General features: G+C 44.2%; 3 protein-coding genes and 2 pseudogenes across 3 annotated transcripts; 2 read left to right on the top strand and 3 right to left on the bottom strand.

Moving 5' to 3' along the window:
• The first annotated feature begins 1,690 nt into the window (after nt 1-1,690).
• Nucleotides 1,691-5,401, top strand: LOC147889667 (dihydrolipoyl dehydrogenase 1, mitochondrial-like). The gene is made up of 2 exons (XM_087391488.1): nt 1,691-2,111; nt 3,778-5,401. Exons 1-2 carry the CDS (start codon nt 1,851-1,853, stop codon nt 5,026-5,028), a joined length of 1,512 nt encoding a protein of 503 aa, XP_087247614.1. The 5' UTR covers nt 1,691-1,850; the 3' UTR covers nt 5,029-5,401.
• Nucleotides 5,402-38,183: 32,782 nt separating this feature from the next.
• LOC147889666 (U6 spliceosomal RNA) lies at nt 38,184-38,303 on the bottom strand (annotated as a pseudogene).
• Nucleotides 38,304-39,484: 1,181 nt separating this feature from the next.
• LOC147889663 (signal peptide peptidase 2-like) lies at nt 39,485-128,776 on the bottom strand. Its single transcript, XM_087391647.1, has 9 exons — nt 128,461-128,776; nt 124,407-124,531; nt 111,588-111,823; nt 86,488-86,568; nt 85,101-85,212; nt 68,586-68,685; nt 45,484-45,540; nt 45,077-45,284; nt 39,485-39,818 (listed from the first exon to the last, which is right to left on the bottom strand). The coding sequence occupies exons 1-9, from the start codon at nt 128,767-128,769 to the stop codon at nt 39,643-39,645; spliced, it is 1,404 nt and encodes a 467-aa protein (XP_087247773.1). The 5' UTR covers nt 128,770-128,776; the 3' UTR covers nt 39,485-39,642.
• Nucleotides 78,673-79,329, top strand: LOC147889665 (uncharacterized; annotated as a pseudogene).
• LOC147889664 (uncharacterized) lies at nt 113,645-114,389 on the bottom strand. The gene is made up of 3 exons (XM_087391975.1): nt 114,275-114,389; nt 114,058-114,234; nt 113,645-113,961 (listed from the first exon to the last, which is right to left on the bottom strand). Exons 1-3 carry the CDS (start codon nt 114,387-114,389, stop codon nt 113,645-113,647), a joined length of 609 nt encoding a protein of 202 aa, XP_087248101.1.
• Nucleotides 128,777-144,179: the final 15,403 nt, after the last annotated feature.

Here is a 144,179-nt window from a genome sequence, read left to right as displayed (position 1 = left end):
ATTGTCTCAATTTTTTTCTTTTAAAAAGGAATATTCCATTTAGTTCTCGTTTGTGCACAGTGTTACCCCTTTTATATGCACAATAGTGTTACTCTCTCAAACCTTACTTTACCAATGAGATCATCAATGTGGTTCTCCTCATTGATAATGTCATTAATAGGGTGAGGGGTGGGTGAGGATTTATCCAAAATACCAAACGGAAAATTATGTGATGAGGTGTGTGGCGGGGGGGGGGGGGGCGAGGGGGGATTATTTTTTAAGGGAACATTAAGGGACTCCCTACTCTTCTTACTAAATAAAAAATACTAAAGGGCCCAAAAAAGTCCCAAATTGTCTTTAAAGAAGGAAGCAACCCCACCAATATTCCCTCTAATGAATCTCTTTTTTAATCCCCTTTTTTAAGGCCAATTTAGGCCCTTGAGATGTTTTTATTTGGGACACTGATGGATCTCAGTGAACAAGATTAACCATTTGGACAAGGGGAATGGGGCTCTTTTTCCTTTTTAGCATATATTGTTCTAATTGGTGGTATTAGGTTTGTTCAAAATTTGCAACATGATTTATAGTCAAGGTTGGAAATTTTACTTCATGAATGCAAGGATGTATCCATATGTGTAAAACTTAGAATATATGAAGCATTATATACATTTGAAATCTAATTTTCAAGAAATTAAGCATTGTATTGTATCATCAAGAAATGTTTTGAGAAGTTTTAAATTGTATTGGAAGCTTTTGGAGGGCTATATATGGCATGTAAATTTCATGTGTTTAAGGTACAGTCCTCCATTCTAACCCATTCCCTACTACCCAGGCCTTCATAGTCATCATTACTGATATCGAATTTCACAAGAAAGTCCAAGACCTTCGAGATGGGTAATTGTTGTGTGCGCTGAGATATTGTTTAAAAAATGTGACTAGGTTTCTCAACATGAACATCCGTCATTACTGGAGGTTCTTGAGTTTTCATTAGCAAGGGGTCTGCCCCTATAAGGGTGAGTACACATTGCCAAAGGTTGTCCCAAAGGTGCCCAATTTGTGGGCAACCAAAAAATGTCATGGCCACTCTTCAATGGGTAGGGGATTAGACACACGGCCCAAGCAAGAATCTTTATAAAAAGGTAGCGTTTGATGGGGAGCGATACTCTACTTGAATTTGATTGGTTAGAAATTCTTGCCCAAGGCTTGGGCAGCTTGTCCAAGAAATCTCTAATGATGTCTACCCCAGTGAAGCATCCCAATTCGCTCGGCCCATTGATGATGGGCGGGTTCTACGAGGGCTTTTCCACACTTGCTAGTGGCGCTCTGGCCACATGCAGGGGAAGGGTTTAATCAACGAAAACCTTTAGTGGTTCAACAATAGCCCAAATCGATGATTTTGGAAGATTCTAATCTAGCATTCCAGAGCTGGTCTGGCCAATTCTCATGCCAATGGGACAGGCTGGTGGTGGCCAGTGTAGCTAGGAATAGGTTGCTGCTGCTGCTACACATGAACCTCCAACAAACATGGGGGCAATTTGCCATGTTGCTTCTTCCACCGAGTTGACGGGCTCCTAACTGGCACCAGCGTGGGCTGGGGGGAGCCCTCTAATCTTGTGCGTCCATACCATGATGAGAGGGGGGCCACAACTTAAGTTTTTCAAGGCAAAATTGAAGAGAAATTCAAGGAACCAACTTCTTTGAGGGGCAAATCTTGTCTAGTTACAAAAGCAACAAAGAAGACGCACACATCCACCCATTTTCTACTTCAACCAAAACAACACGAGCCCAATCGCCATAGCCATAGCTCAGCCACAGAGCCATCCCCATCGCCATAGCCACAGCCACATCCACAGCCCCTGCCCTCCATAGCCATGGCCTCGCGCTCCAAACCCTTGGCCCTCATCCTCGTCCATGGCCTTCGCCGATCCTCCTCTCCCTCCTTCTCCCGCCTCGGTCTCCGCTCCTTTGCCTCCTCATCCGACGACCACAATGATGTCGTCGTCATCGGCGGCGGCCCCGGTGGCTACGTCGCTGCCATCAAGGCTGCCCAATTGGGCTTCAAAACCACCTGCATCGAGAAACGTGGAGCTCTCGGTGGAACTTGCCTCAATGTCGGATGCATTCCTTCCAAGGTTCGTACTGTCGGTCCTTGAGACGTGTTGTTTCCTCGATCGAACCTTTGTACTTGCCCTCGCAGATCTGTGTAGTTGGAATTGCCCTCCTTACACTTTCAATAATTTTTTAAAAAAATGCCCTCCTTACTGATATTAGCCGATAGCATCTTCGACCTGACAGATAATTGAGCTTCTTATCTGCACATGTTTCTGTTTTTTGAAAATTCCTCACGTTCAATCTTTTTGTGCTCACTGACTTCCCAATGCGCGTGTAATAAAGCTCGATTAGAAGTCCATTTCAGGCCTTTCCTTTAGATCGCTGTAACATTTCACGCTGTGATGCGGTGGCAGGAGTTTCGAAGACTTCTATCAACCGCCAGTAGGTTCGTTGTACTGCAGAAGAGTTGATTCCTAAGAATGTTTGACAGGTGAATTATAGATCTGCCCTCTGTATCGCCTAGGATCCATTCAATCAGTTTAGCGTGATTACTGTTTGAGACTTTTTATTAAAATAAAAAGTAGAAATTTAAGCGAGGGGAAGGACTTTCCACATCGTTTATTAAGCAAAAAGCTGGCGGGATCATAGCACCGCCACAGCAGTGGAGCTAGGAACCCTCCTAGTAATTCTGTATCCTGGTAAACCAACCAAAGCTTGCTGTTTCAAATCAAGAAAACAATCATAGGTAGAAACAACAGCAGCACGCAAAAGAGCCATCCACAATTGAAGATCGACTCATCCATTGAAATTTCTTCCCCCCAAGGCATGATTTCTGGTTAACCAGGTGGTACTTCTTACCCAATCCCAGATGTGCAGAAGTCAGAATCAAATCCAGATATTGTGCTTCCACGTCCAAAGTCCCTTATCAACCCCAACTGCTAGACCTTGTGTTTCACACGCCTGCAGTCTGCCCTCATTGCGGGACATTCCCAAAAGAGATGGAGCGTGGTTTTCAGTGGCTGAACGGCAGAGAGGGCATCTGTGATCAATTGGGACATACCTGGCAAGTAAGCCCCTAAGGGGGAGTCAGTGATGCATGATATTCCAGAATAAGAATTAAACTTGATCAAAATTTTTGTTTACCTCTATTTTTGCTTGGATGCTCGTTTGGGAGACTAAATGAAATCGTATAGTCTTCACAAGCTATAGCTTGAATGAAGAGAATGTGGACTACCTTTTGGTTAGCCTTCTCCCTTGGTGCTAGCCTTTCTCAAGGCTGAGTCTGTCCAGAGTGTACTCAGTACGAAGAGCTTTGTATAAACGGATGCTCAAGTATGTGTGGGTGTGTGGATTTGTGTGTGTGACAGCCTCGTGAGAGCATATGTTCATACTATGGTCTACACCCACTGTTGGGTGCTGATGATGTTGGTGGGGGATGTCATAGTAGCTAGTCCCTGCTATGCATGATGGAGTTTATGGTTTTCAACCTTATGAGTGACTTTCATGAGATCGAAACTGCACATTGTGTTGTGTTATTAGAAGATGAGTTTGGCGATGTTCCTCTAGATATAAGGTATTGGTTGTCTAGGACAGTCCTAGAAGCCACCAGAAGACTGGATCTAGCGTACGGTGAAAGTTCTTTTGGTCTCATAGACATACACAAACCCACACATGCATGCATTTGTGCGCACCTACAGTTTTGTATGAGAAAACTCCATAATTGTTTTCTGACTTGTGCATTTTCAGGCCCTTCTGCATTCCTCCCACATGTTCTATGAAGCCAAGCATGCTTTTCATAATCATGGAGTAAAGGTTGGAAGCGTTGAAATTGATGTCCCCGTCATGATGGCACAGAAGGAAAAGGCTGTCTCAGGTCTTACAAAGGGAATTGAAGGTCTTTTTAAGAAGAATAAGGTTGCATATGTCAAAGGAACTGGAAAAATTGTTGGTACAGGTGAGGTCCTGGTAGATCTACTTGAAGGGGGCACAAAGACAGTTAAAGCTAAGAACATTATCGTTGCTACTGGCTCAGAAGTCAAATCCCTACCTGGCATAACAATTGATGAGCAAAAGATTGTATCCTCCACAGGCGCACTGGCTCTCCCAGAAGTACCAAAAAAGCTTGTAGTTATTGGGGCAGGATATATTGGATTGGAAATGGGTTCTGTGTGGGGGAGGCTGGGATCAGAGGTTACTGTGGTTGAATTTGCAGATACAATTGTCCCATCCTTGGATGCAGAGATTCGGAAGGCATTCCAGAGGACCCTTGAGAAGCAGAAAATGAAGTTTAAATTGAAAACAAAGGTGGTAAGTGTGGATGCATCAGGTCCAGGTGTGAAGTTGGTTCTTGAGCCCTCCTCAGGGGGAGAGCAAAGCACGTTAGAGGCGGATGTTGTTCTTGTGTCTGCCGGAAGAGTGCCTTACACAAAAGGATTGGGCTTAGAAGAGATGGGCGTGAAAGTTGACAAATTTGGAAGGTTGGAGGTGGATCACCACTTTCAAACAACTGTGCCAGGAATTTATGCAATAGGGGATGTCATTCCAGGTCCTATGCTTGCACACAAGGCAGAAGAAGATGGCGTTGCTTGTGTTGAACTTCTAGCAGGGAAGGCCGGACATGTCAACTATGATACAGTACCAGGAGTGGTCTACACACATCCTGAGGTTGCTTCAGTAGGGAAGACAGAGGAGCAGGTGATAGCCATGAATATCAACTATACTGTCGGGAAGTTTCCCTTTATGGCCAACAGCAGGGCGAGGACGATTGATGATGCAGAGGGCATGGTCAAGATCATTGCAGAGAAGGATACAGATAAGATTCTTGGTGTACATATTATGGGTCCTAGTGCAGGTGAGTTGATTCATGAGGCTACTCTTGCTTTGGAATATGGAGCCTCTAGTGAAGACCTTGCCAGGACTTGCCATGGTCACCCTACTCTGAGTGAAGCTGTAAAAGAAGCAGCCCTTGCGACCTTTTCCAAGGCCATTCACTTTTAGATGCTCTTACATTGTCCAAATTGAAGTCCACAGTCACCAAGGCGATGCATCATTTTTGGCTTGAATGACTGACACTCAATAAAGCAAAGATGTACATGAAAAAGTTGCTGAATGATGTGGATGAGAGTTGTGCTGGGATGGATTGAATGAAATTGTTCCTTTCTTCACTAGTTTTACCATGTAGCTGGTAGGAATGTAACCCACGGAATTCTATGGGAAGGCTTTTTAAGCTAAATAGTTTTTCCTGAATTTAGCGTACTGCCCCATATCCTTCCCTTCCAAGCTATCATGTCAATTCTTCACATTTTTTGTGAAAGATTTCTTGCTGTTCATTTCAATTTTTTATTCTAGACACCATGGTGGGCTGAATCAGATGGAATCCAGATGTATTTTTTCGTAATATAAATGAAGATAATAGGAGTGTTCTTTATTGCTCGACACAGGGAGGAGAATCTTCCACCACTAGCCATGATACATGAATTATAGATTCAACTAGATGATGTCATTATTCAATCCTTACATCAAGTTATTCCAATGATGAAGATGGTAAGTATGTATTAAGGAAGGCTTATAGTAGGATCTCTGTGTGTGTGTGGTGTGTGAGAAAGAGCAGGTCTGTGGAGCTCCCCCTCTACCTCTCTGTGTGCAGGTCGGATAGCCAGCCCCTCCCTGGAGGCTCTCAGCCCATCGAAGCCCTCGTCTGGGTCCTCCTCCATCTCATGACTGCTGCTGGGTCCTCTCTTCCAGCTCACGCCTGTTGTGCGACCGTTCCTGAGGCACTCTTGTGCTGTGTGCAGGTCACTTGGGTGTGCTGCTGCACTTTGCAACAATTAACTGCCCTTTTTGTCTCTCCTCTGCTGCCTCGATTGCTAGCTCCTGCTTTTCCCCACAGGGGGTGTGAGTGTGTGTGGGTGCGTGTGGATATTGTTGGGGGCCGGATTGTGTGTAATAATTTTGCCATATCCTGCTGCTGGTTCAATTCGCTGCTGATAGACCTTGCTTAACTTTTGTTTTCGCCTGTCCATACCCTTCCTTCTTCAGCTTCTGAGCTCTTCAAATTCCGCTCTTTTTCCCTCTCTATTTAGCCCTTGCTTATCACTTATAAATTATTTCTTGCCTAATCCTCTCCTGTACCTTCCTCTTTTCTGTCCATATTTTACTTCTTTGGTGCTCCATTCATCCTGCCCTTTTCAGCTCTGTTTTCTCCTTGTTTTTGTCCTATCATCCTGCCCTAAATGGAGTCCCAGCAACACAAGAGGAATGACCCCAAGCAGTGTCGCGTGGTTGCAGAAAATTCAGGGTTATGTACGAATCCAGAGCTGCAACCTTTTTTGGATACATTGCAGGAAGGATTTTCAGAAGTAAATCAAGCTTGGGGTGATGAGCCTGTCCCAGAGTATCCCAGTGTTGAGCTTGGCTCAAAGAGGAGTGGTTTTGTTTTTTCCAGGACATGTGCCTGATGCAAGGGATGCAGCACAATGGTTGAAAACCCTGCTTAAGGGTTGCTTTGTTGAGGGTCGTTACAAAGCAGACACAGGTTTCTATGAAGTTATTTTCAAAGATGCTCAATATAAGCAACAGCTTTTACTTAAATCTCCACACTTCTTCGGGATTCCAATGGTGCATGCTTATCTCTTGGATGTCTACCAAGGATTATCAAAGTTTAATTCGTCACAGATGCCTAATATGGGTTGAGGCGGTAGATTTGCCTTTATGTTGCTAGCTTGCATTGCCTTACTTGGGCTGAAGCTTTGGGGAAAGTGCTTTGTTCCCACATGCTCTTGTCAATGTGAATCGCTTCTATGTTTTATGGGACACTGGCAGGCCCACTCCTCCCCATGTGGCTCTTCAAGGTTATATGGCAGGTATGCCATCCCTGCAGGTTTTCTTTAAACTGAAATGGGAAAATTTGCAGGCTCTTCTTTTGAATGTGGCAAATTTGGGCATATGCAGTTTGAATGTCCACAGTTTTTATCGAAACCCCGCTGCTTCTTTGGCAAAGTCTGCAGCACCACCACGTGCATCACCACCCTTGGTGGTGGCTGATAAGGGAAGGCTAAAATGCAAGTTACGCCTTCTAAGGCAGGGGATAAAATGCCAACAGGAGAGAAGGCCTCATCAGTAGATTGGCAGTCGCCCAAAAAAGTCTTTTAGCTAAGCACAATGGCCAATACGAATTGGACAGAAAACACATCATCCTCTAAGGAGTTTATGGCAATGGATGGATTTGGGGTTGGCAAACTTTGGTCCGCGGTAGTTCGTGCTGATCTATTGTGTTCACCTCTTGTGACAGCGGTGCCTTTTGATAATCTTGTCTCTTTTCCTAGCTCTATTTCTAATATTGGTGAATAATTCTTATCTAAAGCACCATGCCTTTCAAGTTATGGTCAAGGCTCTCATTCGTTGACTTGTTTCGCATGCCTCTATAGATCGGGACTGGGCGTGTCTAATTGATAATGCATGATCCAAGTAAAAATTATGGCAAATGCTACCTTGCGGATCTGTGCAGCAAAGTGGTAGATGAAAAAGTTTTGGTTTAGCACTTCACTTATATAGCGCAGCAACACCAATTGGGTTTAGCAGGCCCTTTATTGCTTGGTTGAGAATGGCCATCGGAAGCTTTAAAAATGACAGCTGCGCTCTTGTCAAAAAGCTATGCAGGATACTAGCTGTAGATCTTGTAAATGCTTACATAGGCATTGAATATGCGTAATATACTAGCCAGGATGTTTTGATTAATGTACATTGACATTAAGAAAGCATTTGACACTGCCAGATGGGATTTTATAGTAGAAGTTATGCAGCATTTGGATTTTGGACCTAGGATAAAAAATGTGGTTTATTGGTTGTATCAAGATGGCACAGCATCTTGCCTTTTATCTAATGTCCTCTCATCTTCCTCGATATTAGGCCATTCAGTTCGATAGGGGTGTCCTCTTAAAGGCTAGTTTGTGTTTAGATAAAAAAGTCCCATCAATAATTGAGCCATACAATTAATTCCATCAATTGGATAAAAAGTTAAAAAAGGGAAACATGTAAGGCGGAAATGTTTGAGACATCTAAGTTGAAAAATGCAACAACTAGAGTTTGCAAAAATTTTCACCAAAATTAAGATTTTTTAAAATATTGAGTTTGACACACATAATAGGTCAGGGTCCACTTACATGCCACCATCCAAACAAACTAGGTGTTAGAAGATCATAGTTACGTTTGGGTAGATAGGTAATGCCTGTTTCCTCGGCTTGTTATCGCTTTACTTAGGAATATAAACAACCATATGGATTATTAGATAATTAAAAAAAAGTTTAAGTTACGAGTGAAGTTTAAGTCATAAGTGGAGTAAGGAGTGAATGAGTGCATGGGTTGAGAAAGAATTAAAAGAGGTATGGGAGGATTAGTGTGCTTGATGTGTGGGGTGGTTAAAAAGAGAGTGTAAAGGGGTGATTTCATGAGGAGGGTACATAAGAATAATTCATAGTTGGGGAAGTATACGTGTGTGTGTGTGTGTGTAAAGAAATAAATGTCTTTGTGCAGAAGATACATTTACGAATCGAAATTATTGTGTATGTGTGTGTGTGTGTGTGCATGCGTGTCAAATAGTCAAAGTTCCTAGCTTCCTCCACCCCCCCTTCGAATCCCCAACTATTTTGTGTAGCCTCTTGAGCCTTCAATACTTACTAATGCCTCCTGTGTGACATCCCTTGAGGCTCTTCGCAAATCACCTTGGTCCTCTCCTACTGCTACAACTATCCCCTTGACCTCCTCTCTATTTGCCATCCTATTTTGTTAGCTTTTGCTTCTCCCCATAGGGAGTGTAAGCACGGGTGTGTGGGTGGGTGTTTTGGGAGGTTTTCCTCTGATGAGTATGTGCCTTGTTACGCCTAAATCTTGCTATGAGTTTTGTTGCCTGTAGGTTTTGGGTCACTTGCTTCAATGATTTATATATACCTCCTGTTGCATGACTTGTTTATAAGCTTTGTATGACTTGTTCTTTTCCTTTCCAAAATCCCTTGTCAACAAGCTTCTTTTGCTATCCCTAATCCTGGGTTTTTATAGCTTCTGTACTGTCTTAAACCTATGTTTTAGAACACCTTTCCCTTTGCTATTTTTTGAGGTTTTCTTGCTACAACTTGTTCTTTTCCTGTCCAAAATCTCTTGTCAGCAAGCTTCTTTTGCTATCCTAAACTTGGGATTTTAAAGCTTCTCTATTGTCTTAAACCTACCATTCAAAACGACTTTCCCTTTGCTATTTTTGAGCTCTTCTTGCTATCTATAAATCCTAGTTTGCTACTATTTGTTTGACTAATAATGGAGATGGTTCAATACAAATGGAGCATGATCAGGTTATTGTTATAGAGGGTATGGAGCAATGTGGCAATCCTGAGCCCCAGCTCTTTGCAAATACTTTGCAAGAAGGATTTTTAGAAATCAAAACCAAAGTTTTGTGTTTTAGCTCTAGGTCAGGTTCTATATGCCCCCATCATGAGCTTGGCTCAAAAAGCCATTGTCTTATTCTTTCTAAGAAGGATGCCTAATGCAGCTGAAACAGTGCAATAGCTAAAATCACTTCTTAAAGGATGCTATGTTGCAGGCTATTACAAGGCTGCTAGGGGATTCTTTGAGGTTATCTTCACCTGCTCAATACAAGCAACAGTTATTGGAGAAATCCCCTTTGTTTTCTTGGGAATTAGTTTGTATATTTGTATCCTTGGATGCCTACCAAGCATTATCAAAGTCTTATTCGGCATGAATGCCTTGTTTGGGTGAAGGTGGTGGACGTACCACTATATTGTAGGCTTGCCTTGCTTTTTTTAGCAAAGGCTTTGGAGAAAGTAGTTTGTCCCCCTTGTTTGCTTGAGAATATTAATTGTTTTCGTGTGTTTCAAGATACTAATAAGTCCACTCCTCCACATGCTGGGTACTATCTTCCCAACAAGTTTTTTTCAAATTGAAATGGGGCAATTTGGCAATCTCTTGCTTTGAGAGTGGAAAATCTGGGCATATGCAATGTGAATGTTGAAACATCCTCCTACAACAGCCAATGCTTCTATGCCACATCATGTGATTACACAAAGAAGTCGTGGTTTGAGGGTTGCATTCCCACCTAAGGTTATTGAAAAGGGCAAGGAAAAACTAACTTTTACACCTTCCAAGCCACGGGATAAAATGACAGTTGAAGAAAAAGCCTCTACTTCTGATTGGAAGTAGCCTAAGAAAGTATTTAAACTAAGAGTATTAGCCAGTAGAAATTGGTCGGAGACTACTTCCACTTCTAAGAACGCTTGGGTACATTAATGGTTTTGGGGTACATTAAGGGTTTTGGGGTTGGTAGGCTTTGGTCTGCAGTGTTCGTGCAGCTGCAATCTATCTATCTTATATGTCATCATATCCTCTTGCTTCTTCCTCAATGTCTATTTCAAATGAGGAGCAAGAAATTCTTTTGAGTATATGCTGGCTCACCACATCCTAGTGCAACCATGCAAGTTGAGATTCGATATGGTAGTCCAATTCTAATTGATTGTACATATGTACATAACAACCAACTTCTTTATGTATAATGTTCAAGGTTTCTATAATATAAAATAAAGGGAGATTGCTTTGATATTACATCACTTGTTAAAAGCCATATGTTATTTGTTTGCAAGAGAATAATCAACCCTCTTTAGCAAGCATACAAGGTTATCTTGTGACTTCCTTCTTTTTCAAGGGTTGCAATGTTAATTCATCAGGATTTGCAACTGCAAATTGCATATAATGACCCCCATGTTGGTTACCTCATCGTTCGTTGTATAATAAATGGGGTTATCTAAGAATTTGCATCATTTTATGCATATTTCTATAGTTCAAGTTGAAATGTGGCATCATCTAGTAGATTGTCCCTAGAGTTAAATTTCTTTTCTTTCTAAGGATTTCAATAATTCCCTTGACACCTAGGGTAGTAGTACTCATAAATCGCATATGCTAGGGAGAGAAAGAGATGCTTGGACTCACATGTCTCACAACTTTCATGCTTGTGATTAATGGCAACATCTTATGTCTGATACTATTGGATACACTTTTCATCACAATGCTTTTACTTAGTATTGCACTTCACTACATCATTAGTACGTGCTTCATGCGGACCAATTTGATGCTTTTTCTTTTGAGATGGCCTTCACTTTTGAGATGCTTTCATGCTTCATGCAAACCAATTCGATGCTTTCACTTTTGAGATGGCCTTGGATTACTTTGTACACTTATCAAATCATTTTCTTGTATCTTTGACCTTGCATTTTGCTCTTCCACTACATGATGAGTAGTATTTTGGCGCATTGTTTATGCTTAGTTTGAGCAAGGTTTTCCATATACCTATTACAATGAATGCAAGGGAGCTTGTACAAAGAAGTTGGGCTTGTTTGGCCTTTTATGTATACTTATTTAAGCAATGAATTGTATCAATTTTTGAGAGGAAGTGCTACAAAATGTTTGCATGTTTTGTGCATTTTTTAAAACAGTAGATGAGTCATCTATGAATATGTATGTCAATCATTATGCACAACAGGCTCAAAGAATAACTACCTAGCATGGAGTTTCAAAATTAAAAATTTCAGGGGTATTATTGATGGTACTGAAGTTAGACCCACATGTGTTGATGCAAATGTAGATCTCAAATCCTAGAAAAAGAAATCACATCAGGCTATTCACTATATTTCGATCACTATTGAGGATACTTTTCTTTGGCACATACAAGATAAGACAACCACAAAGGATTCTTGAGATGCTATTGCTAAATTGTTTGAAACGAGCACTAAGACTCAAAAATTATAGCTCAAGTGAGAAGTGCATGATGTGGAGCACAAGAATGCAAGCATTCAAGAGTCTTGAAGATTCAAGGAGTTGTTGATGAACTTGGTAGTATTGGTGTCCAAGTTGATAATGATGACATTGTAGCCACATGCTTGTATGGAGTAGAAAAAGAGTAACAAACTTTTGTCACATTCATCTCGATCAGGGAGAATATTCTATCTTTTAATTATATCATCCTAGTGAGAAAACATGGTTGTCAATAAAAGGTTCAATTGCTAACACTAGCAGCTCGACACAGCTACAATATGGCTAGTGAATCAATAGTTTCAACAAAGAAATCATTCGAAAACAACCCAAATAGGGGTGGATATGCTAGAGGCAGGGGGAGCAATAGATGATATGGTGGTACTCAACAATGAAGGAAGCTAGGCTCATGCAATTATTTGGCATTGTGGTCATTATGCATATAAAGCAGGCAAACATTCGGTTAGGGAAATTACCTCAAGGAAACTATGCATCCAATGATCAATCACATTCAAGTGAATCATTAGCGATGTAACATGTAATGAGTGCTATGCAAATAAGTGATGAAGAGTGGTTTGTTAACTCAATTGCACCTAATGTGTACAGAATGGTCTCGCAAAATGAATCCTATGAAGAATGCATCTTGTGTATACACAAGCACGAGGTTACTCGTACCAATAATGTGCCCACACAATCGGATACCTTGAGGTTTTCTTCAATTAGTATGGTTGTACAGTGATGCATATGTGCAGAAACATGTGCATAGTGGCAAAGGACAAAAAATTTGGTTGGATGTTTAAATTAAATGCCATCATATGGGGCATAGAGACCAATAAAATTGCTCTTTTGCATGTTGGAATTATAGATTTGAAAATGTGGCATAAATGCATCATCCATATGAATTACCAAAGGCTAAAATTGTTGTTGACATCCAATAATCTCATTGGTGTGCCTAGGTTCCATGTTGTGGAGCCTTCATGTGGTAACCAAAGGTAATGATGGTGGAATTATGTTTCTACAAGAGAAAGAGAGATAGGAGACAGTATAGAAAATTGATTGTAATAGCTTTTTTCTCTAAAAAGATCAAATTGCACATGGACCTAATTTTCTTCAAGAAGACAAATTTGAACACTATCCTTTGAAGACCAGTAAAAAAGGATGTGCAAAGAGCACCAACAGACAACCACTTGTCAAGGTAGAACCAACAAATACTCATCAAAGGAAAAGGAATCTCCCACCTAACTATTGACCCACTATTAATATTAAAAAGGAGACACTTTGAAGACCAACCAAAAGGGATGCGCAAGGAGGAGCAACAAGACAACTAATGAGCAAGGTAGAATAAATAAATACCTATTGAAGGAAAAAGAATCACCACTAACTATTGAGCCACTATTCATATTAAAGAATACCAGAAGGCAAGGCAACCTAGGCTACTAAGACAAAATGTTTGGGTTTCAAATAAATATGTCCATGTGTTTGCAACAAAGAAATATTAGAGCATGGATACTAGTGATGGCCATCGCCTTGCAAGAAACCAATATTAAAGCATGATACAAGACTAAGTTGGGCATGGATACTTGTGTCATAGAAAGAATCTGAGAGTCCATTAATAATCATTGCAAATACAAAGAGCAAAGGGTGTAAATAAAAGACTTTTGGTTCAAAGAGCATGCAAAAAAGTGTTTGGATCCCAAAGTAGTAGTCATTACAAGAGAAAAGAAAAAAGAAATATTAAGGTACACAAAACAACAAGCAAATCTAAAATATGCTACTTAAAACACAATAAAATGGATACCAATAAGTGAATAAGACAAGAAGCGACACAATCAATAAGTGCATGCTAAAGGATACAAGGGTAAAAAATTCTAACAAAATCCAGTCAATCAAAAGATGGCGAGTTGAGATTCTTTGTTAGAAGACATTATGCTTTGCCACCATTAGCACATCCATGTCATTTAATATAGTTGGTATATGCGACTCCAATTTAGTATGGGGATTTGGAAAGTGAGTTATGGTAGGTTTGAGAGTCGATAGAGATTCAAACTTCCTGCCCTCCTTCGTATCCCTACTCCCCCTAGAATCCTAACTTCCCCCTGCCCCCCGCCCCCCCCCCCCTCTCTCTCTCTCTCTCTCTCTCTCTCTCTCTCTCCCCTTCCATAGAATTCAAAATTCCCATAACTCTCACCCCTCCCTTCCCCTCCCAGTCCATTCCCAATTTGGGGAGAGGGGAAAGGGAGGCCTCTCCCTCCCCTTTGCTTTCCCCTCTTCCATTCATTCCCCTCCCTTCCCCTCTTCCCCTCCCTCCTCTCTCCCCCTCCCCTCCCCACCCCTCGGACTAGAGCAAGAGGGGTCGGGAGGGGAAAAGAGGGAGAGTGATGGGAAGGAAAGGAGGAGAGGGGGTGAGGGGAAAGTGAAGGAGAGAGAGAGAGAGGGAGAGGGGAGAGGAAGTGAAGGGGAGGGGGAGAGGGGAGAGGGGAGGGAAGCGGAAGAGGAGGGAGAGAGAGGAGTGGAAGGGCAAGGAAAGGAAGAGGAGAAAGCTAATGGGAGGGAGAGAGGGGAAGGGGAGGAGAGACGGAGAGGGAGAGGGAGAAATGAGAGTTATGGGAATGGGAATGGGAAGGGAGAAATGAGAGCTATGGGAGGTTTGAGAGTCGATATATAGCTCACGAAACCCTAAGGGAGTTCAAACCCTACATTTCAAGCTTCTCGCTCTTCATCCTCTCCCTAGAATTCAAACCTACCTCTCTCTCTCTCTCTCTCTCTCTCTCTCTCTCTCTCTCTCTCTCTCTCTCTCTCTCTCTCTCTTCCCTAAAATTCAAACTTCTTGCTCCCCCTCTCCCCTGCATTTCTTTCCCCCTTCTCTCCCTTTCCTTCCCTTCCTCCCCTCCCCTCGCTTTCCTTGCCAATGTGGCCTTCCTCCCTTTTTCTCCCCTCCTCTTCATTCCATTAATTCCTTTTTTTTCCTATCTCCCGCAAAATAATCATTAACGGTTTTTTAAATTTATTTATTTTTTAAATAAATAATTCCTTGAGGAGACACAGATTATATTAGATCTTACTTTCCAACCCCTTTCACAGATTATATATGAGGCATGGTCATTCAAATTTGCAAATACCTTTGCCATGCTTAAATTCTACATCCTAAATTCTATACTATGTATCCTAAACCCAATTATGGTCATGAAATTTTGCAAATACCTTTACCATGCTTAAATCCTACATCCTAAATTCTATTCCATGTATCCTAAATCCAAGCCCTATAGCCTGAATTCTTTGGATATGATACTTTTCATAGGCTGCCTTAATGAAGGCATGTGCAAAGTACTGTGCCCATCGGATATCATTTGCATGGTTGGGCAATGCATTTTACCTTGTGACACATGGTGACAAACAAGGAAAATTGCATCCCCCACAATGCAAATGATATCCAATAGGCATGATACTTTACACAAGTCTTAAATTGGGTGATATTAAAGGCTTTACAAATTAATGTACCCATCGGAGACATGCACCTTTGAATGGTGCACCCTGATGTGTGTGTTTTATACCTCATGCATTACAAATGTTGAGAAATAAGGAAAAATGCATCCCCCAACCATGTAAATGACATTCAATGGGCATGGTACTTTGCATGGGGCTTAAATTTGGTAGTATTAAGGCTAGTACAAAGTAACATACCCATAGGAATATGCACATCTGAATGACACATCCCGATGCATGTTTTTTTACCTTCCTGCATGATGTCAGTGAAAAACAAGAAAAAACACATCCCCGACCATGCAAATGAGGTCCTATGGGAATGATACTTTGCAAGGACCTTAAAGTGGGTGAGATTAGGGCCCATGTAAAAGAACATTGCCATTATAGGCTCACATATTTGAATAATACACCCAGATGCATGTTTTTTGACCCTCATGCATGACACGTAGTGTGAAACAAGGAGAAAAAACTCCTTGACCATGCAAATAATATTTGATGGGTATAATACTTTGCATGAGCCTTATATTGATTGAGATTAAGGGTACCTTCTCCATCGGAGATTTGAATGTTTGAATGAGACACCTCGATGCGTGCTTTTTGACGTGAACCTCATGCATGGTGCATGGTGAGAACAAAGGAAAAATGTGTTTCAACCATGCAAATTAGGTCAAATGGGCATAATACTTTGCATAAACCTTAAAGGAGGTGATATTAAGTCCTGTGAAAAGTAGTGTCTCCATCAGAGACTCACACATTCAAATGAAACACCCCAATGCGTGTATTTTTGCCCTCATGCATGACGGGTAGTGAAAACACATAGAAAAATGTATTCCAACCATGAAAATGAGATCCAATGGGCATGATACTTTGCACGATCTTTGTAGTGGGTGGCACTAAGGCTTGATAAAATTAGCATACCCATCAGGGACTCATACAATGAGACACAATGATTCCTGCTTCTTGAACCTCATGCATGAAGCATGAACAATTACAAGAAAAAGTGCATTCTTAACCATGAAAATGAGATCCTATGGGAATGATACTTTTTATGGGACAAAGTAGATGAAATCAAGGCCTATGAAAATTATTATCACCATCAGAGGCTCATCAAATGAGACATCCCAAGGCATATTCTTTGACCCTCATGCAACAAAGAAAAGATGTGTGCTGAATCCATGCAAATGAGATCTGATATAGTACAATACTTTGCACGGGAATTAAGGTGAGTTCCATTTAGGCCGTGCAAAGTGTCTTCACCATTGGAGACTTGTTCGCTTGAATGAGACACTCTTATGCATGTTTTTTTGACCTTCATGTACAACGAGGGTGAAAAAACAAGGAAAAATGTGTCTCCAGCCATGCAAATGAGATCTGATGGACATAATACATTGCATGGGCTTTGTAGTGGGTGAGATTAAGGATTATGAAAAGTAATGTATCCATGTCGAGGACTTGCACATTCAAATAATACAATGAGCATGTTTTTTGACCGTCATGCATGAAGCATGGCACAAACAAGGAAACACGCATTCTTGACCATGCAAATGAGATCTGATGGGCATGATCCTTTGCATAGGACTTAAAGTGGATGAGATTAAGTCTTGTATGTTTACATCACTTATAAAAGACCTTAAAGTGTTTGTAAAAGACACATATAATTACATCAATTGTAGACTAAATGTCTCCACATGTATGTTGGTGTTGGAAACTTAATAAGAGAATGATTTTGATTTTAGAGCCGGTCTGCATGGACTAGATATTCCCGCATCTAGCTTCTAAGTCATTGACCATCTTCATTGATCCCTCTGCAAGCTGCTTTGAGTCCTCCGCAACCCAAGTCTATCCCCATATATTACGGTAACCGACATGGAAGAGAACGATTCCAGCTCTTTGATTGCTAAGGGGTGCCTGATTCAGTGCATGAACTCCTTGAAGTGGCTTGGAATCTCTAGGTAGAAAGCCCCTTGGAGAAAGAAGGGCTAGTTGACTGGTTTTTCCACCATGGTGCATGGGAACCAACTCTTACAGTCCATCACTAGACAAGTGTTCAAGAGACTCACGAGCCGAAAAGACATCTCTACAGTGTTCATGATTCATGTCTATTTCAAAGTATATTTTTGGGCACTAACTTCTAATTAAAACAAGAACATGGTGTTCTGTCACCTATGTCTCATCACAAGCACCTTTTTGACCAGGAGCTTATTAAATATTGTTTTGCGTATCATCAATGACTAGTCATCAAGGATCAGCAGCAAATATATCATGAGCGATGCATAAAGGATTTGGCGATGCTTGCCTTGCACTATTGGACACACATCCAGGGTACCATTGTGCCACCTAACAAAGATAGACTCGAGAGATGTTGACACTAGCCTCCATCTTGCTAGGCTCCAACCTCTAGCCACAAAAATAACATGAATCACCATCAATCATTGAACGTAACCAATGGCTTTGAGATATGAGCTTGTCTCTTGATTGATACGATGATTAACTTAACATAGAGCTCAAGACAATGAGAATATAGAACAAGTTGCTTTGTTCAAATTTGGTTGCATATTGCATACATAATTGCAACTTGCCAAGAAAAAAATTCCAAATCACAAGGTTGAACGCGAGGATCTATGCAATGGGGCCATAAAGACAATGAGATGATCTGCATAAAATAAGATGATATATGAAAGAAACATTCTAGAAGACTTCAAAATCTCTTTAATGACAAAATTTTCATTCCAACGTCATTGGGGTTGAACTTTAGGACAAACCACTGGCCATCATGGTGGGTGATGTGATTATGATTGCCCATAGTCAAGACAATCAAACATGACCTTGGCACATGAGCCACAACAACAAAGATGATCTTGCCAATATCTTTTAGGCCCACTTTGTGACATTTCTTATGTATAGCAAGATGATTCAATGCTATATTGATGCATAAATTGTGAAGATTTTGGCACCTAGAGTCAAGTCTTGTGGCAATATAATACGGGTACATGATAACAACTAAGAACTTTGCCTAAAAATTGCACTCCTTCCAACCATCCTCTAAAGTGGATGGAGCAAGATTCTATATGAAGCATCAAGCACCCTACTTTTCCCTCCACTTTAAAAAGGGGAAGAGGTAAGGGACATGGTGGGAGGGCTAAGGAGTAAGTAGGTGTGGATGTATGGTGGGGGGCATGTCTCTCATGGAAGACTTTGACCCACCAAGGACATGCTTTTACATAAATCTACATTATGGACTCTACTCTATATCAAGAATTTTTCTAAGGTGATGAGCCTTGCTGAGGAATTTGCAATTCCACCCCCATACAATTACTATGGCAAGAAATTTGTGACCAGCTATCTAGAGGTGCAATACATTGAGGCAAGTGATATAGACCTGCAGGTCTTCTTGCTGAATGACGACAATCACAATGAGTTGGTGCATGTGACCTAGACATAAAGGTTAATTTTTTTCTTACATGATAGGTGGAACCTCTTAACAAAATTCATCTTGCCTTGCTAAAATTACTTAGCATGTGTATCCACCTTTTAATGCTTCTCAATGTCCAACGAACACTGATTTAGTCAAATATTAAAGTTGCTTGTCTTTTTCTTGAAAACAAATTACCACTTACCTTCTCACTCCCTCTAAAAGTGCATACATAGTCAATAACACAAGTCCCTCCTAGAACTATTTTCATGTTTCCCATGGATTCATACAAATCAAGCGTGTGCTTTAAGGCATGTGATTATAAAATCTTCACACTCTAGCCATCTACTATATGTTCATGATTAAACCACTGTCGACTATAGGTTCATATTCATAAATGACTTCCACCACCATCTCAATCCTTACCATCCATTTTAAATAACACAATTTCACTATTGTAAGGGAAATGAAAGAGTTGAAAATTTAGAAAATGGCTCATAATAGCTATAACTAGTGACTTGCCATTACATTATACACCCCAATGGCCATAAATTTTGATTGGTGAATTCAAGGGAAGGGTATTCCTACCTTGATTCTTTATGATTGCATTTTCTATACATTGTGGTCCTTTTTTCGCCCCTTTTATATAAATTTTACATTGAAAGAGAGATGGGTTAACCATTCTCTTAAACATATAAATTAAAAGGTGCTAATTCAATGTGAACGAAATATGGTACCAAGTGGTTATTTGACTCCAGTATTAATGTTCACCACTGCTACAATGTGAAAGTTCAACAAATGGTTGAGGTAGAGGGAAGAGAAGTTATAGAATTAGCTCTTCGTTTTGGTGAGTGTTGAGTGAACGCGATGCATGGTCGACATGCAACATACACATGAACAAAGTTTCAAGGTCACAATGAAGAGGCCTCAATGCAACCCTATAGTCCAGTCTTGCCACATTGAGGAAATTATTAAAGATGCTCATTAAGTGGACCCAAGGTCGAAGGCTTGGGGGCCTGTATAGCAGAGTGATAATGTCTGGGGCTCTTCAGAGCATGCTAAGGATGACAATGATGACAACATAAAGGAAGAAAGTGAGGAGGAGTGTGCACCATCATATATGGAAGTGCCAAGCAAGAAAATGCATAGTGGCTTTTCTTCACTCTCCAAGGAAGAGGAAAAAAAGATAATGTTGGGTTGAGGTCTCAGGCAGGCCAGAGAGGTGGAACACAAAGCATGGTTTGAGACAGGGAAAAGACGTGGTACTATATGTAAGCTGCAAGTGGAGGGCGTTCAACTTGAGCTAGAGCGTCTTATCAAAGGTGGTGTTTATTTCTTCTTCAAAGGACATAATTGTTCTTTAGAAGAGTTCAAGGAGTTCATGCTCTATGAAGGTGACTTTCTTACTAGTAGGTATTCATACAAGGTTTCTTTTTGGTTAGCTCAGTCCCCGAGGCTGCTGTCCATAAAGGAGTAGGAGAGTAGGTCCTTCATTTTCTTGGATGCCCTAGTGTTATGTTACCTTGAAGCCCTGACTGCAGCGTGGATTAGTTTCTACTACACAATTTCTTGGTTTGGATCGAGTTTCCAAACTTGGCGCCTTGGCTTTGTGACAAAGTTAGCAAGTTGGCATCAACACTTGGAAAGGTCCTTGAAATACCACTAGTGATAGGTTGGCATCAACACTTGGAAAGGTCCTTGAAATACCACTAGTTGGCCAGAGCTTCAACTAGAAAGAGGAGAGTCTAGATACTTTGGGATAGAATGCAAGATATCCTAGACTACATTGAGGTCAAATTCTCGAAAAGCTACTGATTACCATCTAGGTCAAATTTAGTCCCTCCTCTGATGCTTGCTATATATGCAAGTGTTTCGGTCACCTTGCCAAATCATGCCCACTCAAGGTGGCAAATATGTGCTTGGCACTTGGTGATAGAACAAACTTCACGAAATGGTTCAATTAAGTTCTTATGAAAACCTTCCGATGAATGAGATTTAGACTCAACTAGGCATGATAAATCGTCCATATTTCTCTTCCTATCATCAATGATTTCCTCAGCTTTAGGTCCAACACATTGAGAGGATCTTTGCTAGTATCATTTGACACAATTAATCAAACCACCTATAAGAATACGAAGCACTTAGCTCTAATCTTTTACTTCCATGTTGCCTTCCTCAAAGTTCTCCATAGTCAGTGGGGAACACATCCTCACAAATCTATCAATCACTCAAATTAGGCAAACACCTTGCACTTCCCTCCTTAGCAATGTACCACACCTCAAACTCACAAGAAAGCAACTTGCACTCCTTCCCTACCAAGGGGGCCAAAAATCTATGTGGAGGCTAGGCCTAGTCCAAGTTGCAAATGACTTTTTCGGTGGGTTAAGTTATAAAAAGGTAGTTTTAGCTAGAAGATAAAAGCTTCATATCATGATCTCAAGTTGAAATGTGTAATGTAGCTCAATTAGCCTTATCTTTCTAAAAAAATTACATGTGAAAATCACAAACAAAACATCCAAGTCTTGAGTATAGTAACATCCAAAGGGCTCATGATATGGTGGGAAATTGGGGACATGGGAAAAATAAGATTTTCCATTTTGTCAGCACGTGGTAATTGCCTTATCATTGCATGTCATAATACTTTCTTACTCTTTTCCCACAAAGACACTAAGGTTGAATGGGGAAAGGTGGGAAATTGAAGTCTACCATGTAGGATAATTTTCCCACCAAATTCCAAAAAACCTTCCTTTTGGCATATGGGAAAAAGAAAATTCCCAATTAAACACACATCCAAAGGGTTGGGAAATTGAAAGCAAGATGAATTTCCAAAAAATGGCCTTTTTGGTATATTGGAAAAAGAGTTCCACATGAATTCATCATCCATGGGTCATACAACTATGGAAGATTGCTCAAGGAGGATTCTATAAATACTATAGATTGATGTGGACTCTGTTGCATCCAAAAGCACCTGCTGACCACTAGCCTAAGAGGCAGTGCATGGATGAACTAGTCAGGGACCTTGCCAAGTTAATGGTGAGTTTGTAGGTTAAAGCGTTTGGTGAGCCTCGGTGCTAGAGGTATGCAAAAAATGCAACAAGTAACTCTTATCCATACACTAGCGAGAATAAGAGACATTAACAATCAAGTCATTCTAAATTTGATATGGCATCTAAAAGTAATTAGGCTATTTACACACCAAAACCCTACCCACCTCAAGCCTCAATAACTTGGCTTCTGGAGAGAAGGACTTCATACACACTACTATAGCAACTCTTGCGTACATGGCAAGAGTTGTGTGTTCAAGACCCACCAGCCATCGTGAGTGCATTTAACTCTTTTGAAGAAGGAATTCCCACTCCAAGCATTTGGGCAAGAGACGTGATTCACAAGGGACTGGTACAATAAAAAAATAAATAGAAAGCACAGCCCACAGACATTTTTTCACAACAATAAAATGATTTGTCATAAGCCTCATTGAAAAATAAAATAATCAATCATATCCTCTCTTGAACAATCATATGTCCTTCAGCCCACTATATCAAGTATCTCCTATTCTAAGTAAAAAGGAATGTTGCAGTCTTAAAAGCCCCCAACCATTGTTCCAAAACCATAATTAACTATCTTAAACAAGCTTGAATGTTATGGAAATAAAATACAAACCTTTCCTATAAAACCAAGACATATAATGCAATCTCGATCTCAATATAATCACGTACAAGGTAAAAAACCATGAACTTATAGTAATTATTGTCCTCTAAAACCATGACTACAAAAGTTAAAATAAACTAAGAAATTTGCATAGTCTCAATCCCTCTTTTTGACATATGGGTGAGGGTGGGGCTTCAAGCAAAGAGCCAACATGACATCATCTACTTCAAGAGCAAAACATAGTCTCTCCCTAGTCCTGTGCATGCACATGCCATGTTGCATGTGCCTACAAATGCACAAATCACCACATCCCACTCTTGTGTGAAGGTGTGCAAGAGAAACCTGTAATCAAGATTCTCATTTGTTAACTAACCATGAATGACATTGGTTGCAAGAAGCATGAGGCACCATTCATTGTTACAATCACAGGGGATACTTCAGGAAATACTTCAGGAGATCTGCAAGTTCCAAACCACTGTGAACAATCTCATTCCCCATGCACCCTTCTAGCGTATTGTACATGAAATAGCACAGCATTACAAGAGTGATGTGCATTTTACCTCAGGCGCTATGGGAGCAATTCAGGAGGCAACGGAGCAGATGACAGTAGGTCTTTTTGAAGATGTGAACTTATGTGCTATCCATGCCAAAAGAGTAATAGTGATGGACAAGGACCTTGCACTCGCCAAGCGCATCTGCTCCGATCCCTCCCTTAGGCCTTAGATGTTGTTTAGGTTCATTTGTTGTAACTTGAATCATTTTGTAAATCTCTGCCCTTTGAGGCCAATGAATAAAAGATATTTTTATGTTCTATTACTGTTCCAATGTTATTATACATGTTACGTGATGCTTTCCATCAGTTTATGCAAGTTTAGTGTGAATTTGAGTGGTCAAATTATGTTTTTTCACCATGGTACAGAAGGCAAATGTGTTCGGCATCGCGCGGGGAGCCCAAAAATGCTAAAACCTGCAATGGCACATATGGGGCCTGTTTTAGCATTTTTGGGCTCCCCATGCAATGCTGAACACATTTGCCTTCTGCCGCGCGGTGAGATTCTTACTGGATTGCTCAGAAATGACCATTATAGTGCAAATATTTATATGATAGCATGCTTTTGAACAGAATAGTGAATGAAAATATTAATGCCAATAGCAATTAAAGTTACAAAATACAATGACATTATAAAATAAATTTTGTAAAAGAACACAAAATGGGGCACTGTATAAAAAGTATATATGTATTCATATAAAATAAAATTTCTATACAATAAGGCTTCAGAGCCTTTCTCTCTTCTCTAAAACACTGAGAACATCAGGCTTTGAATTCCCAAATACACTCCTAGCTCTAAACCTAGTCAATAGAGAGTCAATGCTATTGTCATTGCTGGCCAGGGACATGGCTGTTTCCATCAGTGCCATACCTTGAAAATTGGTTCCAAAGGCATTAAGGGCAGCCATGCAGTTTGCCAAAATGACCTTTTCAGCATGACCAATCACTCTTGACAAGGCCTTGCACTTCAGGAGGTCATCAGTGCCATGTGGAGAAAACTTTTTGTGGATAACCACAAAGCACCCTTTTGCTTGGCCAAGGTAATGTGCTAGTGAGTGATCTTGGCCGAAGCTACTGTGAACAAGGCGTTGCAGATATGAGAATAGGTCGACCTCAAATTCCTCCTGCAACAGTCCAACATTACATTAGAATTCCATTAAAGCAAAAGTATACCAACAGAGAAGAAATTCAAAGCTCATAGTTTCTTACCACTATGGAGTCATCATGCTCAATCCCTTCCTCTTTGCCAATGAGGATGGATCTAGAGGCCTCCTGCTGTCTGGAGTGAGATGTGGAGGCTTCTTCTGGAACATCAGGTAGGTCGGAGTAGATTGATGTCTCTGCATCTTTGATTTGGGCCAATGTTAAAGCAAGAATCTCTTCCATTGAATCATATGCTCCCAAAAACCTAGGTTCTTGCATAGTCATGTCCACCTCGTATCCACGCAGGACACCAAGAGCTTCATCCTCTCGGAGACCAAACATAACCTCTATGTCATGGAAAAAGAGGTATTGTTCTCCATCGACAAGAAGGGGAGCAAGAAACCATATCATTGTTGCGGGGTCAACAGAGGTGGTGCCCAAGGTGGATGGAATTTGAGAAGTAGAATGGGGTTCAGGAGGTTGCTGGAGCACTTCCAGGGCCAATGCAGCTTCTCGCTCCTTAGCTTCTTCATTTATGGGCTCTTCATTGTAGATGTTGGGCTCATCTACAAAAATAAGAGGATCGGAAAGGGCAGGGGCAGGGTCAGGGCTTGAGGTCGAGGCCTCCTCTTCCATTTGGCCCTCTTGGAGAAGGAAAATAAAGGTCATTTCCCAGGATAGGAACCTATTTCCTATGTTTTTGATGACTCCACATGCTAGGAGGTCATCAGTGTCCACCTCTTTAAACCCTAGGGGTGTGAGCTGGGCTCGAAAGCGATCTAAACACTTCACGAACCTGGGTTCTTGATTGAACAAGTACTTCAAATAATCAATTGGGACCCATCTTTTTGTAGACTCATCAAGTTGATATGCAAAACTCGTGATGTAGTCTTGCATGTACTTGATAAGGTCTTCAAAATTGTCTCAGGCTCCCAAGGAGGTGCCTAGGACATCTATGCTCTTATTAAAAACTGGAAATAACTCCTCCTCTCTATCAATTAATGGAGTACGTATGGAAGATGAAATCATGGAAGGCAGACCTAGCAGAATCCATGGTAGTTTGGTAGCTAGGAGAACTATTGCTATGATAGTGAAACTTTGAATCTAAAGTAACTTTATAACCTACATATACCCAAATGTTCTAAACATAAAAAACAAAAAGAATTATAAATTTTTTGGGAAAAACTTGACATTGACATGAAATAAAGCCATTCAAAACATCAAAATTAATTGCACCGCTATTAATTAGAAAATGCCAAAATCCACAATTGTTCCATCCCATATTGTTTTAAATCTTCAATATTGCAAGAGGGATAAAAGTGGCACTATGCACGAGCTTGTCTGCATGCTTTCCTACCTTTGACCATTTAAGGTAAAGTGAAAGGACTCAGACATGCCATCCTCCATGACCAATAGGTATTCCCGCACGTCCCTAAGAGTCCGTTGTGACATGACAGTCACATTCTTAACATCTTCTAAATGGGAACCAATACATAAACTTACCCCTATATTATCATCATCGTTAGAGTCAAGGGGGAGCCAATTATAAGCAGATCACCCTTTTGTTCACCTGACCTGCATTCCCAATTCACCCCAAGCAATTCCTCAAGGGCATTCTCATGTAGGCACTTGCATGACCACATGGTTTTTGTCCTGTGCATCTGAATATTCTGAAAACAAGAGCCAAAAATGTGCAGAGGCATAAACCAAGACAACCTTACCCATTTAGAGCCAAATGTAAACTTCATGGCCATGCCCACATCCTTTGCAATATTTTCCTTGTATGATTGCATTGTTCTTGTGTCCACCATGCTGCAATCCATGTCTTCAAGCATGCATTTGCCTTCCTTAATCCTCATGAATGGCAGTAAACTTACCTAAGAAGCACTCGACTGGTTCCCACTCCTCAAAGTCTGAAGGAAGTACATATGCTATGCACAAGTGCTACTTTAAAATACAATTTCAAACTGACTCATTACACTGGTTCTATTTCAAAATACAATTTCAAGCTGACTTATTACACTTCAAAATATTACACAAAATGCAGACTTACAATGCGATGGTATTGTTGATTGATTACTTGATGGAGAAAGGCACATGTAAGGCCCCATGTAGATGTGTTGCACCTTTGCAAGCAATCCTTTCTTCCTAAGCTTGAACTTCATGATATGGCCCTTCCATTCACGCAAAAGATCACCTCTTTTGCTCTTGGGAAGCTTATGTGGACCCTTGGGAGATCCTCTCATGACTATCCAATCATTCAAGCTGTAGGTGCAAGGCACCCATTCACCCAGTGCATTTTTGCTCTTGTGGGACATAGAGTACATGTATGGTCTCCTCAATCTTCATGATGACATGTAATCTATCCATCCATTGATATCTATGCACTGATACCCAACTAATGCAATCTACCCACTAAAAACTGTTCCACTGATATCCACTTATGCAGCCCACTAATACTCGTTAAATAGTGAATGGTCAGGATGGTCGGGTTTATTACAAGGTGCTTCATATGGCAATAAATTTGAAAAATAGCCTAGAAGGCTTTACAAGGTTTTTTATGACAATAAATGAGCTTAAATATTTATACAAATGCAATAAAAATAACCAATAAAGATTTACAATGAAATAAAATGACTACTATAATCATCAAGCTCCAATATGCCCCATTGTATGTAATTTGTCCACTGATATATATAATCTGTCCACTGATATCTGCTATCTGCTCATGCAATCTGCCCACTAATAAACTTCTTGGTAAATGGTAAAAGGTCTTATTTAATAGCATGTTATGAGTGTGAAACCGCATGTGAGCGAAGGGACTGACAACGATTAGGAACTAGTTAGAAAAATTTGAGCATAGCTTCGATTGGCAACTTGGAGAATTGTCTCTCCTCTAAGGCAATCTAATCTATGCTAAACCAACCGTCGAAGCGAAGAAAAATAATAAATAATTTCTTTTTCTGTGTTCATTTTAATGCGCTAGGGTTTAAGAGGCTTAAATATGCAAAAGAAGGGGTTTTGATGTAGAGGCTAAACCTACATGTGAGAGAAATAAAGAGCAAGTATCTAAAGAAAAGTTAACATTTTTCAATTTAAAAGATGAATATATATAAAAATATTATCTCACCTTCAAAAAAAACCATAAATTCACTCTTTTATAATTTTTTAAAAGTATAATATAAAACATGTAAATACATAAAACTTTCTCTCTTTCCTTTGAACTCTCTCTCTCTCTCTCTCTCTCTCTCTCTCTCTACTCCTAATTCTCTCTGTAGCCATAGTCAAGACACCTCATTCTCTCTCTTAAAGTCAAGACACCTCATTCTCTCTCTTAATCTCTCTCTCTCTCTCTCTCTCTCACAACTCTTGTCTTTCCCTCTCTCTCCTCATCCCACTCATTCTCTCTCTTAGTTTATCTCAAGTCTCTCTTTCTCTCCCTCCCATGGCTGCTAAGATTTATCATTATCTCTCTTCATCTCTCTCTCTCTCTCCCCAGGATTTGTAATTATTTCTCTCTCTCTCTCTCTCTCCACACCTCTCTCTAGAGATTTATTATTCTCTCTCTTGATCTCTCTAACAGCAATAGTGGACTAGAAAGTGCAGCTTAGAGGGAGAGATCAACTCCGATAGAGGGAAAGAGAGGGAGAAGGTATAGAGGGTGCAACTGAAGGATGAGAGAAGCTGCAAGAGGTGCTATAGCTAGGAATGGAGGGAGAAAGAGTAGAGGGGGATGAGCAGCTACTCCAGTAGGTGTTGTAGCTAGGAATGGAGGGAGAAAGAGCAGAGGGGGATGAGCAACCACTATAAGAGGTACTGTAGCTAGGAATGGAGGAAGAAAGAGAAGAGGGGGATGAGCAGCTACTGCTATAGCTAGGAATGGAGAGAGAATGAGCAACTGCTACAGGAGGTGCTGGAGAGGGAGAAACACTATGGACCAGAGCAGGAGGAGGCAAAGAAGATGCCAAATAAGTTCCCACGTTTGAAAACTGGAGGGAGAATGGAGCTGGACCAGAGAAGAGGAGGGGGCACGCCTATAACGAGCTGAGAGGGGGGGAAAATTCACCCAAAAGGGCCCACCGCCTCTCGAATGACTTGTAGGTTTGTTTGGGGGAGGTGCATATGGGAGAAAGGTCAAGCATGGGTTAAGGGGGGGCGATGGTTTGAGTGGTCCCTAGTGTAAGAGGAGTAGCCAATAGGGGCTATTTGCAGGTTTTCCAACCCTTCACCTCAACATGGCATTGCCTGACAAAAAGGAGCACTCCCATTGGTACACCTCAAATACCTCACTAATCCCTTGAAATTAATTGGGGGCCCTTTGGAGACCCTAATTCTCCCCTAATGATACTTTTTCTAAGTGATGAGATAACCATTCTTGTGGGCTAGTCATGTGTGTAGTTGTACCTGATTCAACTAATCATACAAGATTATCTTTGTAATGTAGACCAATATTGCTTTGAATGATGATTAAATTTGTTGCTTTTGAGCATTCTACTCATCAACATTGCCATAGATTGCACTTTATCTAGGTCTTTGTTCTCATGATTGATCTCTATTGTTCCTAGAAATTTTGATTCTAAGGTCTAGATCCTCTTCAGTAATTGTGAATGTTTATTCTTCTATGTACATTTCCATTGCTGTTCACATTGCTAAATTATTCTTTGATGGATCCAGATACGGCTAGGCATGTTTTTTGTACATGGGCCATGGAAAGTTTCATGACCATGGATAGAGTATAAGCATGCATATGTGCATTTTATCTAGATTACCATGGATTAGAATTTCACCTAATGTTTGATTGTTGTTGACCTCTATCATATGTTGAGGATAGATTGATGAATCCTTACATGATCATCCCATTCAACAACATTAATGGTAGGATGTACAACAACGTCATTCACAATGTCCCATGTGCTTCTTATGGACATTGTGAATGACACGGTTGTACATTCACAATGTCCGATAAGCTTCTCCAAAACAGGTATATCCTCCATTTTGGACTTTAAGGTATCAAAATTATTGTCATGTAGCTTATTGTTATGGTCAAAGAAAATTATCTTGTCATGCTATGGCACTGGGTTGAGCAACACGTTCCCAAGGAGGAGATCACCTCTAGATTATGGTCATGCTTATGGACTAGCTATTGCTAGCCATGGATTTTTTAAAAATTTCTTATGGATGTTGGCCATGGAGGTTTTCCCATTGGCACATAGCTAAAGTAGATTCATGTTGATGATAGATGCCACCATTGCATGTATAGAGATATGGAGACGATCCGACATTGTCTTTGAAGCTACCATAGAGGATTCAAATGGATTCCCTCTAGGTTGTCATCAAGACATAGCAGTGGGGCTTCACTTGGTGGATGGCTACATGGTTGATAGAGGAGGATCATGTTAGAAATCAACCAACAAAGGGTACACATAGCGAAAGAATGATAGAATAGCCCAAAATCTCACACAGTGTGTGTGGGGGTATGGAATCACAAACTTCTTTACTTAATGTGCATCACATAGATGCAGACTCATCAATAGACAATAAACCAGCCAAATATAGAAACCACAAAAAATAATATATTTCCATACAAAGCTATGGACACAATACAAAGAGATAGATCTAGAGTCCCACCAATGGTGTGGTTCTCTTCCTTCCAATCTCGCATTACTTGAGACAATTGAACAATAGATTCTCTCCACAGCATGAGCTATAAAGGCTCAAATAAAGAACATCAAGTACATACTAGATCATTGTACTGCCTGTGTGCTTGCTCTAAAAGCAAACCATGCACCTCATCGAGGCACATATCAATAGCTTGTGTAATCCTGTACTGTCCCCTCCTGAAGTACAATAACCATCTGAACATGAGACCCTAGGGCACCCCATGGAATCTACCCTCGCGAAGGAGGCAACATGTCCTATGCATATGTCTATGGGATACTTATGGGATACTACCAACAGATCCTTTCCATATGTCATTATGAGAGCCTACTCCCCCATCTCATTAGTAACTTGGCATCATTTATGAGGGAAAAAATTGGTGACTGTAGAGCATGATTTTGTAAATATCTCCATTGCACAAAAAAGTAGAAAAAGATACAATGTGTGCCTTCATGTGGGGTTAGTGCTAATATAGCACACCTTGCGAAGCATAATAGATGATGTTTATTGCTTTTGTCCTTGGGTTTGTAAGTATTTTTAGGAGTTTAATTTCCAATGTGTACTTGCATATAAGTGTAACTTTTTTTTGACATATTGAATAACTTCCAATGTCTAGCATAGTCAAGGACAAATTTCTCTATCAAAATAGTAAAGGAAAATTTCTCATTATGAAAATAGTATTTGCAACTATCTTAGATCAAGTTCATGGAAGAAAATGTTCCATGTTTGTATCATACATCTAGGTTTATAATGTGGAGATTAGTTTGGATATCAACTTGGTTAGACTTTTGGCAAAAAGAGGATAAGTTATGGCTCTTGAGAGTTGCGCTCATCCTCAAATTTCCATTTCCATCCTGATCATTCCTTCAATTTAAGCTTCACTCTGTCCTTTCTCATATGTTCATGGAAATCTATGCAGCAATGTCCCAACTAGAGAGATGAATAATGAAATCAACAAGATCGAGCTGTGGATGGGAAAGACCGCAAGGAAATTTTTTTGTAACAACAAATCGCTCATGCAAGGCAAATACCATCAACAATGATGGAATCTTAGGGAAATTTTGAGGATGTCAGATATTTCTTGCAATCCAAAAAAGACAATCATAACTTGGCATGTGTTTTGAACATGACATCAATGTTAGATAAGTATGTGTATTTAGTCCACTTTGAAAAGTTGCATTACAGTTTAAATTTGTGCTCTTTTGTAGAATCAATTGTGTTTTGAGATATATCTATGAAAAAATAGACTAGTTTTAAAAAGAAGGCAATAATTTTTAGATTTTGCATGGAATCTTTTTTTTGAGAAGCCTTGTAATGTTCTCACTTTGTCTGCAATAGTATTCTCAAGTGGTATGGCCTGATGGCATCCCTGTTGCATGCACTCACCCTAGCTATTATAATGCTAAAAAGAAATAAGGGGTGCAAAATGTGGTAGCAAGGTAGCATTTACAATGTTTTGACATCGCCTATTGAAATAGGAAATCCATAGGGAACACAATCACTCAACTCAAAAGTGACAATTCCACTTAGACATTGGTCCACTTTGGAGGGTAGGAGGAAAAGGCCCTGGTGAGTCTCTTATTGACAAATCATACTTGTTGTTTTGCTTTCTTCAATCTCTAATTGAGGCCACTGTAATAATCCTAGATTGCAACAACAAAGAGGACATCATTAGACATGGGTCCTACACAAAAAATGAGTGAAATGCACAAACAAAATTCCCCAACTCAAAAAACTTAGGTTTAGTAGATCCTGAAGGGCCATCTAGCCAACTCAACAATGTTAATAGAAAGCTTCAGTCTAGCCGCACCATCCCCATCTCCTAGATTTTGAAGGTGGCATGTATTGACCAACAACTCAATCTCCAATTCTCTAACCAGACTATCATTTGGAGATGGCTCTGCTCTTAGAGTAGAGAGCCTATGCTACAAGATCTATAATAGGCTACAAGATCTGGATCTCAACCGCGATGTCTACAACATGCTATTAGATGCTGGCATGTAGTAGCCCGTTATTCTTGGCTGATGCGGAGTGGTTGACTTGGTCATGTATCTTTGCCCTTGCTTTGCATGGGTTTAGTACTCGTTTTGTATAATTGAAACACATGTTCAATCTTTTAGGGTATTTTTATAATTCATGGAACCATATTGACAAAAGAGAGAGAGAGAGAGAGAGAGAGAGAGAGAGAGAGGAGGAGGAGGAGGAGGAGGAGGAGGAGGAGGAGCAAGAAAGATCTTGGGCTGCGAGTCTCAAGAATGGACCATCTGAAATGTAAGAATAATGAACGACACTGTGCCTTTAAAGAATGAGTTCCATCATCGCGAACTAAATGTGAGAGCTCTCAATCGCCATACTATTGACATTAGACAACGAAATATATATACATAATAATACAAACGAGATTCAAGCATAACTGATGACACTGAGCTAACATTATACGTACGTTGATCGATAACAGCGTAGCCTGCACAACCTTAGCCTGAGGGAGAACTTTACAGGGATAGTGAAGACTGCGATTGTCCTTCATGCGGACTTTAAGGTTTAAAATCTCTTCTTCCGATTCTGTTTAGCAGATATGAAAACTCATGCCTTCTCCATTTCCTTCTGTCTTCGAGCAACAATAGGGGGCGGCTGTTTGAGCAATGGGCGGTGAAGGTTGCCATCATTTGAAAGGCACATGGAAGCCCAAGCACGCCGCCATTGCGTTCTCACTCTCGACTTTCCGTTTCTCCGTGCTGCAAAGTTTTCACTTTTGCAGGAGTGTAGTGAACATCCGCAATGACGATGATAAGGACGATGATTGTTATATCCCGGAGTCGAAATGCAAGCTACTGCTGCTTGCGAACAAAAGAATAGGTTTAGCAGGTTCCCTAAGCTGTCTGGATACATAGCAATGGTGCCGCAGCCAGTAGGCTGTTTCTTCAAGACGTGGAGCAGCTGAAAGTGCGTTGTGTGTGAAGATGCGCTTTGCAATGTGCATCAAGATGGGCTTTGCAACGTACGTCAAGATGGGCTTTGCAGGGTGACAGCCTCCGCCTGGGAAGGTCTGTCAATCTAGTCCATTACCACCGAAACCAGTCTGATAATCCGTGGTAAACACATCGATCAATGGCCGAAAAAGGGTGAGCTAATTTGTTTCCACGCGTCTTGAGAAAGAAACCGGAGTCGTCTACTCTAGCATTTGGTGAAGGTGAAAGCTAGAGGAAGCTCATGGAGAGAAGGAGAAAGCGAAGGAGAGGCACTATAAAGGGGTGGAAGAGGGTGATGAGGGAGGGAGCATCAAAGTGCAGGCAGGCAAGAGCGAGAGAAGGTGGAGGTGCGCAACGGTGGCAACGTTGCTGTGGGAATGGGAGGAGGAGAGTCCCCAACGGCTACTACCGACCACCTGTCCTCGCATGCCCTTCACTCTCACGCATTCTTCTTATTTTTAGTACATTCTCCTTGGGATCTCGCCTCACTCCCCCCTTCAGGCCATGCATGACTCACCATTAACGTCCACGATACTTAGGTTATTTTTTGCAAGAGGCTTGGGATGGAGACTACTCTCCCACATCTGTTTTTTCTTCTTGGTCCCTTTCCAATTAGCTATTCTTTTAGAGGCTTGGGATGGTGGAGACTACTCTTCCACATCTTCTATATTGCTAGAGTTGAATGTAATATATTATTGTTTTTTCATTATAATTGTGTAAATTTAAAAATAACAATAAAAGCAAAAGCTCGCACACCTGAGAGACTAGCCTCATGGTTTCATGATTTGCATGGTCGATGAAACAATAATGCGAAAGATCTACATTTGCTTATACTTAGAGATTTTGCATTGACCCCTTTAATTGGCACACCTCGAGATGTTTAGTCCCCTTGGGAAAAAAACACACCCCATGATTCAATTGATGTCTAGGAGTTTCATATTCATAGGATGTGGATAGCTGACAAATGTACAAAAATGAATTTTTAACTACTAAGGGAAATCATGGGCGTGACCAACCTTGTCATGTAAATCACCCTCAGTGATGACCTCACTGGGAAATGTGGGATATTTCTCCCATCTTCTCACTTTGTAATGTGGCTTTAGAGAATCACTTTCACATTTTTGGGGGATGTACTGCAGTTTAGTAGTTATAGAGGTCATTCACAATTGGTTGGTAAGGGCACAGATAGTCATTACACCTAAATCAAAGAGGGTTCTTCTTGGTGACAAGGGCCCTCTTATCAATTTATAGTAATGGGTGTGGAGCCTCGTGTGGGAAAGTATGATCCAATAGATTTGGCATCTCAAGAACTCTATAAATTTTTATTGTACAAGGATATAGGTGACCTTTGTCAAGATATTCAGTGCAGTGTATTGAGCATTTTTTGGTTCTATGGGGCAAATGTAATGGAATTTCGAACAACACTCAATGTCTTAGCTCTTTTTCACTCCTTTTATCTCTTTTCATCAATACAATTTCCTCCTTTCCACCCCAAAAAAAAGAAGTAGCAAAATTAGCAATACCACTTTAATTTTAACAAACAGTTAAAGTACACAACAATAATCAAAATGTAATATCTATTGCCATTGTATTGTTTACAACATTGTATATGGGTATACAATGAAACATGAGTTAACTTTCCTATTATGTTTTTTGAAATCATGATAAATTGCAAGGCTATTTTCAGCCATTGTTGTGTTTACAAGATTCTGTCATGCATACTGTACATGATTAGCCACGATCAAACACTGCCATAGCCATGAAAACAATGTAGTGGTGAGGTACTTCTCACCTCATGAGTTCTTTGGTCATTAAGTTTCATCACTAAGACACAGTAGTGCCTCAATTTCCTAAAGCACTTGTAATATGTGTCGTCAATAAGAGTTACGTGTCATCAACAACAAGAGTATTTGCACTTGTAAACTTTCCTTTGTGCTTTGACAAGGAGTCCTCTAGACATGTAAATATGAATGGATTTGATGTGCCAGGCACCTTATCATCACCCATCATCTTGAGGTGGAATACACCATCAAATTTGCCCTTTTACTCACCAAAGTAGGCATTTAAAACTCTACACAACTTTGTTAACATGTAAGCAACTCCATTAAAAAATGGAGAAATGCTTCAATGCCCACTCAAGGAAGAGGCCTAAATCCTGAGTAGACAAAGTACCTTTTTGAATCCCCCTCTACAATTACCTCCTTTAGGGTACTCTAGAAATTTATCATCCCGTCTAAAGGTGCAAAGTAGGAGACTATTCACATCCAAAATCAGAGCCATGTCATCAAGTTGTCATCTGATAGAGGGGATGGTTCTCTATTTAATTCTAACAGACAAAAAGGTAGTGGTAGCTCCCTTTGTATCTCAACAACTGTGTCCTATATCAGCCGAAGGACCCTCAATTTCTTCTTATGGTCCTAGCCTTTTGTTTGCTCCTCTATTGCTAAACAACCTTGCTAGATTCAAATGCCATAAATTAGCATCCATGTGCATAGTGATCCAAATAAAGGAACACAAAATTTGGTAGCACAAAGGCCTAGGCACGTAATACCAAGCTAAAATAAATGCTAGTAAAAATGAAATGGTCTCATGTACATAAAAAATATGTTGGGCCACCACATTATAATTTCTATGTAATAGTGTTTCATGTCAAAAAATGGTGTGCGTGCTAGTTGGTTAGTGGACGAAGGATTCAAGATTGTTTTTTCTCTACACTTCATAGAGTTTAAATTGCAATTTGAGGGAACATAGGCTTTCATGCAGTATGTAGGCTTTAAAGCAATATGTAGGCTTCCAAGCGGTATAAAGGCTTTAAAGCAACTCAGAGAATTTTAAGTGGTATTTAAGCTTTCAAGCATAGACCATGCTTTAAATTGATTGTTGAACATTAAATTCTACTTTAAAGCTCTAATATATGTTTATATTTGTCTCAGTATCACTTAAAAGTGGTTGAAAGCTTGTTCTACTTTTCCAAAATACTTTGGGCCTATTCAATATTTATACTCAGTTATCACTTACTATTCATCCACAAGAGAAAAAGAAAACAGGTGATGGCCAAAGCCAAAACCAAAAGGTTGTGGACACAAGTATGGTGGTGGCAAAGGGGTTGAGGTTGAGGATGGCATTGACACTAAGGATTACCCTCCTCTTGAAAGGAATGAAGAGTCAAAGCTACAAATAAATTTATTTGAGCTCGACTCATCACTCAATAGTATAACAGGCCACTACCATCCCTCAAGATGAGCCTAACAAGTCCATTGGGTTCTCTTCCGTGGTGAAATTTTGTAAGATTTGACCTAGTAGTATAGATGTGCCCTCTGAATGATGCTTCCATTTCTTCATTCTCTCATCCACAGGAGCTAGGCTGAATCAAAAGCCCAATGATGATGAATGCATGCCATTGTCGGAGTTATTTAAAGGTATGTAACAAGCTAAATTATTTTTTCCAAAAAAATTATGTCCAGCAATCCTTCTTGTGTCATTTAATAACTTTTGACCTATGTAGGTGTAGCTAGCTTGAATAAAAAAATGACGAGAGCTGCATATGATCAGGCTTTCAAGATTCCCAAAAAGAATATAGATTTTGACAATGTCTCTGCTAGTGCAAATTATGGCAAGTCGTAGGCTTGCAAGAAGCTATAAGGTGTAGCCCTATGGTCATGTTTTATGTGCATGAATTGCACTCCTTTCAATGAAAAGTGAGTTTTTTCCTCTTCCAAAATTTCAAGCTCAAGGCTGTTTAATGTCCATCTTCCTTCATATTTTTGAATACATTTTCACATTAATGTCCATCTTTCTTAATGTTTTAAAAAATATTTTTTACATTAATGTCCATCTTCCTTAATTTTTGAAATACATTTTTTTACAACACTAATGTCCATCTTCCTTAATGTGAATCTTTGTTAATGTACATGTGGAAATACCATTTTGTACTTAATGTCTACCTTCCTTAATGTACATGTTTTATGATGTGGAAATATAAAATTCACACTTTCTTTGATGTGAAATTCCTTGCTAGACTATATTTTTTCAATGTGAATATCTAAAGGAATACAAAGTAAAGTACATTTAATTATCATAACAAATACTTCAATATTTTTGTTTTCGATAGTCTAGAAATGATTCACAACTTAGAGTTGCAAGTAATGGAAGTTGTTTTTTATTGCATAGGTGATCACAAGTTCAAGTTGAAACCAATGCTTACAAACAAATACTTCAACATTTTTGTTTTCGATAGTCTAGAAATGATTCACAACTTAGAGTTGCAAGTGATGGAAGTTGTTTTTTATTGCATAATTGATGGCAAGTTCAAGTTGAAACCAATGGTTACAGTTGTTATATACTATCTAATGTGCATATCTCAAATTTGAAATTGAGGAGGAACCCAAGAATGTAAAGGTAGCGAGTAGCAAGTAATGTTTGGGAGCATGACTGTAGAGGTAACAACCTAGAAAAATAATTGTAAACTAAATAAATATAGCACTAATAATTTTAACTTTATCAACGGTACAAATTAATATCGATGGAAGTATGACACTTATTAGCCGTAATATTTTGTCGTTTCCTACCATTTTTTTGCTTACAAAAGGTTGCAAGAGAAACAAGGCCAAGCAAGATTGTTGTCCACAGCTCCTGCATCTAGGATGTTGGGATAAAGTGGAGCATAATTGAGTTGTGAGAGGACGAGGGTGAGGGAGAGATTGTTGATTGTGATTGCAAAACTGATCGGGCGGCTACTTCAATACCTAGTGTAGTAGGGTAAGGATTCGCCAAAACTGCAAGCCAAGGAATGCGATGGAGACTATGGGAGGACAGTGAGATGATAAGATTTTGAAGAGGTTATTTATTCTCTTTTTTGGAATTTGAATCCTAGTTGCGACTTTCAAGTACCACACTTTATGTTCATGTGAGGTGCTAGTTGTGGTTAATCAGCCAAAAGTAACCCGCCATATGGGCATTTCCATGCCGTTAGCAGTGCCTTAATCTTGTTCTCTAGTATTGGTAGGATAAGATCTAGCTTGCATGCATCAAAACATAGGTGGTAAACTATTGCATGGTTGAATCTAAGAATCCATATTATTATATGCATGGCTAACAAGACAATATATATGATACGACAAAGTTGCTAGCTTTGCCTTTGCCTATTTTGAAAGGCTACCCTCTTGCATTGTGGCACCATCTTACTTTGCGCTTTTATTCTCTTCTCCAATGCTCTAAAATATTTGAATGATTAGGATTATGTGGGTCCCTAGATTGTGTTCACTAGGACTCACATGCCATTACAACTTTGAGAATTCCTTGGGTAATGGATCCTATACAATCTATATATATTAGTCAACTTTTTGTAGACTATAATCTTTGAAGTAGTCATGCAGAGTAGCATGCTCATCTGTTACTACTGACAAGCACTCCTCCAAGTAACCATTGTTGGAGAACACTCTAAAGGGTGAGATGGGTCCAAACCCAAGCCTCAATGAGACTAGGAATTTTGGACCATTTCTTGATTTGCATGTCATCCTTGCATAGGGTCTATGATAATCTTCTCTCTATCCTTCCAATTCTATTAGAGCCTTTTTGTTTACTATGTGTTGCCAACATAAGAGCACAATAATGAGGCTATATCATAATTGAGCGAGATGACATAGTGACATTACACTTGATGACTGATATGTTACATCACAAGAGTTCTAAAGCCCCTCATCACTATCAAGGACACGAATTATCTACTTAGGCATTTTTGGAAACACCTAAAGAGAGATATATCACCTTTGATAGTGATAAGGAGCATTAGATATCCTTTGATGTAGCAAAATGGTCCTCTAGTATAATATCACTATGTCATTGGTTTGCATGTGGCATTTATAAAATTCATTTGCAAGCGGCATCTACAACCATACAGTTTGCAACAAGAGAGTTTTCATGAGAAAAGAGAAAGGAAAGAACTTACATCAAATTAAATTCATTAGCTAACAAGATAGTAAGTAATAAACATACTTACAAAATATGTTGGCCAATCCTCAAAGTGAGTGGTATAGTGCAACTTGTGGTAGTACAACATATAATGCATGCAAAAGGAAAAGAGACGACATTGTCAACCACCTCTACCTTTAAGAGAATCCATGCACCTCAGGAGTAGTCCCATCTAGCCCCTTGCCTTGTGAGCAAAGGGACTAGGAACCACTCCCTAGGCTAGGCCTTGGGTGATTCTTAAGAGATGAGGGGAAATCGCCTCTTGAATCCAAAGCATTGACAATGGCCTAATGGGTCCCACCTATGGGCAACGTGGCACTTATAATACCAGCGCTGCTACCACCCATAATGATTGTATTACCAGTGGTGGTAAAGTTACCATTATCAATGGCACTTGGCCCTACACCATCGGTAATAATTAACCTACTAGTGCCATAATCTCACACCAATTTTATTGCTAGTACTATTGCCTTTGTTGGTAGTAGTACTAGTCCTATCGACAGTATACGTCTTTTTATTGGCAACAAATTTATCATCTACTCGCAATGTTGGTCAAATTATCGATGATTGTTTGTTAGTATCCAATTATTTTGTATTGAGAAGGTTTTCCCATCATTGCGTGTGTTCATTTCATGAAAAGAAAGCTCTAGTAATGCTTGAAAAACCACCATACAAATCAATAATCCTTGAAGTGTTGATTGTGGGCAATAGAAAGAAAAACTACTTATCAGAAACAACAATCTGTTTCCAAAGAACCCAACTCAATGCCTAGGGAATCTCTAAAACAGGGGGGTAATAACCATGGATCATAAGCTGGGACAGACGGAATTACCCACGACAGTCCAAAAAGAATTTCTCTCAGCTGATTGATTTTTTATATCACAGATGAAACATCTTCATTTTCTGACTCCAGATAGGTATGTTGAGGGGTCCCTTGGGACATCAATGCCTGCATTAGCTCTGCCTGATTCTTAATCTGTAATGTCATCATTTTTTACTGTCAATGGAGCCACCAACATTTCATCTTTGAATTCCAGCAGCAACGATGCCTCTGACCGATAAGATGCCATTACCAAGACTCCAAAGAGTAGTGAAGGAACCAAATAAAGAAGAGCGGGCTGTGCTAACCCAGAGAGAGAATTTGCAGCTGCATTCAAAGCCCATGTCAGAGGTAAGGGAAGTACCATTCTAAAGACTCCAAAAAAGTAAGGATTGAATCAGAGAATCTAGAGCTCAGATATGGGAATTGTCACTGTATTTTAACAGCATTCAAACTACGAGACAAGTAGGCATACACAAGATTATTAATGCTAAGGGATTGCAGCTATCACATGCTCAAAAATAACTTCTGTAGTTTCTATATGCGGAAACCATGTCTATTGGCAGAAGCTGTGACATTTACATGAGGTTAAATCTGCATGATTTCTACAGGTAGAAATCTCAGGCTACTTTAAAAGATTGATTCTCTGGTTCTCATCATTGAAGCAAAAGTTTACTCCTGAAAAAGGGATGCAGACAGTGGAAAACTGCAAGCAAGCAAGATCAACCTGTAATATGGAGAGGGATTAAATTTGTTGTCACCTTGAGGGCAACAGATGCCTCATATATGCCAGGCTAAGGAACACATCTGCTCCTTGCACAAGAGTCCTGTCACAAAGCTTCAAACCATGAATTGTGGGTCCTGAAACCAAAGAATGGAGGGTCCTGAAGACTGATCATCAAGCCACCTGTGGCCCCCCTTCCAACAAAAATAGAGAATCCAGGGATGAGATGGCCATGCACCACAAGGTATTTACCCTATCAGATTGAGTAGGATTACTGCTCTACTGCTCTCGATATGAAGTCTGTGAAGAGACCCAGAACTGCCTAATAGAGATCCTCAGTGACTGGGTAAGTGGATCTGCGTGTATCCTGGAAGGTCAATGAAACCCTCCTTTGTGATATGTGAACAACGCTCTCTGTAGAAGCTAAGCTTCACTGGGAGTTCGCTCGGTCCCAACCAGGTCCGGAATGTGTGTAGCTGTAAGAGATCCTCACGGATTACTTGGATGACATCATGTGACATGAGGGGAGAAAACGGAGCATCCATACTGTACTGGAAGGAAGGGAGTCTGTCCATGTAGAGCCCCAGTCCCTCAAACCATCTCTCTGTACGTGCATACCAGCATCTATGGTCACCCCCTGCTGAGAGTGTCATAGAGGGTGCTTTACTGTATGCCATTGCTACTCATCCTATGCTGCAATATATTGATCATCTTGTGGCTACAGGATCACTTCATGGCTTGGAATTGGATGCTAATCGCAGCATGGTTGCTCAAGCTTATGCTGATGATTCTTTCTTTACCCTGAAGAATACGCCCCATGATCTTGGTGCCTTGATGCAGGCCCTCTCTATTTATGGTTTGGCCGCTGGTCTTCATGTTAATTTTTAGAAGTCTAAGCTGCTCCCTTTGCATTCCAAAGACTGGCATAGTCTATTATGGCCCGGGGATATCATTCCACCCACTCAGTTTGTTCGTCATCTTGGTTACCCTTTGGGGTTGGAACTCACACGCCGTTGACAACAAACTGATTGGGTTTTGGCTAAGCTTCAGAAAAAGCTTGAGTATTGGAAATTGGCAACCTGGCCTTTGCACGTTCGTCTTCGAATAGTGCAGTCCATCCTTGTGGCATATATTCAATTTTACTTGCCATTGATCATGTTCACTAAGGCAGATCTTACATCTTTCATGTCTGTCTTTATGGAAATCTTCTGGCGATCCAAACATGGCAGAAAAAGTCTTAGGTTGCTTTCGATGCATCACATTTGTTCTCCCAAGATGCATGGTGGATTGAACATCACAGATATTCATGTGCATATTCTTGCCCACGAGGGAAAAATGTTGCTGCAATTTCTGCAAGGTGATCAACCTTGGTTTTGAATGCACTGATGGCACTTTGCCTGGCTGCCCTTTTATCTCCCGCTTACTTCTTGACTGGAAGCATGCTCTTTCTCATTTGGAATGGTATGGATGGCAATCTTTGCTTGGGAATTCTTTGAGAGCTGAAAGCATTCACTGGTCGAAAGTCTTTCAGCCTCCCTTGGCTTTACAGGAACCTCGACGTTCCTACTTTGTCTCGTTTAAAGGCATCACCTCGGTTGCTGATGCTATAGATGATGCTGGTACTGTGCTCCCCTTTTCTCTAGCAATCACTACATATAGATTGGGCTCTCATTATCGTCCTTTGTGGCGACAAATTACTTCTATGCTTTCGCCTTTTGTTCCGATTCCTCCTTTGGAACTCTAGGACCGGCTGGAAGATTAGACTTTGACTTCTCCAGGGTCCTCTTCTCGTCCTTTAAGGCTATCTCAGATTACTGTACCTGCATTGTATAAAATCCTCTTGCCTCAACCTTGGGTTTTAGAGAGAGGTGATTCTGTTTGGCGAATGCATCACCCAGCCAAGTGGTGGAGAAAAAGATTATAGCAACTTTGGGCCTATAAAGTACGCTTCGGCAACAGGTTTTCTTTTGGCGAGTTCTTTGGGAGTGTTTCCATCTGGACAGCTATTAGCTCATCGACACATTGCTCTTGCACTTTGCCACAGATGTTCTGCTACTTCGGAGACTATGCCTCACTTGTTTTGACATTGTCCGTGCTCTTGTGAGTTTTTTGATTTGCTTCGACAGCGCCTGCGAGCAAGATTCCCATTTGTTCCGTTTGGGAAGTTCTTCTGCCTAATTGGGTTTCATCCATCCAGACCGCAGTTTTCTTCAATTGGGTTCGCTACTGGGCACTATGGACTTTATGGACATATAGGAATTGTAAAGTCTTTGGTGATCCTACTCTCTTTGTTTGGCTTTTTTAGGCATTCTCTACAACAATCTTTCTTTGATTGCTTGCAGACCCGCTGCATAGATCATGAGGTCTTTTTGGCATATACTAAAATTTTCACTTGATGTAATTTGTAGCACCTTATTTTGAGGTTGCTACTCATATAATATAATCAATCAAAGATTTCACCCAAAAAAAACAAAAAGTCATAGAGGAAGATAATGCTAGCCATGGCAGCCTGCTGCGTCCAGAAGAAAAATCCCCATTCTCTCTGACTCGGTACAGATATGTGATAACCTGAAATGCAACATCTAGCTGTAATGGAGATGACTCAAACTCAACTTGCTGACGGCGTAAAGTCTTACACTCTTCATCGTACCAATTATTACAAGGTACGGTCTTAGGAGGTGGTGGGCATGTGGAGCGAGTGGTGTGAGGGAAAGCATGAAGGGTAGCCTCGTGTAGTGAGCGGGTGATCATGGCAGCACGGTCCTCTAATACGGGTATGAAGTCAATGTAAGCAAGGATGTACAAACGGTCAGAGTAAGTAGGTGAGTGGTCACAGTCGAAGCGTATATCATGATAGGTGGAGTAAGAACTCAGTGGGATGAAAGGTGCTGTGCGACGGCAGAGAGTGGAAATGCTAAAGAAAAGATAAGTGTGAGTAGCCCCCCGAGGAAGAGGTGCTATAGTGAAATCGGTGATGCATAATGTGAAGGCAGGGGATCCCATGATGCAATCAACAACGCTAGAACCTCCCCCATGTGGGAAGCATGTAAAACCACCCGAGGCGGGCCATCTAATGAGACCATTCTAGATAATGAGATCATGCATCCTGCTAAGGTCTAATAGGGCCTGCCCATAAGATGTGACTGGCCCTCGTCTGTCAGCCAAAACCCGTATCATACCTACATCCTTAAGGTCAACGTCTAGCAGTAGAATGGAATCATCCCTGAAGTCAAGGAGTGGTACCTGACGGGAGCCTGTCTTCGCGTTGAAGTCTCCAACTAGGAGGACTTCTCCGCGGCTCGAGAAATCAACAATGGATTGATTTAGGGCTACAAATGGAGATGTCTCAGCCTCATCTCGCATGTCTTTCGCAAAGTGAGAGGTCTCGGGAGGGAAGTAGAATACTGCAACAAACAGATCCTGATTGTCCGTGTGTCAGATCCGGATCCAAAGAAACCTGGAATGTGTATCTCTCTGCTCAACTGAAATGGTCCCCAAAAGGGTGGATCTGTAGAGAACTGCTACTCCTCCTGATCCACGTACTCCCCTTGTGTCCTTGGTCTCATCTCTGAAAGCAGACTCCCACGTGTACCCGCTGACTACTGGTAGTGGGCGCTCTGGACTCTGATGTGTCTCTGTGTAAAAGACTATGTCGCGACCTGTATAGGATTTCGAGAAGTTCCTTGGTTTTGACCATAAGGTACCATTAAAGTTCCAAATGGTGCATGATAGGGTCTCGAAGATTTGAGTCTCATAGACCCCGCCTCCCTAGGCGGGAGGGGGGGGGGGAGGGAAGATACCCAACGGGGGCATGTAAGAAGTCGTCCATCCTAGACTATTGCCCACTTCCTCTCCTTACGGGCCTGACGCTACTGCAACAGGGAGCGCCTCCTCAACCTGTAGTGGGGTGAGGTCCTCATCCATGGAGATCGTTGGCTGATCTCGTAAGACTGACCTGCATCGTAAGGCCGAAAGTCGTGCCTGAGCGTCATGGAACCGTATGATCAGGAGCTCCTCTCGGTTGGGGTCTCTCCCCACCCTCCATGCCCTCTCGATTCTATGCTCAGCTACACCCAGAGAGAGATAGAGAGAGATTGGGAGAGAGTGTAGGCAGCACGTAGGAGGAAGGAGAAGGGAGTAGATAGGAATTAGATGTAACATCAAAAGTACATAGTAGGGGGTGGATGGGGACTTATACAGTCCCTGCACATTTTCCACCTAAAGGGCCTCTAGCTTGGCCCCTTTTTCCCCTTCATTACACCATTCCTTCATCTCCCATTCCCTTTCCCCTTCCACTCTTTGCATTTGGCCAACCTAACCCTGTCTCTAGATCTGCCCCGTCCCCCTTTTCTACTTTGCACAAGAAGGCCATAAAACAAGGATATTTCCCGCCAAGGTGTCTTTCAAGTTCTTTTGAAAGCTCCTTTTAGATATCTATGGATATAATAAGATTCAACTTGGTCTATGGAATGGACGCGAATTCCACCGAGGCTTGCCTCCTTTAAATATAAAGACTAACATACTTCCTCAAAAAACCTCTTTTATACTCCCAAATAATATGAAGGCCGAGGTCTTAGAAGCTTAGGACTACAACTCTCAAGCTTGCATTGATGAATCAAAGCCCATTAAAAAATAAAGCACACCACAAAATGTGCAGTGTAAATCCAAACATAGAACATCACAAAATCGAGCTTACTAATAATTTTCTATCAATTATTGAACTGGAATGTTTTCACGCCCTATATGCTTGAGACATATTTCTATTACCTGCACTACTCAATTTCATACCACAAGAAACCATGAGACACTTTAAATAATCATTCAATTGTCAATTAAAGAGAAAAAAGGGTAGAGGAAATACCAATTGTAAGAGCTAGACCAATCACATATGAAGCCATGCATGTGACAAAGTATGTTTTGTCTGGCTTTTGATTTGGAATTCTTTCAGAAATTTCGCCTTCAGAACATTTTGAGCGAGATCTATCGAAGCGCAGCATGAGGGCAATAAGCAGACCAGGAGCAGCCACATCACCCAGTCCTAATACAGAATAGATAGTGGCAGCATTTTCCTGCAAGCACAATGCACTTCTGCTTAAAGGGCACACGTCCACTTTAAATATGCAGATTTATGGACACAACGCATGCAGACTCAGAATTTGAAACCTCCCTGGAAATTTATAAGCTTTCCAAAAAATTAATCCTTGCAATACTTTGGTTCAGTTGGCAGATTCCTGAAAGAAAGAACCATGCTTGCAGAAGAGTGCGGACCTTCCATTGAGGAAATATTAGCTTCATAGGGCCCTCAAAAGCTGTTGATGTTGCAACCTGCATTGATAAAAAATTTGAATACTGTTAGCATGAACCGTGCTTACATACCTGCATGAAATCACAGAGGATTACAAAGAAGGATAATCACTGAACTATTGCAATCCAGCCATAAACTAGTAGAGTAAATAGATTGCACCGACTTTCTTTGCGTGGTGCCAGGGAAGCATGCATAATATATAATCCTCAATATACCTAAAAGAAAAATCAAATTTCCACCAAATTGATTACCATTAGCAGAAAAGACCTGGAAGGATGTTCTGCTACTAACTTTCTAACCACACATTGAAATCCTCACAGGAAGGATGTTCTGCTACTACAAGACCTGGAAGTTGGATTCATTTACAAGCAATTCTTGAAAGAGTTTGTCTATATGAATTATAGCACATCTCTGACTGTAAGGACTATGAAGAATGTCCAGAATGGAAAAGAAACAGTGTTTCTGCCAGAGAAGCACCATTAACTATGGATTGGCTGCCTGTGCTTATATGAATATATTTCTCTCACACAATCTGAACCATTTACCATGCTGAATGAGGTTTATCTCAAGAAAGAATGAACCAATGAAAATAGTCAATCAGTAGATCTGCAAGAAAAAAACCCAATCCATTTGACAGTTCTATTCCAACAAAACCAAAGAAATCTTCACTCTTCACTCCTCCAAGGGGTGAGCTTAGAAATTTATAGATTCTTAAAGTCTGCAGTAGGAGGAATCCACGCCTCAGCTGGAGACTACCATTTGTGTGGTATATATGGTTCATCTAATGTATAAAGAGACTCAGATATTGGCTGGCACCACCTTTTCCCAAAAACCTATAACATGATGGACTTCTCTTATGACATAGATGAGGATACTTGTGAAGGATCTATTAGACTTGGAATCAGGGACACAAGGCAAACTTTTTCAAGACCACATGGCAGAAAGCTACACAAATTTCCTGTGTCTTGAAAAACTTTTGCCTTGCAGCTACGTCAGATTATTGGCACAAATAACAGGGAACCCTGTAGAGGATGGACTTCAAATTGATACAGACACTTTAAAGGAAATTCCCTATGACTTCAGGGATGTGTGGGGACTTAAGGGCACAAGTACAGCAGATTTGCCCCGTCGAGGTGCTTTTAAAAAAATTCAAACGAGGAGAGCGGTCTGGAAACCACTTTGTTTTTAAAAAGAGGGCTTCCCCTCCGCGTCGCCCAGTTACCAAAACATGTACCACGTCAGCGTATATTAAGGTTGCCAAGATATTCTCAAAGGCTGTCTTATTAGTCACCAAAGGGATCTGCATCAACGCATCCAGGAGGCTAGCAACAGATGCCATGAGACGCTTGCCATAGGTGGAAGAATACTAGAGCAACCTCTGATCAATAGACAGGGAATCACCGAGTGGTTACGAGGACTACTGGCCAGCAACAGATCACAGACATGATCCCATGACACAGACAAGCCAGACCTCTCCCGCTCAATCTGGCAGCTCTAGGTTCCATGCTTCGTTGAAATATACAAAGAGATGTGCATCTTCTAACAGATGGATTGCATATCTTTATCTCCATTGTCTTAAACGATGATTGCAGACCTCAGCCAGCCTCGTTTATATTGTGTAACAGCTCAAAAAATCCACATCGGATCTGCAGGATCTCTATCACATCCCGAAGCTCACGGAGTTCCCTTCTTCCTCTAGACTCCATAGTGAAGAGGAGTTGCAACTTCAGACACAAGAATGCCCTTTTGCATAACTAAAATTCACTGTAACATATTCCCTCCCAGAATGCAACAGTACTTAGCAGCTGCATGAGCTGAATCTCTCAAAAAAGGTCCGACAACCTGTATAAAAAACAAAAGGTGCGAAGTTGCCATCCACTACAAAAGAACACACCTAGAGTATCAAGGCCCCACTAGCCCCCACATGCATGCTAGCCATGGAACGATAATAGGAACATCAAGAACTGAATAAAATCTTTGCCACACAACACATAATTGAAGACCCATCAACAGGCTCGATTGCCTCATAAATACAAGCTGCACTACCTTCACACACATATCGTGAGTCATCAAGGGACCAGACCAATGTGATCTTGCCTTGACGATGGAGGGTTCAAGAGCCAAGGAGCATCCTCCCCATCTGAAGAACGCTTACAGAAAATACCTGAAGGCAGCCTCCCTCAAGCGTATCATCGCACTAGCTGCTATGCATCATGAGAGCTTCACCCTCACTCACATCCTTTGTCAGAATCTGGACTTAACCTCCTCTCATGCAGAACTAGGGTGCCCTCCTGGACACTCACTATCTCCTTTGCTTCCTCACACTCAGTCACATCATCAACCTCCTTTTCCTCCCCCGTTGAAGGTGAAGACAACATAGCATCAACACAAACTGCCACTGGAAAAAAAGGTTTACACATTCTGCAACATCCATTCTTTCTTTTCAGACACTGCTTCATCCAAAGACACCTTCCCCTTCCTCAAAACATACCTTCAGAACGTTCTGAGGAAGGGGAAGGTGTCTTCAAAACATACCTTTGGAACTCTTCTGAGGAAGGGGAAGGAGTCGTAAGCAAAGCATCCACAAAAGGCTCTTTACCTTAAAATCTTCCAACTGCTTCAAACCTTCAATTAAAATAACTGAAGGAGACTCTCGTAGCTTAAACTGCTCAACCAAGGCATCCCAACTGCTCCTCACTACCAGAGGCAACAATTTGTACCACATAAGTGCATTGCCCTCTAGAAAATCACCAGCACACTCTACTTGGGACCACTTATTCATGACACATGCACATCCTTACAGAGCGATCTTCTTTCCAATGTCAATTAGACATCAGTTCGCCGGCCCATCTTCCTCAAAAAACACAATCGAACAACTTCAGCCACCTCTACACTCAGTCAAGCACAGCATCTTTGTAATGGTTCACCGACCATATGGCACCCGTTTTGCATTACCTGCTCTAATGTACCCATATTTGCAACAGCAATTCAAGCAAGAGACTACCTCAGACTGTACACCATTACCCCCAATACACCCAAACCTATCTTATAAAGGACTCTAATTGCCATTACAAACTTGACACCCGCAACTCAATCAGCATTCACAATGAACGCAACCCCTGCTTGGTGCCACTTGTTTGCTACATTTTGCAATCCACCCCATTAGCACTGGGTCTGGCTGAAAGCGGCATAGGTCGCAAATCCCCGTGCCTGACTATCTCTATCCACCTGTGTTCCTCGAGTTACAAGAACCGTTGATAGAACAAAATCTGTATCAAGTTTTTGAGCACTGTATATAGCTGTGGGTAGGCACATAGTTGTACACATCTAGGGTAGGTGTGGGCTTTTGGCATTTGTGGATTTTTCTTTCACAAGCATGATGGACTAATGTATAGTTTTTTGAGACAATAAAGTATGTTTTGCAGGGACTTCATGGGAAATGATGAAATGCAATGTATGTGCACGCACGCGCGTGCACATACACACACGTGCATGCATGTAGACATACACATACATGTGCCAACTTCCCAGACAAGCAAGTGAAGAATAAAAGGTCTAATTTTATGCTTGCCCTTTCTTGGAGGGGGGTGCCCCGTTGCCCCCTACCCATACACATGCACAGGTACATGCATGTGCACACACATATACACACACATACATGCCAAAATGCCAAAAATAAGAAAAAAGAGAGCCTCTCCTCAAATTCTCACTTGCTCGATGTGACAACATCAATTAAGAGAGGGATGGGGGATAGGTTTTAGCCTCTTTGTTGCCCATATTAACTCCCACTTGGTCAATAGTAATAATATCAATAGGTCAATAATGAAGGGTTTCTTTATTTTATTTTTTTGAGTCAATGTGCACTTGCATGCTATGGGAATTTGACATGTTTTAATGCTTCCAAGTCAAAAGAGCATGGATGACAGCCAACATCTCGTTCTCGTAGATGCCAAAATTCATTTCAGCATCCTGGAGCACTCTACTCTCGTATGCCACGACTCTTCTATCCTGCATAAGTACCCCTCCTACGCTGTTCCCACATGCATTTGCTTGGACAGCAAAGGGTTTGTGAAGATTTGGCAAAATAATCACAGGATTTGAGCAGAGCATAGTCACATGAAAACGCGTTTCGTCCTGTCGAAATGCTACGAAACGTTTCGTCACGAAACGTTTCGTCACGAAACTTTCAAAACAGGACGAAACGCTCTGCACGAAACATTGTTTCGCCCAAATCCTAAAATATTTTTTAAAGCAAAATTTTTCCATTTTTTCAATGATTCAATGTTCATATATCTAGATTCTAGAATACATATGCTTTTTAATCCTTAAAGATTGATTAATCTGAAGTTGAAACTTGAGAATCAAGATTGAAAGCTTGAAATAAAATTGAAGAATGTGTTGGTGTTTTATATATCCTTTTTGGGTTTCTTGACTTGTATTCCTCTTTGTTAACTCTAAACTTGAGTATAAAATATCTTAGTAGCCAATAGCCTTGAATATATATATTATCATTTCGAAACCTATCCATTTCATCTGAAAACACGAAACGAAACGAAACAAAACCTGTCGAAACGGCGAAACGGCGAAAGAGACAAAACGTTTCTTGTGACTATGGAGCAAAGTCGCTCCTTCAGTAGGTCAAAAGCTGCAATTTCTATGGGACTCCATCTGAAAGTGACCCCTTTCTTCTGTAAGGCATGTAAAGGAGATGCAATCTCTGCAAAATAACGAATGAACCTCCGTAGTACGAGCACAAGCCTAGAAAGCTGTGTACTTCATGGATGTTCTTCAGGTGTGGCCAATTCTTGATGGCCTCTACCTTGGCGGGGTCCATCCTAACCCCATCCTTGGAAACAATGTGCCCGAGAAAATGGATCTCATGCATGAAGAATTCACTTTTCTTGGCATTGACAAGCAGCTTATGCTTCCGTAGCTCCTCGAGAACAATTGCCAGGTGCTTCCTATGTTCAGCCTCATCCTAAGAGAACACGATGATGTCATCGAAGAAAGAGCCAACAAAGGCTTGGTGCTCTCTAAAAATCCTGTCCATCATTCTCTTGAAGGTGGAAGGTGCATTGGTTAACCCAAATGGCATGAGAAGAAACTCATACAAACCAAATGTGGTACAAAACGCTATTTTGTGAACATCCTCTGGCTGAATTCTGATCTGGTGATAACCACTCTTCATATCAATGTGGCTGAACATTCCAGACCCCTGTAACCTATCCAAAATATCATCTATCCGAGGTATAGGGAATCTGTTCTTAATGGTAATCTTATTGAGGGCTCTATAGTCAATGCACATCCGCCAAGATCCATCCTTCTTCTAGACCAAGAGCACGGGTGAGCAGTAAGGTGAAGAGCTGGGCTGAATCAGCCCCTTCTCCAACTCCTTGACCTGGTTCATAATTTCCTCTTGCTGGTTTGCACTGACACTGTAAGGAGGTCGGTTAGGAGGACTGCTACTAGGGATTATATCTATCGTGTGGTCTTCTGGCCTTTTAGGGGGCAACTCCTGTGGAAGTGAGTCAGAAAAACAATCCCTAAACTGAAAAAGAAAATCTGTCCGCTGTTTTTCCAGCTTAGAAAAATGAGACTCTTCTTCTACTGATTTCTTTTCAGTGCAAACACTAAGTACGCTGAAAGATGCTTTTTCATGACGTTGCCAATGGCAGAAGCAGATACAACAGGGATGGATTCTCCCTTCAATTTAGCATCCAGAACGTGGGTCTTGCCATGGTGAGTGATTGTGATTGTTTTATTCTTTGTATCCAAAACAGCCCCAACATGAAAGTGCCAAGGTATCCCCAGTAACACATCACGACCATTCAACGGCATAATATAGAACTCTTCTGTGTCCACGTAGCTCTAGATATGCATCCGCAGCTTGCCTATCACTGGAGTAACTGACTAGTTGAGTCCTGGACAAGCCATATCTACATCACACAAAGGACCCATCTCTTCTGCCCTTATTCCTAACTTTCCAGCCAGCTCTGGAGAGATGAAATTGGCTTTGGTTCCTGGATCGAAAAACATCAGAGCTGTCTGGTGTCTTATCTTGCCCCATGCCCGGCATAACTCTGTAGCATCTGTATTCTGAATAGCCCCAATCAAGTCTGGCAAAAGACCAGCAGTGGGCTTGGCTTTTTATTCTTTTGATCAGTCCTCTTTTCCTCCTTGTGCTCACCCTGCTCAGAAGGGTGCATTCAAAAGCCCTGTGGCCTTCCTCCTTGCAAATATAACACTTGTTGGCATCATAAAGAATTTGCTTTTCCTCATCAGACATGCGGGTCGGTACTCGCCTTTGTCCTCCAACAAACTTTGCCTTCATGGGAAAACTTTTTGAACTTCTTAGGGGATTTTGTCTTGCTGCCCTTTGACCTTGATATCTCCTGTGAGCTTCCTTTGAACCCAGAAACTTTCCTTTGCATTAGTGCATAAGCTGTAGTGGCATTCTCAACCAATTGAGACATATTGGAAACCCTTGTCTTCGTGCAGTAGTCCCGAATCTCCTTTGGCAACCCGCAGCAGGGGTTGGCATTCTAGGTCCCACTCCTTGCATCTGTGGCATATTCCAAGTATTGCCCATTGTCCCAGGCATTCCTGTCTACATTCCAAGCTGCATCCCAATGTTTGAGTACATCACATTGGCATTTGCAAGGGGCATTCCACCCATCATAGGTTGCTGGAAATTCTGCATTCCCGGCTGCGTGCTGCCCATAAAGCTACCTGGCATTCCGGGTGCCTTTGCGGAAGGTGCCACCATTGCCTGAAAAACTGATCCCCCTCCGAAATATCCTGGATGCATCGTGGGCTGAGGAAGGGATTGCTGTCCCTGATTGACTGAATGGAAGTTATTGGCATTACCCGCTACAGGGGTGATCGAGGGCATCTCTGACGGCTGTCCACCGAAAGAAACATGCCTAGGGGTCTTCTTATGCTTCTTATGTTTCTTCTGAGATGACTTTTTTCTTCCATAGGGGGAGGGTCTTCTTATGCTTCTTATGTTTCTTCTGATATGACTTTTTGCTTCCATAGGGGGAGGAGCTTGCATAATCTCCGTGACAGCATGTTGCAACTGCGACAGGGCTCCTGCTACACTTTGCATTCGTAGCTGAAAAAGTGCATTGGGATCAAGCTCCTCTGCCTCATCTACCTCATCCTGTGAGAGTCCTCCATGGCATGCTCAGGAGAGACTGGATGAGCCCCTTGTCCTGCTGGTCATCACCCCCGCTGTACTGTGCTCCTCTTCAAAGCTCTCTGATGCTTTATCTTCGTCCTACCCCTCCTGCTCTGAAATGGTCAATGACCTCTCACGGTGTGACATGCTTGCTAAGATTGATGGCTATAGCAACAATTGCACTGAAGGTGTTCTTCACCCAACACTACCAGAGCCCACCTCTGTAGGAAGATGGTGATGATCCTGGCAATGGAACCACTGAAACCGGCCTTCGATAAACAAAAGGGCAGTGATCTTCTTCTACTCAATCATAAACTTCATAAATGGCCACAATGCAAGCTTCAATCACTTAGCCCAACTTGGAAACAAGCTTCAACAACAACAAAGGTGAGGCTAGAATGCCCCTGCTCAATGAAAATAGTACACAGTGCACCCACTGGCCCCAAGTGCCTTGGCGTCCCTTACGGTATTTATTTAATGCTTCTGAATGGAAATGCTTTACAACAAGGGTTCAACCATGCACTATTCATGTCTGCAGATCCTCTACCTGTCTTCAAGGCATCTAATCCAAGTGCACCACTAGAATTCCCACTGGCAAGGCATACTCAGGCATTCACTTCTGATCTGACACAACTTAGAGGCATTCAGGCATCCAAACCATTGGCAAATTGAGCTCAAGGCAGCCTCAAGGCTATCACATGCATCCACACTGTCCTTAGGCCTTCCACAGGATCACCCTTGCCTTTGGGTGCTTGCTAGAACCTGTAGGAGTCCTGAAAAGACTGCACACAACACCCATGCACTGCAAAATCCTACAAAGCAAGAAAGAACAAGGAAAAACAGGACCTCGAACCAACTCCCACTGTCTGTGGCAGAGGGGCGAGCTCCTTCCTCGCAGCTATCCTCTGTCCAAGCTCCCCACAGGGTGCAGGTGTCTTCCAACAATCAGGAGAAGAGAGAAATGAAGGTAGAGAGCGGAGGGTGAACAAGAAAGAGCTGTAAAGGAAAGACGGTCCACAGATCTAACCCGAAATGACTGCCTCGGGATCTGTGCCTGAGTCCTCCTAAGAGAAGGTGCCAAAACAACAGGGAAAGTTCCTCCTACAGCTTGCATTGGTCCAAAACAGCTCCAAAAGCCACCACACAGCCAAAAACATGTGCACAAAGGTCTAGCACAGCAAAAGACAACCCTAGGCACCTACTGGAGGCAGCTGAACACGTCTGTACGGATTCTGTACAGCTGTACGAACGTCTATACAGTCCGTACGAAAATTTTCAAAAAGTTCAAAAATGACTTCTGGTACTTCCTAGAAGTGTGTACCAGCCTTGGAACAGTCAAAACAGAGTTAAAACGGCTTAAAATGGCCAAAAACAAGCTTGAAACAGCTCAAAAACTGCACAAGAACAATTGAAAACGTCCAACACCTCTAGGAGAGTGAGGGGAGAGAGATGGAAGGTGGGGGAAGGGCATGCATACACATGCATGACAAATGGCACCTCCTCCTTGCCATTTTCCCCTTCATTAAAGTCCTAACCCCCATACCAAGGACAATGTTGGTTGTCCTTGGGCCCAACTTTTAGACCCCTCTTTTAAAGCCTTTGCCTTGCCCCTAGGACCTAGTGGTGCACCTAGACTTTGCTCTTACGAGCTTCTAGGAAGTGTGCACTTCCTCTAGCCAGTCCCTCACGGCCAAACCATTACAACACTTAACCATGGTTAACCCAAGGTTAAGCGTAGGTTGAGTTACAAAGATACTTTACATCACTTTTCACGTCCTCGTGACACCCTTGATCTAGCTAGAGGGGCTCTATGGTAGCACCCTCGAATCCCACAACCATTAAGGTTCTTCTTTCCCCAACTGACAAGCAACACGTACATCAGGCAGTTCAGTCCCTCTAGGACAAGGTGCTTGTGGGTAGAATTGTGGGCCTCACGCCTACACGGAGACAGGTGTGAGAGTGGATCCAGGCAAGCTTGGCATTAGAGGGAGACCACATCCAGGAGGTCACCATCTATGGACGAGGCATTTTCCTCATCCAGCTGAGCTCCCCTGACACCGCCTCGACACTTGTGGAGCAAAGCCTTATACTCCTTGGCCCGCACCTTGTCTACCGCTTTCCTTGGTATCATGGGTTCACAGTCGAGGACATGGATACGACACACCATGTTCCATGATTTCCGGTTACACTCCGGTTCCCAAGGCTCCCCAAGGAGTATCAAGCCATCCTCCCTTCCATTGGTCAGGCATTTGGCATAGTGCTTGAGTCCCCGCCAAAGACGGCCGCCTCCGTTCTAGCAGATGATGGAGTCCCCAGGATCAGACTGGTGGCTGGAGTCCCTCCCAAAGTTGATCCTTCTTGAGACCCTGGAAGGAGGCACACTTTGCCAGAGTATGGAGATCTCTGGGTTACCAAGCCAGTGTCTTCCGTGCAGACAGATGGGTCACCTCGCCAGAGATTGTCCCTATGGCCTCCCTCGTGTGCCCCCCCTTCCTCCGCAGAGTAGGCAGAGTCAGTAGGGCCGAGTTCAGCGCCCTCTCAGGCAAGAGCAGCAGGAGTCTCAGACCCCATGGGTTACCCCCTCAGTAGGGGACTGGACATAGGTTAAAAAGAAAAAGAAACAAAGTAAGCAGGCCCACAAACGTCGCAGGTAGAGAGCCAATCGCAGAGAGAGGAACAGGGTTGATCGAGAGGCCTCAAAGGAGGATCGGCAAGAGCCACCTCCTCCGGCCGCAGGGGCCTTCGCCCACTTTACCGATCCTCCAGCTTCGGAGGTTCACCCTCCGCACCCACCCTTGCAGCAGCAGCGAGCCCTAGGAGCTCCAGATGCGGTGATGGCAGAAGCTATAGTCGTTGGTTCGATGAGGACTGCAAAGGAACCGATCCAGAGCCCTGGCGAGCTAGATCAGCAGGGGACCTGGTGTCGTCCTTATCCCCCCTCCTCCTCCCCCCCAAACCCCCTCCCCCTCCTCATCTTCACTTCCCCCTCCCCCTCCAGGGTTCCCCCTGCCCCCTTCCCCCCCTCCTATAGTCACCCTCACCACCTGCCCCCCTCCCTCTATCCCCCGCGTTCCCACCGCTCCCTCTCCTGCTGTCCCCCTCTCCACTTCAGCAACAGGTTCTTCCGCTTCAACACCCCTACCAGCTGACAAGGGAACGATGACGTCCTCTTCTACCTCCTCATCGCAGTAGCAGGCTTGTTCAGGGAGGGATCTTGAGGAACAAGGCTCGTCTTCCCAGTCAGCGGCCTCTCACCTCCAGCCTAGGCATCCCTTACCGCGGGACTTCTGGAGGTTAGGACCCTGGAACTATTTGGAGGTTCCGGACTCTTATCCTCTACCATTGGAGGTAACGCTCATGGTCCTTCAGCCCTGAAAGGGGGGTTTGATCAGTGCAGTGGGATCTCCAACGCACCCTGTTTGGAGATTTCCATTTGTCTCCATAAGGGTGGAGAAATGGTCCCCAGAGGTGTTCGATGCTATTTGGGGAATCAGATTACACTCATGATGGATGAGTGGATGGGGCCACATGGACTAGACCTTTGGTATGCCCATTGTGCGAAGGTGAACTTCTAGTTGAGCTTCACGTGCAAGGAGCAGGTGTGTGGTTTGGCGACAAGAGTTATCAGATTGCCGCTAGAGGAAAAGGTGGAGCAGGCACACCTCTGGCCCCTCTAGAAGTGTGCGGAGCTGTTCGGGGTGGAAGCCTCCTTCATGATGAAGTGGGCATGGAAGATCGGTATTGAGCCGGTATCCACACTAGTATGACGATGCACAGATACTGACAACTCGCCCTCTAAACCCCCGGCAAAATCACACAAAGCAGTCTTTCTGGGACAGGCACCCAATCACACAGGAGAGCCTTGTTTCCAACTCCCCTGTCCTCATGAGCTGGACCATAGTGAGTTGGAACGTACACGGGCTCCACGACCGTGTTTGTAGCCAGTCGCAGTACCTGATACTCCAGCCGGGCAGTGGACATCCTTATGATTCAGGAGCACATGTTTTCAGCTTCAGGCATTAGGCGATGCCATCACCTTTTCCCAGGGAGAGGTCCAGAGGAGTGGTCCCCTGCGGTAGGATGGAGTGGAGGGGTCTGCATCTTAGTCTCACAGAGGTCTACGATCAGGGTGAGCTCATTCCAGGATGGGCAGTTTGGATGGGAGTTCGGACAGGAGAGTTCAGGATCAGGATCCTGAACGTGTATGCCCCAACGTGCAGACAGCACCGCCCGGCCTTTTGGAGGACGCTGTCAGAGTGTCTTCCGGATGTAGACTCCTGGATTGTTGGAGGCGACTTTAACAACCTGGAGTTTGGGGAAGACAAGCAGGGCGGAGCCTCTTTTCTTGAAATGCCAGCAGCAAAGCGTAGCACTTGGGAGCAGTTCATTTTCATGATCAGTGGCAGAGACCCGTGGAGAGAGCCAGATTTCAGTAGGACACCTGGCATCCTTCTCTTCTCCTTTGGACAGAGTAGACACAATGGATTGCTAGAGAGACTAGACCGTTTCTATGTTGGGGATTGGGCACTACACACAGGTGGATCTACCGGGGTTTTGGCAGGTACCACGATGTCAGACCACTCTCCAGTGGTACTTCACTTGGATCAGCCCCACCGAGGTCTCCCCCAGAAGGAGGTTCGCATTCCAGAGGACCTCCTGCAAGACCAGGAGATTCAGTAAGTCATGGTAGTCAGAGATGGCACCGCGTGAGGGTTGGGCTACGTGGGTGGCCGATGCGATTCAGAGGAGCAGTGAGGAGCTGTAGGCTCAGGCCCTTCGACAGAGGAGTACACTTCAAGAGCAGAGCGGGCTTTGAGGAGAGACCTCGCCTCCATCGAGAGGCTCAGGGAGCAAAACCCTGTGTCTCAGTGGCTTGATGGAGCGGTCGTCTCGAGCTCCAGGACACGGAGGTGCGGTGGGCTGAATTCTCCTATCATTCCTCCCGGGCCCAATGGGTGCAATAGGGAGACAGGATGACGAAGCAGTTCTTTTAGACCACTAGGCCCCAATCGGCAGGCACACAGCTACAAGCATCATGCACACTGACCCGCAGGAGATTCTGGACATGACCACAGGTTTCTACAACCAGCTCTTTTAGATGGAGAGGATGACCCTAGCTGGTCTTGTGGGCCAAGAGCTAGTTTGGGATCACGCTCCGCCAGTAGTCTCGCAGGACTTATGCAGCAGACTTGAGGAGCCTTTCACAGATGAGGAGCTCTAGGAAGCCCTCAAGGCTCTCCCAACCTAGAAGTGCCCGGGTGAGGATGGCTTGACTCCGACGTTCTTTCAGAACTTCTGGGAGATTATCTCCACTCCTTTCGTCTAGCTTGCTAGGAGATTTTTGACACAGGCCTTCTCCCTCAGTCATTGAGCAGGGGGTGGATTTGTTTAATCCCGAAAGGGGGAGATAGGTCACACATCCAACAGTGGAGGCCAATCCTCTGCTTGATACTGCATACAAGATCCTCGCCAAGGTCTTGAGTTTGCGGTTATGGCCCCATCTTACCAACATCATCCATGACACACAAACTGGGTTTGTTGTCCAAGAGCGTAGCATCTTGGATAACATCTTCACGTTCTGGGAGGCAGTGAATTGGTCCAGAGAGGAGTCACAGCCGTTGGCCATCCTTCTCTTGGACTCTGAGAAGGCCTACGACAGGGTGGAGTGGTCTTTCTTGGAGGGCACTATGAGGAGATTGGGTTTGTCAAACAAATGGGTCGAAAGAGTTTCAGCGCTATATGCAGGGAGCTCTAGCCAAATGCTTATTGGAGGACACATAGGCGAGGCCTTTCCTCTCTCTCGCTCAGTCCCCCAGGTCCGCCCACTTGCTCCCTTCCTCTTCTTGTTTGTGGCGGAGGCTTTGGGCTACTATTTGAGATCACAGGTGGCGGGTCTCACAGGGTTGAAGCTCCCAATCAAATAGCAGGAGGAGCTACTTGACTCGGAGTTTGCAGACGACACGTCCTTGTATGTTGAGGACACCACAGCGAGTATAAAGAGAGTCAGGGGCGCCCTGGCTATTTATTGTGAGGCCTCCGGGGCACGAATCAACTGGACGAAATCTATAGGTTTCTTCACAGGCTTTGAGGAGACACACGAGATCCGGGAGTGGGGGAGTGACTTTGGCCTTAGATGGATACCGCGAGGCCAGACAGCGAGATACCTCAGATGCCAAGTGGGTATTAACATTACAGCAGAGCAGCAGATTGCCCTGGTCCTTGAGAGTGTTCGGTGCAAGCTTCTCTATTGGAGCTCGGCTAAACTCTCCTTAGCAAGTCGCACCTTAGTGGCAAACCAAGTCCTTGCAACAGCCTGGTATATCGCCTCCTGCTGGTGCTTTCACAGAGGTTGCATTGGGCAACTCCGACGGTTAGTACGGAACTTCCTTTGGGCAGGTTCAGATGGCACGAGGGGAACACTAGGGCCCGAGTAGCTTGGCAGACAATGATCATGCCGCAGGCACTTGGAGGCTTGGGTGTCATTGCTCCCGAGATGCAGAGCAGGGCCCTTTTGGGCAAGTTGGTGGTCCTGGCCTCACCCCAGATGCAGAGCCTTGGAAGCTCCTCTTACAGCAGCAAGGGCTTTTGCGGAACACCCCACGCACTGGGGGACATTGGCAGCCTTCACATCGATGGATCTTCTCAGAGGCCCCCCTTACAGGGAAGGGCTCCCCCCTGATGAGGAGTCTTCACAGGGTATGGCAGAGATTGACAGGGGGTCTCATCCGCTTGATGCCCTAGCAAATGGTATTCACGTTTGGAGAGACAGCAAATGGTTGGGGCAGTTTTCCCGTGCTGGTGTTCCCTTCAGGATGTTAATGCAGCGCGACAGCATGATAGAGTGTGAGGGAGATAGAGTAGGGAGTAGAGAGACTCACTGCACACACACAATAGTGGGGATAATCACAATGAGTGAGTGGTACCTCCCCAAGTACACACATATATATTATGGATAAGGTAGTAACCCTTAAGTACATCTAAATACAAATGTGTACTTAGTGTACTTAAGTGTCCTACACTAAAGTACAACATAAAGTACTATTTACATAGGGTGGCCAGTGCCTTTACCCCAACAACCTCCCACTTAAAGGCAGTGTGCCCTCAAGGAGAGAAAGAATATTGGCCTCAACCAATACCCATAAGAGATCTGCAATGTGCAAACCTCTCTGCAGCTAACCCTTTGGTTAACAGATCTGCCGGATTGTCATCTGTATGCACCTTAACAAGCTTAATTTGCTTGTTTTCAAGCACCTCCCTGATAAAGTGATATTTCACATCTATGTGCTTCGTCTTTGCATGAAAGACAGGATTACGTGCCAACTGTATGGCACTCTGACTGTCACAATGCAACAATGGAATCTCCAATGGATAACCCAAATCTGCCACTAACCGAGATAGCCATATAGCCTCCTTGCATGCCTCAGTGGCTGCAATGTATTCTGCTTCTGTGGTAGACAATGCAACGCATTGCTGCATTCTAGATACCCACGACACTGCACCTCCAGTGAAAGTGAAAACGTATCCGGTAGTAGACTTCCGGGTATCAGGGTGACCGGCATAATCAGAGTCTGTATAACCTTGCACTTTTGCATCTTGACTGCCGAAACATATACACAAGTCCTGTGTACCCTTCAGGTATCTCATGACACCTTTTACTGCATTCCAATGCTTTTTGCCAGGTTTAGCCATGTATCTGCTAACCACTCCCACTGCAAACGCAATATCGGGCCTGGTTGCAACCATAGCATACATGAGACTGCCACATGCTGATGCATACGGAATCTTTGACATCTCAGCTTTTTCAGCATCTGTCTGAGGGCTGTCCAAAGCACTGATTTTCACATAAGGAGGCAATGGAGTACCAATACTCTTCCCCCCCTCCATGTGAAATCTCTGCAAGACTTTGCCAATATATTCCTTCTGAGACAAGTATAGCAACCGCTTTTCCCTATCCCGAAGTATCCGCATACCCAATATGTGGTTGGCATCACCAAGATCTTTCATATCAAAGGTCTGGTGCAATCTCTTTTTCAAGGCATTCATCTCATTATGAGATTTTCCAGCAATTAACATGTCATCCACATACAAAATGAGGATAAGTAAACTGCCATCTGAAGCTTTCTTGGTATACAAGCAGTGATCAATGTCACTTCTTTTGTAACCCTGGGTTCGCATGAATGTATCAAACTTATGATACCATTCCCTGGGTGCCTGCTTTAGACCATAAAGACTTTTCTTTAGTTTGCATACAAGCTTCTCTTTGCCCTTCACTGTAAAACCCTCTGGCTGCTGCATAAAAATTTCCTCATGTAAATCACCATGAAGAAATGCTGTCTTGACATCCATTTGGACCAAGTCCATATCTGCATGTGCAACCAATGCTAATACAGTTCTGAGTGTTGTCATCTTAACAACAGGAGAGAATATCTCGTCAAAGTCAACACCATATTCCTGCTTGAACCCCTTGGCAACCAGTCTGGCTTTATGCCTTGGCTTTTCACCAGGTGTGACCTTAAGTCGATAAACCCATTTGCATGGCAGTACCTTCTTACCAGTAGGCAAGGATACCAATTCCCAAGTGCCATTCTTGTGAAGGCTGTCCATTTCAGCCTTCATAGCAAGATCCCATTGAACCTTGTCTGCCCTCTGCCTAGCCTCTCTGTAGCATGAAGGCTCTCCACAATCAGTGAGCATCAAATAATCAATGCCTGGAACAAATCTTTCTGGCTGCCGCGTCGGTCTAGATGACCTTCTAACCCAATGACCATCGTCTTGAGGTGGCTGTCCAGCCTGTTCATCACCCTGATAAGGTGGCTGTCCCATGTCTCCTGGCTGCATTTGCATGTCAGGAAGATCACCTAACTGTGCTTCATCCATTGGGATGTCTTCTGCCATACCTGGCTGTCCATTAGGACCTGCTGCAGCATCATTTAATGGCTGGTTATGCTGCTGTTGTGGCTGATTTACAGCCTGTTCGTGTTGCCCATGATGCCTGTTATCATCAATAGTTACTTTTAAAGGTCCCTGCTGTACAACAGGTTCCTTGAACATGATGGTTTCATCAAACACGACATCATTGCTGCGTATAAGTTTTCTGTTCTTGGGATCCCAAATCCTGTAGCCCATCTCACCTTTGTCACCGTAACCTAGGAATATGCATTTAAGAGACTTTGGATCTAGTTTAGTTCTGTCCTCCCTGCGTACATGCACATACGCGACACAACCAAAGACCCGTAGGTGTTTGTAAGACGGAGGCTTGCCCGTCCATGCTTGTTCACGCACACCACCACATAGTCTCTTGTTTGGTGACCTGTTAATAAGGTGCACAGCTGTCTTTACAGCTTCAGCCCAAAATGTGTGGGGCAATGCAGCATGTGACAACATGGATCTGACTTTCTCTTGAATGGTCCTGAACATTTTTTCAGCTGTACCATTCTGTGGAGGATCATATGGTGCAGACAACACCCTTTGAATACCCTTTGCCTCACAGAATTCTTGAAATTCTTTGGACAAATACTCTCCACCATTGTCAGATCGTAAGGCTTTCAGTTTTTTGCCTGTCTCATTTTCGACCAGTGCAACAAACTTAGTGAAAGCCTTGAAAGTATCACTCTTCTTTCAGAGAGTGTAAACCCACACTTTGCGGGTGGCGTCATCTATGAATGACAGTATGTACTTTGAACCTCCTAAAGAGAGTGTAGGCATCTCACACACATCTGTATGTACTAGCTCCAAGAGCTGTAATTTCTGATCTGACCTTCTCTTATGAGGTATTTGTACTTGACGACCGTAGAGACAAAATTCACATTTCTGTAAATCTGAATATTTTAGACTCGGCAAGTAACCAAAATGAGCCAATTGCTCCATTCCCTTAATACTCATATGGCCAAGCCGGCTATGCCACAATGAAATCTTTGGCAGCTCGGTGGCATTTACATCAGAATGCGGACAATGTCCAGCATGAAGTGAGTACAAAGTATCAACCTTAGGACCCCTGGCAATAGCCATTGCCCCTTTGCTGATTTTCCATTTCTGACTGCCAAAGGTGGTATGATAACCATCGTCATCCAACAACCCTGTGGAAATCAAGTTTTTCTTCACCTCAGGAACATGCCTGACCCCTTTGAGCATTAACTGCTGGCCATTTTCAAGCACAAGCCTGACATCACCTATGCCAATGATAGAACATGCATGGTTATCACCAAGAAAGACCACTCCCTTTTGCCCTCCTGCATATCTGACAAACAGATTTCTGTAGGATGTCACATGAATCTATAATCCAGGAAAACATATCTGATCCATCACCAGCATGAAGTATATGAGCCTCCAGTGAAGAGGTGAAACATATCTCATGTCCACTGTCACTGTCACTAACATAAGTAACATTCAGCTCCTCTTTTTCTTTGCCCTTAGACTTGCCTTGAGCCTTGCCTTCTTTGGCTCTCTGGTCATTCTTCTTTTGAAAACACTTTTTCTCAATATGTCCCTTCTTGCCACAATAGTTGCATACAAGATCACTCTTAGAGCGGGACTTGCTCCTCTCTCTTTCTTTGTCTTTTCCACGTGTTTTGGACCTGCTGCGTGCATTCAAAGCATTTGACTTCCCAAGAGCATTGTTCTTTCTGTTCATCTCTTCCTGTAGAAGAGCACTCTCCACATCTGCAAATAACAGAATGGCTTTTGAGTTGCTGGTAGAAGTCCTGAATGTGTCCCATGACTCAGGTAGAGAACATAGGATGAGTGTAGCTTTCAGCTCATCATCGAGCTTCAACCCCTGGTTGATCACCTGGCTGAATATGCTGTTAAACTCAATAATATGAGTGGACATTGCTGTCCCCTCCTTCATTTGAAGACCAACAAGCTTTTTTAGCCAGTAAGCTTTTCCCGTGGCACTTTTCTTGGCATAAGTATCCTCAAGACGTTGCCACATCTCCCACGCAGTAGGTTCATCCCTGATGCCTACAACCAGTGAATCAACAACTGTAAGCATAATGGTCGACCTGGCCAAGCCGTCCATCTTCTCCCACTGCTCATCAGTAACGTTGGAGGGCTTAACACCCTTCTCCTTTATAGGCTCGTACTGGTCCTTCTGCATCAGCACATTGTAGCATTGTGTCCTCCATATGTCGTAATTTTTAGCTCCTTCGAGCTTCTTTATCTGAAACAAGGACGACACATCGCTGCCGGAACTCATGGTAAAGAAAATAGAGTTTGACTCCCTGTAGTCGTGCAATTAAGCACTAGTTACTCCAAGAAAATTCCCCCGCAGCGGAAGTACGATCAAAAGTGAACTTGGTACTGTTTCAGTGGCACAAAACCAACTGAATATTTTTCTCCCACTTGCTGCAGAAACAGTACAGCAAGCTGTTCCTGTCTTTTTTGTTGGCGAAAGTGCGGTACAGCTGCTTCAAATCGCTCCAGAAAAATCCAGAACTGATATAATAAAAAAAAAGCAGTACTTTTTGACTTTTCTGATAGTCAAATATGGTCAAACCTGCTGTTTGACAGTCCCGGACTGTCAAAAAACAGTAACTGTAAATCTCTGATTTTTGATGAAAATCCCTGATTTTAGACCTCCATATGCTTCATAAACTTCCCCCGCAACTGAATTTGCAGTTTGGAAGTAAGGTGGCTCAAAAGCCCTTTGAATGCATGAAGAAAATCAGGGATGTGACCTCCAATTTGAGAGATTGACCTTTGACAAAACCCTGTAAGTCAAATTTGCACTTTCAAAGCATAATAGTGCTCCACAAGATAGCCTGATGCATGTAGAGTGCTCCTACTTGACAAATTGCCGGTCAGGCTACAAAAGCCCCAAATTTGACTAAAGTCAAACTTGGTCAAAATCGACCAAATCTGTACCAAATGCGATTGGACTTTCAGCAATAAGCTAAAGCATTTGTCACAAGCATAATAGCATCAAAAGCCCCTTGAATTGGCAGCACATTCCGTGCATTGACACAGTAAATGGCATCAACTGCTACTGCTCACACAAGGCGTTTGACTGCAAATCCATTTAGTTGCATCCAACAAGGCATACACTGCAAGTATCAAGTACAGATCTGTCCAATGCATACTCTCAGTGCCACCACTGTGTACAATCACTGGCCAAGTGATAAGACCTGTCTCAACACTGTTTGCGGCATAATGCCTCAGTGCGAGTGTAAGCCCTGCCCCAAATAGAACACCTTGCGTACCTTTGCACGGTACCCTGCCTGCTGGCTGTATTTGTACGGTGTACTTGCTGCTGTACTATGCACTCGATTTTAGTGCAAAACAGTACCTTCGAAATGTTGACAGAGAACTTGTTCCTGCTTTGATTGGAGTGCACGCAGCTGTTGCAAGATATCTTCAGCACATTCGATTTCGATGCTGGATTCCACGTAGAGGAGGAGCCCTACAGCCCTGGCCACGCCGATGCAACCGCGCCTTGCAGCCCTGGCCACGCCGATGCAGTCGCGCCTTGCAGCCCTGGCCACGCCGATGCAGCCGCGCCTTGCAGCTGTGGCCTGCGACCTACAGTCCTGGCCACGCCGATGCAGCCGTGGCCTGCGCCTTGCAGCCGCGCCTTGCGCGTTGCCTACGCTCTTGCAGCTGCACCCTGCGCACTTGCAGCCGCCGCTCGCGTTCCGTCCGTCGTTGCAGCCGTTGTTCGCGTTCCGTCCGTACGACCCGCGCTTGCAGCCGCCCTTCGCGATCCGTCCGTACGGTTGTACGGACGTCGTACGGCCGTACGGATCGGTCCGTACGGAAGGGGTAGGATAGGGAGAGGAGGGAGTGGAAGTGGAGGGAGAGAGCCCGTTGGCTCTGATACCAGTTGATAGAGTGTGAGGGAGATAGAGTAGGGAGTAGAGAGACTCACTGCACACACACAATAGTGGGGATAATCACAATGAGTGAGTGGTACCTCCCCAAGTACACACATATATATTATGGATAAGGTAGTAACCCTTAAGTACATCTAAATACAAATGTGTACTTAGTGTACTTAAGTGTCCTACACTAAAGTACAACATAAAGTACTATTTACATAGGGTGGCCAGTGCCTTTACCCCAACACAGCACGCACCCCAGCTTCTTCCGTGTAAGACTTGGAGGCCTACTTCAGCCACTCACTAAGAGTGACCCCGAGATGGATGGGAGTCTTGATGGGATACACTAGCAGAAGATCAGAGTGATGGGCCGTTTGGGGAAGGAGTGGCACATTGACCCTCCCAGTATTTTAGAGCCGGATGCCTCTAGATGGCGCCTTTGGCTGTGGGAGGGTAGACCCCTAAGGGAGGTCCAATGGGATCCAGGAGAGTGGTTCTGGCCCTCCGGGGGCGGCCCAACAGAGCATGTGGATGAGGTGCCCTTCTTTTCCTACACCACACGGATTGGCAGGAGGCTTCAGATGGACTCATCGAGGTGGACCCCTTCGAGGGAGAGACATTGGGTGATCCAGAGAGTGCCCTTGGATGTGCGCTCCAGGTTCTGGACGAGGTTGTGGTCCACAGCTTGCGGCTGACGAAGATCTCTTACTAGTAGTCTCAGAGAAGAAAGGAGAATCCTTCCATTCCCTGAAGAAAGAAGCCCTCCTAGCTGAGGCTGCACGGGAGTCTCCCTGCATACCCATCCATACGGCCATCAAAGTATGTATGGTGTCTGTCCAGATACTGTCCAGATACTAGCCAATGTGTGTGATGGATGAACCTGAGTACCCTCCAAAGCCTCTGTGCATCTGGCTCTCCAGATATGCCACGATGCTATGCTCACTAGAATCTCCCAAGAAGTATCCACAGAGGCATGTACAGTTGTAAAAGGAAGGTGTGGTACCACATCCAACGAACAGGACTCAGTCCGATGACGTCGAACCGAAATGGCCCGAGAGGAGTCAGATCTCTCATAGAATACCTGAGGCCCTGTAAGAGAAAGCCAAGCCACTGAGCCCCATGTCATAAAAAATGGGAAGTGGGCAAAGTGACTGAAAATCCTGGCTACCTCCATCCAAATCATCCTCGCCTGTCTACAATCCCATAAGCAATGCTGAATAGTCTCCGAAGCAGAGAGGCATCGAGGGCAAGTAGGGTCGGCTCCGAACCTGGATCTCCAAAGGTTCACTGCAATCCCACCATGGATAGAAAGCCAAAAGAAGATAGTGATCTTTCTATTCCGGTGGGATTTCCAGAGTCTCCTCCAGAAGCACCTCTGCAAATCCGCAGTGATATCAAATGTCTCCCAATGAGGAACTCTGGAAGGTCTCCAACCTCTACTACTGAGCTGATATCTCCTGGCATTACTGACCGTGTAACGAAAGAAGGGGATGCTCTTCTCTCGATGCCCTGCGTCAATCCACTCCCACTCTCCGGGGTCCCACTGCAAATACCTAATGGGAACTCCCCCATAGAGCCAGAGCCTGGTGGAGAGTAGCCGGGGGTCTAGGTCTAGGAACCACTTTGAATCTGATCCCTGCACCAAAAGACCTACAACCCTGATAGGCTGAAAAGCAGACTCAAGCAAGATGTCCTCTATGGACCTGAGCAATCTGCCACCATCCTAGACACTAAAAACTAAAGCATCCTCCTGTGCATCTCGAAAGGCCAAAACCTGAAGCGGAACACCGCCTCTCGTAAAAGTACCTGCCCAAGTGGAGGAAGTGAGTGGCATATCATCTGTGTCTACCCAAACCTCTGGAAGAGCTGCCTCAATCTGCAAGATCCTCCCTGCACTCCCTCTGAGATGTCCTGTCAACCTTGATTTGGTCTCCTCTGGAAGCCTACGGAAAGCTTTCCAAGACCCCTTAGATGATGCAGGTCCCCTCTTCCACCTGGACCACTACATGTAGAGTGAGGCACCCAGTGGTCTGCCATGATCATCTAAAATACTGTCATTCCACATGATGGGTTGCCTATCAATCTCTTCCCGAGAGGAAGGAGGAATCCTCCAAAGAGTGCTTCTGAAACTGGCCCGAGCTTTCAGAATGGCAACCATGAGAGGGGACGAAGGTGATCTGAGGTGTGCTGTGGTGAAGATCCACCTAACAAGGAATTTGCCTTTTGATCCCATATTATCTGCAAAATGCATTGATTCATATGATTTATATTAACCCCCATTGTCACATACAAGAGTCCTCATGTATCTTACAGTCTCTTTTCCAGTTCAGCATTGAATTCCTTAAAAAATTTAGTGCAACCATTTTTACATAAGGAGATCCGAATCTTTCTAGATTTTTCATGAATAAAAGTGATGAAACAGAGGAACATTTAATGACTAAGTTGATTGTTATCCTCTGTATGATGTCAATCCTTCTAGACCAAGATGCTGGGGGAATGGTTTTCTGGATTGGTTTTCTATGTAGCATCACAATGAGAATTTGAAAGTGTATTTGAGGTAGAGCTTGCACCATTTTTTCTCTCTTCGGTGGACTTTGATGTCTAAAAATAAGGTGTTCATATCCTTTAGGTCATAATACACTTGAATAAGAATCTGATTTCTGATGAGGGTTATAAGAGCTGGTGTATATCTTGGCAGACAAGTAATGCATAATCCTCCCACTTTTTAAATCTGAATGCTCTGCTTTGTCTAGACACATAAAATCAAGGGTCCATGTTCAAACCTTCTCTAAAAGGATCAAACAGGATTAACAGGTTCCCTCCTTTGCAAAAAAAACTTTGATTGTCACTTAAAAGAATGAACTTCTACAAAACCAAAGCATTAGGTTTGCTGACCAAGAAAGTTTGGCAGCTACAGATCCTAGAAATTTACAAGAAAAGAAATAACCTTTATAAAGTGACAAGGGGTTCTGAGAGCAAGAATCAGGAAAAGGACAAAACGTGCCTGTACGATTGTTGTGGATCTAGCCAATCGTTACAGTGACAAATGTAATTGGTTTCAAATCTCACATACCGTTACCATAACATTGTCTCCAAACAAATGGGGAGATCCAAAGACCCAAAACACGTCATAAAGTAACAGTCCAGAAAGCATTGCAGCTGCTGTCCGAAAACTGTCATTAAAATAGAAGGCAGTAACTGTATTAGCAACTCAAATTTGTTTTTTTTCATTGACCAACAGAAGACATCTACCTAGATGAATCCAGGAACATTCCCAAACTCATCCTCTAAAGACACAACATAGTGCAGTTTCAATCTCACGATAGTCACTCATAAGATTGAAAACCATAAACTCCATCACGCATAGCAGGGACTAGCTACTATGACATCCCCACTGACGTCATCAGCACCCAACAGTGGGTGTAGACCATAGTATAAAAATATGCTCTCACACATACAAATCCACACACCCACACATACTTGAGCATCCATGTATACCAACAAAAGACATCTGATCACTTGGCATTATATTAAAGCCAAAAACAGAACTACTATTGGTGGCATTCCACATGATATATACAATAGCAGTAAGAAAATATCCCCACAAATTTGCCTAGCATGTATAATCTGATGAAGCAATAGACGATTCAACATGACGATGGATCTTTTGGGGCCCTAAACTGTACCATCCCAACAGTTAAATTTGTATAACAGTATGTGAGTCACACATCTAAGTCAACAATAGGAAGTCAATTTAAGAATGGTTTAGAGATATTCGTCTTTGAAAGTTAAAAAATGACAACCTACCAGCCCACCCATTACATGATTGCTGCCAATTCCTACCAGATTTCAAATCATGGACTGCCATGATATGTTTTGATCTTATTTATGTACTATTTACCATGGATCTATAGAATAGAGCTTGACAACATCATTAACCAATGCAAGCTCAATCTAACCAGAGCTTGAATAGCACTTGAAAACACCATCCATCACTGCAAGCTCAATCTAGCACCTAACTGTTACATGCTTGGCCAAAAGGAATGTAAGATCATTGAAGAATTCGTAAAAGATGCTGGTACTACAACATTAGTCTTATCCGTCATCCACGATCCACTCGAGAGCAGCACTTAATATGACATTTCTACATACCTGAAATAAAACACACTTAGAAGAAATGGATATGGAATGGATGCGCTTAAGCTTGCCTTTGAAAGCATACCAAAACGCATGAAGGACCAGCTGTTGTGCCATTTCTTCCTTTCTTCCTAGGCACTTACCTCCAAGTGGCATGAGATGCAATATGAGCACAAAATTGACAGCCCTGGAGGAGCAATACACTTTGAGGGGACTTTGATCTAGCTTGAGTTCCTAGCCAAAGCAGCACCCAAAGGGGCTGCTCTCATGCCTTGCTTCTGCTTTGCACAAACATTTGGTGAGAAAAGGGTAAATGAAACTGAAAGAACAAAACACTAGAAAGAGCACTTTATCCTCAAAAGTTGCTGGGAAACGATTTCTTCAAAGCAGCTAGCTTCCCTTCCTAGCTTGGGCCTTACCCCATGCACGCTTCACTATCAACCAAAAATAAATAAATGAGCAAGAACAACACAAGCTCTTACCTAGCAGACAAAACATGCTTTTAATTAGGAGTAACCTAGGGTTGAAACCAACGTAAGTCTATAACCTAGCATTAGCATTGGAGATAGCAAAGACTCAATGACAAATGCTTTAATGTCTTATCATAGGACGTGTCCACTAGAAGCTATGGAAATCAGCCTAGAGGTTATCTGGTGCTTCCTGGACAAAATGTAACATGAGCACTGATGGACTGTTGACGAAGGCCTTTAAAAGGGAACATAGAGCAGTTTGTAGTTACCTAAAGACATTTGCAAAAATGTAAAATATAATAAAGATCGAATGCTTAATATCATATGTTGATATTGTTCAAGGTGTTAGTTTTGAGGCCAAGGCCATAAGAAAGTATGATAGCTTTTGAAGGCCAAGGCTGCCAAATAGTAAGTGACCTAGAGGTCCTCGAAGAGCATGTGGCATGTCTGAAGACCTCATGTTGCCGATTGGCAAAGAAACTATGCCAAAGACCTAGGGTCAAGGGTTCTTCTAAGCAAGAAGAACCATTGTGTTTGTTGGGAGATGATTTCTAATGTAGCTTGATCATTTACACAAATAAATTAATTTGGTGTTGAAGATGGTATCAAAGAGATAAACAGCAGATCAAAAAAGCACCTGTGAAATCCCTCCCCTCCCTCGCTCCCGTCTATCCCCCCCTCGTGCTGCGCGACCCTCCCCTCCACCTCCTCCCTCACCGCCGCCTCCCACGCGGCCCTCCGCCCCCTCTCCTCCCCCTCCGCCCGCCCCCGCTTCCCCACTCCGCTCCTCCCCTCTCCGCCTGTCACTCCCCCCCCCCGCTCCGCTCCTCCCCTCTCCTCTCAGCTCCTCCCCTCTCCGCACTCAGCTTCCCCACCCGCCTCCCCCCCCTCGCGTTGCGCTACCACCCCCCCCCCGCCACGGCGCAACGCTGCCCCCCCCCTCCCCCCCCCTTCCTCGCCTCTCCTCCCCACCCCCTCTCGTGCGGCGCTGCCACACCTCCCCTTTCCCCCTTCCTCTCACCCTCCCTGCGCTGCGCTGCCCCCCCCCCCTCTTTCTCCTCCTTCCTCCGCCACCCGCCCCTTCGTCACCACCTCTCTCCCCCCCGCTTCCCCGTGCCTCTCCATCCCTCCCTCTTCCCTCCCCCGCCTCAATCCCCCACCCTCGCCTCTTCCGTTTCCTTCTCTTTCCCCCAACTTTGGAACGTTCACAGTTAGTCAATGCGGTATGGCGGCCACGTGCCCGGAACCGGTGGCCCAGACAGACCCCCCCCTCCATCAGCCTATCGCGTAACACTGACAGAGCACCAGGTCTCCTTGGTGAAGCAAGCCGCCACGGACTTCTCCCAAACATCCGTTTATGGGAGAGTCATTGGCTACTCCCCTTCACGAGCAGACATCAAGGACTGGTTGCAGTCCACCCTCTACCTTGAGGACAGCCACATTGAGGAGGTTGCACTCATGGGACGTGGTATCTTCTGGCTCAAGCTCTCCTCAGCACAGGCTGCGAGCGATATGGCCAGGCGATCCCCTACTTCTGTGGGTGGGAAGATCATCCTCATGGTGTTACCATAAATCTCTATCCTAACCACTACTGCAGATCACGGGAGTAGCACCTCTCTTGTCCACCCAGCCAAACTGCCAAACTTCAAGCATGAGAGAGAGAGAGAACTATTACGAAATCACGTAAATCACAATTCTTCATTCTCTCACAAGCCTTGACAGACCCCAATTCCCTAGATAGATCTAGATGCCACATGTCATCCATATAGGGCCTTTCTAATGCAACATTTCACCCCTCTCTTGGGATGCATTTAATTCCTTGCCCCTAGGCACATTCTTTGCACTAGGCCCCTGGTCTCAGATCTATCTAGTCCGGTGCTATCAGCCCTCACCTAGGACCTTGACATTAATCCCTCCCGATCATTTACATAAAGCGCAAACACATATATTACAAAGATAGATCCTATAAGGGAAATGTCGACTGATTCTTCCGAGGTCATGCTACCTCGGCTAGAGCGTAACATTCCTTCCCTCTTCAGACATCAGCGTCCTCGATGATAAAGTCTGGGAACACTCTCCGCAACTGATATACGGACTCCCAGGTAGCTTCGGATAGAGGCTGACCATGCCATGCAACCAACACCGTGGGTATCTTCCGATTTCGTATTTGCATTGTTCCTCGGTCCAGGATTCTTGTTGGTTTGCGCCTTGCAATATCCTCTATCTCCTGAAACAAAACCACACCTTCGATTAGTGAGTCACCAGTATGTAAAAATTTCTTTAAACGTGAAACATGAAAAACCGGGTGCACCTTACACCCCTGTGGCAATTCTAATTTATAGGCTACACTGCCTATTCTCTTTAGAATTAACCACGGCCCACAGTATCGAGGTGATAACTTAGCACACTCTCCTGAAGTCAACGACTTCGAGTGCGAAGGAATTCTGAGAAAAACTTTTTCTCCTTCTTCAAATACTCTTATAGACCGATTTTCATCCGCATACACCTTGGCTCTATCCATAGCCTGGCGGATATTAGCTCTCGCAAGTGCTAGCATCTCCCGCATCTGAACTACAAAGTTCGCGGCACTAGGCACTTTCTGAGGTACTCCAACTATAGTTGGATTGGCTGGCCTATAACCATAGTTCAGCTCAAACGGACTGAACCCAGTAGATGAATGTTTCCTGTCATTGTAGGCAAACTCCAACAATGGCAACCACTTGTCCCATGTATGTTGCCTCAATGACACATATGCCCTCAGCATATCCTCTAAAGTCTGGTTGACTCTCTCCGTCTGACCATCCGTCTCAGGATGATCCCCACTACTCATTCCCAACTCAGTCCTTAGTGTCTCAAATACCGCTGTCCAAAAATGACCGGTAAACCTGACATCTCTGTCTGACACTATGGATCTAGGCAATCCATGCAGACGAAATATATGTCTAATAAACAACTCCGCTACTTGCGGGGCACTAATAGACTCTCTAGTCGGAATGAAGTGAGCCATCTTGGTTAGACGATCAACCACCACAAGGATAGAATTATACCCTCCTTGTGTTGCAGGTAGTCCTACAATAAAATCCATGGAAATGCTCTCCCACTTACTTAGTGGTATTTCCAAGGGCTGTAAAAGTCCGGGTGGCTTCACCCGCTCGGCCTTACTTACCTGACACGAGAAACACCGTGTCACATATTCATGAATATGCTTTTTCATCTTTGGCCAAAAGAAGTCTCGCTTCACGAGATCATATGTCTTCTCGACACCTGGATGTCCCGCACACGGGCTATCATGGCATTGTCGAATGATTCTCTGCCTGAGATCATTCTGACCAGGTACTACAACCTTGCCATTTCTAACTAGCATACCATCCCTTATGGTATATCTTGCATAAGTTTGGCCTTTTCTGGATGCCAGGTCATCCTTTTCATTTTCCCCGGGTTTTAACACATGAGCCTTAGGCCATAAGCTCTGGACAAACTCGTCCACCTTCTGAGTTTCTCTGATCTCGGTCATTAGAGCACTCTCTAATACCGTGAAACTCAGGTTGTGCATAATGCGAGACAACGCATCAGCTACCTTGTTGTCTTTTCCTCTTCGGTACCGAATCGTTAGATTAAACTCCTGCATGAGCTCTGCCCACCTAGCTTGGCGGCCCCTCAAGTCAGGCTGTTTACAGAAATGTTTCAGAGTATCATGATCCACATCCACATAAAACTCTGAACCATACAGATAATGCCTCCATGTTTTCAAAGCATGGATAACTGCATACAACTCCAATTCATGAGTTGGCCAATTCCTTTGAGAGGGAGAAAGCTTCTTGCTTTCAAAGGCTACTGGCCTTCCCTCTTGAAGGAGGACTGCTCCTACCGCAATGCCACTTGCATCGGTTTCTAGGAACAACGGTTTCTGGGGATCAACTATCTTTAACACCGGTCCTAAGACCACAGCTTGTTTTATGGTGTTAAAACTTTCTTGTTGATTCTGTCCCCAAATAAAAGGTACTTTATCTGAGGTCAGATCAGTCAATGGCGATACTATTCCGGAATATCCTTTGATACGCCTTCTATAAAACTGGACAAATCCCAAGAATGATCGCAACGCGGTCAGACTCTGAGGGATTGGCCAAGTTAGTATCGCAGCCACTTTCTTCGGATCCATTTCTACCCCCTGTGGAGTAATTATGAACCCTAGATACTCAAGCCTAACCATACACAGTATAGTTTTCTTTTTATTCACATAAAGACTGGCTTTCCTCAAAGTACTGAACACTATCCTTAAGTGTTCACGATGTTCAGTAAGACTTTTACTGAATATCAAAATGTCGTCAATAAAATGTACTACGAACTTTCCGATATACGGTCGTAGTAAGTCGTTCATAAGCATGACGAAGGTCGCTGGAGCATTGGTAAGTCCGAAGGGCATTACCAAAAACTCATAATGACCAAACCTGCTTCTAAAAGCGGTTTTATGCACATCCTCGGCTCTAATCCGGATCTGATGATAGCCGCACTTAAGATCTATCTTGCTGAAAATCACGGCTCCATGTAATGCATCTAGCAAATCATCAATCCGAGCCATCGGATACCTGTGCTTAACAGTGATATTATTCAATGCTCTGTAATCTATACAGAGGCGAAACGTATCATCCTTTTTCCTCTTTAATATCACTGGTGAAGCAAAAGGTGAGAAACTTGGTTGAATCTGCCCCAACTTGAGGTATTCTTCCAGTTGCCTACGCACCTCCGCTTCTTCAGTAAAGCTCATTCTATAGGGAGGTCTATTTACAGGTTCTGCCCCCGGGATCAGTTCAATCTTATGCTGAACTTTCCGTTCTGGAGGTAACCCATAAGGTAGTTCATCCCTAAAACATTCAGAGAACTCCTCTGTTATAAGATTAGCCAGCTTGGCCATCTCATCACTTTGCATAACATCAGTGCTAGCCGAAGACTCATCCACCGACTCTACCGATGCTGTGCAAAGGTATAAAGACTCTACTTGAGCCTTTCTGATTTCCATCACGGAAACCAACGGTCCCTGAGGTATATCTCTTTCACCTCGCAAGACATAAAGCACATCATTCATCTTGAATTGATATACGTGCTTTTTCCAATCAATGGCTGGATTCTTCCTAGAATGCCACGCCATTCCCAGGGCTATATCCGCATGAGCAAGCTTGGTTATTTCAAAATCAAGCTTCTCAGCATAGTCCTGAATCCGAAGCTCCAACTGGGTAACCCTTTGGTCCCATACTTCAGTTGAACTTCCATCAGCCATCCTGACTGTATACGCGTAGTCAGATGGACTTGTCTTTAATTTCAGCCTCTTCACGAGCTTGGAGTTAATCACATTGTGAGTTGACGCTGAGTCAAACAACACAATGACATCATGATTGGCCACTTGCCCTTTCATTTTGATTAACTCCGTATCATTGAAGGCTGTATACCCCGTTGCTGCGGGCTTAGATAGGATGTTATCAGGTGCACTCGTCACTAACTTAGTAACAGACACACAAAACAAACAAGGTACTAACCTCTGAGAAGATCCCGCTAGCTGAATCTGCATCTCTTCTGCTCTGGGACTTCCCTGCATCTCCACGTCGCACTCTGAGATCACCATCTCAGCCATCCGACGATCTTTATTACGTGGACAATCTCTCCACTGATGAGGTTGAAGGCAACCAAAGCATAAGCCTTCTCTCCTCGCTTTTTCCCTTTGTTCCGGGTTCAAGGGAGACTTAGACCAAGCCCGGGCTGCCATTGGAGTTACTTTTCTCTTCACTCCAATGGTGGTACTTGGTTTAGGAGTTTCAGCCGGTCTCGCCTGCTTGGCTTGACCACTCGGCTGCGAACCACTCCCTTTACTAGTCCACTTCTTCTTAAACCCAGATTTCTTTGGATACCCATACTGGGTTCCAACCTGTGCAAACCCACTTGGCTTGCTGCCCTTGGCATCCTCGTAGTTCAAGGCTATAGCTATTGCATCATCTAGCGTGTTCGCGTACTTAGCCCGAACTTCCATTTTTATTCGGTCATTCAATCCAAATATGAAATCTTTCACTTGGATTGATTGAGGCAGGGGTTCGTCAACCTTCATTACACTCTCTCGAAACTTATCAGTGTATTCTGCCACTGATAAATTTCTCTGACGCAGGTTCCTATATTGATCCCAAGCTCGGGATGCCTCGTCAGGAGGTAAGAAGTGTTTCCTGAACTCTCTTTTAAACCCCTCCCAGGTAGTGGATGCTATCCCGTCTTTTTGTTGTTTAATCCACCACCGATCCGCTGCCTTGACAGACCCCAATTCCCTAGATAGATCTAGATGCCACATGTCATCCATATAGGGCCTTTCTAATGCAACATTTCACCCCTCTCTTGGGATGCATTTAATTCCTTGCCCCTAGGCACATTCTTTGCACTAGGCCCCTGGTCTCAGATCTATCTAGTCCGGTGCTATCAGCCCTCACCTAGGACCTTGACATTAATCCCTTCCGATCATTTACATAAAGCGCAAACACATATATTACAAAGATAGATCCTATAAGGGAAATGTCGACTGATTCTTCCGAGGTCATGCTACCTCGGCTAGAGCGTAACACATGGTCCCATGGCATAGGGGTTTCAGTGTAGCGGATTTCGATGCCCGCTTTCGCATTCCTCGCCATCCAGTTACCCTCATCTTCCCAGGTCTTGCAACCGAGCTTCGCCCAATCATCAAGGACCTGGGGGTGCACTTTTGCTGGCCTATGCAGGACACCTACGTTGATGCGGCGGTAGCCCAAGGGGTGCCACGTGTCAAAGTCGCAGTCCTCAATCCGCAGAGCATCCCCTCGGAGTTCGAGATCGAGACGGACATAGGAGTGGTGACACAGCGCATTCTGGTCACTGGTCGCCCAAACCAGTGTCTGAGATGCCATGGCTTTGGGCACCAAGCGCGCTCCTGCCCTCGCTTCACGGGTACAGAACCTCAGAAGGCCCCCATTCAGGCAACTCAGGATCCTCCCCACCAGTCAGCGACACCCCCTCCCGAAGGGGAAGGCTGGACGGAGGTCAAAAGAAAACGGAAGGGAAACAAAGCAAGACCAAAAAAGCCTTCCCATCTACACCAAGAGCCCCCCCCTATGGTCACTACTCATCAGCAGCCCGGTAAGGGAAAGGAGAAGGGAAAGGAGAAGATCAGCCAGCCTCCCCCTCATCCTTCACCCCGCCCTCCTTCCCCTCCCCCCTCCTCCTCGGTCCCCCGACCCCCACCCCCTCCAAAATCCCCCCCAGCACCGGTGGTTTCCGCTCCACTCTCTTCCTCGAGCATGATCCAGAGGGGACCCCCCCCTCCGCCTGAGCCACCTGCAGCCCCGAAGTCAGCACACACCTCCCCCGCGCCTACCCGTCCTGGCCCGATGGAGGGGAGAGGCCCTTTCCCGTAGAAGGCCAGCACCCCTCTCTCTGGTTCAGACTCCTCATCCTCGTCCCCACGCCCAAGGGCTGCTCCTAGAGCTCTACCTTTGGAGTTTTATCGAGCAGGACCTTGGGATTATTTGGATGCAGCGGGTATTGGCTCCTTCCCTGCATGCCTAGACATCAGCATCTTCTTCCTCCACAAGGGGGCGGAGGGTAAGGTGTCCGTCCTTGCCCCTCACGATGGTCCTAGCTATTCCTTCACTATCTCCAGTGAAGGGAATGAGCAATGGATGAATGAAAATGTCTAGGAGACGATACGAGATCAGTCCCAGGAGCAGGTGCAGGACTGGATCGGTAGCAGAGCAGCGAAGCTTCTTCAACAGCAATGTAAGGAGGGTGACGTTCGTCTGAGATGGCGCCACAGCGCAAAACGTTTCCTACTCTTGGTCATTATTCGGCCACCTCTGGAGTGGGTCTACGCGGAAGGGCTCCGCCCGTGGAGGACTACAGTATTTCCCTGGCAGAGGCGTCGAGCTGGTTAGAGAGAGCCTACCACCACGGGACGAAGGGCCTCTCCCCTCTGTTGAAGGTTTTAGAGGATGGGTCCGATGATCCGGCCTCTCCTTCGAAACCCTCATAGAAGCGCCTTCATCTGCACACTGGACATCCTCCGACCACCTCGACATCGACCGCAAGCAGACAGCTGTTTGTGGCCCACCTTCCCTCCTCATGAGTATACGCATTATCTCTTGGAACGTCAACGGGTTCCACTCATCAGGAACCTGCGGCCCCAGGAAGATGGTGCTCAGACAGGAGCTCCAGCCAGCCTTGGTGGGAAGGGTAGATGTGCTCCTACTGCAGGAACACAAGCTTTCGGCTTCTCATACCAGTATTTGTGGGAAGGTCCTCACAGGACGCTCCCACACCTATTGGGAACCTTCGATTAGCGAGCAGGGGAGGAGCGGAGGTGTCTGTATCTCCATCGACGCTTCTCTAGTTCAATATGTGTGTGGTTTTGGCACTCTGATCCCAGGACGTGCGCTTTGGGTGGGCTTGAATATTGAGGGATCCCGCATCGGCATCCTCAATATCTATGCCCCGACCGATCTCAGACGGAGAGCCACTTTTTGGAGATCCTTGACAGACTTGTTGCCAGAGATGGATTCTTGGATTGTAGGAGGGGACTTCAACAACCTTGAGACCCTAGAGGATCAACAGGGACGGGGCCCAGAGTTCCTCGGTATAGCTCAGGCAGAGCAGGCAGATTGGGACTCCTTCCTATTCGCGGTGCGAGGTCGGGACAACTGGAGGGAGCTTTCCTTTCACAGATGGACAGGGAGTCTGAACTTCTCTTGGGGTTACAGGAGGGAGAGAGGCAGACTTCGGGAGCGGCTGGACCGTTTCTATGTCAGCGATTGGGCACTTGGCAGAGGTGGAGAGTCAGGAGTGGTTCCAAGGACGACACTCTCAGACCATGCCCTAGTCATCCTAGTCCTGGACTTAGCCTCTCACTCCTCACCTCCACGCTCATGCCGGATCCCAGACTCCATCTACTCCAGAGCAGCGGTTCACAGCAGGATAGTGGACCTGTGGGAGCAGGATTGGGACCCCACCGGGATATGGCTGCACAGGTAGCTCAGGCGCTTGCTGAGTCTAGCCTCATCTGTCAGCAGAAGGCGATTCAGGTCAGGCAGCAGTGTTGGGCGAAGGAGAGGGGTCTTAGACGAGATCTCGCTTCAATTCAGCGGATGCAGCAGTCTTCTCCAAGCTCTGAGGAGCTTAGACATTAGGAGGTTCGGGCCCGAGCCATGCTAGAGGAGATCACCCAGCGTCGCTCAGAGTTCTCGTTTCATGCTTCCAAGTCCTTCTGGGCTAGGAAAGGCGACAGGATGTGCAGAGAGTTCTTCCAGACTCATGGACAGAGGTCAGCAGGAGAACAGCTCCGATCTCTTAGAGCGCAGGATGGTAGTGTCAGGACAGATCCAGACGAGGTCCGGGACTTCGCGACAGATTTCTACAGATCATTGTTCCAACAGGAGCCCCCAGACCCTCGTGGCTGCCTATGCAGGGAGGAGGTGTGGAGGCCTACACCGCGGCTCGTGCAGCCTAGCATGAGTGATTCCTTTCTCGCCCCTTTCACCGTGGCGGAGATGCAGGATGCGGTGAGCGCTATTGATGGGCAGAAATGCCGAGGTGAGGATGGCCTCTCCAGAGCTTTCTTCACCACCTTTTGGGAGCAGATCCACCAGCCCTTGCTTGCAGCCTTCCAGCATATCTTCTCCAGCGGGCAGATGCCAGAGAGCCTTGCGACAGGCTTGATATGCCTCATCCCCAAAGGGGGGGACCGTCAGGAGATCAGACAGTGGCGCCCTATCACCCTCCTCCCAACCGCCTACAAAATCCTCGCCAAGATGATCAGTAGCCGCATCCGCCCCCTGCTACATGACTTGATCCATGACACCCAGACTGGTTTTGTCCAAGATCGCAGCATTTTGGACAACATCTTCACTTTCTCAGAGGCGACGGAATGGGCCCAGCACAGTGGCCAGCACCTTGCCATACTCCTTCTCGACTTTGAGAAGACGTATGACAAGGTGGACTGGTCCTTCTTGGGAGGTACACTCTCGGTTCGGTTTCCCGGACGAGTGGATCAGAGGTATTGCTAGCCTCTACAGGTCGGCCTCTAGCCGGGTTATCATCAGCAGCAGGATGGGGGAGAGATTCACCCTCGAGCGCTCAATGCATCAGGGCTGTCCGCTAGCGCCCTACCTCTTCCTATTTTTTGCAGAGGCCATGACCCACTTCCTACGAGCCCGTACCACTGGTCTTCGCGGGATGCGTCTCCCTAAGAAAAAGAGAAGCAAGAAGGGCGAGGAAAGTAGTGACAAGGAGGCTTAGGAAGAGACATCCTCATGAGGAAAAAAAAGACAATTTAGTCACAACATTGAATAAGGCACTTTGAGAACTTGTCGCATTCAAGGATCACCATCTATGGGAGGGATATTTTCCTCCATCTTAATTTTCCCAAACACCACCTTGGCATTGGTAGAGCATAGTCCAATGCATGTTGGTCCACTTCATCCCATGATACCATGATTTCATAAAGGATGATATGGAGACAACACATCATGTACCAAGATACCCGATGGCATTCCAATTCCCTAGCCTTCTCATGTAGTATTTTTCCATCTTGTCCTACATTGGGGATAGTTTTGTTGGCAGTATTCTAGCGATCCAACTTCAATAGCCATGCAACTCTCTAACAATGGAGTCTCAAAGGTGCGATTGCCTGTTAATGACACAACTACTATTCTTGATTGGTGATGCTAGAGACCTTGAGTGAAGGGGTTTTCCACGAGTGAGTTGACCGTATCGAGCTTACCAGATTAATGTTGTAGGCAGATGGGCCACTTGGCCGAAGCCTACCCATGCTTTGTGAGCCACTGTTCCTTTTGTCGTCATGCCCCTTTGGATCACCCCATAGGATGGGGGAGAGGATGGGACAATTTCACCTTCCAGATGATCTCCCAAGCTACCTCAGTCTCAAACCACTTGGGTTGACCCATCAAGTGGGGATTGGACTAGAGTGAAGGTTCAGACATAGAAATAAGGCAAAGAAATCCCCTCAGCCCAACCCTCCTCATCTTCTCCCCACCCCACTCTTGGGACAAGTAGTATGGATGGCTTTATGGATTGGGAATGCTAGGGTAGGGATCTTGAATGTTCATGCACCTACATGGTGGCAACAAGAGCATCCTTTTGGCAGAGTTTTTATAAGATATGGACTCTTGGCTTGTCAGAGAAGGCTTCAGCATCAGAGTTTCCGAGGACGAGATCAAGGAGGCTTCCTCTCTCCCTCTGAGCACGGGCACATGGAAATAGTTCATTTTCCCCATCAACGGTCGAGACCCTTGGCATGGGGAAGAGTTTTCCACGGTTCAATGAAGCCTCTAATGTCGACAAGATGGGCTTCCTGAAGAGATTTGGATCAATTTTACATCACTAGGCCATGCATAGGGGAGCTCAACAAGTATACTGCCAAGCACAAACATGTCAAACTATTCTCCTATTGTGTTCCATTTGAAATAGCCGCGGAAAAAAGGGGTGAGATGAGGAGGTCTAGTAGGCCATAGCATAGGTATGAACAGTGGAGGATACCCTCTATGGGATGAGTGGGATAGATGCCATATTCAGAGGAGCAGTGTAGAGCTCCAGCCACGTACATTGCAGTGCAAGAAGATCCTCGAGGAGAGTAGCATGCTCTTGCATGGGAACTGACCTCCATTGAGCAGCTCCGGGAGCCAGACTTCCAGTAGTTATTGAGGCCATGACATGGGATCAAGAAATTTGATTCTTGAAGCAAGGGAGAGAAATAAAAAAATGGAGAAACGGGATGAACTTAGAAGCAAGGAGAGTTGCAGCTGCAGCCTCCTACAAGGAGAAGGAAGCAAGTGCAGGAAGGAGGAACCAAGTGAGCGATTGAATGAACAAATGGAGATGCTACTGCAGAGAACCAGTTGACTGTCTGAACAGCCAGCCCAGGCTTCCGATTTCCCATGTAAACAGTAAGACTTAGGAGAGGTAGCTGCAGCTTGCAATGTTGAAGAGAAGGGGTGGCATGGGATGTAGAGGTGAGAGATGGTAAAGGTAGGTGGCAACTAGTTGGAGGCTAGGGTAGAAAATGACGTGTGGGCAAACAAACGAACAAGCACACAAAAAGAGGTGCAGCAGGGTTTTTTTGGTGTGGACGTTCGGCGAAACTATGCATTTCGGCCGTTTTAGAGAAACTTTTCGAAATGTTTCAGAATGGGTGAAACATGTTTCCTGCTCCCCCATGTCTTCAAAAGTGGTACTGTTGTGGCACATGGTTTCCAGACCAAATTAAAGTCCTATCCTTCTCTCCAAGTGTGTGCAATAGACAGATTTTGTTAGAAACATGGTGAAGGGGGAGAGAGAGAGAGAGAGAGAGAAAGTAAGGGTGTGAGCAAATAATGCTCAAATGAAGACATGAAGAAGGCTTTCATTCATTCATCAAGTGTATCAAGACAAGTGAAGTACAAACCTTATATAGGCTACTCACTTTAGCGACTTCTCGCAAGGGTAGACCATCACTTGTTATCCCCCCTTACTCTAAACTAGGTGGTCAATACCATCAACCAAAGTAAAAGACAATACATTCATTTTTAGGGTAGAGTACCTCTTATTGACTCCAAATACATTCAATTTAGAGGGACAACTCAAGGCTGAGAACCTTTATTTGACTCAACACAAACACACATAGAATAGGGGCCTAGAAAGCCCAACCCTGGTCATATGGATCCTCGTCGTGAAGAGAGAGGCCATGAATCTGTGCTATAGCTGCATGTATCTCCTCCGGGGGCTCTTCAAGTTCAGCTTCGTCTTCAGCCAGAAGATTGGCATGATGCTTCTCTTGTTCCTGTGCTTTTTTCTTGAAACAACGGGCTTCAATGTGTCTTTTCCTCTTGCAAAACCTGCAAATAATGTTCTTGTTGGTCTTCAATTTGCTTGTGGAAGCAAATGCATGATCAATAGGAGAGGCAAGAGCCGCTTCCTTATTGCGACGATCCTTCTCAATGAGGAGAGCCACCATATCATCAGATGTGGTAGTGGCAAGACGATGGATCTCAAGAGTGTGCTCAAAGCGAGACATGCCATGCGTACTCTTCATAAGGACGGCCATCTTATCTTCATCATCAGGGACACTCTTCAAACTTGAGAGTTGTTGAACAAGAGATTGAAACCGGGCTAGATGATCACTCAACTCATCACTCTCTTCCATTTTCAGATCATAAAATTTGAGCTTCAAAAATACTTTAGAGTTGGTGATTTTATTACTAAAGAAGGTCTCAAGGCGACTCCAAATCTACTTAGCTGTTGACTTGAAATCCACATGATGGGATGAGAGAGTCACCTAAGCAAAGACCAATGAGGGGAATAGCCTTAGCATTATGCTGCTTCCAAATCTTTTGATGTTGTTACTCAAGTAACTCAATCTAGTCATCCTCAACAACATCCCAAACTCCTTCACGCATAAGCAACAATTGCATCTTGGTTTGCCACGTGGGAAAGCCTTCCCCCTTGAACTTCTCCACGAGGAGGGAACTTGAAGACAAGGAAGTCATGATTGAAGAGGACTTTCTGAGGGCTGGCAGCAACCTCAAAATGAAGTAAGACAGCTCCAAAAATACTTCGAAGTGCAACAATGCTGCCTTCAAATAATCAAGTCGGCTGGAATATGGTCCAAATAGCAGCAAAGAAACTCTGAAATAGTGAGGCGGCTGCAGCAGATGCTCCAAAATGCAGTGAAACTCCCACGTGTGACAGCAGCTGCACCAAATGAATGATAACAGCTCCCAACCAGCTTGTAAAGGCTGTATGAAGCCAAAAAACCAGCAGCAGATGGTCTCTAAGGAGTCGCCAATGCCAAAGCCCAAGAGAAAGGATTTCCGGCGAGGGAATGACTTAAAAAACGCCTCGGGTATCTGCAGCTAGGGCTGGAGCCTTGGGAAGTGAGCCGACCAGCAAGCAATGAGGCTGCCAAGAGCCTAGTTACAGCTCCAAGAGGGCTTAGATGAAGGCGGCTATGAAGACAACAAGGAATGAAAAGGCGGAATGAGCTAGCTAGAAGCGGAAATGAACAAGGGTCGAGATGAAGCAAGGCTGAGGCGGCTGCATGCTGCAGAAAGAAAAGCTGAAGCAGAATTAGCAAGAGTGACGAATTAGGGTTAGGGCAGCTATGGAACCTGGCTCTGATACCATGTTGGAAACATGGTGAAGGCAGAGAGAGAGAGAGAGAGAGAGAGTGAGGGTGGGAGGAAATAATGCTCAAATGAAGACATGAAGAAGGCTTTCATTCATTCATCAAGTGTATCAAGACAAGTGAAGTACAAGCCTTATATAGGCTACTCATTCACACACTAGCACCTAGTGCATATGGGATAAGTCCCATGATGACCTTTGACTATGATATCTCCAACAGATTTTTTTCATATGGAGCAGTATAGTACGTTCCATACCATATGGTACACGTATCTCCTTTTTTGGGAAGGGTGGAGGGCGTTGTTGGGTGGTTGTGGGTTTCTTTTGGTTTTGTTTTTTCTTCGCTGTATGTGTCCCTCCTTTAAATATGCACTTGTAATTACATGATGTACCGAAAAGTCATGTTGTGCACAATTGCCTAGTATCAGTACTCTAACATATGGTACCACCTGGCTTCTATCTATGGAATCATCTAAATCTCAGCCTAGGTCCTTGTCGCCACCATGGATAGTTGCACTGAGGAGCTTGGAATATAAGCCTAGTAGCTATGAAAGGTTTTGTTTACTCTCTGAATTCTAATTGCTCAAAACAAAAGCTTAGAAGCTGTGAGGGAAAACATAAGAGTACGCAGCTGTCATTTATTATGGTGATGAAAAAACAGGAATGAGACAGTACATTGCTTGTGTAGAATTTTCTGTCTATTTGAAATTCTGTTCTCAAATTCGCCACATAAAGGCATTTTGAATAATGAGCGAATCTCTGTGTTTTCAAAGATGCAAAACAAAAAAGGTATGCATTAAAAATACCTGCCAAGTGAGAGAAGCTTCAGAAGCTCTGTCACAATACATACTGCTATGAAATTATTCAAAGTAAAAGGGGCTCCAGCTTGTTTGCTTGCGATAGCTGCACCAATGCCAACTACAGTTCAAGAACAAACCATTAATGATATAATCATATAGCTAGCTGTCTTGAAAATTGAAAAATGCTTCTAATTTCTACAATTCCAAGAACATATCTCTCCAAGACTTGCAACATCTTCGACAAAACCTCACAACCTTTGACAGTCAATTATCCACAAAAGATGTTAGAGGAAAAAACCTCAATGAGGGAAAAGTGCCCCTAGCCTAACAGGACCCCCCCGAAGGGCTTTATTGCAATAGAAAACTCTTTACGACTAGCTCACGGTGGAGCATGAAGCTGATACAACTTGGATTCTTCATTTTTATAAACTAGGCCAGCCAATTAGAAAGCATCTACTTTCTAAGAGTTGGGCCTGCTTTTCTTACCAAAAATAGACGCTTTTCTCTATAAAGCAATAGCTCTCCTCTCAAAAAGGCAGTTTCCTTGCTTTCAGCCCTATGACCCTCTTTTAAGCTGCTCGCTCCCCTTGACACGTGCTTTCTTCCCAAAATTAGGCACTCCATGTCTGCTTTTCTCTTGTGGGACGTGCTTTTTGTGCTTTTCCCCTTAAAACAAGAGCATTTTTGCACTCTCCAAAGACCTACCACAATATCCAACACACTTAACCCATTAAAGGTTAGCTAATGCGTGCATTCTAGTTCTTTGGACTAACTAGTCCCTTGGTGTCCCCACAGTGTTATTTAACCAATGCAACGCAAAGGAAAATAAAACTTGTTCTAGTTAACCGGAGTCAACTTTCCTTGACCAAAGTCAATCTAATACAGATTTCTCTTTATTTCTTGGGAGAAGTACAAATTCTTTGACAGCACATTTGGGGATCCAAATGTACCGAGGCCATAGAGCGCACTCAAATCTATTCTATGTCTCTCAGTCTATAAGCATGGCATTATTCACACTCTCATGGCCATTTGGAGTAGAATCCAGGGTTCTTCGTGCTACTTGAGCTAGGAGACCATCTTTTATAAGGGAGTGGGACCATAGAAAATCGGTCTTTTCACACACACCTATAACCCCTAATGGCATTTTCAAACACATTTTGGCTGTGCCATTCTCATTTTCAGCGTGATTATGTGTAACTATCATAGGGATATTTAAGCTCATTGTAGCTACTACTGGTTTCCTAGTATTTCGGTTATACTTAAAAGTAGCCTCTTTTTTTGCACCCCACCCCCTCCAGGAGAAGGGGGGGGGCGGGGGGGGGAGGGAACGGGAGAAGTTTACAGGATGTTTGCCATTTTAGAGTTTTAACTATGGCTTAAGAGGAGAACGTACCAAGCAATGAAACACAGTCTGCAGTTGTAAGTGTAAAATGCACAGGCTGTCCGTCATCTTGAATAAGCCATTGTGGAAAATCTGAAACAATAACACATCAACCAAATTTAGTGTCTATTTTAAGGCATTCAGCTTCAATGCTCTGTAACACAAATCAAAATGTACCAACTCCCCATAGTTTGAAATAGCAAACAACGCATATAGAGAAACGTGCTTGAGGGGAGAGCAAACAAAAACCAAACATACTTCATGAGAACTAAATGGCAAGCAGGAAAAAAACCCAGCAAGCTGCAAATTCACTCTTAAGGGATGCTTTCAAACATGTCTAAAATGGTCTAGACCAACAAACTGATTATGAGTCAAGGTTTATGCATATAGGGTCGCGAAATAACATATACAAAGACAAGAAAGATGCATTTTTGTATTAACAATATGAGGACTTGAGGAGCAAAAAAGTAAAGACTTCACATGCAAGGGCTACTCCAAATATAAAAATTCTTACAAGAGCGACACAAGTGACATTATAGAGGATATGGAACATCAAAGAAATGTTATATATATAGGACCATACATCCTATATAAGTCAATTGCATGACTGAAATGGCTGTTAGAAAATGATATCCCACCAGAGGTTATCCCGCAGCCCAAGACTGATAGATGAGGCCAATTATTACATACGGAAGTGTTTCACTATGGAATCAAGCTTCATAAACATGTGTGTACTTCACAACCATTCATGTGTGTGCAAGCCAGCAAATAGACTGTGCATCAAGACAAATATACTTATATATTTCCGTCCGTCCACAAACTGGACACAATACAATAGCAAAATTGTACTATATGCCTGGCACCTCTAGATCTCTGAGCCCGTGTGCTCCACTGAGCTTATGTAGACTCTTTGTCCAAAGATCCCTTCCCAGAAAGCCAGCCTAGATGGGCTGCCACTCTTGAGCCAAGACTGCAGCCCTTATAGGTCTCCTTCACCTCCTAGATGTAGGCCCAAGGAAGCCCTCCTGCTGCTGCTTCCTCTGCTCCTGAATTGGCTGCTCCAAGTGATGCCAAAGGAGGCCCCAATGGCCCCCTTTCATAGGGGGAAACCCCTGCTCCAAAATAGCCAACTATGCAGCCCCTACCAGCCGACTCAGCCTGCTGCCTACAGTCGACTAGAGGGAGGGGACTATAAATGCCTCCTTCGGCCCTTTCTCCCAGGCTATTGCTACCCTGCCTGGCCACATGGCTTCCAGCCACTGGCCCAGGCAGTTGCAGCCTTGTATATCTGTCCCAAAGCTGCCCATGGGCCTTCCAAATCCTGCTGAACCTGTATGCCTTCTTCCTGCCTTTGTTCCGTCTCATTCCACGTCCCGGATCACCTCCAAACAGTCCGTACACATGCTGTCAAGCATCTTGCCCATGCAGTCATATCTTCCTGGGAACCCTGACCAAATCTGCCCTTTCCACCTGTGGACAGCCTCTGGAAATGTGTCTCCCAGATCTGCCCTCCATGGAGGCACTCTTTTGCTAGGGATCTCGCTGCCCATATGGCAGCCCATGTGGCAACCCCATGCCTACTCCTATTATCCTATGGTCCTCCCCCCCGATGCACTCCTCATATGGAGGCTCCCAGGTGGGGAGGTGACCAACCCTATCCAACACTCCCCCTCACCGACCCACATCTGCCAGATCCAAATCCGTTGATGAAGAGGCTCCAATAGCTCCCGTGTCATAGCCCTCTAAAACACTTTAGTGTCGTCATGGTCTCTTCCCAACTTTTCAACCAGTATCTCCTACTCCGCTAGGTCTCGTTCCGCTTTTGCACACCAGTCTGGTACATAGATCCATCCTTGGCAGCACATGATGGCACCACCACCTTCAGTCATGAGCCCACCTTCGAATTCAAGCACCCCAAGTACTAGCATCCTCCAACTGTCCTCCTCGTGATGGGTAAACAGCTTGAAGTTCTCCAGGCACCAAGCTCTCAGGGTCTATTTCAACCTGTCCTCTGTCTCGCTTGGTCTGCAACCAAACAACATATACAACCTCCGTCTGACCATGAGTTCTCAGGTCCTGTCGAAGAATCCCCCTCTGCTTCAGCAACACCAGCCAAGCACCCAGATGGCTCCAGGCACTCAACGCTATCATACCGGAGGATCTCCTACAGCTACACACATTCAAGACCTAGCTAGCACAGGCAGAGCTCCCTGTGAAGCTCAGTTTCTATCGGGACAATTGCTTGTACATTTCAGCGGAGGGTTTCATCATCCCACCGGGGTACACCTAGATCCACCTACCACATTCACTCAAGATTGCCCTTGGATAGTTACATGTGTCATCCCACCGACTCCGTATCGAGAGCGAGCGAGCATAGGGGATACCCAGGGAGAGTCGTATCTGCATATTGTGTGACTGCCACGAGGTGGAGTCAGAGGAGCACTTTTTCTTCCGTGGCTCTGTCTACTATGAGATTTGTGGACGATACCATTGCCCTTTCAGAGACAGATTCAAGGGCCTCTCCAGACTCCTTGTATACCCAGATCAGAGATGCCTGGCAGCTTTTGTTCACGGGGCAGTTCAGCATAGAGATCGTCTCATCAGGTTGAGGAGAGAGGAGCAGAGGACCGTACCTAGCCCATCACAGAGTATGATCACATAGTTCTTCCAGGCAGCGCAGAAGAGGTAGAGACCCTGAGATCGCGACCCGGCACACCCAACAGAGGACAGGCGCACAAATCACACTCACTGACATCTCTATTTTCAGACGTGGGGTACAGCCGACCGGGGTTACAGTGGCACTCATCAAACGTCAGGTAGCGGCCAGGAGGACACGACGGACAGCGATCCATCACAGGCTTTCTTGCCTACACCACCTAGTCCGTCATTGTGTGCATCTTGACGTTCTGTATGCCTATTGGTATGCCTATTGTATGGTATTGTATTGGATCATACTACATCCCCACATGCGGGTGTTGACGCTAGGATGGATGTGTGATTATGGTGGACATGTACGATGATACCACTGACTATGTCTACACAGTTTTCTAGTATAGGTTAGGATGCTCGCTTAGTAGCTCCACCATTTTGTTCATTGTATCAGGGTTTTCTTCAATCTCATAGACCCATCGGTCTTTAGTAGACTTTTAATAAACTTTCTTTCTTTATCCATCACCTTCACAAAACTTTCTAACTCCTCTCCTGACCAATCCTCTTTTTATCACCCTTCTTCTTCTTATCAGCCTTCTTCTTTTTGCAATCCTTCACGAAATGCCCTGGCTCATCACAATAGAAAACTTCTTCTCTTTCTTTCTCTTCTTCTTGTTGTCTTCATCTGAAGAGTCCACTCTTATATGCCTGGCACCTCTAGATCTCTGACCCCGTGTGCTCCACTAAGCTTATGTAGACTCTTTGTCCAAACATCCCTTCCCAGAAAGCCAGCCTAGGTGGGCTGCCACTCTTGAGCCAAGACTGCAGCCCTTATAGGTCTCCTTCACCTCCTGGATGAAGGCCCAAGGAAGCCCTCCTGCTGCTGCTTCCTGCTCTTGAATTGGCTGCTCCAAGTGATGCCAAAGGAGGCTCCAATGGCCCCCTTTCATAGGGGGAAACCCCTGCTCCAAAATAGCCAACTATGCAGCCCCTACCAGCCAACTCAGCCTGCTGCCTACAGTCGACTAGAGGGAGGGGACTATAAATACCTCCTTGGGCCCTTTCTCCCAGGCTTTTGCTGCCCTGCCTGGCCACATGGCTTCCAGCCACTGGCCCAGGCAGTTGCAGCCTTGTATATCTGTCCCAAAGCTGTTTTTATCACCCTTCTTCTTATCAGCCTTCTTCTTTTTGCAATCCTTCACGAAATGCCCTGGCTCATCACAATAGAAAACTTCTTCTCTTTCTTTCTTTCTTCTTCTTGTTGTCTTCATCTAAAGATTCCACTCCGTCGTCACATTTGGGCTTGCATTTACCAGGCTTACCCTTGCCCTTGCGTTTGCTCCTATCCTGAGCAATATTAAAGCCTTGTCATCTTTATTCGTACCATCGTACTTCTTTTCCCGAGCTTCTTGCTGCAGCAACAAAGGATCCTAGAAAGTCACCGGCACCACCCTCTGCCCTGTAGTCACTGTAGTTACACAACTACTATAGCTCCGGGGAGCATTCCCAACAACAGCCTTGCAATCCTGGTCGAGCTCGTCCTTTGACCAGCGGCTGCCAGCTGATCGCACACCACCTTCATCTTGGTGATGTGTTCCTATACCGATGCCCCTTCATCCATCCTCATGCCGTACAGCTCCATCTTGAGGTCCAAGAGTCTCGTCTCGTTGTTGAGCTCATACATATCATAGCTACCAAGGAACGCCGTTCCCCCTTTCTGTCAAAGAGCTTCAATCTGTCCCAAATCTGGACCTTCTCAGGAGAGCACACAGAGCCAGATCTACAATGCATCAGCAGATCCATTGAGTGATGCACATGAAGGTGAGCAAAAGCCAAGTCCTTGACAATCAAAGCAGACCTACATGCAGACCTACACTTTGTAGGAGAGCACAAGGACTGCATGAAAGGGAGCTTTTGCCTATAACACAAATTAGACCATACCTTTGCAGGAGTGCTCAATCTAGAGCAGCTACTGAATCCATCAGGGCCATGCGGTGATCTAGGAGGGGTCTACAGCAGAAGAATCACAAACAGATCCTATTCTTGGTGGCTTACCTCAGCACACGTGTGCTGAAGGTGCTGTCACAGTTTTGGCTATATGTTGTACTTGCACATTACCTATATTTATAAGATTTGTTTGGCGGAATATCTTTTTGTATTCTCTCCATATGTGTGCTGAAGGTGCTGGCTATATGTTGTACTTGCACATTACCTATATTTATAAGATTTGTTTCGCGGAATGTCTTTTTGTATTCTCTCCATATCTAAAGTCTTCTCTTTCTAAGCACATGGAGTGAGTTGGCATGAAAGTTTTTGGTTGTGAGATCTCAAGATCTTTCTTCATTTCACTGCATTAGGGTTGGTTGTAGAAAGCAATCCAAGGTGCATCCAATGTTTCATGTTTCTTTGTTAAAATGAACTTTACAATCATCTGATTCTCTAACTGATGGAATTATTATGCGGGATGCAGGCCAGCAAGAATCCTAAACCGAAAGATACCTATGGCTTGGCATGGACTTCCTCTAAGGCTACCTGGGAATCTGTTTACCAGATACGAAGATCATTTATCATCAAGGACACTAATTCTTGAAGAGAGAAGGGGTGTTGAAGGTGCGGAACGAAGAGAGAGAGAGAGAGAGTGCAGGTACAAGACGAGTCGATTCAGAGTAGTCACGTCAAATCATAGATAAGATGAAGAAACACAAGTACAAAGTACTTGTACCTAGACCTAGGACTAAGTGTCCTATGTGGCCTAGAAGGCACTAACACTATAAGTGCCTACACTTATGCCTACAAGGCACATACCATGGCATATAGGGCATCACTAGAACCACCAGAAGATGGCCTACAAACCCCCCTCCATGGGATGGGCTGAAGTACTCTGTAAACGTCTCAAAATACCTCGTAGTTTCTGGTCATGGTGGCACATGTTCATCCAAAAGGATATAGCCACCTATGAATGTACAAGGAATGTCAGATCATGTAACAAAGGGAACCAAGTGTAAAGCCTGTCGGAAGACTTCGAACTTGGGACGAGGAAGTGCCTTTGTAAACATATCTGCGATGTTGCCCTCTGTCGGAAGATTGGACAACTCTATGTCTCCTGCTGACAACCGCTCCCGAACATAATAATAGTGAACTTCAATATGCTTGGTACGCGCATGAAACACTGGGTTACGCGCAATGGCCAAAGCACTTTGGCTGTCAGTGTAGACAATAGTGGAGAATGTCTGGCAAATACCAAGATCTGTAAGTAGCTGTCAAAGCCAAACACACTCTACTGTGTAGCGGTGAAAGCTGCCCTGTACTCAGCCTCACAACTAGACGTGGCAACTGTCGGTTGCTTCTTGCTGAGCCAAGAAATACATGAATTGCCAAGCAAAAAACAATTGCCAGTATGTGACACTATGGTGTCGGAACATCCTGCCCAGTCACTATCCGTGTAAGCATGCATGGTAAGTGAACCCTGATCACCGTAGAAGAGGACTAAATCCTGAATGCCTCTGAGATATCTGAAGACTCTCTTCACTGCCTGCCAATTCTGTGAACTGGGCATGTGCATGAATCTGCTGAGCTGAGATACTGCATACTGCAAGTCAGGTCTGGTATGACATAAATAAATAAGGCATCCAACAGCCTGCTGATAAAGAGTGATATCACATGGTGGGCTCCCATCATGAGCTGAGAATTTGAAGCCAGGGTCCATTGGAGTAGAGATTGGCTTGCAATCCTCAAACTGAAAACGATCAAGGAGCTGTCCAATATACTTGGACTGAGACATCATGATACCCCCCTCAACATGAGCAAACTGAATGCCCAAATAATAATGGAGCCGTCCCATGTCTGACATGTCAAAAATCTGCTGCAAATCAGCCTTGAAAGCTGCAATTTGCTGAGTATCTGGGCCCGTGATAAGCATATCATCCACATATAAAATCAACACTAAAAAATCAGATCCACTCCCACGGAAATAAAGAGTGGGTTCTGTGGGACTATTCTAAAAACCAAGGGATAGTAAGTGTGCATGAATTTTGGCATACCATGCCCTGGGTGCCTGCTTCAAACCATAAAGGGCTTTTCTAAGCCGGCATACCTTATTTTCAGAATTAACAACCTCAAAGCCAGGAGGTTGTGTGACATAAACTTCTTCCTGCAGATCCCCATGAAGAAAAGCGGTCTTGATGTCAAGTTGGTGCACTTGCCAATGATGATGGGCTACAATGGCAATGACACATCGAATGGTAGTAATCCTGGATGTGGGAGCAAATGTCTCCTCAAAGTCAATGCCTTGTTGGGCATACCCTTTTGCAACAAGATGGGCTTTGTATCGATCTATGCTGCCATCAGATTTCCTTTTTAATTTGTAGACCCACTGCGTTCCAATGGCATGCTTGCCAGGTGGGAGATCTACTAATTCCCATGTGTCATTTTTGGCAATAGATTGTAACTCAGCTTTCATTGCATCCATCCACTCTTTGCTGTCAAAAGCATCTTTATGGCACAAAGGCTCTTCATTGCAAGCTGTAGCAAGAAGTGCAAACTCAAGAAAGTGACCATGCTGTCTATTCCCTGATCTTGTCCGGGCAGCAAAAGGCTGATCTTGTTTGCTGTCCCTCAAGGTATCAAGAAGCCATCTGGGAACTTGCCTTTGTTGTCTATTGATAGCTCTTTCTTCAATGACTGCATCATGAGTAGTGGGATCATTTTGTGCAGGAAGAGAAACCTGCAAATCAGCATGAGGTTGAGGCTGATTATTGCTTAGTGGAGGGCCTGCAGGAGGCTCATGTTGCTGCTCAAAATCCTCCTCTGATGATGGCACAGGTAACCAAGAGTCAAAGGCATCAAACATGTCAACATCTGCCTTTGCTTTGCAGTCCACAAGAGGAGAAGCTGAATGTTCAGCAAAGATCACATCTCTACTGACAATAATCTTCCCAGTATTTGGTTGATATAACCGATACCCTCTGCTCTCTTGGCTGTAACCAATGAATATGCATTTGATTGCCTTGTCATCAAGCTTATGTCTCAGCTGAGATGGGACATGAACATATGCAAGAGACCCAAAAACTTTCATATGTGAAAGTGAAGGCTTCCTGCCTTTCCATGCTTCATAAGGTGTAATAGTCTTTAATGCCCGTGTAGGTGATCTATTCAGCACATAGTTGGCACACATTACTGCATCAAGCCAAAATTTATTAGGCAAAGACTTGGCCTTAAGCATGCATCTGGCCATCTCCATTGTCGACCTGTTTTTCCTTTCAAAAACAAGATTCTGCTGAGGAGTGTAAGAAGTAGTGCATGAGTGAATAATGCCCCGTGAGGATAGAAATGCATCAAACTCCTTTGACATATACTCAGCCCCCCTATCTGTGTTGAGGGTGACAAGCTTGCATCCTGATTCATTTTCAACCATATTCAGCCATCTCTGAAAGCATAAGAAAACTTCAGATTTGGCCTTTAAAGGATATACCCAGCAATACCTTGTGAAATCATCAATCAGAGTCATGAAATACTTGTATCCTCCAATGGCATTTGTCCTCATTGGGCCACAGACATCACCGTGTACTAGCTGCAATTTCCTTTGTGAGAGTTTTGGACAATTCTTTTGAAAAGGAAATCGATGCATCTTACCCAAAAGACAACCCTCACACACATGTTTGGAAACTGTGTGAGTCTGAGGTACATCATTTGCCATCTGTTGTGAATGTAGCTTTGCAAGAGCTCTATAATTGAGATGGCCCATTCTCTCATGCCAAAGATGAGTTTCAGCAAGCTGTGAATCTGAAATAGCCAATGCTTCAATAGAAAGTGCAGCTGAATGATAATCAAGGTGATAGAGCCCTTTTTGCAAAGTGCCAATGAGAACTATGGCATTGTCATCACGAAGATAATATACTAGGCATCTGTAGCCATCAAAAATTACTCTGAAACCTGAAGTAGCAATTGCTGAAATTGAAATCAAGTTGACTTCAATGCCAGGCACAAAAAGAACATTTGTCAGAGTGACAGGATGGCTGGAAATGGATGTGAGCTACACATCTCCAACTCCTTTTACAGCATATGAAGCTGTTGGGGTAAAGGCACATTGCCACCCTTTTATTAAAGATATGACACCTATGACTGTCTTAAGACAGTCATAGGGTGAAAGCCTAATCCTAATAAAACCTATGAGTTTGTGGTGTGGCTCAACACTTCACACCCACATCTTTTGTGTCTCCCCTTCTCTCTCTTTGCCTCCGTCTTTCCACTCCCCAATTCTTTCCCTCTCAACTCGTATCAGAGCCTTCACCTCTCCCTCTCCACTCCTGTCTACCCCTCCCTCTACCCCTCCCTCTCCCCTCGGGCCTCGTGCCCTCAACAGCGGCAGCAGCGAGCAGCGCGCAAGGCAGCGCGCGTGGGTAGAGCTAGGCAGTGCGCCGGCAGCGCACGCGGGTAGAGCAGGGCAGCGCGCAGGTAGCGCGCGCGGGCTGAGCAGGGCAGCGCGCAGAGGCGACGCGAGCAGGGCAGCGTGCAGGCAGCGCGGGGCAGCTTGCACACGCAGCAGCAGCTAGCTGCGCACCGCACAACCCGTACGATCAGGTACAGCCGTCCGTACCGCCGTACGGACACCGTACAGGCGGCCGTACTGTACGGACGCCGCCGTACGGTCGCTGCGTCAGGGAAGGTGAAGTTCGAATTTTTGTTTTGGGATTTGTACCCTGCGCAGGTACAGCAGGTACAGCAGGCATTTTTTTTGGGGGAAGAAGAAAAAGAGAGAGCACTCTGCTCCACATTCCCGGTTGTTCAGTTCTCACAACTGTGTGTTGAAGGTACAGCAAGTACCCTCGTGTCCCTCGTGCTTGAGGTGACTAGTACCACAGTGTGTGGTGGTTGCACAGTTATCTTGTTTCGGGAAGGTCAAATGCCTTGATTTTGCAGAGGACTTTTATGCTTTTGCTGAGTGCAAATCTCAGCTTTTGGGTGACATTTTCAAAGGGCTTTTGCCTGGAAGTTTATGCAGTGTATGCCTTGAGGCAGTGTGGAGCCAGGGTGCCCACATTGGTCTTGTTTCCGCAGTGTATTCAATGACATTTCTGCAGGTCACATTCTGTGTACAACACCTTGAAAAATCTCAGTTGAGCCACGCTTGGCCAGGGCGCATCGAGTTTACTCGGTCCCTAACTGTCCATCGTTGACAGTGCTCAAAAGATTTCCTCTTCAATGTTTGTACGTTGGGATCTGTGTTGTTACTGTGTACACAGGGCCGTGTATGCATCACATTGTCAGGTGAAAGTACCAGGAGAGCGCTGTATTTTGTATGCTACCTCAGTGTTGAGGTGTTTTTCACTTGGTACAGGTGTCAAATCAAGGGGCTTTTGCCCAGATTTTGCTTGTGAGCACTTGAGTTACTGTTTGAGACCTTCAGATGCCTTTTATCCCGTTGGCAGAAGGGTGATTGCTTGGGATTTGTCCCATTCTCTGTTGCAGGTTTGTGACAGGCTGAAGTGTTTGGAGCCTTTTTTTTTCAGTGAACAAAACACTGTATGACAAGTGGTTTATGCATATAAAATCAGTGCAATACCTCATCTGAGGTGGGAGAAGTGTCCAGGACAGCAGTGTTTTGTGCTTCGTCAGCTGATGATGCACTGATAAAGCACTTGTGGAACAGCTGCAGCATTCTGAAGTTACTGTTTTATGCCTATTTGAGCACGGTACAGTGTGTCAGAAGGTACAGTGACTGGAGGGAAATTTTCTGTTTTGCTGCAGATTTTTTTTTTACAGTAAAAACAGCACTATTGTGAGTGCTCCTGGCTCTTGATAGAGCAGGTTTTTCTGAGAAATCAGAATTTTATTTAGTCATTTTTTGACTTACAGGGAGTCAGGTACTTTCCCTTATCTGATATGGCATCAGGGGGAAGTGAATCATCAATTCTGAACATAAAGAAATTGGAAGGGGCACACAATTATGCATTATGGGCAGAACAGTGTTTGAATGTACTTCTACTAAAGAAGATTTCTAAGCCCATAAGGGTGAAGGGTGTCAAGCCATCTGGGATGTCAGATGATGAGTGGGAGGAGCTTGATTTGTCCGCTAGGGCTGCTATCATGCTTACTCTCAGTGATTCTCTTGTGTTCAATGTTCAGGCTGAAAAGACCACTTATGGCCTATGGCAGAGGCTAGCAGAGTTGTATGCCCAAAAGAGTTCAGCCAGTAAGGTTTATTGGTTGAAAAAGTTTGTAGACCTTCGCATGAAGGAAGGTACAGCTATGACCTCACACCTGAGTGAGTTCAATGCCATCTTTACACAGCTTATTGCACAGGGATTGAACCTTGATGAGGAGTTCAAGGCTACTTTCTTGTTGTGTACCCTCCCTCAGAGTTGGGACACTTTCAAGACCACCCTGTCTAATTCAAATGTCACTCTTATATATGCTGATGTGGAGAGCTCTCTCCTTATGGAGGAGATGAGCAGGAAGAATAATGCGGGCAGCAAGTCTTCAAATGCTTTGCAGGTACAGGAAAGAGGCAGGACTCAGCAGAAGGGGAGATCTGCTGGAAAGTCCAAATCCCGCAGTCAGTCCCGAGGCAAAAAGGATATTGAATGCTTTTACTGTGGCAAGAAGGGACATGTGAAGTCTAAGTGCTTCAAGTTTATACGGGATCAGAAAGCCAAGAAGGCTGAGACAAAGGATGCAGGCAGTGGAAGCCAAGGCAAAGGCAAGGCCAAGGCAGATGACCTGGATGCAGTGAATGTTGCAGGAGAAGACAGTGAAAGTGACAGACATGATGTTTTATGCTCTTCTGCTGTAATTGCACATACATTGGTTATTGATGGCCATGACATGCACACCTGGCTCTTGGATTCAGGTGCTTCTTTTCATGTTACTCCTCATAGGGAGTGGTTTACTTCCTACACAGGTACTCATGGAGTTGTTCACCTTGGGAACAACTATGCATGTCAGATTGTAGGGATTGGCAGTATACAGATAGTATTCCCTGATGGACGTACATTTATGCTTGATGGTGTTCGCCATGTGCCGCAAATCAAGAAAAATCTGATTAGCACTGGCTTGTTGGATGACAGTGGTTACCACACCACATTTGAGGATTCCAAATGGGTGATTACTGATGGCCAGGTTGTAGTGGCTGAGGGTTATAAGAGTGATACCTTGTACCCTCTTTATGTTTCCAGTGTAGGTAATCATGTTGTTGCCATAACCGAGCTGCCAAAGGTTTCATTGTGGCATAGCCGGTTGGGACACATGTCCGTTAAAGGAATGCAAGAACTGTCACGTTTGGGTTATCTGCCGTCTCTTTCATTTTCAGATTTGCCTACTTGTGATCATTGCATATTTGGCAAGCATTCTATGACTCCTCATAAGAGGAGAACTCCCCAAAATAGAGCACCGCTTGATCTAGTGCACACTGATTTGTGTGAGATGCCACAGCTATCACTAGGGGGTGCAAAGTATTTCATTACTTTTATTGATGATGCCACACGCAAAGTGTGGGTCTATTTCTTGAAGCATAAAAGCGATGCCTTAGATGCTTTCAAGAAGTTTGTCGCTCAGGTTGAGAATCGGACAGGTCGCAGGCTGAAATGCCTCAAATCCGATAATGGGGGTGAGTATGTGTCACATGCTTTTGTACAGTTTTGCGAAGCTAAGGGCATTAAACAGAAACTCACAGCCCCTCATAATGCATCTCAAAATAGTGTGAGTGAGCAGATGAATCGAACTATTCAGGAAAAGGTTCGATGTATGTTGTCTTATGCTGCATTGCCCCATGGCTTTTGGGCAGAAGCCGTGCAAAGCAGTTCACATAATTAACAGGTCGCCGAACAAGGCTTTGGAGTTGAAAGTGCCAGAGGAGGTGTGGTCTAGCAAGCCACCTTCATATAAGCACTTACGTGTGTTTGGCTGCGAGTGCTTTGCTCATATACGCAAAGAACTGCGCACCAAACTGGAGCCAAAGTCTTCCAGATGCATCTTTATGGGTTATGGTGACGAAGGTGAAATGGGGTACAGGTTATGGGATCCCGTCAAACGGAAGATTATACGCAACAATGATGTCATCTTTAAAGAGGATAGTGTACACAAAGAACCCGTGCAACCTATGGAATACAGGAGGGTTGTTTATGATGATGTCGGACAGCAAAGAATGCCCATTAATATACAGCAGCAGGCTGCTGTGGATAACCCTGTTCAAGAGGGTATACAGGCTCAAAATCAGCCAGACAATTTTGCCAATGATGCACCACTGGATATGCCAGCAAATGGGGCTGTAGAACAGCCAAATATGGTGGTACAGCCACCCGTCATGCATGACGAACAGGCTAGACAGCAGCCTAATCCGGAACATTTTGTTAGGAGGAGCACTCGTGTACAACGGCCTCCTGACAGGTTTGTTCCAGGAGCCAATAATGTGGCTGATTTTATCATGCTGACAGATTGTGGTGAGCCTTCCAGCTTCAAGGAAGCTATGGGAAGAACAGAGAAAAGGAAGTGGGAGAAAGCCATGCAGTCTGAAATGGACTCCCTACTTCAAAATGATACATGGGACTTGGTGCAGCTACCTGCAGGCAGTAAGGTTTTGCCATGCAAGTGGATTTACAAAGTCAAAGTGGATTCAAATGCTTTACCGAGGTATAAGGCCAAATTGGTTGCCAAGGGATTTAAGCAGGAGAAGGGCATTGACTTTGATGAGATCTTTTCCCCTGTAGTCAAGATGACTACTTTGAGAGCAGTGTTAGCTCTTGTTGCTCATGAGGACATGGATTTATGTCAGATGGATGTGAAGACTGCTTTTCTTCACGGAGATCTCCATGATGAGATCTATATGAGTCAGCCAGAGGGATATGCTGTTAAAGGGAAAGAGCAGCTTGTGTGTAAGCTCAAGAAGAGCTTGTATGGACTCAAGCAGGCGCCAAGAGAATGGTACAAGAAGTTTGATGCCTTTATGCAGTCCCAAGGGTATCATAGGTGTGAGACCGATCATTGCTTGTACACCAAACGGGCAAAGGATGGCAGTTTGATGCTACTCATTCTATATGTGGATGACATACTGATTGCCAGTAAATCTCAGCAGGAGATTAGTGCTTTGAAGAAACAACTGCATAAGTCTTTTGACATGAAAGACTTGGGTGATGCAAACCATATTCTTGGCATGCGGATTACTCGTGACAGGTCCAAGGGACTTTTGTTTCTGTCACAGAAGGAGTACATTGACAAAGTACTGCAGAGGTCTAAAATGGAGGGGGGGAAGTCTATTAATACCCCGTTGCCTCCACATTTAAAACTCAGCAGTAAAGACAGCCCCAGATCAGATGATGATAAGGCTGAAATGGCCAAGGTTCCGTATGCATCTGCAGTTGGTTCTTTGATGTATGCCATGGTTGCCACTCGTCCAGATATTGCTTTTGCGGTGGGAGTCATCAGCAGGTATATGGCAAATCCAGGCAAGCGGCACTGGGAAGCAGTGAAAGGTGTCTTGAGGTATCTCAAGGGTACCAAACACTTGTGCATATGCTATGGTAGGCAGGATGCATTGGTGCATGGTTTTACAGATTCAGACTATGCAGGGAATGCAGATAACCGGAAATCTACTACCGGTTATATTTTCACATTTGCAGGAGGTGCTATATCATGGGTGTCTCGGTTGCAGAAATGCGTTGCACTGTCAATCACTGAAGCTGAATATGTTGCAGCCACTGAGGCTTGCAAGGAAGCAATATGGCTTACTCGGCTGGTGGGAGATTTGGGCATTACAGGAGATATGCCAGTTTTGCATTGTGATAGTCAGAGTGCTATCATGTTGGCAAAGAATCCGGTCTTTCATCAAAAGACCAAGCACATAGATGTGAAATACCATTTCATCACGGAGGTACTGGAAAGAAATCCGGTCTTTCATCAAAAGACCAAGCACATAGATGTGAAATACCATTTCATCACGGAGGTACTGGAAGACAAGCGACTTGAGCTTGTGAAGGTGCATACTGATGATAATCCTGCAGATTTGCTCACTAAGAGCTTGCCTACAGAGCGGTTTGCACATTGCCGCCACATCATGGGATTAGGATGAGACCATTCTTATTTTATGGTCTTGTATACAGTAACTGTATATTGCTGTAATTTTTATTCTTTTCTCCCCTTTAGGCACATTGGCCTTTAGGTGGGAGGTTGTTGGGGTAAAGGCACATTGCCACCCTTTTATTAAAGATATGACACCTATGACTGTCTTAAGACAGTCAAGGGTGAAAGCATGAATGTGCATTTGCATCTCTTACATCCCATCTTGACTGTTCTTGAGTTGGAAGAGTAGCAGCAGGAGTGCTAGAGGAAGAGGCATCAGGAGGAGTACCCCCTGCAGAAGAACCAGCAGTAGAAACAACCACTGAAGCATTGGCTGGCCTCAGATCAGCCCCAGAAACAATATTCCACAAATGCTTTGCAACAAGAATATGTTTCATGAGATAAGACCACATCGGATAGTTGGTGCCATCCAACTTATCATCTTCACGAAGAACTCCAAATAAATCTTAATTGTTCCCAGCCATAGCAACTGTGATACCCTGTAAAAGACCTGAAAACCCAAAAGCCTCAAGGCTATCACTGCAAAAAGCTGGCTGTCCCAAAAATGACAGCAAATATCTGCAAATTTTTGACCCAAATCAAAGGGCAAATGTAGATCTGACCCAAATGTGACTGTGACAGGCAATGTTCACTGCAAAAACAGCAAATTTGGCAAAAGCCCCAAATTTGTTGAGGGCAAATAGGCCAAAAAGAGAGCAAATGTAGAAAAGCCCCAAATTTTGCTGAAATTTTGCAAATGTGACCCAATGTATGCAAATCTAACTCAATGTCCTACAAATGTAACTTAATGTCCTGTAATCTGACCCAATGTACTGCAATCTAAACAAGAAATTGCAGAACAAATCCCAAAACTCCAATATTCTTGCAAGAAATTGCAATCAAAGGAGGTGTAAAGAACTGAAAATCCCAACTTTTCCAATGTCCTGCAGATCAGCAAAAGCCCCAAATTTCAGACTGTGGCTGTACATAAGTACGATGGCCGTACGGTGTACATGGCTGTACGGCTGATCTGTACGGTGATATCACTGTAGGTACGACCCCGCATACGGTACGGTGTACGGAATAGCGCGATGTACGGATGGAGTACGACGCAGTGTACACGTACAGAATAACGCGATGTACGGATGAAGTACGCGTGCAGCATACGATACGCGTACGGCGATGCAAGTACAGCGATGCACTTCTACTCACGTACGGACTATACGGTGTAGATGCTGTAGGCAGTACGGGATACCACTAAATGTACAGAAGAGAATACGCCTTTGTAAGAGGTTGTGGAAGATGGACGCCTAAATCTTGGACAGCAGTTAAAGAGCCTCGAACTGTCTGGGAATGTGTCGACCAGCAGGGTAGAAAACTCCCAATGAACAATGGAGGACTCGGGGGCTGAGGAGAGCTGGAAGACTAGAGCAATACCTGCTCTGATACCACTGAAGGTACGGAACGAAGAGAGAGAGAGAGAGTGCAGGTACAAGACGAGTCGATTCAGAGTAGTCACCTCAAATCTTAGATAAGATGAAGAAACACAAGTACAAAGTACTTGTACCTAGACCTAGGACTAAGTGTCCTAGGTATCACATAGGACTAAGTGTCCTATGTGGCCTAGAAGGCACTAACACTATAAGTGCCTACACTTATGCCTACAAGGCACATACCATGGCATCTAGGGCATCACTAGAACCACCAGAAGATACTATAAGTGCCTACACTTATGCCTACAAGGCACATACCATGGCATATAGGGCATCACTAGAACCACCAGAAGATGGCCTATAGGTGTTTTGTTCTAGTTGAATGCAACATGACCTTGGATGGATCAACTGATAGAAGTCTTTAGAGTGCCATAAGACATTTTGATGTAACTTGGGTGTGTAAATTGTTGTACATAGGTTTATTCTTATCTAGGAAACCATGGTGTGGTTTACTTTGGTTGACAAATCACATAGTCAAACTAATGGTCAAGGTCTAGAATTATTGAGGTGCGTGATGAGGGGTTCCTACCAATCCATAATGCATGGGAATATGTGAAATTGTCTAGGGCCAATTAATGAACATGGCCAATAATTGTAATTGCAATAGAGAGGTCACAAAAAACCCTAAAATAAGGCATAAGGGATCGCCACTTGGCAAGATACCAAGTGGTGTTAGGAACTTTCTAGGGTCTAGGGAAGATCACACATAAGCGGTAGAATTGTCTCGTACTGTCTCTATGCTAATAAGTAGACCTCTTGTGTGGCATGGTTTGGCTAGGTCTCCCTTGCATACCTGTTGAGAGTGATTTTGACTTGTTAGTTTGTAGGTCGGGTAATGTTGAGTAGATTAGGTAGTTAGCACCTAGCCACTTCATTCCTAACTAAGGCTTTGTGGCATGGTATGTACCTCATGCTCAAAACTCGTTCAATATATTGAACATGTTTGTATCTAGATGAATACAGAAATATGCCCAAACTCATCCCCTTGTTCACAACACAATTTGCAGTTTCAATCTCACAAGAGTCACAAGGTTGAGCTTATGGCTAGTCGAAAAGTTTTTTAGCTCTATAGTGTGGGGATCAATGCTCAGTGTAGAGGATGACAAGGCTTTGGAATAAACATTTTGGGTTTGGAACATTTGTAATAAGCAAAGTTGGGCACCACTCCACTGGTTTTAGACTAGTTAGCTTATGGAGCCGAGGTTATGCCTTGATACGCTGTTTTTGTAACAATTGGCATTGGAGCTTGCAAGTGCTGAAGCGTGGGAGAATGTCCTTCTAGTGTGACAAGAGCATTGAAAGATTGCCCAATCCTAAAGCCACCAGTAGAAGCAAGATGTGAGAGCTTTGGGCTTCCCTTTGCTGCTTTGAATCTCAACTGCCAACAAGTCTATGAAGGAAACCACCTGAAAACAGTGTAGGACTGATGTAGATACATAACACAGCTGCTTGCTCCAAAGTTCCACCATCAAAGCTTCAATGATTTTTACTAAATCAATGTCACCTTTGTCAACAAAATGTATGGCCACGTTCACTTCAGCTCCAAACTAATCACATAATTCAATGAGGTATTGATACCATGTGAAAGACTCACCATGGTGGAAGCATATACCAAAGCAAGAAGACCATATCCCTCAAAACGATAAGGACATTGCACATGATGAGCAAATGAACTTTAGGAAATAGATTCTCTCAAATTGCTGAATGCTACAAGTACAAAGGTATTGACCTCCTCCATTAGGCACACTCCTTGAGTTTGATGAGTCATAAAGTAAAAGGGTATCACCTCCATTGGTGACTCCTAAAGTAAACCTCTATGTATATGACACGTCCCAGCACTCCTGAAACCCCTGATCTGCAAAATAACCACACACAACATCAGAACTGAGCAGGCTGCTCACCACCCAACCGTGACATCTACGGGATGTGATCCCGAATCAGAAGATGTCCCCTCCGAGCCACGAGCTGAGCTACCGGCACGAACTCCCAATCAGATCCAAACCAGCCTGGTGTCCCATACCACCAGGTGGCGCTGTGAAGCCCTGGATCTGTCACTGGGCCTTGGGCTACGCTAAGATGCAGGCGCGCGTCCGCGACTCAATCCAGGAACAGACCTGGCACCTGGGAACGAGACTTGCTCCCAACTGCACACTGAGAACTGAACCCCCTGGGCCTCTTTTATAGACTCGGGCCCCGGCGCCAAAAATAGCGAAGACCTATAAATAGTTCATACCCTTGCCACTCAACCCGAGAATCAAGCCTGCCTAGCTCTAAGCCTCCCCAGGCTAACCTGAGCTAGTTCTGTGTACCTAGTACACGTCAGATACCAATCCGTGCACATGACATACTCCCCCTCCTCTAAGAACTCACTCCTGAGTTCGCTAAGAAATCCGGAAATGTGCTTTGGAGGTTTTGTAATGTCTCCCATGTTGCATCCTCCTCAACACGATCCTTCCACTTGATCTTGTATTCCGTGATAGTACGATTTTGAATCTGTCTTTCACGAAATTCAAGAATAGATTCAGGTTCGTGAGGAATAAAAGTCAAATCTGTAACTTCTATAATCTCATGAGGAGAAACAAGTTGATCATCTGCACCCAATACTTCTTTCAGTCTACTGACATGAAAGACTGGATGTACTTTAACATCAGGAGGGAATTCTAGTCGACATGCAACTGGTCCAATTCTTTTAATGACCTTGAATGGGCCACAGTATCTGGGGGATAATTTCGGAACCAAACCAGTACTTAGGCTCTTGGATTCCTTAGGAATTCTCAAATATACCATCGTTCCTTCAGAGAACTCTCTGGGTGAACGATGTCTATTAGCATAAAATCTGTCCCGATCTTGGGCACTTCTAATAGACTCCTTGGCAAACTGCAACATTTCCTGCATGTCTTGCAAGAAGTTCTTAGCAGCATCATTTTGAATCCCTTTTAATCCTACCATAACTGGTGACTTAGGTTGAAACCCGTACATAAGCATAAAAGGACTATAACCTGTACTAGAATGCTTTGCACTGTTGTCTGTACTACCATCGGATTGTGCATGATCCGAGGAACTCATACTTAGAGTAGTTTCCAACTTCTCAAATACAAGTGTCCAAAAGTTACTTGTAAACTTTGAGTCCCTGTCACTGACTATGTCAGATGGCAAACCATACAACTTCAACAAGTGGTCCACAAACTCGTGAGCCAACTGAACACCTGAAATAGTTGTTCTTGTAGGTAAGAATCTAGCCATTTTTGTCAAACGGTCGACTATGACCCAAATAGAGTCATGACCCTTGCGCGTTCGAGGTAAACCAGTAATAAAATCCATGGAAATACTTTCCCATTTATTACCTGGAATCTGTAAAGGCTGTAATAAGCCCACGCTTCTAAGGCGTTCAGCCTTAGTAACCTGACAAACCCGGCAACCTACTACATAGTTCTCAACAAATGCACGCATCTTAGGCCAATAAAAGGTATGCTTCACAAGAGACAGAGTCCTATGTATACCTGGATGTCCCGCACTAGGAGCATCATGACACTCCCAGAGAATCTTGGATTTAAGGTCCAGAACATCAGGCACACAAATCTTTTCATTCCGGAACAGCAAGCCGTTCCTAATCATCCACTGACCTCCCGCCGCCTGTATCCTAGGTGGCACAATCCCTGAGTCCTGGTCAACCATGGAGCTCCCATCCTGGACTCTCTACCAATAAGAACTGAAATGACTATCAGTTGCGTATAGCCCTCTCAAGGATTGAAATAGGTCTGAGGATATTTCCGTAAATGACAAAGCATTTACAAACTTAACTCGACTTAAGGCATCCGCCACACTATTCAACGAACCCTTACGATAACGTATTTCGAAATCAAAATCTTGCATTAGCTCTGCCCATCTAGCTTTCCTTCCTCTCAATTCTGAGCCATCATACACATACTTAATTGACTGGTTCTGCCCATCTAGCTTTCCTTCCTCTCAATTCTGAGCCATCACACACATACTTAATTGACTGGTGATCAGTCAATACAAGGAACTTTGAACCATACAAGTAGTGTCTCCAAACCTTGAGAGCATACACTACAGCATAAAGTTCCTTCTCAAGTGTGGGCCAACGATACTGAGTGTCGTCTAGCTTCTTACTCTCGAAAGCTACAGGTCTGCCCTCCTGGAATAGAGCTGCCCCAATCGCATAATCACTCGCATCGGCCTCTAAAACATAAGGCCGGGTAGGATCGGGTAATGCAAGAACGGGTGCTTCCTTGAAAGAAAACTTCAAGGTTTCAAAAGCCTTGTTCATTGCATCAGTCCAAGAGATCGGCTGGGTAGACCTGCGTCCACGACCTTTCAATATGTTGGTCAAGGGTGCCGTGATATGTGAATAATCACGCACTGACTTCCGAAGAAATACCGTAAATCCTAGGAAAGAACGAAGTTGTTTCACAGTCTGAGGGATAGGCCATTCTAAAACCTTCTGGATACGATCCAGATCAATGCTAATACCTTCAGAAGAAATCTTGTGTCCTAAGTAAATGATCTCCTTCATAAAGAAGTCACATTTACTCATCTTGGCATAAAGCTTATGCTGTCTTAGAACAAGTAAGACAACCCGAAGGTGTCCTATATGATCCTCAAGCGTTTTACTATATACCAAAATATCATCTAAGAACACTACAACAAATTTGCCCAGAAAATCCTTGAACAAATCGTTCATCATCTGCTGAAAAGTAGCAGGAGCATTGGTCAAACCAAAAGGTAATACGAGGAACTCGTAATGACCATACCTAGTCCGGAATGCGGTCCTATCTATGTGTTTAGCATAGATACGGATTTGGTGATAACCCGTACGCAAATCAATCTTAGTGAAATACTTCGCTCCGGCCAAACGGTCTATCAAATCATCAAAACGCGGTAAAGGATAGCGGTTCTTAATTGTAACTTTATTTAATCGTTTATAATCTATACACATTCTCCAGGAAGAATCTTTCTTCTTTCTTAAGAGGACAGGTGCACCCCAAGGTGATTTACTTGGGCGGATATAGCCCATATTCAGGTAATCCTGAAGCTAGATAGCTAACTCATCCTCCTCTACCTGGCTCATCCTATAAGGTGGTACACTGATAGGTTGAGCCCCTGGGACTAAGTCTATGCGATGATCTACTGCCCGTTCTGGAGGTAAACCTTCTGGCAGTTGAGCTGGGAATACGTCCTTAAAATTATCTAACAACATTCTCAATTCCCGGTGTTCAAACACACTTAATTCATTCTTGTTAATTACCGAAACAACAAATGAAGAAAGTGGAATCAAAACACACTGATAGACATCATAATGAGAATTGTTTAATATATTCCGAAGCTGCATCGCAGATACAATAGGCCCCTGAGAAGGGGGGATTTGATCACACTGAATACAAAATTGGGTGTCCTTGTCTACAAAAGAAAGCGTGTGCTCCGTCCATCCGATCTGAATATTGTGGGTTTTAAACCACTCTATCCCGATCAGCAAGTCTACATGCTCTAGATGCATAACATAACATGTGAGAGCTCCCGTGTAGGCCTGAATCCGGATGGGAAGCGCTTCAACCTTGCGATCCCAAAACTGCTTCCCAGCTGGAAGCTGCACCTCGTAGGTGTGGTCGCTAGGTACTGTGGACAGCCCCATCTTTAGCACAAATTTGTAATTAACAAAATTGTGAGAGCTGCCCGGATCAAAGAGAATGTGAACCTGTTGGTCCCTAACTTCTCCATAAACTCGGAAAAGATCATGGGAACCAAACAACGAAGTATTAAAGGTACAATTGCAAGAAAAGGGGCAGGTAATGACATTTACTGAAATACCTGTCATCGTGACTTGGTTGGCTCCCTTGGCTGCGGTACGTGGACCCGCCTAGACCTTCGGTCCTAGCACCAATTTTTGGTTCTTCCGCTTAGGACACTCATTCTTTGTGTGGCCCTGCTCTTCGCAATAAAAACATCGGCCTTCTTTCTTGAGCCTGAGAGTGCGAAGGAAACGGGCCTTACCATTCTTCGCGGGAGTTAAGCTTTTCCTGGAGGCGTTGTCCATAGACTTCGTCTCCCCAATACCAGTCGCATGCTGAAAGAACTTGCGTTTGTTCTTTCCACTCGTTTCGGTAACTGTGGTTGCCTTGGTACCGGCCATGGTATCATCATATATGCGCGCATATGTCATGGCCTCCTGCAACGTTGTGCACCTGTTGTTCTTAATCTGCAACTTATAGGAGTCTGGCAAACCATCCACGAAAAAACCTAACAAGGTTACTGGATCCATTTTAGTGGCCCTGGTTTGCAAATCCCTAAATCTTTGAAGATAAACTTCAAAGGTCAAATTCAATTTTGACATATCGAGGGCCTTGAGCTTGCCGACGATATCGTAGTCATCTTCCTTCTTCAGGAACTCCTTCCTGAAGATGCCCTCAAAATCTGTCCAAGTATCAGGCTTAGGCTGGAGTTCTTTCCACCAAAGCAAGGCTTTACCTGACATAAACCCTGCTGCAAGCTGAATCTTTTTCTCATCTGGATAGGGGTGGAATTGGAAGTGTACTTGCCACTTGTGCAACCAAGTGTCAACTACCTCCTTTGTTCTTGATTTTTGGTCACCTGGAAAAGGATCCGGAGTGATATTCGGGCCTAGCACTGAAGCCATGGCATCCACATGCGTGAGTGCCTGAACCGTGCTAGCCAGAAGAGTCAGAGTTGCTTGTATCCCCTGGAGTTGCTGTGTCAACCCCGATTGATTAGCATTGACCTGCTCGAATTTGCCATCAAGAGCAGTCGTAAACTCACTGAAGGCTTTCTTAGTTATCAGGTCATCATAGAGACCCTGATCATCCTCTCCCACTGGAGTGTAATCTAAGTCCTGCTCTCCCATGGTGAACTCGGGATTTTGAGCATCAGACATGGCTGAAATCTGATTTGATTACAAACGGAGAGAAATAACTGACTGAAACGAAGCACAGAGGAGGATGGAGCAGAAGAAAACCGTCCCGAATGAAGCTGACGGAAGGAGATGCTGAAATCTGGCGAATCGGAAGACCACGAGTCCCGGAGCCTCCCCGAACCCGCAAGCCGGAAGCGCGTGCTGCAGTAGTAGCTGTACAGTCTGCTGACGCAGGCCGTACGGTTGCTGACGTGGCCTGTACGGCTGCTGACGCAGGCCGTACGGTTGCTGCAGGTACTGGAGTCACTATTCGGTGCAGCAGCAGGTACAGGGGCTGGCGAAACAGTCCGTACAGGCTGTACGGCTGTTGCAGATGCTTCGAAAACTGTGCAGGGCTGACGCAAGCACGGGCAGGTGCGAGAAGCAGGCCGTACGGATGAGGCTGGCTGGCGGGCACGGATATCGAGGTAGAGGCTCGAAACTTGAGGCTGCTTGTGGGTAGCCTAGCACCCTGCCCCCACCTATATAGGGTGCAGGGCTGCCTTATTTGGAAGCTGAGCTTCCAAAAAAGGCCAAGCCCCTCCAGCTTTGGAGGGGTGCTTTTTCGAAAAAAGCACCTCCCTCCTGCGCAGGCTGCATGCAGCCCTAGACGCAGGCTGTTCGCAGCCTGTTGCGCAGGCTGTAGTCAGCCTATTGCGCTGGCTGTGGACAGCCTATTGCACAGGCTGTCTAGCCTCTACTACCTCGTCTACTGCATCCCTTCCTCCCTTGCTATCTTTTTCCAGCACATCTCTCCTACCTTTCTGCTCTATTTCTCCACCCTCTAATCTTCTCTCAGGGGCCTTCAGAAAATTCGATTCTCTCTCACTCCTATTCTTCTTGCTTTTCCAGATATCTCTTCACCCCTTCTACCCCAGGTAGCCAGCAAAAACACAGCAGGAAATTTCGAAATTTAGGGCATACCTGGAAGAGAAATCCGTCAAAATTCTCGCATCAGAAGTTCCTACCTCATGAGTTGGCTCTGATACCAACTGACACGTCCCAACACTCCTGAAACCCCTGATCTGCAAAACAACCACACACAACATCAGAAATGAGCAGGCTCCTCACCACCCAACCGTGACATCTACGGGATGTGATCCCGAATCAGAAGATGTCCCCTCCGAGCCACGAGCTGAGCTACCGGCACGAACTCCCAATCAGATCCAAACCAGCCTGGTGTCCCATACCACCAGGTGGCGCTGTGAAGCCCTGGATCTGTCACTGGGCCTTGGGCTACGCTAAGATGCAGGCGCGCGTCCGCGACTCAATCCAGGATCAGACCTGGCACCTGGGAACGAGACTTGCTCCCAACTGCACACTGAGAACTGAACCCCCTGGGCCTCTTTTATAGACTCGGGCCCCGGCGCCAAAAATAGCGAAGACCTATAAATAGTTCATACCCTTGCCACTCAACCCGAGAATCAAGCCTGCCTAGCTCTAAGCCTCCCCAGGCTAACCTGAGCTAGTTCTGTGTACCTAGTACACGTCAGATACCAATCCGTGCACATGACAGTATAGGCTGTAGAAAGTAGACAATGTGGTCAGCCCTATGGCTGACAGCCTAGCCTGATTCATCAACCCAAAAGTGACCTGCAACTAAACTAGGTATAGTGCCAGCTGAGTGTCGAATTTCAAAGTCAACCCAAAAGTGACCTGCAAAGAAACTAGGTATAGTGCCAGCTGAGTGTCCAATTTCAAAGCCATCTAGACCCTTGCCATTGTGGCAGTAATGTCAGTTTAACCAAGTCGTCGATTCATCAAAATGATGATGCCAAAAATCATTACATAATGGATGTCCTACAGAAGAACAAAATTGTATTGTATATGCCTGGAGGTGCATGGGTATGCATTGTCTTGTATGGGCCTAAAGATGTACAGATGACCTTTGTCCTCCAACCAAATAACTCAAGAAAACACCCATTTTTCATAAACTTATTTCTAGCAAATATTCAAAGACAAAAGGTTGGATGTTACCGAAATAAAATACTTACTAATTTTCCAGGAAAATGATTTTGCATCTGGTAGTATGTAGCGTACTGGTTCAACCAAATTGCTGGCCACAGCAAGTGATCCAGCAAAGCCTAGGTAAATAGATACAAATGTCCGCAAGTCTAGACCCGGGAAAAAACGAAGAAGACAATAGAATCCAAACAATGATGCTGAACAGAAAATTGGTACAGCAAGCCCCTGCTGAAATGACATTTTTTGAGGTGGCTGAATCTGTAAGCTGCAGATCAAAACAACAACCCAATCAAATGTCAGGTCCAATGTAAATATGAATGCACGGCAACAGACACAATGAGGTGACGGCAAAGGTATCAATCAAAATATCAATAAGGAAAGTACTACAGAAGAGTTCTGCATGTTCTTAGATAAATTTATCTCCGCCCCCCCCCCCCTGAGCCATCACCCTGCTGCTGCTGCCATGCCATCACCCTGCTGTTGCTGCCACCAGGCCAGACGCCTAGCTGCAGGCGCCTTTCTTGCGCTAGGGCTCCCAGGGCCCCCTGTGAGCTGCTAGTCTGCGCCAGGGGCTCCAGGCACGCCCATGAACTGCTGCTGTCTGCGCCAGGGGCTCCAGGCCCTCCCTCGAACTGTTGTACCTACAAAGGGGCCCTTAGCCTACATAGGGCTGTGTTAGCCCCTCTACTCCCACCCACAAGATGATCAGTCACAAGTGCCAAACAAGCCCTAGACAATGCCATGGTAGCCCTCTCATCATCAAGGACAGCTCACAAAGTGACAAATGAGGTATTGCTCTGCCTCAACAAAATATGCCTTGCATTAATTGAGAGGACCGACAGTTTGGAGGCCACCAATGAGGCTCATGTAGACAAGACACTCAATGAATTCAAGAACAAGGAGGAAAAATACAAGGAATGGAGGAAAGAAAAGGCAAAGCATGAAGAGTGGGAAAAAGAGAAAGAAGGGTGGGAAATCAAGAGAACCAACCTCCAAGACAAGGCACATGCATAAGGGACTGAACTACATTAAATGAGAGACACGCAAGTGACCTCAAAAGGGGGCTGCAAAGCCATGGAGGAACTTAGAGCAGAAAATGCAATCCTCAAGAGAGAGATGGCTGCCACACTTGATTGCAAGAAATAGAAACAACATACAAAACTTTGTCAAGGTGACAAAATCCTACCTAACCCAACCACTAACTATTAATTGTAGTTGAGTATCCTAATAACTATGGTTAGGGGGGAAAACCTCTAATGAGGGAAAAGTGCCCCTAACCCACTTATTAGTCATACATTGGTCACTGCCATGAATTATGGCGATAATTCCAACGCCCCCCTGCAGTGCCAATGTGATGATGTACAATAAAAATATCAATCACCAAAAGGAGATGAGTTTAGGGCATTGTGGAATGCCTCAAACTAGCCACAGTAGATTGTTTCTTACTTGGCCAAGAAATGCATGCATGTCCCAAAAAGAAACAATTACCACTTGTGGACTGACATTATGCCTTGCAAGTAACGAAAGATGCGTTCTCCAACTTGCCAATGTGCTGTCTTTGGGCTGTGCATATACCTACTCACCTGAGATACTGCAAACTGAATATCGGGCCGTGTATTGCACAAGTAAATGGGGCATCCAACAGCCTGGCTAGATTCACCTGCATCATACATAGTAAGCTTCAGCCCTAGCTCCAAGGGAGTGGCTGTAGGCTTGCAATCTTGCATGTTGAACTGACCCAAGAGCTTTTGCACATACTTGGATTGAGACATAATAATGCCACGTCTCTTCTTGTATAATCTGGATCCCCATATAAAAATGTAACATGCCCAAATTTGACATGTCAAATGTAGCTTTCAATTCAGCTTTGAAATCTGCAATTTTTTCTTCATGTGACCCTGTGAGCAGCATGTCATCTACATAAAGAATGATGACCAAAATATCCCCCCCATCCTTCTTGATGCAGAAGGTACTTTCAATTGGACTGTTATGAAGCCCCTTGCTGGTCAGAAAGGCATCAATCTTGAATTACCATGCACGTGGGGCGTGTTTCAGCCCATACAAAGCTTTATTCAGCTTGCAAACTTTATTTGCATGAAGGCTGTCCAAAATCAGCTTTATGCTGATTTGCATGTTGCTTATGTTGCCCCTTCCCTTTGGGCTTGAATTTCGAAAGCATCGCATGTTCACCAGCTTGTGAAGCCAAATTCTTCCTGGTTTGTTCTTCCTGCAAAAAAAGTCCTATCAACTCATGAAAAGTGAGAGGGTTGCCACCCCCCCTCAATGACAAATTCAATGAGGTGTGAAAGCCAAGATAAGAGTCAGGAAGAGAATTCAGAGTGGTAGTGACCATCTCTAAATCTGGAATGGTCTCATCAATATTCAACAATTGCTCTCTCGAATCTTGAAGTTTAGTGAGGTGCTCAAACATAGAGTCACCCTCATCCATATGAGTATGAGTTAACTCTCTCTTCAGGAAAGAGCCCCTAGCATCATTGCAGGCTGAAAACATACTCTCCAAAATATCCCAAGCTGCCTTCAAGGTCTTGCATGACCGAATGTGCAGAATGATAAACCTTTTGACAGAAAGGGAGATAGCTGAAAGTGCTAGTGCATCACGTGAATCCCACCTTTTCTGATCCTGTGTAGAAGCTACCGCTGCAGTAGCTGATGTACCTAGCACTTGTCCTGCACCTTGAGCTTGTCCTCTATCTACCCCTTCCTCCACCTTGTTGAGGAGGAGTGGCAGGTGCAACCACATTTTCTAGCCATAGCTCATCCCCATTGACATAGTCCCATAAGTGTTTTCCAACTAGGATATTGCGAACCATAGAACTCCATAGGAAGTAGTTGATACCATCCAACTTATCTTCCTGTGTGAGGAGTCCAAACACTTCATTGGGATTGTCCTGGGCCATAACTGCCAAAGAAAATGCAGCAAATAACAACCAAAAAATTCCCTTCTTGGGAGTTAAGGTGTACAACATAAATCCCTTCCAGGATATTGATGCAAACTACCCACTGCTCAAAAAAAAGCCAATCAATGGCTCAAAATGCAACAGCCCAAAAGCTTAAAAGCAAAAAAATGCAAGGGCGTCATACGGTCGCACGTGCGAGGCTACGCAGGTAACCTGTAGGTACTCAATGGGCAAGACAGCAGACAGCAAGTCTGTTGTACAAAATCCGTACAACATACGACGCACGTACACTGGTTGTATGGACGGTACAATAGGTTGTTGTGCAGGTGGTACGCACAGCTTGTAAGTGTACGAGCGAGTGGATTGCGCTGTATGAAATGAACCCAATGTATGGGCGATTGTAGCAGGTACAGAATGTCGCACATGTGTGGGCTGGACTGTTGGTAAACTGAAAGGAAAGGAAAGAGTGGACACAAACTCAGAATACTTGCATTACTTGCTTGTAGAATGAAGAAGAGTGAGGTCCTTAAGTAGGCACCTCATACATGCTCACTAACATCACTGATGACTTCAGAGCTCCACAATCATCTCCTCAATCTGCTCCTAGATTCTCTCAATTATCCTATGTGGCTCTCCACCACCTAACTGTGCTTGTGGGCACCTAACTGTGCCTCTAGCACTCACACATAGAAACATAAGGTGTGCCTGAGGCATACACCTTGAGATATCCCAACAACCCCCCCTCAAGGGAATGCCTCAGGCTATGTCAAGGATACATCTAGTCTCATAGTTTCTCATGCCATCTCATGGTGGTCAAGGATAAATCTATGGCTAGGTTCTCATGCTAGCAAGGGTTCCCATGGGTGTAAGGTAAACAAAAGGGATACAAAAAGACCTTCCAATGGTTATCTCCCCTGCATGTACATGCACACAATGTCTGCAGGAGGTACCATGGAGCAAAACATACACATGGCCTACATCATAAGGTGACCAGAGGTGTTTACAAAACACACAAAACACAATAATTTATTTCATTCATTTTGGAGGACTATCCAGGCTGAGTACCTTGACATAAAAAGAGAGATCTGGAGCATACATAGAGATGATTTAAAATGCATAATCTTCAAAGGATGCCTCATCTTGTGGAGGCTCATCAACTGAAAGTAGATTTGCATTTTCTGTCTTTGCTTTGGCTCTGCAAAACTTCTCATTATGGTTGTTCTTGCCACAGTGCTTGCATGGATTAATTTTGAAGCAGTCCTTTGAAAGGTGATTTGTCTTTCCACAGTGATTGCAAGGGGTATACTTGCCCTTCTGGACTTTTACAGCATAAACAGTGTCATTGCCTTTCCTGAGCTCCATATGCCTTTCTTCTTCTTGGAGAGTAGAGATAATACCTTCAAGATTAGGATTAGGAAGATTTTTCAAAGTGCTAACTATGTGATCATAATCTTCAGGCATACTCTTAAGTAACACTGCCATAGCATCATCTGGAGTAATAGGAGAGTTGATAGAAGCTAATTGAGTCATAAGACTCCGCATATAGTTGACATGAGCTGCTAAAGTAGTACCACTAGCCATCTTCAATTCAAAGAAAGAGATTTTAAGTGATAGTTTAGAGATGTGAGAGCTAGCACCAAAAATCATGTCAAGCTTCTGCCAAGCTTCTGAAGGAGACTCCAAGTCAGAGATATGGTGAATATAATCATCTCCTAAAGCAAGAGCAATGATACCATATGCTTTTTCTTCTCTAGCTGGATCCCTTGCCGGTCGTGTCGGAGTTGAGGATTCTCCAGCATTGGAGGCCGTAGAAGAAGCGGTAGGAGTAGGTTTGACAAGTCCCCATAAGTTCTCCCTCATCAATGCAAATTTCACCTTCATCTGCCATGTGTGGAAGCCCTTTCCATTGAACTTCTCTAGATTCAAAAGGGTAGCCATGAGAGGGTCTAACCCAGATATTGGGCAGTGTCTATCTCTCTTACAAGGCAAAAAATAACTGAAAGACTTCCAAAATATGAGCACTTGATGTAGCAAAGACTAGTGACCAATATTCAATCAATGATGCTTCTTCTTACATGCTTCATAGAAGTGGCTAAAATGAATACTTTCCAATCAAAACCAGGTCTAGCAATTCAAAACAAAACTGAAGCCACACTTGTACTGAAGTTATTGAAAGTTTCAAAAAACCAGAAATGCTAGAGTAGCATTTTATGTAGCATCATCTTCAAAAACTTGTCCAAAACTGTCAAAACCAAAAGGCTGAACTTGGAGGGCTTGTAGCTCACTCTTCAAAGCAAGGAAAAGAGGGCTTTCTGAAGCAAAAGAAAGCTCATATACCAGAGAGGGTCCAGCACAGAGGTTGGACGAAATGGTGCGCACTTTTGCCCGGGGGAGTTGCTACAGGCTGAACCTGAGTTTTGACGATTTCTCCCTCGTTACTGAACCAAATGAGCTGAAAAATGGCTCAAAATCTTCGTCTAGAGGTCGCCCATCTACTCCTAAGAGGGCTCAGGCAATGGCGGAGCAGGCAGGGAGTATTGAGCAGTAGAAGAAATGGCGAAAAATGCGCTGTTTGGGGAATGGCAGCCAACACAGACGTTTTTTCTTCAATTGCTTGCAGGTGGAATTTCGCCCATACTAGAGGAGTTTCCAGCTCAGAGGGTTTGGGCAATAGTCGTTTGTAGGTGGAGAACCAAGCTCTCAAAGATTTTGGGAAGAAAGAGGAAAATGGAGAAGAAGAAGATGAAGAAGAAGATGATGATGTGGCAGAAATGGGCTCAAGGGGGATCAAAGGGCTCTGATACCATGTTGGTAAACTGAAAGGAAAGGAAAGAGTGGACACAAACTCAGGATACTTGCATTACTTGCTTGTAGAATGAAGAAGAGTGAGGTCCTTAAGTAGGCACCTCATACATGCTCACTGACATCACTGATGACTTCAGAGCTCCACAATCATCTCCTCAATTTGCTCCTAGATTCTCTCAATCATCCTATGTGGCTCTCCACCACCTAACTGTGCTTGTGGGCACCTAACTGTGCCTCTAGCACTCACACATAGAAACATAAGGTGTGCCTGAGGCATACACCTTGAGATATCCCAACATGGACGATGGCGAGTTACAGGTGAGCAGAGCCGTACGACCGTACATCAAAAGTGCAGCATACAGACGAAGTTGAGGTGCAAGGCTGGAGCTAGTCCGAGAGTTGGTCCGGGCTCTGATACCAAATGTGAGTAAAGAGTGAACGCAAGTGTGTGTGTGAGAGAGAGCACATGATAGCAAGTCAACACACTTGATTGCAAGAGATAGAAACAACATACAAAACTTGGGGTTTTGTCAAAGTGACAATACCCTAACTAAACCAACCACTAACTACTTATTATAGTTGGGTATCCTAACTATGGTTAGGGGAAAAAACATTTAATGAGGGAAAAGTGCCCCTAACCCACTTATTAATCATACATTGGTCACTGCCATGAATTATGGCGATAATTCCAACAGAAATTACACAACAGATTACTAAAGGGAAAGAGGAGATGCTTGAATGGACAGTTGTGGTTAAAAAGGGAGTAGCAGCAACAGCAGATACTCCAATGGCAGATGCCCAACTTTTATTCACCAAGATGGGAGTCAATCTCACATGTGAGACAGCCTAGAGGGTAGGCAAGGCAGAGACACCCTCAAGACCTTTAGTGCTGAAACTCTGCCACGGATAGATGCACCCTCATGAGTGTGCGAATAACTTTGAAACGGACAAAAATATACTTGGATGATGACCTCACTGTCCTACAGGAGAAAGGGTAGACAGAGGGGAGAAAGAAGATGGGGAATTATGACAATGTCAAGCCCAAGGGACGTGTGTACACACCAGACTGAAAATAGCAATATGGAATCGTAATGGCACACTATGGTCTAACCCGGGAGGTCTCTCGGAGACATATAATAGTAGAGATATGATCTTCTACACTGAGACACATGAGAGCCCAGAGAGAGGGCTGCAGTAACAGGATACACCTGGGAGTCAGCTCACACCAGGGAGTTGAGGAGAGATAGTGAGTACAAGGCTCCAGGGGGTGGCTATCCTTTTCAAGTCACACTTGAGACCACTTATATCTACGGTTCGGAGAGAGGAGCATGCACAACACATGTGGATACGAGTTCAGCTTCCAGATGCTCAACCCATCTTCATTGCAATGTGTTACTTCCCTCCAGACACGTCATCCTATGCACGAGAGTGAGACAATTCAAGATGACATCACAGAGTTCTTTAAACAGGGAGACAGCCTCCTACTGGGGGGTTTCAATGCACGGACAGGAAATAAGCAAGTTGGCTTGCTTGACTTCACCGATGACAGAGATCCATATATAGTCCCAGAGCTAGATGCAGATGAGCTCGGGATATTGAGACACTCTGCAGAGGCCCCACAGGTGACAGGATATGGACGACATGTGCTTGAGCTAGGGGCAGTCCACGACCTGATCATTTATAATGGTTTCAGAGATGGCCATCATCTAGAGAACTCACATGCTTCCCACATGGTGGTGGATCTAGTACGGTGGACTATCTACTAGGCCCACTAGATTTTTGCCTCACGGATCCATACCTCCCCCCCCCCACTCGGAGTTGACTACTCGTACTTGGCCTTCCATAGCTCTGTCACTATGCCAACCACAGGGAGGCCCCCCCCACACACCTGCACGCATCCAGATCCACTTTAACCGTGCCCTTGACCGAGTGTACACGAGTCAGTTAACCAGGGGGCTCCCGGCTCTACTTGGAGATGATATAGACCTCGCCAATGCCACTGGCACCCTTGTCTCTGTAGTACATGATGCTGCTACCAGATCATTTCCCACGACCTGACCCATGCGGGTCCGAGATGGGAAGATGTCCCAAAACCCCTAGTTCGATGACGAGTGCAAAGAGGCAAGAACCCACCTGAAACAGGGGTGGGCTATGGGTCATTTGACACCACCAGAGACATAGAGGATCTTTCGACGATTGACAAGTCGTAAGAGGCAGGCCTTCCTCACACATAGGATGGATGCGATTGCCAGATCTTTTCGAGGAGGAGATCTGACCACTGGATGGAGATTTCTATCGGACGGAAAGCCACCTATTCCCATCACGGACCCAAGTGTGTAGCACACGAATGCATGTTCCCTCTATGATGCCCATATGCAGACACCACCGGATATGTCCTCTATGCCCAAGCCCACTATTTGCCACTTGTTCACCACATAGAATGTATGGGCAGCACTTCGCAGATTACACAATTGGAGAGCGCAGGAACATGAGGACCCACAGACCCAACACTTTGTACATGGACAGGAGGCCCTAGTTCCGGTCCTAGCACAGATGTTGTGCCATGTTTCCCACCTAGTTCGAGCGCTACCACTATTGCACCGATACACAAAGCCTGAGACCCTATGGAGTGGGAACTACCGTACCCTCATGATCGGCCATACTCTGGCCAAGATTTATGGATCAATCTTAGAGAGGGAGCTCAGCAGCAACCCAAAGGCTCAGGGGCAGCGGGCACGCCACCGTTAGTCTTGCTCTTTCCTTTGCCAGCTTTATCTTTTACTAGCAACACCTTGTCATTGTTGTCATTGTTGTAGAGCTTCTCCCTAGCTTCTTCTTGGAGCAGTAATGGACCCAACTCCTCAAAAGTCAGAGGTTTGGCTCTCTATCTTGCTGTCACAATCATAATGAAGCTTTTGAAACTCTGTGTAGCCTCCTAAGTACCATCAAGGCTAGCAGGTTGGAGTTTACCTTCTGACTAACCGATGCTAGTTGATCCCTCACCACCTTGACCTTCGTCAAGAGGTCATGTACCGAATCTCCCTCATCCATATCCATATTGTAGAGTTGATGCTGAAGAGTTGAGATGAAGAATATATTATCTGTCTCATACAGATCCTTCAAAATGGCACACGCCTCTACTACCATGTTAGTCATCTAAATGTGAGGAATCACAAAGTCTGCCGTAGTCCCTATAATCATTACCAAGGCATGGGCATCTCTATCCTCCCATGCTTTGAGTTCCTTCCATCTACTGGTATAAGTATGCTCCCCTTTTTGTCTATCATATCCTCCAGCTTCGCCTCCGCTCCTGTCATCAATTTCTGCAGTTTTCAAGCCACTAAATGCCTCCGGATCTTCACCTTCCAGATAGGATAGTTAGTCCCATCCAGTTTCCCAAACTCTCCAAAGTTAGGGATGGTGAAAGAAGAAACTCGACTGGGAGAGGCGGAAGGGAAAGAAGGGGCTGAAGAGGCTTCTAGTTCTGAAATTGACATAAACCACATAGCTAAATCGAAAAGCAAACTCAACCGTTGTAGGCCATAACTCTGTACACACCTGACTGAACCTAAGTCACCCCCCTTCTCGCAAGGGCACAATCCTCCAGTCGTGAAAGTCGATTCCCAAGAGTCTTTGAATCAGGGTTGTCCTTCAGCAAGGTCCCTGCCTTCACGCTCCCACACTTCCTCCTACTCGGGCTTTGATACCATATTGCAAACCAACCAACAGAGGGTATACACAACGGAAGACCAACAGAGGGTACGCACAGCGGAAGACTAACAGAATAGCCCAGCAGCTTTTAGTATTGTATTCTCAATAGTAGTTGTACCACTCTGGGACAGCAAAGAAAGTAAATGTTTTCTTAATGCAAAATTTATTATACCAAAAAAAAGCTTGTGCTATGTGGATGACAAACTTCTTAACTTTCTGTGCTTCAAATAGATGTGTAAACTAGTAAATAGACAATGATCCAGTGAGATATAGAAACCACCAAAACAATATATTTTCCATCCAATGCTATGGACACAATACAAAAGATAGATCCAAAGTCCCACAAGGATGTGGTCCTCTGATCTTACCACAAGGTACTTCTACTATCTGTTGGATATCTCTAGATCACTGAGTCCGTGTGCTCCACCTCGAGTGTATGTAGACTTGCCGTCCAAAGACCTCAGCACCTTGCTGCCCTATAAGACAGCCAAGGCTCCAGCCCTATGTGAGCTCAGTCTGTAGCAACTCTTGCCTGGTGCTGCTCCTTCTGCTCCCTGATTTGCTGGCTTGCTGGATGATGTAATGCCCTGCCAATGGGCTCCTTTTATAGGCCCCCAAGGGGCTCCAAAATGACCAACCAGCTGGGGTTTCTGTTAGGAAACCAACAAGTACTTTTAATTCTAATGTCGTGTGGGGGCGCCAACAAGGTACGAAGAGCACATTCAGAAATTCACTCAGCGACTGAACGAAATTCAGTCTGCTCCATCTTGGCCGACTCAGCCTGTCCCCAACTGACCCCACCTGCTCCCATATATGGGGCTGTGGGCTGCCTTTATGGGGCAATGTGCTGGCCGACCTGGTTGGCCAGCCAACCAGCTTGCTTGCCCCCTATAAAGGGCAGGGTGTTGCCCACTTGCAGCCGCTAGCTTTGCTCCTCCACCTGGCCACTAGGATGTGCTGCACCCCCGCTCTACTGCCATCCTGTGGTCTACTCTAATCGTGCCATTTGCAGGCCTTGTTGCAGGCCTGCCCATAGACCTTGCCATCCAGGTGCCTACTCCCTAAGATCACTCGGCCATCTAGTGCTGCTCCAGATCTACCTCTTCCAGACCAGATCCATGCTGTGTATGCATTGCCATCTTCCTGTTCATAGGCTCCATCTGTTGCAGCCACCATGGCTCCTTCAAGTATTTGTCTAGTTGCTGTGAGGTGCTGCCCTTGTGGCAGCCCCCTCCCTCTCTCTTTTCTGGGCAAATCCAACCAAAGGTCTCCCTCCCCCATGCTCTCCTCATTTGGGGGCTCACAAATGTGGAGGTGACCTTTCCAACACCCCGTCTCACCAACACATCTCGGCCCAATGCCAACACGTCGATGACGTTGCCCCAACAGCTCCCATGATGGAACCCTCTGGAACAATTCGGTGTTGATTCCGGCTAGTATAAGTATCATTCCCTTTTTGTCGATCATATCCTCCAGCTTCGCCTCTGCTCCCGTTGTCAGCTTCCACAGTTTTCGAGCCACTAAATGACTTGAGATCTTCACCCTCCAGATAGGATAGTTGGTCCCATCCAATTTCCCAGACTCTCCAAAGTTGGGGATGGTGAAAAAAGGAACTCGCCTACGGGAGGAGGAAGGGAGAAGAAGAAGAAGAAGAATGTATTACCGTCCTCTGGGGGCCGAGAAACCGACCCATGGGACCCATGAAAATCACAATACAAGTGTCTCCCTTCTTTTATGGAAAAAAAATTTGGACCATTTCTCGATTTGTGCGAGAAGGGGCCGAAGAGGCTTCTGCTTCTGAAATCAACATCTCTGCTGCTAAACCACACATCAAAATTGAAAAGCAACCTCAACCGTCTGTAGACCATAACTCTGTACAAACCTAGAACTTGAGTCACCCTCCTTCTCGCAAGGGCACAGTCCTTCAAACATGGAAGTTGATTCCCAAGAGTCGTTGAATCAAGGTCGTCCTTCAGCAAGGTCCCTACCTTCAAGCTCCCACACTTGTGAGCCTCCTACTTGGGCTCTAATACCATGTTAAAAATCCACCAACAGAGGGCGAACATAGAGAAAGACTGATAGAATAGCCCAGGAGCTCACACAATGTGTGTCGTGTGTGGAATCACAAACTTCTTAACTTTAGGTGCTTCAAATAGATGTGCAAACTAGTAAATAGACAATGATCCAACCAGATATAGAAACCACCAAAACAATATATTTCCATCCAAAGCGATGGACACAATAGACAAGATAGATCCAGAGTCCCACCAAGATGTGGTCCTCTGATCTTACCACAAGGTACTTCTACTATCTGCCGGATATCTCTAGATCACTAAGCCCGCGTGCTCCACCTCGAGCGCATGTAGACTCTCCGTCCAAAGACTTTAGCACCTTGCTGCCCTAGAAGACAGCCAAGGCTCCAGCCCTATGTGAGCTCAATCTGCAGAAACTATTACCCTTGCTTTGCCTTCTGGATGTAGGCCCAAAGGTGGGGCTGGTGCTGCTCCTTCTGCTCCCTCATTTGCTGGCTTGCTGGATGATGCAATGCCCTGCTAATGGGCTCCTTTTATAGGCTCCCAAGGGGCTCCAAAATGACCGACCAGCCTGCTCCATCTTGGCCGACTCAGCCTGTCCCCAACCGACCCCACCTGCTCCCCAGATATGGGGCTGTGGGCTCCCATTATGGGGCAGTGTGCTGGTCGACCTAGTTGGCCAACCAACCAGCCTGCTCTTGCCCCCTATAAAGGGCAGGTTGCTGCCCTCTTGCAGCCCCTCCCTTTGCTCCTCCACCTGGCCACTAGGATGTCCTGCACCCCTGCTCTCCTGCCATCCTATGGTCTGCTCTAATCGCGCCATTTGTAGGCCCTGTTGCAGGCCGTACACCTGCCATTGATCCTGCCATCTTGGCGCCTACTCCCTGAGATCACTCCGCCATCTAGTGCTCCTCCAGATCTGCCTCTTCTAGGCCAGATCCATGCTGTGTATGCATTGCCATCTTCCTGTTCATAGGCTCCATCTGTTGCAGCCACCATGGCTCCTCCAGGTACTTGTCTAGTTGCTGTGAGGTGCTGCCCATGTGGCAGCCCCATCCCTCTCTCTTCTTTGGGCAAATCCTGCACTAGGTCTCCCTCCCGCATGCTCTCCTCATTTGGGGGTTACAGATGGGCAGGTTACCTTTCCAACAGATAGGGAATGAAGTGTAACACTTAAAGTTGGATAAGATCTTTTCTCTCTCCGTTATCCACATTTGTACTTGAGCTTTCTCTTGAGTTTGCACACACATAGTGTGCCTTTCTTCTGTGAGTATTTAGTTTATGAGGAGAAATCCAAGATAGCCAAAAAACTTAAACTTTGGCATGTGATTTTCCAAGCTTTCCAAACTAAAACTACCTGTGATGGGTTGAATCAAGTTACCTTCGATGACTGCCAACATAAACAGACCACAGTGCCAAGAATACAAAATAAAAAGCCCCAGCATATTGTAACCGTGGTAACAAAGGACCTAGGGGTACAGCCGCAAGCAACAGTCCATAAGCAACCTGCCAACAAACATTTTGATCCATCAAATCAACAAGCACGACACTGACAACATCTAAGGGTGACAGATTGAATGAAACCAATAGCATTAAGCTTATAGAAATAGGCAGCCATAAGTCATAATGCTCATCATACATTTGACATGACAGCCACCAGTTTAAGTGCATGAAGGAGACACTCAGGTTAAGTGAATCTTTTCAGCATTAAAAAAAAAACCGGGTTCTTTTGCCCATCAATCATAGCCAATGGTCAGCTATACCACATTAGAATAAATTTGAGACACTCGACTAAAAGTGAACATGCTACAAATAGTGTATCTGGGCATGACCAAGCTCTATAAGGGCAAGACATCATTAGTCAAAACGTCTCAATTTCAAGAAACAACTAACAAATTTGAGAATGAGAGATGGTGATACAATGATGAATCATATGAACAAGATGAAGGCCCCCAAGAACAAACTGATTGAGAGTGGATGTGAAATGAAAGCCTCAGAGTTTGCTGAATGATATACGTCCACCATCCTATGAGAGCCTTGGACTAATGATTGCCAGAGGCATAGCTACTATCAAGTCTGATGAATTGATTAGCCTATTGATCCAAGGGGAGGAACCAAATAAAAGAACTAGGCAAAGACCATGCTCAGGGTGTACTAGTGGTAAAGATGCATCAAATGTGGTTAATAGCTAGGAAACCTTAGAAGAAAGCACATCATAGTAGGAGATCTTGCTATAGGCCTGGACAAAACATTAATAGTCAAAGTCAACAAAGACAGCAGAAGGAAAAATCACTAGCAAAAAAGAAAATATGTTATAACTCTAGTAGATCAGCTACATTGTTAGAGAATCACTAGCATAGGCAAGGCAACAATGGGAAGAAACAATATAGGGCACATGCAACGAAGTATGCTTCATCAGGGGAGCGGTGAAGCCCGACATAAAATGTGTGTGCAACGGCAAGAGGGAAATCTTGTTGAGGATGGTGTGAGTTTCACCATACCATAAGGGCATAGAGTCAAATCCGAACCCTAACCTTAACCCCTAACCCTTTAGGTTCATGTATATATTCATGATCAATACAAAATAGTGTACATTGTTTAGTGTATAGTTACCTATCTTGTGCACTCCACTCTTCCCCCTTATTCTCCAATGTGGTATCAGAGCATGAGAGGGTGCACGCCCTTTGCTTTGTCAAGGCATAAGTCCTTGATTCGTAATACAAACCCTCCTCCTTGAGACATCTTCATCTCTCGTTTAGCTCTTCTTGTAACGCTTCTTTTACTCTCCATTTCAATCTAGAAAGCTTCCAACTCTGTTGTTTGGAGCTACAGTTATCTCATTTTGAGTTGTTTATGAGTCCATTGAGTGCTTAGAGAAGAAAAGAGAGAGAATTTTCCTTCTCTATGGCTCTGTAAGATTCGTTTTATAAGTTTTGTGTGGATATTAAGGTTTTTGAGAGCTTTGGTAAGGTTTTCTCCCTCTTTACAGACTCCTGAGCCACCATCTGCAATAACGATCTCTAAGCATCTATGACTTTGCAACATCAATCAACTTCAACAGCAGTGAGACAAACAGCAAGCCACACACAAGTTATACCAAGAATTTTGCAGTACATGCCAAGAGAGTATATGGTTACAACAGTGGTTGGAAGATTCAGGGATACTCCAGAGAGACTACAATCATTTCTTGTGACAACAAGATCCGCATTTGCTCCTCACAGGCTCCTAGTGCTGCCTATGCATCACCCAAGAGATGAGGAAAAAGATTTTTGAATTGGTAGAGCAGCTTCCACGCTGAACTCTTGTACTCAGGTTCTCTTCATGAATAAAAACCTTCGGGGGGGTCCAGCCCGACAATTGTCCTAGGCCCTAGTGTATTTATAGAGAAAGGGAGAGAGGGAGAGCAAGAGAGAGTGTTTGCAGTATTTTGTCTGTGAGAGAAGTGGCAGGAGAAAAGGCACGTACAGACAAAGCTATTGCATTGGTATCATTAGAGTAGACTGTAAAGTATCAAATTGTCCCCTCTTGGATGTTGGTGAGCGCTTGCTAGTTGTCGGCTCTACAGAGCTTCCCTCACCCTTGCATGTGCATCTCACAGGGCCAAACTTTGGAAAGAACTCCTTAGCTACCAACTTGAGCTGTGTACCCCTTGCACAGGCAATTACGTGAGTTTGTGTGATCAAGGGCAGGCTGATACATGTTGCACCAAAGAAGGCAAGCTGACATCGATGGGCAGCCACCTATTTTGGCATGTGTTGGTCTGGTTGACTAGTTCTGCAGCAAAATATAACACGTAGACTGTCTTATTCTTAATCACTAGGCCAGCTATGATTTATTGAGCAAGAGCTGACTCGTCGCATTAGTTACACCTATATGACCCCAATACAGAGCAAAAATTGTGAAACAATCCCCAGACCTGACAGGGGTCCATGGAGGATGAGATAAAGGGCTAGTGTCCCCTCTTGGAGCACTCAAATCAACCTCTTCTTTAGTATAGGGACTCATTAGGATAGCATCACCCTTCACCGTCCCCATGGACACTTTCAAATGGGGACTCCAGGATGCCTAGTGAGTTGTTCTGAAGATAGCATCCCCTCTATCCGCAAATGGTCAACCTCAAGGCTCACATTCGTGCATGAAAGAGTGATATGGAGGCCAGTACAAGTATTTAGGATCAGTCTTGCAGCCTAGATATATGGAGAGGCCAGCCCTTAGCAGAGATACTAGATGGGTACTCGTTATTGCCTCAGAGACATGGTTCATGCATGATATGTCAATTGAACACACAGTACAATGCCTACAAAAAAACAGCATTGCTTCACATTAGTGGGGCATTAACACAAAAAGATGGGAGATGCTCGCGATGAACCAGATTTTCCCACAAAAAAGAGAAGGACACTAATTTTTTTGAAGACGTTACCAGTCCTTCCTTTCATGGGGGCCAAAAAAGAGGAGAGATGCTCAGGATGAGCCAGATTTCCCAAGTACACACAGTACAATGCCTTAGAAAAAACAGCATTGCTTCACATGGGGCATTAACACAAAAAGATGGGAGATGCTCGAGATGAACCAGATTTCCCACAAAAAAGAGGACACTAATTTTTTTGAAGACGTTACCAGTCCTTCCTTTCATGGGGGCCAAAAAAGAGGAGAGACGCTCGAGATGAGCCAGATTTCCCAAGTACCAGGTTGAGGCCTGGCAGAAGCTACCCTTTGTGTGCTGTTGAGTTGTACTTGGGGATAGTTGAGGTTTTGAAAGTTTCAACCCCAGTCTGTTTAGGGTGCGGGCTGTGGCAAGTCTAATGGAAGGATGATCTTCTGTTCGGCGGAAAAATGTAAATTTGTCAGGTTGATTCGATACTTTGTAAGCAGACATGGTGACACAAATTGTGAGAGTGCCAATCCCACATTGATGATCTCAAATGTGGACATGAAACGTTTGAAGTGGCCATATGTAGTAAAGGTACTATGCCACAACCAGCACATCTGAATTATCAAACCTCTGCATGATGTGAATACTGTATCTACACCATTGGGGAGGCATCTCTCCGCATGTCATAATGCTATTCCTTCAAGCCGTTCGAACTGATTCTCAGACTTTCACATTTTTTATAGAAATGAGAAAGGAAAGCTTTACACCATTGTTAGCATGTTATCGCAAACATTACGTGACGCAATATTCGAATGAATATATTTGCGATTGATTGATAGCAATCACGGAAAGGGAAAGCTTCTTCGGGCTTGAGTAGAGGATGCATTGATATCATTGAAAAGGTTGCGAATTGATTGTGATCATCCCACGAGGGTAGCACTCTGGTTTCTTTGTTTTCTTGCGTTACAATAAAATATGGAAAGGATCAAGTATCTCTGTTTCTCTTGCAGTCTTGTTGGTCCGAAAACAACAAATCGAGTTTCGGGCGATGAGAGAGACGTACCAGCTCCCTGGCGGTCTTGCTCCAACGCCAATGATCATCATTATCAAGAACAAGCTGGAAGTCCGAGATTAAAAGGTCATCTGTTAGTTCCTGAGGTTCGGGGTGGTCCTGGGAGCAACGAAAAACGTGAGAGCGAAGGAGGAGGGTAAGAGGGGGGGGGAGGGAGAAGGAGAAACGATGGGAATGTGGACGGTAAAGGGAAGTGAGGAGGAGGAGGCGGCGAGTGGGCAGATGGCGGGGGGGGGCAGAAGGGAGCAGCTGTGAAGGACACAGCGAATGGTAGAGAGGGGTGGCCACGCTGAAGGCCATCGACACCAAACACCTCAAAAGAGAACCTGGATTATTTATTTCCCATCCAAAGATTCAACCCCTTCTTCATTGGCCCTCTTGGATTCCTAGCACAATGTCTCCCTTAGTGGACCTCCACCCCTCCCTCCCACACCTCTCCTAACACAATAGTGAGCTCAAAGACAGGTTTTAGAAGCTAGAATAGGGAATGAAAACTGTTGAGCTCAAACTCAACAATCCTTTCCCTAATGTAGTTTTAGATGAGAAGCTAGTCTCTACTCAAATGGAAGAGTTGCACAAGAAGCTTAAGGGAGAGATTCAAGAGAATTTCAAAGGAGAGATAAAGAGCTCTTTAGGTATACAGGTCCAGAAGGAAGTAAATGAGCAAGCTAAAAGATAGCTCAACTCAAAGAAAATAAGGATTGGAGGACTACCAGACAATTGGAATGTAGCAAAAGATAGTGGAAGTGAGACCTTCGGAAGACTCAACAAATCTCTACCGGGAACTGAGTGGGGAGATAGTCTAACAAGTTGAAAGGACTTCCAGTGTGGATTGCAAAGGAACTCACAAAAACTCAGATGAAGAGCAAAGCCTCAGAGCTTGCAAAGGTGAAGGCGGCTAGAAAGGAAGGCAAATGGGTTGTCTACCGAGATGGCAAGGCACTGATCAAAGACTACAAGCAAAACCAATAGACCCTCAGTCTATAATTGATGTATGATCTTATTTTGCTCTCCCTTTTTTTGTTTTGGTTTCTCAGATGTACTGGTGGAACCAGTTGTAATTGGAACGTTATGTGATTATCAATCTCTTGAGACATAACATAAAAAATAACTACTTTTTTTTCCCTCCAAAAAAAAAAAGTCATGTAGAGGCGTGCAATGATGGAATACTGCCGAATATCCCTTAGGGCAATATCATGGACAATGCTCCAAAGCTTACCATCATTTAGACTCCCTTTGTCACCTAATAGTGCCATCTTCCATTTGAGTTGAGCAACAATTTGTGCTCTTGCAAGCCACACTCGTACTTTCCCCCAAAGTGCCCTAGTGACAGTGCATCACCAAAAAAGGTGAAAGGGATCTTCTAGGCCAACACTGCAAAAGGGACAACACGGAGAGAAATTCTTCCTTTTGCAAAGCCTATCTTTTGTGGAGAGCTTGCCAACTATGACACACCACATGAGAAAATTCAATCTTTGGGGGGGAGACGACTTCCACATGAATCTAATCATGTGAGCCCATATAAACAGGGAGCCCACTTCCTCCATGCCTTTTGTGTTGCGAGAGGTGTATTGGGAACAAGTTTCCTATAAAACAAACAAAATATACATGACAGAGCATTTGTGAGTGCTAGAGTATTAGACATATGATGAGTGAGATCTCCAAATCTTGAAATTGTTTCCTGTTCACTATGAAAGGGATATCTCCAATACATCAAAACAAACTTGGACTTGAAGTACATTTGGAATACTCTTTCAAAAAGTCATGATGCAATATATTTTCTCACCACAGCCTTATAAAACTCAAGTTAGACTTCGTGAAAAATGTAGTTATCCTGGAGGCATTTTCTGCGTCTCCTCCCTACCTAGAAAAAATCCCCATAGTAAATAACTGTGCACAAAAAAGTTTACCTTCCAGTAGTAGGAGGAGCAAGTCCCTTAATGGTTGACGTGGTTTGCGCCGCAGTGGCCTCAAGAATAAGGTAGCCAAGTCTTGTTGTTAAGCAATGTGTCCTCTAAGTATATGATGATTCTATGCCATAGAAGACATTTGTAAGAACATAGGAATCACTATAAATTCCTGCCTTACTCATCACCAACACAAAGCGACGATAATGAGCAAAAAATAATAATTTGGACTTTCAGTCAAAGTATAAAGGATTATGTTTTTGCAATGAGCCATTTTTTGGGTTTTTTAGATTAAGTATGAAAGAAAACCTCCGGATCAAGCTCAATGCGGGAGTACATGAAAGCCGAAAAATGGCTCATGATAGAAAAAAAATCATCCATGTGGAGACCAAAATTTTCATAATAAAGAGACAAAAGTTGTAAGTCATGAGCCAGTTTTTGGTTTTCGCCGAGCGAATCCAAAAATTGTCTCATGACTTGGAATTTTTCATGCACTTTTAGTTAAAGGAGAGATAAAATTGTAAGTCATGAGCCAATTTTTGGTTTTGGCCGAGCGAAAGCCAAATAATAGCTCACGGCATACAAATTTTGCCTCTACTGCATGACTTTGACTCAAAGGATGGGCAAACATTTTCAACTCATGTGCCAATTTTTGGCTTTTGCTCAACCAAAGATAGAAATTGGCTCATGAGTTAAATTCTTTTGCCTGGTTAGGCTTAAATTTTGTCTTTATTGCATGGCTCTGGCTCAAACTATAGGCAAAAAATTATAACTCATGAGACAATTTTTGGCTTTTGCCTGACAAAATCCAAAAATTGCCTCATGAGTTTGAGCCAAGCTGCAAGAAATTTTTAATATCATGAGCCGATTTTTGGCTTTTAGGTTGGCTTTCGCCCGGTGAAAGCCAAAAATTGGCTCATGACAAAAAAAATCATTCATATAATCATTTCTGCCAGCCTAAGTAAGAAGCAACTTACCTTGTGAAGGCGGGAGTGGAGAAAACATTCAAGAAGTCCAAGGCGGAAGTCCAAGGTGGTGTCCAAGGGGGAGTGGAGGCAGCATCCAAGGTAGTATAGCAGCAGCTTGCAGTTGACATGGAGGGAGAGGTGCCCAAAGGGTAGGCGACATGGTGGGAGTGAGGGATCCAGGAGCAAGGAGAGGATTGAGGGAAGGGCAAGGAGGGAGAGTGTTGAGGTTGAGGGAGGCTATGGACAAGTTGGCGAGGCAGCAAGGGGGGATGACCGTGAAGGGGGGGTAGAGCTCGAAAGGCTAGCTAGTTTTAGGTTAAACCCCCCCTTCTCGACAAAAAACTAATTTGTAATTTACACCCCTACTCATACATACACACACACACACACACACACACACACACACACACACACACACACATATGTATATGTATATGTATGTAGGAGAACCTTAACGAGGTCATGCTACGCTTCAGCCATTAGAAGGCAAATTTTATGGATTTATGGCCAATGAAGCATAGGCAGGGTGGTTGGCCGTGCGACAAGTATTAAACAGCGGTCTTGAGATGGAATGAAGGAAGTGCTCCTGTCTATTCCATTGGGAGCAAATCTTGAACTATCACCAAGCTTATGTAGCGACTGCCCATCATGCAGAACATATGGATTTGTGCGAGCAATGGCATCTGAGTGAAACAAGGGAGGGGTCAGACCAAATATTTGAAGAGACACAAGCATTGTGGAGGCAAGGAAATGTTCTAAGCAAAGAAGTGTGTTACATGGAGAGCTAACTTAGTTGGTGGGGAGTTAGGATTCACCACTGGGGAAATTCCAAAGGAGCATTATGACACACAATGACAATATGATCTATTTGATGCTTTGTTAATAAAGTAAGTGCACACTTCTGATCATAGTTTATATTGTTTGCAGGTAATTCAAGCCCTAATGCAACCCTATTACCTATTGTAAATATGTCAAAAACCAAACACCATAGTTGGCTAGCCGGAGATGTCAGTGATCTATGCAATGCGATCATCCAAAGTGCAAAGCAACATGCCTATAATGAGGGATGACACATAGGCCATGGACCATCTATTGCCACCTTGCAGCAGTAGAGAGCAAGAGAGGGTATGACATGCAGGTCTTACGAGGTGGTACATGTTAGGGATATGATAGTGGAACCCCACTACACAATGACAGAGCACGCTTGGAAGGTAATAAAGGCCTGAATATGATTATGTCAACTAACCTAGGCAAAGTAGAGGATGTCCTAGAAGGATAGTGACAAAGAAGGAAAAAACTACAATAAACACCAACTCACAAGACCAACAAGCAATTTTGGCTCACTAGGATGGGAAAAGGGTGGTGGAGTGAAAGGTGGAAAGCCCATTTTGGGCAATTCAAAGAACCACACTCAAGCATATATACTTTTTCATTAATCACCCTGATCAAGGATGAATTTTTAGAGCTTATAGCGTGGAAAAGGATCCAGCGGTAGCTGTAGGAAAGATGGGATTATGGCTTGACTCAAGAAATGGAGTGACGACTAGCATAGGAATTGTGAAGGTCGGGAGGGCAAGAGCTAACATAAGTGGGGAAGAAATCATCGAAATGGAAGCCGGGGATATTTTCATCTATTCTCGACCAAAATCATCGAGGATTGCATTGGGCATGTTACCGAGGCAAGACTTATTGATTGATTGATTGATTTTATCATTCTCAAGTATAGTTGATTCCCCATCCTCCTCCCTAACGAGTTGAGGGGGGGGGGGTTATTCGATATCGAGAGTCTCCTAGAGTAGTGTGAAAATGGTAGGGTGAACTGTGTGCTAGTGATTGAATAAGTGTAATAGCATGTGTGTGAGTGAGGGAGTTGTAGTCTTACAAAAGCATATCATGGATTAGGCTTAGTGGCTATATATAGTGTGTGTGTCCACATATGGAGAAGTTGCATTCTGCACCCACCATGTGTTTCCGCTATCCTCCATGAATTCTCCAACTCTTTCTCACCTCGCAGAGGATGCACAGGAGGGGTAGTGCTTTCAATTCATCTTTTGTATGAATGTGGGCTGACAACTATGATAGAAAAGTGCCTCCCAACATACCTTATATCTATTTTGATGGGTTGCTTATTGTTGGTTCAGTGACATAAGATGGTGCTCCAAAGTTTTATAGACAAGATACTAAGGCACTTTAAGTTAGTAGAGTTCTTCCAATATATAGGATTCCATGTGTGGTGATCGTTCTGGAATCTCGATGAGGCTTTTCCACTACATCTCAATGTGGTGAGTGCTAAGGGGCTTATGTCACGGGAAGAAAAAACATATGAAAGAACACTCTGTGAAAAAAGCATTCTTCCCTACTCTTTCTTATGCTACATGACATAAGCTTGATGAGAGTGCACCAAGGTCTGAAGGGGGACACCACATCTTACGAAATGGCATACCACTAGGATGTGCACCACATACCTTCTACAAATTTTTCATATACTGGTGGTGAGACGGGAAATGAGGAAAAAGGTTGAGCAGAAGCCCCAAGGGGACATGTGTGCTTGTTGTGAATTTCTTGGAGACAAAGAGGATTGCCCCTATATGCTAAAGGTGGGAGAACTAGGAAGGCTATGGGGAAGGTGATTTGCTCTTGCTTTCCTATTCTACTCGTCTATGAGGTGCACTCCATTATCTCATCCTAAAGATGGGAAGTTCGAGGCCCAAAGTAACAAGCACCAAAGAGGGTGTGCTAGTGTTCACCCTTTGAGTGTTGTTGGTGTAGAGAGGCATTAAGTGATAGATGTAATCTCCCTATCATTGCTTAGAAACTAGAGTGTCCAACCGTGATTTTCAAAATTGTAAAAGATGATGTGGGCATTGCAGTATGTAGAAAGGAGGTTAGCAAGTACATGGGAAACAAGAATTTGACATATGTGAAATGGTTCGAAATTCTCAACATATGCTCATTAAGTGTTCCTGGTGTGTTGTATGGCAACATACAAGTGTGCACAAGGTAAGAAATAACATGAACGACATACTGACTTACACTAATGGTGCACACCAGCAAGGTATTTTGTTGCAGAAGGATGTCGAATTAATTGAGCAACACAAGATGCAAAATAAACTAAGCATCCCTGACCAATCACAATTTCACAATTATTAAAATAGAATAATCTCAAATTTTCCCTTTCAAAAAACAAGTACCCTTTACTAAAGCATTACCCCTAGGGCAGGCTAAAAACCAAATGGTGAACCCAAGGGCCACACCTCATGGGACAAGTACTATGCCCATGCTCTCCCCTTTATGGAGCCTCTCTACTCCTCCATCTCGTGAACCTCCATCTAATTTTTGAGATCCATCCATCACACTTGGATCTCCTTCTTACTCAATGTTTTTCTCAACAAATCACAAAACTTGCGGTTTCAAAATTTTAAAGGCCTTTCTTGAGAAGTCGCAATTTTTTAAGCTAAAATATAACTAAGTTGCCTAAAATTTTGCAAATGTTACAATATTGATAAAACATTTTTACAATTGAAAATGAAAATGTTGCAGGTACCTGAACACTGAGCTAGGAAGTTTGTGTGGCTTATACCTTGGCATTCCATTCCATGGGTGATGGCATTGATGCCAAAGCAAGCCAAGGGGCTCGGAATCAAGTCATTCAAAAGCATGATTGATCACCTCTGCTCTAGATGGATTCTTAAACTTATTTTGTAATAGCCCTGAGTAGTCTTAGGGAGGCATTTGCTACAGCAACAAGGTGTGTTGGGATTCCCAAATGGCAGCTGAGCCTGGCAAGAGGTATTGCTCTCCGATTTCTTTGTCAAGCTGCTGCAATCAAATATCTTTAATAAGATGGTCTCGGTCCGAAGGAAACAGCTAGGTGATTGTATTTGGTAGGGTGCGTAGCGGATCATGGGCAATGGCTCATTGGTGTTCAACATATGGATCAACAGATTCCCTTTTGTCAACAACATGGCTCCTACTCAATTTAAGCCACACATGGTCAAACGTTTAAATGGAAGAGGAATTTCATGTTGGCTTGATGTATGGGATTTGCAAGATCATAGGTTGTGCACTATACATGCGTGGTTTGACTGACTTCAGCTTTCACATTGTGAAGAGGATTTTATTCGAGCAACATTCACATGGTTGAAGCCAAATTGACCAATGAGCACAACTCTACTTTGCAGCCCTAGGTTGCAAGGGTGGATCAATAGTGGAGGTAAGGATAAACTTGGCCTCGAGGATTTTTGGATCCAATTTACTTCATCAAATGGAAGATTATTATGATTTAGTTGAATGGGTCATGAGATATTACAAAGAACTAATTTAGTAATGGATAGGGATTTCTTATAAGTCCCAAAGTCTTTTACTACTTTGTCTTATTTTATAAAGATAGGGGGACTTTAACAATGGGTTCCTAAAAGTTGGTCATATGACAAAAAGTTAATGGCAAAAATTGCCACTTTCTAGAGGGGTCTTTAAGTATTCATATTTAGAATGTGGATTCTCTTAAGAACCCTTTAACCTTGTAAATTTGGAATTTCCCTAATTCTTCCCCCCTTTTTTTTGTTATGTTAAAGTTTGATTATTATCAAGTTTGAGAGTATGATAGGGATAATAACCGTGTGCCAGATGTGAAGCCTATCTTCCCATCATAAACTAACATTTTGTTGTTTATGTTGGATGGTAACAGTTGAGTTGGTGCACCTTTCCATGAGAACAATGTGGGATGACATAAAGATAAAGATTTCACAAAGTATTGCATATCCTTTCCAAGATTACCTGAAGAAAGAAGAAATTTTCAAAATTAAAATGTTGCAGGAGTAGTTGGAGGCTTTACAAAAAGAATTGTACAAGATGAAAATGGTGAAAGAAGCTGTATGTTGCAAACTCCCCACATCAACACATCTAAGTGCGCTACAAGTTCTTGCAGTTCGAGCACTCCTAGGAGGGAGACTAGTTGCTCACATTGACAGAAATTAAACAAGTATCATCCCACTTGCTTGTGAGTGTTGTGCTTTGGAGTTTTGTATCTACTTCAATCATCGTCTTATCCATTGCATCTCCATGTGCAGGCTTTCTTGTCTGCATGTCCCACACAAAATAGCACATGACACCTTCATGATATGAAAATTTGGCATGGCAAATAGAGACATGCTCATGTGCTACTTTGCTGGTGAGGACAAAAGACTAGTGGAGGCCATGCTTGTGAAGGAGAAGGCTAGGTTCCACTAAGGCTTGGTACAGCTTGCTGATGGCTATTCTTGCACAATTTGTTTTCAGGGTAAGTGCTTTAAAGATATCCGTTCCTTGCATGGCAGTTCGTTGTAGAACCCAAATGTTATCTTAAGAGCCTCGAGTGGTTCTTGTGTAGGAGGAGTACCAATGTAAGTATAAGGAGGAGATGGTGGAAATAGGATCCCTGGCACTAGAGGAGTGCGAGAAGATAGAACACAATGCGTTGGAGAAGGTAGAAGACAAGGTGAAGGCTAAAGGGGATAAGATCTAGTTCATTGCCGACCCAACCAATGGGGAGGGATTCTTTAGCATCTTGTTCTCCATAAATAGGGAGCCAAAAGGAAAGATCGTGATGGAGGACAAGCTTAGCATGCTGGGCTCAACCAAGATACCTTCATAGAAGTATATTTCCATGGAGTCTCATATTTATAATTGTGTTCTAGTTGCAACCAGCATGACATAATTGAATAATGGTTTTTCTAATGGAAGGAAAAAGGAAGTGTTGTGAGTGCTCCTACTTGCAATGCATTGCTGATGGAGCTTGGCATTCAGGTAGTAGGTGAATGAATTATAGGTGGTTCTGCAATGAGTGTAGTCTCACATAGCTACCTATGGAGTGCAATGACTGGGTGGTCAAGAAAGGACGCCTATCCATGTTTCCTGACTCATGGTGGAAGCACCCTGGTGGCTTATTGGAGTGGGAGGTGGAGAGATGTCTAGGGTTGCTAGACTACCCAATGAACAAGAAAGAAGATGCATGTTCTTAACCAAGCGGGTATTAAAAAAGTTGCACAAAGCTATATTTATCTTGTTCCAACTGAAGTAATGCATGTGTGTGCCATTTGTATATCAACAGAACTCGCCATCATCTTTGTGCATGCTAGACTAATGCATTCGTAGGGAAAGAAGACTAAGGATTTTGTTTCCACCACAAAGGAGGAGACACACACAAAGGCCAGGCATGTAAGGGTACTTTGAAGGCAACTAGGACCTCTAACTTAAAAAGTGTCTCTAGTGGTGAAGAAAGATGAATATGAGGCTATGGAGAGGGGGGATAATGAGAGAACATGGAGAGGGAAGAGGCTAAGTGAGCATAAAAACACCTTATCTCCTCTTACTAGCAAGGTTGGTAGGTCATTTTAGTGTGTTTCTTGATAGTGTGTTTTTGAACTTGTTGTTGATGAGGTGGTTGTGTACCATCGAGCCAAGATGACATGGTATAGGTGCACAGGAAAATAGGAGAGGGAAAGCAACACATATATTTATTTAGTTAAGCCAAGATGGAGCAAGGCAGCGGCAAGCATGATGTGGGCAAACTTTCCCACGTCTTCCTTGGTTGAAAGGAAAGTCTAGACTAAAACATACTTTAAATTGCTCTTGTGGATGCTATGTAAGCCTTGCCACATGCTTGCCAGACCATATGCCTTATGTGAATTAGGGGAAATGGACCATCGGATTCACATTATATCACACTATGATGGTGTACATAGAGTGTGAATATATGTAGGAGAACCCCAAGGAGAAGATAGATAAAAACATTTATGCAAAAATGCAATTTGAAAGATTGCATAATATTGACCACTTCATGTGTTGGTGGTGATAGATGAACTAGCTTGTTTTAGCGATGTTCTAATGCCAAGGGTGCAACTAGCCCATGGGAGCTTAGCAGAGAAAAACCTTGGGTACCAAATATTGCATCAGTGAATCCAATTGGATAAGGGATTGTCCATTCAACTCATTCAATTTCACACGGGATGGGTGGAAGACTCTGTGGGCTGGTGCAGAGTGACAACCAAACTTGAGCAATAGATTGCAACAATCCAGGAGCCACTTGAGTGGCACATGCAGACGGTTCGTGCCTTGCATTGCTCTCAGAAGGAGTAGCTTGGAGTGGAGGCTCCTCCGGCATTTCTTCATTTGGGGGACCCTGCACTGGCCTTTGGACATGGCTCCATGGCCGCTTGCCCGCTTTGAACTTCTTTTGCCTCTCCTCCCTTGCAACCACCTCTTCAAACTCCTCTTCATGTGTCTGGTGGGTCCTTCGAGGTGGCTTGTCGTGCCTAGGGGTCTGCTTTGTCCTTGGTCTCTTTTCCTTTTCATGAGGCTGTGAGACAACAAGTTGAGGCTCTAGAGACTCCTCATATCTAATAATATTGAGGCATAGAGGGTTGATGGTGCTCTTCCGTGCAGTCTGCTTGGTTGGAGGATTGGGGCCAAGGTTCATTATATCAGCAAGCCCGCCAAATACTTCCTCTTGTTCTGGCCCCTGTAATCTCTCCATCTCCTCTCTTTGCCTTTCTTGCTCCCCTTGTTGGTCTAGATGCTCCATGCCAAGACCCCACGGAGGAGGGAGGGGCAATTGATCAAGATTGACTGGACTATTTTGCCCCTCTTGGGAGATGTCTCTACTTCCACAGTTAGTTGTGTGGAAGGACTGAGAGGACCCCTGATCGTGCTTAGATCCTTAATCATGCTGGGATTCCTCATGGTGCTGAGATCCCTAGGATCCCCCATGAGAGTTGGATGGTGGGGACTCGTGTTGCTTGGACTTCTGATGATAACTGCCTTCATATCCCTGCTGATCATTGCCCTCTTGGCCACTGGGGCTTGCAGTGTGTTCGGAGGCCATGGCATTGTCATGAGAACAACGGGTAGCATCTAAATGGCATCAAGTGGGTCTAGCAGTTTGTTTAACTCGTGCCATAGAAATGAGGGATTTTAGGGTTTTGAAGTGCTTTATATATTCTTTTTTAAAGCACTTTAGTGTTTTTCTTTTAAATTAGGGTTTTTTGAGTACACCTCCTCTCCCCTAGTCTTTTGTCGCCAGTTCGATAATACTTAATCTTCACCACCCTCCCTCCCAACCCACTCACCCCTCCGCCCTGCCATGTCGCACATGCAATTCTGTAAAATTTGTGAATTTTGGAATCTATAATTAACTCAAAATAGTGTTAACTTTATTCATCAAACAGTTTACATTTGGGGCTCTCTTAGGACCCAATGCCTCCCCTGTCTAACTCTACACATGTCTAACTCTACATTGCAACCAAAGTGCAACCCCTTGGCTCCCTGTTGAGGACTTCCAAGCAGCACATCTCCTTGTCTTCTTGACATGTTGAACCGCTTTTGCAAGACTTGAGACCTCTACCTTATAGCCCTTGAGAGTCCTAGCCTCTAAACATCTATAAAACTAATCGAATATTTCATGTAGTGCATTGCTTCGCACGATACCACCCCCATGCCTTGTATTCTTGAAGTATCTATAGTGTGATTTCTCCATTCCTTGAGTATTCCAAATGGACAGAGGGCCCCATTGCTCCACAAACCATGGTGCATGTGCATGAAGAATATGTTGTAAAGAAAAACATTTATTAGAAACATAAACTGACTCAAGTTTAAAGCACAAAATTTCAACCTAAGGAGGATTACCATGTAATGTGTAATGTGTGACTCCCCCCATGCTTCTACCATCAATGATATGAATTCTGCCAATGCTGTCCTGAATCTCTCATAATAAAGCTCATCTATTTGACCTTGTCTAAGTAACTTTATAAATGCATCAAGCTTTGTCCACAGCTTTGCTCTCAAAGTAGCAATTCGCATATGTGAAGCTTGATTTGTGGTGCACTCACACAAATCTTTCCAGTACTCCCAACCTAGGGTGCTTTGAGCCAATGTATGTTTTTCTTTATCAGCATTGTGGTTGGACAAGAACCTCCTTGCTTTTCCTCCACCCATAGACACTTTAGCAGGAAGATTTTATGTCTTTCCTGATTATTTCTTATCCTACTTAAGCTTCACATTGCCTCCATGAAGTCCCATTACTGAGAGTAGTTCTTTAACTTTTGCAATGCATTGTGTAGATACTTGCTGTGGCCTCAAATTCCAAGCATAAACTAGATGGAGATAGAGTAACTTATCAAGTATATGCAGTTTAGCATGCAAAGTATACACGTGTACCCGCTCCAATGGAATTGGTAGAATGGATTCCCACTTAGGATCCTTTTTGTGAAGAACAGGGACTGCACTTTGGTTGCAAGAAAGGATGTCATTTTCCCACTGTAGGCATCCCTTTTGCATCTTCTGAGAGTGGGTGCAATACAAGCATGTCCATTTTGCATCTGTACCTATATCACAACCATACAAGCACTTAAGGGTCTTCAAATCACTAGCTAGATGCCATTTAACTTGAAACATTCCATAATACTAGCTTGCCATCTATACAATGAAAGAGAAATTCAGTAAGGATATAGAAATCAGAAGAAATATAGTTAAATGTGAAGGGGGAATTTCTCTTACCTTCTTCTCTCATCCCATAGAATTTGACCATGGCGCTCTGCAAATTCTCTACATCCACATAAACATTATTGAAAGAATTCATGTCAAACGTTTGGGATGCCAGATTTCTTTTTACTCTTCCAAGTCATTGTGCCACTTACACAATGGTATCCTCCAAGCTTTTCTCTAGCACGTTGGTTTGTTTCTTGAAGTGCAAGCCTTACAGACCACGGTGTTGGCAATGGCATTGTAGATATCTTATACTTTTCCTCCATAGCAGACTTGAAAATTATAAAAACAGAGTTGTAAGCTTCATGACTTACACTAGCAGCATCACAAGCTCCAAGCACCTCCTTTGCTTGGACGAGGCCCTTGAAATCCTTCATTACCTCTCTAGCAATGTGTTTATGTAGCCCTTTTTATCTATGGTCCTTCAACACTTCCATGACATCACTTGGCTTTATTAAACTTCTTAGAAAATATGAAGGATCACTATCATCCATTTCCATTGTTCCCATCACATCCTCCATGAAATTCCTAAAGTAGAGTATAAATGAGACTTAGTGGAAAGAATGCAACACCACAAATATTTTGGAGTAAGAAATTTCATTGAAAATTTGGGGAACTAACCTTGCAGCCCGTATTCTCCTCTTTTGGGCACCACTATTGGTTGACAATGCATCCATAGATTGCAATTGTCTTTTCCTCTCCTTAAGTCCCAAAGGTGTTCCCTTCAACTTTTGTACTCATTCTATCGAGTTCTCTCGTTCCTTCTCCACAGCACATTGAAGTTGGCCATAGATAGGCCTTTCCAAATCGTGTTTGCTTTCAGCAAGCTTCTAGATTGATTCTTCCAATTCATGTCGCTCCAAGTCCAGTGCATGTGCTTTGTCACTGAGTTCTTTGTTTTGCAATTGGAGATCCTGCATACTATTATGCATTGCCACAATAGTAATATTTTTCAAATGTGCAAGTTCTTCTGCTTAGGCTCTCTACACCTCGCTTGCTTGCATAGCCAATGTCTAAAAATGGTTTAATCGATTGCAATAACCGAGCAATCCAACATGTCCCTTGCCAACAAACTGAACATCATCATGCACTGTATGAAAAGGAGGACTCTTTTGGGTGGCAGGGTCTAAAGGATACAAGTTTCCATCCATCCAAAGGTCAAGATGCTTCTTCCCTTGCAATCGAAGATTGTGGAGCGCACTTTGAGGAGTTCCACTATATCCCAAAGAGCGTGTGCATGCATATTTTGCCCCCAGTTGTAGGTTCACATGGTACTTGTTGGATATGTCCTCGAATGGTGCCATGAGTACTCAAAGAGAGGTATCAGTGATGCAGGCTAAAATGTAGGGGAGAGCTGGCAAAGATGGAGCAGTGAGAGGGAGAGAGTAGCAAGGAAGAGGGAGGAGGAGAAGCAGATGAGGGCAAGAGGAAGAGGAGGAGAGTAGGGCGACAGGTGTAGAAGGGAGGGAAGGAGCTACTGTAGAAGGGAGGAGGAGGGGAGAGATGCTACATGAGGGAGGAGGAGCGGAGAGATTCTGCAGGAGGGAGGAGTAGAGGAGAGGGATCCTGGGCGGCTGGAGAAGGAGGGGAGAGGAAGGAGGGAGGAGGAGCCAGAAGGAGGAGGAGGAGGGGAGAGGGAGGAGGGAGGAGGAGGAGCAAGACGGAGGAGGGGAGAGGAGGAGGAGGAGCAAGACGGAGGAGGGGAGAGGAGGAGGGAGGGGGAGGGAGGGAGAGGGAGAGGGAGGAGGAGGAGGGAGGGAGGGAGGGAGGGAGGGAGGAGGGAGGGAGAGAGAGGGAGGGAGGGAGAGAGAGAGAGAGAGGGAGGGAGGGAGATTCAAAATTTAAAATTCAAATTTCAAAAAGTGCCCCCCTCCCCTCATTGATGGGGGGAGAGGTGGGCTCAAATGTGGGCTTAACCCACCTAGGTTCGGTATGATAAGGTGCATGTATGGCGATGAAGGCACTAATCTCTAGAGCTCAAGGTGCATTTGTGCGTGTGATGGTGGCAAGGTTGTCACTATTTGGCTTGTGAGAGACTAAGGGGGGCTCTCATCTCTAGGCCCAAAGAAGCCCATAATTCACACCACTTATTGTAATAGAGGTAAACCTAAAAGATCGGGTGCTTTAATGTAAGGCAAATGGAAGCATTCTAATTTTTACTTGGTTAACTGAGGCCATAGAAATCTTGGTAACCCATAATGTTTTGTTGGAAAAACTTGAAACTTATATGAATGTATGATTAATGCATTGATATAGGTTAGCCTATTTCCAATGGAAAAGGTTGGGATTGGCAATAGAAAAGGTGGTGACATGTGTGTGTGGAAAAATGTGAAATGCATTGATATAGGTTAGCCTATTTCCAATGGAAAAGGTTGGGATTGGCAATAGAAAAATTGGTGACATGTGTGAGTGGAAAAATGTGAAGTGCCTTGGACATAAAGGGACACCTTTATTTGCGTATAATAAAGATCGTGTGCCTTCATACTTCTTTGCCTCACAAAGATTGAACTAGATCTATGGCTTCCCTTTTTGTCATATACAAATATAAATATAAACATGAAAATAATTATAGAATATAATTATGAATAAAATAAATATGGGGTAGTGGATTGATCAAGGTGTTGAGAGTGGTATATTCTTGATGGATACATGGACCTAAATGTCCATGTGGATGAGGGGACCAAATCATTATCATTGTGCTTGCTTGGTCAATAGTGGCATAGCATATATGTGTCTCATCATCTCTCCTAGCTAAAATAACTAAAGTGAGCTCAGTACGAGCTTCAAATTTCCATAAAGCTCAAAGAATTAGCAATGGAAAATGTGAGTTTAAATTGGGGGGAATGAAAGAGACACATAGAAAGAGGAACACCTTAACTTGTGTAATACAAATACATGTCACTATAAATACAAATATGGCATACCATGTTAACATCAAGGAGCTCAGAGGCACATGTTCATGATCAGTATAAAGTGGAAGGTGGGGACCAAACAATATACTTCTTTGTTGACATGGTCTATGTGACATCTCTCAATGCACTCCACTTGGAGCTACAACAGCAAGGTAGCTTGGGAATTGAATGTGAGTGAGACAAACAGAAAGGAGCATGCCACATAAATATGCCTTGTGAGTCCTAGTATAGATCTAAGCATAAAGAGAATCAATAATCTCCTTTTTAATTGAGCATAAATAGTATCGAGAATCTCCTTGATAATATGGGAGATGTATATCTTTAACTACTAGCACCTTTGCCGTGAGCTCTCCTCACAATCACTCGTACATACACACCGATCACTCATGATACCATTAGGGTGG

This window comes from Dipteris shenzhenensis, chromosome 20 (genome assembly GCF_047967505.1).
Source record: "Dipteris shenzhenensis isolate YYH24624 ecotype China chromosome 20, Dip_SZ_1.0, whole genome shotgun sequence".
NCBI classification, from domain to species: domain Eukaryota; kingdom Viridiplantae; phylum Streptophyta; class Polypodiopsida; order Gleicheniales; family Dipteridaceae; genus Dipteris; species Dipteris shenzhenensis.
Note: the sequence above shows the minus strand (reverse complement) of the source record. Positions and strands in the feature narration are given on the sequence as shown.

Coding starts and splice junctions, on each gene's coding strand:
- LOC147889667 (XM_087391488.1), top strand. CDS start 1,851: ATGGCCTCGCGCTCCAAACCCTTGGCCCTCATCCTCGTCCATGGCCTT. Junction 2,112..3,777: donor TCGGATGCATTCCTTCCAAG/GTTCGTACTGTC, acceptor GTGCATTTTCAG/GCCCTTCTGCATTCCTCCCA.
- LOC147889663 (XM_087391647.1), bottom strand. CDS start 128,769: ATGGCCTTCAGCGTGGCCACCCCTCTCTACCATTCGCTGTGTCCTTCA. Junction 86,569..111,587: donor ATCATTTTCCTGGAAAATTA/GTAAGTATTTTA, acceptor TTATTGTTTCAG/ATTTTCCACAATGGCTTATT. Junction 39,819..45,076: donor TGGTCTAGCTCTTACAATTG/GTATTTCCTCTA, acceptor CTTTGAATGCAG/CTGCAAATTCTCTCTCTGGG.
- LOC147889664 (XM_087391975.1), bottom strand. CDS start 114,389: ATGGTTCGCAATATCCTAGTTGGAAAACACTTATGGGACTATGTCAAT. Junction 114,235..114,274: donor TCAACAAGGTGGAGGAAGGG/GTAGATAGAGGA, acceptor GACAAGTGCTAG/GTACATCAGCTACTGCAGCG. Junction 113,962..114,057: donor GGAGAGTATGTTTTCAGCCT/GCAATGATGCTA, acceptor CTAAACTTCAAG/ATTCGAGAGAGCAATTGTTG.